The 144,179-nt window shown below is 38.0% G+C and overlaps 5 protein-coding genes, 1 long non-coding RNA gene and 3 other non-coding genes across 24 annotated transcripts in view; 4 read left to right on the top strand and 5 right to left on the bottom strand.

The window, feature by feature from the left end:
• The window catches only part of TSG101 (tumor susceptibility gene 101), a 30,652-nt gene extending 19,592 nt beyond the window's left edge, over window positions 1-11,060 (bottom strand). For 3 of the 5 annotated variants that reach the window (XM_072305003.1, XM_072305002.1, XM_072305005.1), the window contains exon 1: window positions 10,920-11,059. The gene's annotated coding sequence lies outside the window, so the exon portion shown is untranslated. Of the gene's footprint in view, window positions 1-10,919 lie in introns of all 5 variants that reach the window. The other 2 variants (XM_072305001.1, XM_019058392.2) reach the window with 1 other exon arrangement.
• Window positions 11,061-11,175: 115 nt separating this feature from the next.
• On the top strand, window positions 11,176-27,987 carry LOC109041895 (uncharacterized). Of its 3 annotated transcripts, none has more exons than XM_019058397.2 (8): window positions 11,176-11,369; window positions 12,920-13,110; window positions 15,461-15,601; window positions 16,672-17,031; window positions 18,684-18,771; window positions 25,518-25,873; window positions 26,533-26,730; window positions 27,330-27,987. In XM_019058397.2, the coding sequence occupies exons 2-8, from the start codon at window positions 12,940-12,942 to the stop codon at window positions 27,453-27,455; spliced, it is 1,440 nt and encodes a 479-aa protein (XP_018913942.1). In that variant the 5' UTR covers window positions 11,176-11,369; window positions 12,920-12,939; the 3' UTR covers window positions 27,456-27,987. The 3 variants fall into 3 exon arrangements, with proteins under 3 accessions (XP_018913942.1, XP_018913945.2, XP_018913943.1); XM_019058398.2 differs by lacking the exon at window positions 11,176-11,369 and adding an exon at window positions 11,384-11,669; XM_019058400.2 differs by lacking the exons at window positions 25,518-25,873; window positions 26,533-26,730; window positions 27,330-27,987 and adding an exon at window positions 21,286-23,896.
• Window positions 27,988-32,337: 4,350 nt separating this feature from the next.
• LOC109035651 (uncharacterized) lies at window positions 32,338-39,028 on the bottom strand. Of its 6 annotated transcripts, none has more exons than XR_011900626.1 (4): window positions 38,583-39,008; window positions 37,192-37,401; window positions 35,920-36,189; window positions 32,338-32,524 (listed from the first exon to the last, which is right to left on the bottom strand). XR_011900626.1 is itself a non-coding variant. In XM_072305006.1 (4 exons), exons 3-4 carry the CDS (start codon window positions 36,178-36,180, stop codon window positions 32,474-32,476), a joined length of 315 nt encoding a protein of 104 aa, XP_072161107.1. In that variant the 5' UTR covers window positions 36,181-36,189; window positions 37,192-37,401; window positions 38,583-39,028; the 3' UTR covers window positions 32,338-32,473. The 6 variants fall into 6 exon arrangements, 3 of the variants coding, with proteins under 3 accessions (XP_072161107.1, XP_072161109.1, XP_072161108.1); XM_072305006.1 differs by having other exon boundaries at window positions 32,338-32,527; window positions 38,583-39,028; XM_072305008.1 differs by lacking the exon at window positions 38,583-39,008 and adding an exon at window positions 38,254-38,576 and having other exon boundaries at window positions 32,338-32,527.
• Window positions 39,029-45,366: 6,338 nt separating this feature from the next.
• fmt (phosphatase 6 regulatory subunit 1-like protein fmt) lies at window positions 45,367-72,442 on the top strand. 2 transcript variants are annotated; one of them, XM_019058393.2, is made up of 19 exons: window positions 45,367-46,059; window positions 50,949-51,021; window positions 51,468-51,547; window positions 54,644-54,917; window positions 55,519-55,689; window positions 56,957-57,117; window positions 58,093-58,197; window positions 59,071-59,314; window positions 59,923-60,072; window positions 61,111-61,230; window positions 61,819-61,886; window positions 62,853-63,045; window positions 63,824-63,886; window positions 64,535-64,626; window positions 65,001-65,216; window positions 66,016-66,062; window positions 67,133-67,291; window positions 68,597-69,791; window positions 71,134-72,442. In XM_019058393.2, exons 2-19 carry the CDS (start codon window positions 50,965-50,967, stop codon window positions 71,219-71,221), a joined length of 3,483 nt encoding a protein of 1,160 aa, XP_018913938.2. In that variant the 5' UTR covers window positions 45,367-46,059; window positions 50,949-50,964; the 3' UTR covers window positions 71,222-72,442. The 2 variants fall into 2 exon arrangements, with proteins under 2 accessions (XP_018913938.2, XP_018913939.2); XM_019058394.2 differs by lacking the exon at window positions 45,367-46,059 and adding an exon at window positions 48,645-48,844.
• An 800-nt stretch (window positions 72,443-73,242) lies between these two features.
• Window positions 73,243-112,564, bottom strand: LOC109041894 (putative fatty acyl-CoA reductase CG5065). 2 transcript variants are annotated; one of them, XM_019058395.2, is made up of 9 exons: window positions 112,337-112,564; window positions 100,065-100,280; window positions 88,090-88,338; window positions 82,933-83,078; window positions 81,365-81,474; window positions 80,359-80,557; window positions 78,711-78,950; window positions 76,098-76,355; window positions 73,243-75,142 (listed from the first exon to the last, which is right to left on the bottom strand). In XM_019058395.2, exons 2-9 carry the CDS (start codon window positions 100,257-100,259, stop codon window positions 74,995-74,997), a joined length of 1,545 nt encoding a protein of 514 aa, XP_018913940.1. In that variant the 5' UTR covers window positions 100,260-100,280; window positions 112,337-112,564; the 3' UTR covers window positions 73,243-74,994. The 2 variants fall into 2 exon arrangements, with proteins under 2 accessions (XP_018913940.1, XP_018913941.1); XM_019058396.2 differs by having other exon boundaries at window positions 100,065-100,275.
• Window positions 112,565-117,163: 4,599 nt separating this feature from the next.
• On the bottom strand, window positions 117,164-117,236 carry TRNAK-CUU (transfer RNA lysine (anticodon CUU)). Its single transcript has one exon. It is a non-coding gene; the product is annotated as a tRNA-Lys (tRNA).
• A 416-nt stretch (window positions 117,237-117,652) lies between these two features.
• TRNAK-CUU (transfer RNA lysine (anticodon CUU)) lies at window positions 117,653-117,725 on the top strand. Its single transcript has one exon. It is a non-coding gene; the product is annotated as a tRNA-Lys (tRNA).
• Window positions 117,726-124,637: 6,912 nt separating this feature from the next.
• On the top strand, window positions 124,638-134,350 carry LOC109041888 (uncharacterized). Of its 3 annotated transcripts, XR_011900658.1 has the most exons (4): window positions 126,263-126,634; window positions 127,035-127,142; window positions 131,137-131,250; window positions 133,841-134,350. It is a non-coding gene; the product is annotated as an uncharacterized lncRNA (long non-coding RNA). The 3 variants fall into 3 exon arrangements; XR_011900659.1 differs by lacking the exons at window positions 126,263-126,634; window positions 127,035-127,142 and adding an exon at window positions 124,638-124,741; XR_011900657.1 differs by lacking the exon at window positions 127,035-127,142.
• On the bottom strand, window positions 126,892-126,964 carry TRNAK-CUU (transfer RNA lysine (anticodon CUU)). Its single transcript has one exon. It is a non-coding gene; the product is annotated as a tRNA-Lys (tRNA).
• Window positions 134,351-144,179: the final 9,829 nt, after the last annotated feature.

The following is a 144,179-nucleotide window of genomic DNA, read 5'->3' as shown; positions in this document are numbered from 1 at the left end:
TGGGAATTTAGATCGTATAATTCATTTTGGACCTTACTTTTGTTAATTGGTTGACACAAACACATGATCTCGGGGGTAAAAAGAAAAGGTACTCACAGATTGTACTTACTCGTCCTGGTGGACATTTCGTGTTGAAACTTCGCAAACTAATGGTATTTTGATCGAAAAATTCATTTATGACCAAACGTATGTAATTATATATTCTCCGTGTATATCTAGTAAGGCAGCAGCCACCCGTCTTCAACTTTTTTTTTCCCCCCCTTTTTTTGGTCAATTTTTTAGGAGTTATTTTCAGGATTGGGCCGGGGTGGCTACCGGCACCTAGAATGATGACACATGATGGGGTATTTCGACGGTGAAACTACCAAACCACGTATCTCGTTTGCGGTGTTTAAAAATCTACGCTCACATTTTATTTTTTTGAAGTAGACCAAATCAATATCATTCCTTGAAATTTTCACGGAATTTTTTCCGCACAAAGAGGAAAAATCACAGAAATTTTCAAGACTGGATGTTAAGTAGTTTTTCATTTAAAAAATAAAGTATGACAGGAAGTCTGCGACGTCGCAAACCGAGATACGTGGTTTGGTAGTTTCACCGTCGATTTTCAAAATTTTGGTATCAGAGAGAAAAGAAGTTATTCAAAGATAGGTTCCACTAGTTCCGGTTGAAAATGCAGGTTGAATGATTCATACTTGATGGTATGTTCGTCAGTGGCGTGGCGTGACTAAATCCGGTACGCATTCGAGTGGAGTGTTAACTTGAGGGGGGGGGGGGGGGGGTCAGGGTTTCAGAGATGATACGCACATAACGGATACCTTCCTTGTTGTAGAGAATTAAAATTTAATTTTAAAATCAAAACTGAAGTGCCGAAAAATATTGTAAGCCCAACTTGGTCATCATTGAACAGGGTAGCAAGAGCAAGAGCGATAATCAATCAACACACGCTGGAGCGGCCATCACGGTGGGTTCATCTGTGTGAGAGAGGCGGGGAAGAAAGCAAAACTATGAATGAAAATCAGTGACGAATTGGTGATCGACGGACAAAGACAAAGGGACGTCGGTCAGGAGGCTATGATCGCGACCGCGATGACGATCGAGGGAAGAGAAACAATGCGAAGAAGGCGAGGCTAGGGAATGGGGAGTGGGGAACGGGGCGGAGACCAGCGCGAGATAAACGAGGAAAGGTGGGCGAGGCCAAGGAATGGGGATGTAGGGAGCGGGGCGGAGACCGGGCGCCAGGCGCAAGCGAAGCGCGCCACGCGGGCTCCGCGAGGGAGGGGGGATGTTCAGGCAACAGCCGCAGGCAGCGGATTCGTGAGGCACCTGCATCTTATGTGAGCTTCTCGACGATATCAGATAATCGATTATTCGTCGATAATCGATATATCGCCGAATCGAGAGAAACGTACGTCGGGAACGGAGATCCCGTATTTCGATTACCAGCTCGCCGAATGCACAGAAATCGGTCGGAGTAAAATCACTACCCGGCGGCCCGGTTGGAAGAATCACCCGAGGCCAGCGGCGCTCGACTTGGGCACCTTCCCCGGAGGGACCGGACTGACAATACGAAAATGACATAAAACACCTGCTAATGCGCTAGGGTTTTTGAGGGTGCGCATAGCCTTTAGGTTGAACTGAAGATCTAAAGTCATGAAACAGCGAGAATCTCAATTAAATAATTTAAATGAATGATTTAATTGATGCGAATGAGGAAAATGCGCGGAGCGCACTCTGGTGGTGCAGCTCTGAACTGAGCCCCGTCCCGTACCGCGGCAGACCCGGCGCCGCCGGCGAACCCTTCGGCCTTGTCTCCACGGGACGTTTTCATAGGATTTGTCCCAAGTTCGAATCGCAGGAAGGAAACTTCTGGGATTTTTCCAGTGATCCCAGGCGTACGGATACTTCCGTGCCGCGCGGACGGACCAAAACCTTATGGGAAAATTTTTCCCTATCTTAAATGGTCCGTACGCTCTCCCGGCCCTGTCCGTGCGTCTGTTAATCCGCTTTTCTTTGCAATATTAATTACTTTTACGTAAGTTATTGATACAATTATGTTTAGTATGAAAGCCAGGTATCGTTCGGGAACAAATTAGATACTTTTTGCATTAATTATATTGTATTCTTATCAAAATCCAGTCATTTCATTTAAGGTCCATGCGCTCGCCCGGCCCAGTCCGTGCGTCTGTTAATCCGCTTTTCTTTGCAGTATTTAATACTTTTGCGTAAGTTATTGATACAATTATGTTTAGTATGAAAGCCGGGTATCGTTCGGGAACAAATTAGATACTTTTTGCATTAATTATATTGTATTCTTATCAAAATTCAGTCATTTCATTTTGGGTCCGTCCCTGTTTTCTGTATTGTTGTGCTTTTGTGTTTGATCACTCTGACATTTTTTCTTATTTTTATTTCTCAATTTCGCCAATGTTATTGATATAAAGAAGCCACGAATAAAACCCAGGTATCATGCAGGACCTGATTTAGTACTTTTTGCATTAATGTATGTTATTCAATCAGTTCAATGGGTTAGGAATTATGAATTTCATGAAAAGTCAGCTCCTTTCTTTTGAATTACCTATTGCTTTTTGATTTAGGTACCTATAATTGTTCCGATTATTTTTTCCTGCCAATGCTTTCTAGAGGACATAGGTACTTGAATGACGCTATTCAAGCATAATTTGGACATAGGTAGCTACAACAGTTTGTTCGCAGCATTCAAAAATCACTGCTAGGTATTTTTTAAAAGAGAACAAATCAACATCATTCCTTGAAATTTTCTCAGAATTTGCTTTGCCCGGAGAGGAAAAATCATGGAAGTTCTTATAGGAATTGATGTTTAGTAGGTATGGCTAAAAATTCACAATACTTTGAACTAGAATTCTCATTTATCAAGATTCACCACTATAGTTCATAATATTTAAAAATCGCGGGAGGCGATTGACGGAGCACGGAGCGGCACGGACATACACGAGCCCATCCGGAGAGCGTACGGACTTTTCAAGATAGGAGCACCTAGGAACACTGGATTTTTCCCAGTTACCGTCTCCACGGGACGGGGCTCATTCAGTCCTGCGACTAGTTTGCGCGGGAATATAAATTAGTTAAAGTCGAGTATTTAACCGGTATTAAAATAATAATTGCACTCAATTGACAATTAGACACATTATTTTAACTAAACAAACATGAACAATGCAGTAATGAATAAAATATCGCACAATTCGTTTTCACTTCTTCTTCTTCTCTCAGTGGGTCCTAGGGGTACAAGTACCATACCTGGTATTGAGTTAATCAATATTTTTCCCAACTTCGTAAGTGGGATTTTTCCCTGGGACAAATCTCGCGAAACGGCTCGTGGAGACAGGGCCAAAGGTGACGGTAAAAACTTAAAAAATAGCCGACGGGACGTCGGTCAAGAGGCTGTAATCGCGACCGCGTTGACGATCGAGGGAAGAGAAACAATGCAAAGAAGGCGAGGCTAGGGAATGGAGAGTGGGGGGCGGGGCGGAGACCAGGCGCCGGGCGCGAGAAGAGCAAGAAAGGGTAGGCGAGGCTACGGAATGGGGTGTAGGGAGCGGGGCGGAGACCGGGCGCCAGGTGCTAGCGAAGCGTGCCACGCGGGCTCCGCGAGGGCCGCAGGCAGCGGATTCGAGAAGCGCCCACAGCTCAGAAGTCATCCTACGTGAGCTTCAAGTTTCTATCGACCTATCGATTATTTGTCGATAATCGATCCATCGCCACATCGAGAGAAACGTGCATCAAGAACGGGGATCCCGTGAATCGATTCCTAGCTCGCCGTATGCACAGAAATCGGTCGGGTCCGATTTGCAGCTCGGCGGCCCGATGGAAGAATCACCTGAGGCGAGCGGCGCTCAACTTGGGCACCTTCCCCGGAGGGACCGGACTGACAATACAAAATTGACATAAAACACCCGCCAATGCGCTAGGGTTTTTGAGGGTGCGCCTAGCCTTTAGGTTGAACTGAAGATCTAAAGTCATGAAACAGCGAGAATCTCAATTAAATAATTTAAATAAATGATTTAATTGATGCAAGTGAGGAAGATGCGCGGAGCGCACTCTGGTGGTGGCGCTTTGAACTGAGCCCCGTCCCGTGCCGCGGCGCGACAGACCCCGCCTTCGACCTTCGCTGAGTTCAACACTACGCTCCTTTCTTCGGTACCAACGCCTTCCCGTACGCGTTACCTTGGTTCCCATACGCGGCTCCTACTTCCATGAAATTAAAGCTGGAACATCTCACATGCAGTGGTAGTTTATGTGGGCACTTATCAACCAGAAGTATGCCTTTCATTTGAAACCTGGCAGTGTTATAATTTCTATTTGTTGTGAGGAATTAGTTTAATAATTCAACCTGTTGATGTGAGCGCAAATTAAAGTATGTTCATCGGTAGGTACAAAAATACCTATTGGATACTGCGGGCCGATTATTGAAAATAGACAAAGCTATAGATAGAGATGACAAAAGGTATATGGAAGGAACCTATTGGTGGAAGTTGGTAGTTTCAATGGACAAAGGCAGTAGGTAATAGACTAACTAACGGCAACCTACGAGAAACCCGACAGTTGGTCCATCATTTTCTCCCTCAGTTTATAAGAATCACACATTTCGACCAATAGGATCGCTCCATACCCCCTAGGTCTTCTTTGTCTATAGCTTTGTCTATCAATTTCAAAATCAGCCCGCTGGTGTTGTCGTGATTATGGATTGAAGATAGGTGAGACCTCTGAGAAATTTCCCTTTCCCTCCTCTGTGCAGTTCGTATGTAACGTTTCTGCTTGGTATTCCAAAGTAAGTAATTATTGTTGCTTAGATCTTCAGCAATTAGGGAGACTTAAAGCACTTACATTATGAGGACGCATTATGCCTCTCTGATAACCCCCCCCCCCCCTCCCCCCATACCTATACTTTAACGTTCGAATGTCAAGTTAATGCTATACCATTTTTACCTCTTCCCAAACGAAGTATGTATGAAAATGTTGTCTGAAATAAACACGTCTTAGCTTTGATCTAGTCTTATTGTGAAGCTTGGTTCTCCTGTGATATGAAAGTATATTTGTAATAAACACTGACATTTTTTTTAAAAAAAAATCTGCTGAACTTTTCTTATGCCTCTAAAAGAAAATAAAAAGAGTTTTCAAATTTTCTTGTTTTCACGCACTTTGATCATTTGCTCCATATTTGAAAACAATTTCAAGGTTTATTGGATAGGACCCAACCGAAATGCCGTAAGAGGTAGAAAATCTGGATAACTAAAAAATACTGCAGGTAGACACTGAATGGAGTAAGTGCTCAAGCTAGAAATTACAACATTCAAGAGGAGGAAAGTAACTCTCACTGATTTGATTACATAGGTAGGAAAATGTGCTAAGTAATATCTGCCGTGCTAGGGAAGAACGCCGTTTGAACCAAAAAACCCTTAAATATTTCGAAACAATTAATAAATGATGGCCAAGAATGTGAGACACAATACAGAGTAGAAGACCGCAAATAATTATCGGGCGCGGCATGCGGCGCGGGGTGAGAGAAAATCTTGCGACGCGGAGCGAAGTCGGCACCGGCTACCGAAGTACCGAAACTGGATGAGAGCGAGGGGGATGGGCGGGGCGAGCTCAGCGGGCTGCCTGCTACGTTCAGTGATCAGGAACAATGATGCAACGATGAAGGGGTAGACGAGAGCGGAGAGGCACCGGCGCGGGGGGGGGGGGGGGGGGACACAGCAGAGAGAAAGGGAAGGGAGAGAGAAGGGTGGCCCCGCAGCCACCGCCCGCCGGCGGCGCCGGGTCTCGCGGTCTGCCGCGGTACGGGACGGGGCTTAGTTCAAAGCGCCACCACCAGAGTGCGCTCCGCGCCTCTTCTTCATTTGCATCAATTAAATAATTTATTTAAATTATTTAATTGAGATTCTTGCTGTTTCATGACTTCAGATCTTCAGTTCAACCTAAAGGCTAGCGCACCCTCAAAAACCCTAGCGCATTAGCGGGTGTTTTATGTCACTTTCGTATTGTCAGTCCGGTCCCTCCGGGAAAGTGCCCAAGTTTGCGCGCCGGGGGCCTCGGGTGATTCCTCCGGCCAGCCCATCAGCCTCTTGCATTCAAACCGGTCCCGGCGGTTTTCTGTGAACAGGCGGAGAGCGGATAATCGATTCATAAGTCGTCCGTTTACACATGAGGGTTTAATCGATCGGGCGATAGGTCGGAAATCGACAAAAAATCGATTATTCGATAGTGAGATGATGGGGCAACTCACGGAGAATTTCTCCAGCTCAGACTTCCCCAATTGCGGTGCTCGCATAGCACGCTCCGCCCGCGCCTGGCGTAAGCGTGAAATGAACAATATGAAAGATTGGAAATTTCAGTGAAATATTCCATGACATTTCACAAACCCGTGAAAAATATGAAAAATTGGACTTTCTCGCCGCAAATCGACAGATAATATTGATATCAATACTTTTACTTAGCAAACATGTAGTTCCAGCAAAAATATGTAGTTCCTGTCTTTGCTCTAATTGGAAATCTGAAAAATTACAAGAAAAAATCTTAGCTGCTTTAGGGGGAAGAGCACCGGGTCAGCCTTTTTTGTCTTAAAATGAAAGGTTCTTGCGGGAAATGTCATGAAAAAAACACTGGTATCGTTGAAGGGTGCCATGGGGAAGGATTCTGTTCCCAGAATCTTGCAACATCCACATACATATAAAAATAAAATCTAACAATATTAATCTCATTGGGAATCACATAAGGTCCAAAAAAAGTTATATTTCCCCAATTTTCTAAAAAATTTCCTTCTCCCTTTTGTGGAAGTTGTTCTCTACCCTCGGCCCTCGAATGCCCCCCCCCCCCCCCCGCAAGAATTTTCTTGAATTACAATTATATGTATAATTATGTATGGCCTATCTATCTACATACCTGTTTGAGATTTCAATTTATTTGAGTAAGCAATCAATCAATGAAAAAACAGTTATTAATTTGTAAGTTTTATGATATTTTTAACACAGTTGGCTGGAATGCGACTTTGAGAAGTAAGCAGTGGCATTTTGTTTTACATTACCAGTTACTCAATATTGGGGATGAAAATACTTCATTAAAATCTAATTTTTCACAACTTTTCATATTTTTCTGAAATTTCATGAAATATTTCACGTGAAATTTCAAGATTTTATTTTTCATGAAAAATTGCAACCCTGCTCCCAATTCCTTAGCCTCGCCTATCTTTTATTGTTTCTCTCACGCCCGGCGTCCGGTCTCCGCCCCGCTCTCCACCCCCTAGCCTCGCCTTCTTTGTTTGAATTGTTTCTCTTCCCTCGATCGTCATCACGGTTACAGCCTCTTGATCGGCTGTTTAAAAAGTTTTAACCGTCATTGTCCGTCGATCACCAATAGGACTGCATTTTGCAATTTGGAACTAAAAATTCTGGCTTTCCTGGAAAAACACATGTGTGCATAGGGAAACTAACGGCACATACGTTGTTTTTAAACCGGGCTAGAGTTTATAGTTCCAAATTGCGAAATGTAGTCCAATTCGTCACTTTGATTTTCATTCACTATCACTAGTTTTGCTATCGTCTCCGTCCCCGCCTCTCTCATACTGCCGTGCTAAGGAAGAACGCCGTATGAGCCTTCAGTCGTTGCCAAGTTTCTTCCAATAAAAACCGAATTTACTGGGAAGATTGTGAATATTATTTTCCAAAATTTTCAGACAATTTCGTACGCAATTTTATCTAAAACATATGAAAATTTTAAAGAAGAATGTGCATGAATGTAGTCAAAAATACATGTTTTATCGGAGGACATTTGGCAACTCTCGAATGTTCATACGGCGTTCTTCCTTAGCACGGCAGCATACAGATGAACCCACCGAGACGGCCGCTCCGGCGTGTGTTGATTATCGCCCTTGCTTTTGCTACCCTGTCCAATGATGCCCAAGTCGGGCTTACAATATTTTTCGGCACTTCAGTTTTGATTTTAAAATTAATATTTAATTCTCTACGACAAGGAAGGTATCAGTCATGTGCGTATCATCGCAAAAACCCTGATGCCGGACCCCCTCCTTCTCATTGTGCGATATCATTGAAAAATCCGTCTTGTAGAAAGGATTCCAAAATCAGAGCAGGAGTGATCCGAGCTTATTAAAAAGCCTTCAATACACGCGGCAATGCACTTTCTACTGGAGACTGGAATATATTTCAGAAAAGAAATATGGACTCAAAAAATGCATTTGTCCCAAAGATTAGCCCCCCCCTCCCTTCTCCCCCTCAGAATGAACTATCACTTTACGTGGATAAAAAGCGTTTGCCAAGATTGCATGCTAGGTGAGTTGCGTTGAAGAATTTTCAGCTTTTTATATACATTCATCTGTAAGTTCTTGAAGGTTTTTAGAATTACAACAGTGAAACTTCTTTGACATCAAGCGAGCATTTAAAAATTAAAAAAGTTCTCACAACTGACTGCATTTCGATCATAAAGCTAACCAACACATTAAACTAGGAAAGGCCTACATTTGCTGTTGTTGTGGGCCCAAAAGAGCATGCGTGAGGGTTCGGTATGTATTGCAGGTGGTGGGTATCAAGGCTGATTAACAATAACTCTCTAATTAATGAGATCTAGCGTGAAGTCAATAGTAGAATGAAATTAACAAATAAATAAAAATAATCAATATAATCAATATATTGAGGAGATAAATCAAAAGGAAGGAATTAATAAATAAATATTAAAATTGGAAAATCTAAGTCCTTGATTTTTTCCGTTACATATTGTATGCGCCCCTCGCAGTCCTTATCCTGCCATAAAAAATGACTAGCTAAAGTAAATAAGTATATAGACAAGAATCGAGACATGGTCTTTTGGTGGTTAGAATGGCTAAATTAATTTTGTTGTTGTGGGAGGGGGGGGGGGGAGAGCGAGCACATGGAGTGATTTTCGGTTATTCTAAGTATACAAAACACATGGTAATAGTAGAATTTAGGGAGAGCTGCTATGGTGCTGGTGCTGTTATTTTGATCGAAACACAAAAAAAATATAAAAAAAAAATAACAATAATTATCTTGGAGAACAATATGGGAATTAATTGGAAATTATTTGCTAAACATGGAAAATCTTGTTTCAACATTACAAAACAACATTTTGATCGAAACGGCTTTTGAAACAAACATTTGGATCGAAACGGCTTTTGAAACAAACATTTTGATCGAAACAGTTTTCAAAACAAACATTTTGATCGAAGCGGCTTTCGAAACGAACATTTTGATCAAAACGAAACAGGTCCTCAAACGATGATCAAAATAATTGCTTGCTCGCTCGATCATTTCAGGGACAGGCCTACATTCAGCTAGGATGCTATGAATGATTTCGAGCTAGTACAATCACTGCAACAGTTCCTTTGGATAGGGTACAGAATAAATTATGTATTTGCGTGATCTTACCGACTTGGAAAAGCGTTTGTGGTTTCCTTGCGTCCAATAGTAATATACAAGATCTGGACAGGGTTGATTGAAAGCACAAGATACACTTAATTTAAGACACATAGGTCTTGATGCTTTCATGATGCAAAGGAAAGTTCTCAAACAGCACAACTAGTTTTGTTATTAACTATTTTCTGATTGTTGTTAAAGTATTATGCCAATTGAAGTGACACCTTCAAACTCAATTGAAGGCCTGAGGTAATGTGATCAAAGTCTATCATCGTAAGTTAAGGATACAACAAGAGACAATGAAATGCAGTAGAGAGCTACTGATTCAACTGCTATGGATCGTAAGAATGGACTTTGGATCAGATACAATTAGTCCACCTATGGTTTGGCCTGTGTCGCAGAAGGGATTCAAAGGCAGTTCAAAGCAGAAATGAGAGCAGCATTTGAAGATAAAAATACCCTGTCCAAAGATAGCATCTAAAAACCTGATTGGGTGTGGGGGGGGGGGGGATGACCCATTGAATGGAGTGCCGTTAATTAAATATAGTACTCCTTGGCATTGAGGTGAATCCAGGGTTTGATTAGGGATAATTCAAGTTCAGAGATAGTGCCACCAGTCACCACTAAGTACTTCACTTTCCTTCGATGATTACTGAAGTAATATTGATCAAATTACAAAAAATTGATCCACAAGATACAGATTACTTTTTGCTTGATTTTTTGAGCCAAAAATATGGGCAATTAGAATTACAAGCGCTGAGAAGGTACGACTGAAACTTTCAGCTCAGCGGTGGCGGCTGAGCGCGCAACCGAATCCTTCATGTTCTGTCTCTCTCTCTCTCCCATTTCCTCAATGGTAATTACTCTCCACCATAGTTACAACTTTATTTTTGGGAATTTTGAGAAGATTTTTTCGCTGAGCATTCCTCAAGTATGTTGCTATATCCCCTGGATCCCCAATCTTGAATAAGTATTACAGTTTTTAATATTTTGACAAATATTTACAGTTATTCTGAGCAATGTGACGTGGTGGCCAAATTGCGAAGTTCGGAGCATGGATTCACCTTGATAAGAATTTCAGACGAGAAACCAGCACAGGTTATTAAAGTCGGACACAAGCTTTAGGGGTATTTCAGCATGCTCCGTGTCAAGCTACTGAAATTATGCAGTAGGTGCTAAATTCATTGATAAGGATGAGGACACTTCCAAGAGCGCATTTACTAAGTGCACGAGTCAGCTCACAACTGAACTGCTGTTAAAACATAGGTATTGAACTACGAAAATATTAGACAGTTGCATTGAAATCTGGAAACAAAAGCAGGCGAAGAGGAAGCTGCGAAGAGTTAAAATTACCTCTAAACAGTGAAATAAAGTGTAAATTGAGTAAACTGATATGGTGAAGAACATAGCAACAAAGAGGGTGTTGAAATTTATGTGATTCATGACAAAAGCCCTGGATATCTAAGGGATTATAGTTTAGGTGCGTTCAAGACTTACGGGTTTAATGAGAAATTGAAGAATAGAAGAGCACTGATTTCTGAAAACTTCAGGAAATTTCACATGATTCGAAAAAACATCAAGTCGCCGAACACTTTAGATCATTTTTGTTTTCTTTTTGTTTTTATCCTCCTTCTCCTTCCTCCTTCCCTTCCTCCAATTTTCATCATGACGTCATGATAATTCTTCATGATGACGTCATACTGAGGTAACCGATGATCAAGTCTATAAGTCATCGGCCAATCGGGCGACAACGATACCGACCCCTTGCTTTGAAGGCCGAAAGTTGAATATCAAAAGTGAAATGCCCAGGCTGAGTGTAATTTCTCCCTGAATATTTCAGTAATTCTATCTCTTCTCGTTTGAGTAAATCGATCATTAGTGAGTTACTCATTTCAATGCTGTCGCAAGTGTAGTTGTAGTTTCGAATTTCATGGCCTCTGCATTCCTGTAAGTTGATTCACCAAGACCTTGTGACGGGTCATTTCGTACTCCTGTTGTTTTGTTGTGACTTCGTGATTTGTTTTCATACACTCAATTTTTGTTTCTCTCTAGTTTCGCGAAGCCTATATTCTGCAGATTTCTATCCCATCACTAAGTTAGAAACTACTGCTGAGGTAGTGTTTTAACTCGGTTCAACATGTAGAAATACATCTTTTTACAGCTGTACTTTCTCTTCTTTTGCCTTCTCATCATTAACACAGCTTCGCTGTCATAAGCTTAACTCTGATCAATTTGTGCAATCCCAAGGTAATTTTTCATTGACATGAATACCTACAAATAAGACAGGGTTGGCTCCTATTTCCAAGTTCCGATCGATTCAATCTTCGAAGCCCTATTGCCTGAGGCCACGATCTGTGAGTTTCACCCGCTGATACACTTCTAGCCTCTAAGCTGAATTGAAAATGACCAATTTAGTACATATTTGTGGGAAGTTGAATACTTAACACATTCACTGTCTTTGCATAGCCCATCTAAGAATGTCTCTTCGGAGACCAATAAGAAGCTGTGCTGGGATTGCTTATCGGTCAAACTACGGTCCTTAAGGGCGAATACTTCTGATATTAGAAAAGGCAAATATTTTTTTTGTCACACTGAAAAATTTTTGTGTCAGAATTGATGAAGGTTTTATAACCAGGGAGGATTTCATACTGAAAACATGTTTGGCATCTATCTGATACGTTACCTTAGCATGAAGTATCTACACTTCTAATTCCGCATAGTTCTTTGATATATAACTCTTCAATGAAGATTTCTGGGGTATTTGATTCATGATGAAAGAGCTGTCTGAAAATTATGAAGGTTTTCTTTTACTGATTGACGTACTCAGCGATGGAAATCTTTCAACTGCTGTCCAGCATTGTGGTTAAAAGCTTGTGCATTGTATGTTGAGACAAACGTCATTCTATTTTATTTTTACTTTAAAGTTGGTACATAAACTCCCTTCAGGGATCATACAAATCGTCAATCTCTGATTAGCTCTGAGTTAGCATCACTCAACAGGTTAAAGTTATATGGCATCACTGATGAGTGGTGACATGAAAAATACCTTGACGTTTGTCTCAATGTGCGATGCGTGAGCTTCTACCTCAGATTTGCCTCTAATCAATCATTTGCTGTCACATCATTGATTACATTTTCAATCCGCTCTGATTAGCTCTGAGTTAGCATCACTCAACAGGTTAAAGTTATATGGCATCACTGATGAGTGGTGACATGAAAAATACCTTGACGTTTGTCTCAATGTGCGATGCGTGAGCTTCTACCTCAGATTTGCCTCTAATCAATCATTTGCTGTCACATCATTGATTTACATTTTAAGTTCAAAATATACCGGGTCGATTCTGGTCATTTTACTTTACCACCAAGTCAAGAGCTTTTGGCTAGTGGTTTTGCAGGAAAACTGGAAATGTAGGTAATGGAGTCCATTGCTTTATCGGCTTCTTGTCAAGCTGTGCTGCATCTGTAACTTAACTGGCTGGTTTTTTTGTCATGTTCAGGAACTAAAAACAAAAGAAAGATGTCTGGACAACAGTTTTGCTTGCGTTGGAACAATCATCAGCCGAACTTTGTTGCAGCCTTTTCGAGTCTGCTAAACAATGAATCTTTAGTGGATGTAACTTTAGCAGCTGAAGGAAAACACATTCAAGCACACAGAATAGTCTTATCAGCATGTAGTTCATACTTTCAGGTAATTTCCTTACTTTTATCTCATTTTGCCTGATACATTAATTTCTCACATTTTCTAGGTTGTTGCCCTTGTCCGACAAGTTCGCTTCTTTTTGTTTTGGAAAGTACAGAAGTCTATAGAACAATTATGAGTTTCCCACAATATTGAGAAAAAGCCATAAGAAGGCAAGATGAGGAAATTAAAATTTTTCCAAAGTCAGCTGGCTGAGAAGCTGAAGAAGTTGGCTGGCTGACCCTCTGATCATGAGTTGACCGAGCACTTTGACAGAAAAAGACTGGTTTTTTTTTATTTTTAATTTTTTACCCAATTTTTTAACTGTTAAGGAAATTAATTCACTCTAGGGTCATTCCATTGTAACGGGTGTGACAACAATTTAACTTTAAACAAGAATTTGAATTCTTTCTTGGGGTTTAATTAAAAAATTATCTGCAGTAGCAGAAAGAACTTTTTTTATAGATCATTTCAGTTTATCAGAAATTGTTTTTACTTTGTTCCATTCCTCAGAAAAAATTAAAAGGCATGCGTAACGGGTGTGACCGATTTTGGAAGTGAGTTTTTCCTCAGTGAGTGTAAAGTGGAAACTCAGCGAATTTTATGAATGTAAAAATCTGATTAAATTATATGATGAAGCCAAGGGTTTTTGCTTCAACTGCCGATGATCCGTTTTCGATTATCTGTTTTTCTTTCCCTGAAAAATGGGAAAGTTTGCGTAACGGGTGTGACGTAACGGGTGTGACAGATTGTCTCTCTGAGGTCCATCATTTCTGAGAGAGTTTATAAGTTAAAAAACTTACTTTTCTTCTCATACTCTTATTGTAGGCAATCCTAAGCAGTAAATCAATCAACAGTTTGACGCATTTTAATGTAGAACATGCCAAAACTACATTTTTCTACAAGGTGGCCCAGACCTACCGTTTGCGTCACGGGTGTGACGTAACGGGTGTGACAAATTGTCTCTCTGAGGTCCATCATTTCTGAGAGAGTTTAAAAGTTAAAAAACTTACTTTTCTTCTCATACTCTTATTGTAGGCAATCCTAAGCAGTAAATCAATCAGCAATATGGCGCATTTTAATGTAGAACATGCCAAAACTACATTTTTCTACAGGGTGGCCCAGACCTACCGTCCCAGGGCTTTTCTTCGGGTAACCCAGGATTCGCCTTTCGTCCCCGCGGTCCTGGACCTCGCATGGCTCAAATTAACCAGATAAAAAACCCTGGCACGGTATGTCTGGGCCTATAATAAAGTGAAAATATTTCAATCAAATCGGAGAGAGTTCAACGAGTTCTATTTGAAGTCCTTTTGAGATAAGGTGTATTCACTTTAAATACTGAAATATGGCAAAAAAGTTGGCTATCTCTCTCTTATTAGATGTATACATAACCTCTAATTATGCATATGAGTGTATTTTTTGTGATAACCATAGAGAAAATGGTGAGAAGTGAGGCAACATCTGCATAATAGAAGCCTCTTCTCATTGGTCACACCCGTAACGTGTCACACCCGTTACGCATTTTTGCCCATCAATTGTTGAAATAAAAATTTGGAAAAAATATTCCAAAGCTGTACTTGACTTGAAGACGTACGGAAAAAATTGGCATCTCAAAATGACATGAATTAAAATAGTTACATTAAAAAACCCATGTTTTGCGTAACGGGTGTGACAGTCGGTACACTAAGTTTTAAAAGTTACATATAATATACAGTAATTACTTTTAAAAATTGAAACTTTGCAGAAGCACATTGAATCAGTTTCTTGACAACTGCAAGCATAACCTGAAACTTGGTTTTGGCGGTAACACCAGAAAACATTGCTACCAAACTGTCACTCTTTTTACAGTAGGATGAAGTTAAGCAACGGGGTTACAAAACACGTAAAAATTGCGAGAAAAAAAACAAAACGGAGGTAAACCACATATATTTCCAAAAACTAGGAGTATTAAGGAGTCCAAAAATAAATATCGTTGGGTCGTCAAGGGAAATTAATTTACTCTATCACATGTACATATATAGTACTGTTTTGGAGCATCTAATTAAAATAAAATTTTGTCATTTGAAGGAAGGCCTAATGTCTAAAGAGCTAAATCAATATTAAAGCCCTATTGTGCACCATTTTTCTCAAAATTATAATGGACGTTTAACATAGTGTTTCTCCATTTCTCAACTTTCATCTTCTCTTCGGTTCTCCTGATTTTTTTCATTTTCGTCCAGTGGACATCAGTAGTCTGGAAGTCACAGTTTCGGAACTGCAAGCCTAATCAATAAATTGCAATTTAAAAAATGCTCTTAGATTGATTTGAATATTTTCATTTAAAATTTTAAGCTGTTCAGTGAAAAATGTTTCATTACAGACACTTCTTAGTATGAATGCCTGCCAACATCCAATCGTAATCTTGAAGGATGTCCGGTACAAAGATCTCAAAACGTTGGTGGAGTACATGTACTATGGTGAGGTCAATGTTTGCGAGGATCAACTACCTGCCATCTTAAAGGTATATTTTTTATATGCTCTCTGTATTCAGATATCATTAGGTGGAAGAGATATTTTAAAAAAAAACTCCAAAAAGGGGAGGTATCAGGGACAGTGCATAAAATATGATACGCTCGAAATGACAGGGTCCAAAGCTGTTATCTTTAGCTCCTAAAGCTTATCCTAACTCCTAAAGCTTTTTATTTTTATCTTCCCGTAGAATTGATGGTTGTTTTCTTTTTCTTTTCTCCTTTAAAATTTACAATTTAAATGTGTTTGGTTCATCTATGTTTCCTTCATTTCCTTATATAATCGTTGCCATTATTCATTTTTTCACGTATCAAACAAAAAGTAAGGGAAGGACAGATTACCAGTAATTATGCTACTTACGGAAGGAGGGAAATTGAAAGGCTGCGTTACATACATTTTCAAGGGGGTTTAGACCTGCATCGAAAATCCAAGTTTTAGTGTTGTGTATTTTATGAACAGCCTCTCTCTTTGAAAATCTTTTCACATCTTAAGTATTTTATCGAAAAAAAATGACAAGATCTCAATTTTCAAAGTAAGTACGATTTTAGCAACAAGCAGTCAAAATATGAGTAGGTAGCATTATGTAGAATCAACTAACCCCTCATGACTTTTTAGTTTATTTTCCTCTTTGTTCGAGTGTAATTATGTTACTGTACTCTTTTCTGTAAGCTGTTCTTTACTGTTTCTAGCTTTTTTGAAGTTTCACACCCTCACTTAAATCCTCTATCTCTGGGTTTTTTTTTTTTGGGGGGGGGGGGGAGGCTTTGTAAGGTTGCCCCAGTCAGGAAATGCTAGAGAAAATGACGAAAGTGTTGGGAAAAATTTGTTATGAAAGGCACCTTTATTTACTTTCTAGAGTGAGTTTGACATTTCGAACAACAAATTTTGCCTGAAAACTATTTCAAAGTACTTCCTTTTAACCATCTATCATATCCTCAATTGTCTGGAAATTTCACCAGAATGAGTCAGGGAATATTATTCCCTAAATTCTGTAGCAACCCCATTTCCATTCTCTCATTTTAAATTCACAAAATAACAAAAAGGAAATAATTTCATTTTCAGACTGCAGAAACGCTGCAAATCAAAGGTTTGACAGAAATGCCGGAAGAGAAGATTTCTCTGAACAAAACCATTACCCTATCGACCGAAACTCCGACCACATCCCCTTGCGCTATCCGTAGAAAGCGATTCCGGAAATGCTCAACCAACTCAGGCTCAAGTTCCATGGAACAAATCCCAGGTGGTTCAGAAGAAAGTATCGAAAGGGTTATCATTACTTCTCCGTCGCCAAGCAGCCTGAAAGCTGAATCGGCGGACTGCCCCTCTCCTCTGCACAGTCCTAGAGAGTTGAGCATAGAATCAGAAACAAAAGACTTGAGTTCCAAAGGAAGCTTTGATGAGGATCGCTGCTCTCTGAGTCAGGTGCGTTAAAAGTTTCAATGTGTTATGTTTACTTTTGCTTTGAGGGTTAGTATATCCATGGCTGCAGCCTGATTGTTGATATTTTGTGTTTTGTCGGGTAGACATAGGTGGCATAGGTTAAAAGGCGGTGCGTGATCGATCGGCTATGTCCTATCCTTCCTTTATCGTGCCTATGTCGGGTGAAACTCACGACAAGCTAAAGACACCTCTTAAGCTTCCGACAGTATGTCGACCATTCCACCTGACAAAAGCACGGGCCATTCCATACCAAATCAACCAAAAATCTGGCAAAAGTTTCATGACCAACTCCAATTTTGATGAAACTCGGTGAGCATAATGATCCGTAAGATGGTATGAAAATTGCAAAATTTCAGCTTTCTACGACCAATAGAACCGGAGTTATGGGGGCTCAAAGACGGCAAAAAAAACCGGGGGCTGTGAACCCCTTGAATTTCTAAAAGTCCTAACTCAGGTTCTAATTAAGCTACAGAGCTCAACTTGAGCTTGTTTTGAAGCTGTTTATCTGCTCTATTAAAAAATGAATGAATAAAGTCATTTTTGAAGAAAGGGGTGATGGAAACTTGTACACAATAAAGCAGCGATAATGGCTACCTGACAAACACAAAATATGAACAAACAGGCTGCTGAAGTGGATAAATGCTATCTCAGATTACAATGTTGTAAGTCTCTGCTCCTGTTTTATTTTTTTAAGGAAAAGCAACCAACAATTTTTATTGAAATTTTTATGCGAATTTTTCTCACTCATTCTAAGGCCTTGTCTCCACGAGATGTTTCACAGAATTTGTCCCAGGGAAAAATCTCACTTGCAAAGTTGGGAAAAATATTGAGTTAGTCAATACTAATCACAGTGCCAAGTAAGAGTCTTTGTGGGGTCTCAGGAACGACTTAAAAAGAAGCAGAAGATATTTTGTTGTGTTGTTTAATGGGAAAAAAGCCCAGAAGTTTCATGCCTGTGATTCGAACTTGGGAAAAATCCCAAGAAACGTCCTGTGGAGACAAGGCCTAAGAAATCTTATACTAAATCAGAAGCAAACATTTCGATTAGTTTCCCTGGAAAAAATGAAACAAAATCATTAAAGGTGGAAATCCAACAGGACAAATTTTGAGGAAATAAAAAAATACTTCAACAAAAAGTCTCACCACTTGATTAAATGAATCTGAAACTGTGTTGTGCGCTCTTTTGTGCAAAGAAGAAAGGAAAGCATGCCCCACTATGCAAAGAAAAAGGTGATGCACGCAGTTTTGCGCAGATAGCAAAGTAGAGGCTGCCTCTTCAAAATGTGGAGGTAAAGATCTAAAGCAGAGTATTGTAGGAGAAATTTCAGAGGTGCAGAAAAACATTTTTACCTCAAACTTCTGCAAGATTCTGAGAAATAGTACAGAAAAACAATTGTTGATGACTAATTTAAAAAAATGCTTGTTTTCTAACTGGTTGGTTACAAAAACATCCAAACTTTTCAGAATACTAATGTCTGAAATCTTAAATACCTATGAAAAGAAAAAATAATCTTATTTGTTGCAGCTTTGATAATCTATTCACTGCCCTGTTTAATTTCTTATCCTTCTTGCTGAAACCTGGCTTTGATAAGGTAATTAATTGTTTTAACTTGTTCTATATTTTAACTTTGCAGCAACAGTCAATTGAATCAAACGACAGTCGTAAATCAAATAGAGAAGAATCGAGGCCTCCTTCATGCTCATCACAAGCCTCCTCGCAAGGTAAGCATTTTCGTCTTCCCATTTTCTATTAACATACTGATCAACAAAGAATTGCCTCTGATTTTAGAGCTGTTGCTGGGTAAATTTTCCTACCTGATTAAAAAAATGAGGACTGTTTCACTCCATCGGTTCAAAATTTTCCCCAAAAGGGTGTCCCTTCTTGGGCAAATTCTATTTTCCACTAAATTCAAATGCATGCTTAGAAAAAAAACGCTATAATTTTAATGCAGCAGAATAAAATTCTCAGGTATATTTTTGCGTATCTTTAACCGCTGAATTCATAAATAACCTTGGTTTTCTCTCTTACTATGCACACTCCTCTGCTGAAAAATAAATTTTTCCTCCCAAAAAAATGGGAACAAATTTTGATTTCCTCAAAAAAGAATTCGGTTGCTAGAGAGAAAACTATCGATTCTTTAATCAACAGAAGAATATTAACCCATTACAACTTTAAAATCAGAGCCAAACAACGAAAACAAATTGTTGACTAGTGTAATGAAATTGAATGTTCACTTTTTCCTGCCTCTCGTTGCTGTGTTTAAGTATCTGTAACTTCGTTCAATTTTTTTTATCAGAATTTGTAAATAATATGTACTAACCGCTATCATTTAGCGTAGGTGTCAACAGAGGGAGTAGTTACAGACACAGTATGAAGGGAAACTGGTTGTGCAAGGGATTAGGCATTCGCCAGATAAGCCTCTTTGTCTCGTATCTCTAAAATAGTACCAGTCCTTCATTTTCGCAAAATTTCCTATCGGTGAACTTGGCCATGTGAACAAGTCCGCAATGTGTTTACTTGATTGCTGAACCTTTTAAGGTTTTTTCCACATTTCATCGTCATCTGCTTTTCGCCAGCGTCCTAAAATTTACAAAATATAATGTTGTTGATAAGCACACATCTTATCTGGTAATTACAGTTATGTTGACTAAGACGCTCTTGAAAAACAAGTTTCTATGCTAGTTTTATGGAGGAGGGTTTTTAAAGGCGCACTTTTATGCCATTGACCTCTCGACAGGATAAAAAACTAAGCACTTCACCCCATGAATTATTCGTCAAACTTTCAATTAAAACTTGCTCAATGTACCAAAAACTTTCAAAATTAACTCACTAGTGGCTCACCCGCTTTTGCAGTTTACATGATAGTCAATGAATTCAAATTTTTCACTCACGGGAAGACCTTAATCAACATAGACAAAAGTAGGCATTGAAATCAACCTCTCTTTCGAGCGAATAACTCGTGCTTGGTTTCATACATATCATCCTGCTCTCTCTTTACGGCGCACCACCACCAGCTTTTGAATTCTGGAAAAACATCAGCGCTATCCTTACAGCTGAACCGGGTCTTAATGTGGACCGGGATTCGATGCTTTAAGTCAGACTCTGAATAGTGAACCGGAGAATAAGTTTCAATGAGCAATTTGAGTGTTTTGAATGATAAATACCTGAAATCTGAAAAAAACATGTTCTTGTGTTCCTGTCATTCGCAGTGAAACAAATAAAAAAATTTCGCATTTTCAGCTGTACGCATATAAATTGTTGTGAAAAGTCACGGAATTTTGATTATTTTGTTCATGGAAAACCTGGAAAAGTCAAAAAATTTCTTGCTGCCAAGTCTGTACATACCCTTTAATTTCTGATTTTTCCCAAGAGAAGGATTATTCCTCTTTTTTTCCAGTATTTTTTAAAGTAACTGAGGTTCAATTGTAACTCTGTTCAGGATTATCAGGAATTTTTTAAATCAAAACCATCCTCTGAGTCTAAATTTTTTATTAGTCCTTGAAATCCAATCAATGGATCTGGTTTTCGTATTCTTTTCGTTTATTCCACCAATGAAGTCCTGAAAAAAACTTGTACCAGCAGAATTATTTCCAGCAAAGACAGCCTACTTTACTCTGAAAAACATTCGCCATAATTTAAGAAATTCGTGTACAATCATTGCTGTAAGTACGTGCGGAGCTGTAGGCCATGTGCCACCAATATTGACGTAACAAACCATGGCAGGCTAATGAAAAAATTTATGGAGGTTAGATATTATGTGTAGGATAGTAAACTCTCACTGGAAGGAATACTTAAGGAGGTAAAATCTACCCTCTGTCAGTAGTAATCTTGATGATTTTCATAAGCTGTGATGAAACCCAGTTCATTTTTGAAAGAATTGATTATTCAATTTACCATCTTTGAATGTTTCATGTCATGAAATCCTATCTTCTGATACTTTGTCCTACCCCATCATCATTTTCATTTTTCTTTTGTGACTGTGTTTTCGTGTAAGTGCATCATGTGGCTATTTTTTTCTTTCCATTCAAGTGTTTAAGTGTCGACACATCGAAATTGCGGTTGACTGCTCGGTCACAGAATGCAACCTGTGACACAATTAGCTGAAAAGAATCACGACCTTGAGCCAATCTATAAATGGTCACATGTTGTAACGAGCCGTGTGAGACAGATCCTCCCTCCTCCCCTTCAGTTTTCTTGAATTGCCGCTAATACAAGTATTGTTAACGCTGTCACAGGTTGCATTATGTTGGAACGTTCAAACCTGCGCCCTCAAGTCGTAATTTCCTCTCCCGACAACTGTGTCATTCCCGATTGCAGCATAATTCCGGTATCATCAACATCTCGCCGCAAATGGAGCTCGAATCAAGATAATGTTAATTTTCAAGAAGCCCTCGAGGCCGTCCGTACCAAAAAGCTGGGTTTCTGCAAAGCGGCTAAAATTTTCGGTGTGAACAATCGTTCTCTTTGGCTTGAGTATAAGAAGCGCGGCTATCCCACCCGGCCAGCGCCGAAGCAGTGCAAGGCCAAACGCAACCAATTAGCGAATGAAGTAACTACGACATCTGTATCGTCAATGTGCACGACGGTCGCTACAGTTTCACGAGAGGCGGTTACCTCTTCAAGAGAACCAACAACCTCAGAAGCATATCAACCGCAGCTGATTCCCCACCCCCCTCATTCATATCTTTCTCCGCACTTTGATCACCCACCAGCCTACTACGCTTCCTCCGGCGAGAACTCGACGCAAATTGCCAATATGATCCCTGCACATATTTCTAATTTATATAACATGGAGAACTACTATTCACAACAATGAGAGTATACAAGTCTTTGAGACCTCGAGTATGATTAAATTTTTGCCTAAGACCGCTGATTTTGTGAATAAGTACGTACTAATTTTATTGATGTTTCTCGTTACGATAATGATATTCATCTGGGTGAAATATGGATAGTGAAACTCAGATACGACGTATCTCACATAGTGATATTGCAGACCTCCTGTAGTACTTTATTTTTTAAACGGAGAACTATTGAACATCAACTCTTGAAAACCTTCATGTTCTTTCTTCTCTGTTAGAAGCAAATTCCAAGGAAACTTCAAAGAGTAATGTTGATTCGTTCTCCTTTAAAAAATAAAACAGAAGGGGACATTTTTTAAACACTTCAACCAAATACAAGGTTTAGGAGTTTCACCGTCAAAATATCTTTTATAGTGCCATCAGTGTAATCCCCTCAGTTTAGAATTATGTACCATCTATTCACGAATGCCTTTTTCTGTAGTCTGTGAGTTGGAAAATCGACGAAGCAAATTCTTATGAAGAATGAGAGAGCTCTCATTGCTCAGCAAATATCATGAGTTAAAAGGCCAGGTTTGCGTAGATCAATCGTATTTGTTTCAGAATCTTGTCGAGTAGATTTTTTAAATGTTCTTGAATCTTTTAGATTGAAAAGAAAAAATCAACAACAAGAAAAAAGTACAATTAAAATAGTAAGGTTTGTCTTCAAGCCAAACTACAGTAAATATTAATGCTTGTTTCATCAACAGTTTCAGAAGTTCAGTAATTTTTAAACCTTTCCAAGTACTTGAAAGTATATGATACAAAATTTATCAGTTATTGTAGATGTCCAAAATTATCTTACTATTGTAGTTTATACAATAAAAAGAGTTCAATTTCAGTGCAGCTGTGTGTGCCTTCCTATCGTTTGTATGATAGATCGCAATTGCCTATCTTTCGTAACTTCGATTTGACTTCTTTAAACTACCATCAAGAAACTAATGAAGAACTTCTCTTTTTATTATCATCTATGGTTTATTAATCTGTTAGTTTGCAAACTTTTCAATTCCAAAATATTACCGATATGAAAGTGAGTTTAGAAGGGAGATGATACATATATCATAGTTACAACAGTTAATTTTTCTCCCTTTTTATGAAGTTTTCTTTTCTTTCAAAAAGGAATTTTTTTAAAGTATGTGTCTCATTTTCAAACTCAATCTTACAGTAAGTAACTTTCAAAACCTCTGTCAAACTTCTATTTGAGATTTTTCCATTGGACACAGTATTAAAACCAACTCTTACGGAAGGGTTGGCCGACTAGGAGTGGCCTTTTTATGCCTTAGGGTTTGCTGCCGATCGATTTGATTGATATGTGATTTAACTAAGACTTTGACAGCCGTTTGCTTCTTTTGTTTGTTTTCCCATATTATTTTAGTTTAAGCAGATTCCTGTACATTGTGTACATCCTTTTTTATTTATATTATGATTAAAGTATCATGAATTGTATGTTCTAATTTAAAATTCGTGATCTACATAGGAAAGATGAAATCACCTGTCTTTTTCCCAGAGGAGAATAATTGTTTGTAAACCATTTAATAGGCCCTTTGATTGCTTGGAACATTATTTGTAAGCGACGTATTCGTACTGTTCTAATTCCTTCCTGAATGTACTGTTAAGTTTCCTCCTTCCAGTATTTACAAGAATTGCTAAGTTACACAGTGTGGTCTGATCTTTTAAAATAATTGCTTCTCTAATATCTCCTTACACTTTTAAATTAATTTAAAATAAATTGTTAAAGTCATTATGAAGACTTTTAAGTACATGCCACATGCAAGGGTTTATATCAGTGTGATAAAGGTGCTCAAACCAGTAATTGTAATTGTAATTAGAGCTTCTTACTTTTGTAATTTACTTCTCGACCGAGTTTCTAATTAAGTCCTGTAAATTTTGTTGTAGGTTTTTAAACGTATCATATTTTCTGCAAGGAACCTCGGTTCTTGTAGACTTATTGTTGCATGGAGTTTTCTGTATGTATGATTCTCAAAATCAAATAAATTTGTTTGAAGTTCAACTGTGTGTAATTTTAAATTTGCTCCTTTCACTCGTGGTATGAAATATCTGTATGTCAAGCTTAAAATCGTGGATGGTTTTTCACCTTTTTAAACTTTTTAGTGATGTAATCATTGTTAGTCAGGGTTACCTGTGAATAACCCAGGTCGATACTACTGGGTTAGCACTAACCAGTGCATGTTGGCAATATTGTCCCTAAAGAATTTATGTAGTCAATTTTCTTCATGGTGGTTTAATAAATCATGAAAGCAATGCATTTTGCTAGTGCTCATTCTCATTGAGCCTTACCACACCACCAAACATCACAGGTAATCTGATAAACTGACACACGGGGCAACAATGCATTGAGTGCGAGCTCTCAAAAATCCGATAAAGCCGGCTGTTAACGATATCATCGCCACTGTTGGTATTGCCGCCAGTTTCGGTAAGAGACGATATCGATAGTGTTCCGGCAAGAATTCGTTTGAACACCCCTACTTAAAGGTAGATTTGTTTCTTGTGACTTTGGAAAATAAGTTTTAGCGAAACATAAAAATCACACGAATAATCTACTTTCCAGCCTCCCATGACTCATAATGCAATTTGATCAACTGAATTAATCGAAAACAAAAGAGATTATGTACAATGAAGTGCAGATTTCGAATAATTTTCATATCCAAAGTTTCAGAGTAGAAACATTCATGAGTCAAAAGAGATCCTTAATTGACCACAAACAGGGTGCAAAATTAACACCCACAGAATATCTTGACTTAACGAAGTTTTACTTAGAATATGCTGAACTCAATAAATTTTCCAAATTCAACTCATAATCCAGTTCTGCGTAATTGACCATCATATTTTTGTAAGAGACGTGGGGGTTAACGATCACATGAGCAAAAGTGATTTGAATAAAAACTAATGACTATGTAATTGAAAAAAAAAGACTGCTGGTTGGAGATCATAGATTAATATTTATTATGATGTAAAAATCACTATTATGCTTATGCAATGATCCCTCTCGGATGCATTTCTCTCTTTTTTTCTCTCCAGCTGAAGAATATTATGGTGTAGTTTAACATTTAAATTTTTTTACAAGTAGGCAAATATAAAGCGAAAATTAATTTTCAAGTCTGGTCGATAAATTAAAATTTTATTATTCAATTAAAACTCTCATTCAGGTGACACATTCCTGTGCCAGCGAGCTGATGTTTGAAATTGATAGACTGAGCGATAGACAAAGAAGACATAGGGAGCATGGAACAATCCTATCGGTTAAAATGGGTGGCTCCTATAGACTAAGGGAGAAAATAATGGATTAACCATAGGGTCCCTCATGGGTTGCTGTCACTTAGTCTATTCCGTATCTCCTTTGCCCATTGCAACCGCCTGCTTCCACTAGCTTCAAATATGACACACTGAAACTTCAAATAGCTTTTTTAAAGATATGTCTCTTGAGCCATGGACTTGAAACCGTTCTAACTCAAGTTAGAATTGATGTTTTTTCTGCAAAAATACTTTTAAAGCACTCCTTCAAACACGGTATCTATCTTGAGTTTTTTGGCACTAAGATCTCCTCTTGCTAATACATAAATACGGCCTCTTAGTATACCTATTTTTTAAAGAAATTTTCTGTTTCGATTCAGGTACCCTGCGTTCAGTTTCAGTGGACAGCCCATCGGTCGCTTCGAAGCGTGGGCGACTCCTCATCCGACAACCAAGAATCAAGAAAGAAAGTGATGGTGACCGAGACGATTTGAGTCCAGAGAAGTACAACTCAGACTTGGGCTTATCGCCTGGTCCCGTAGCCGCTCCACTCGGCAATTTGCTAACCGTTCCGCAACCGTCTTTTCTTGTAAAACAGCACTCTCATCCTTTATTATTTCCCTCCAGCGCTGGCTCTTCCTCCTCCCCTCAGCTCAACGTCTCGAGTCCAACTGAAACTACCACTCGCTCATCAAAAAGCTTCGAAGAACTGCGCCGCACCATGTCAACTCCTCAGGTAAATGTTTTGTTCGCCCAAAACTTTTGAAATGCTTTATCTCTAAGATGAACATTTGAGGGAGGATAGTAGATCCCAAGTTGCATTTTTCAACCGAAAAATCGTGATAGTTTGAAATTACGTCACGTTTTTTTTAGGTTCTTTTGGTATTAAAATCTTTAGGATCATCAACATCTTGGCAACTACCCTGGACCTTGTCGCAATTTTATCTTTATAAATTCGAAATTTTATCCAAATTTATCAAGATTTTTTGTTTGATAATATCGCAATAAATCACCGTCAATAAAATCGCAAATTCCCTGTGCAATTTTTTTTCTGATAATATTGCACTAAATAGATTTTGACGAAATCGCGATACAATCTCCAATCGAATCGCGACTTATCGCAATTACTGCGATTTTAGATCTACCGAACATGAAAAAGAAGGATTTTGAAATTTCCATATGAAAGAACGGAAAACAAGTAGATATTTTATAAAAGGAATTTTGAGATTCTTTTGATGAACTTCCAGATAGAGCCTCGGAGGTCTGCAATTTTTATACATAATGATTGAATCATGTTCCTACAGAATCTCAGTTAGGTTCTGCGCATTTTAATTTATTTATCCAAAGTTATTGAATCAAGATTGTTGTTAATTAAATGAGCCTTATTTTTTGCAGTACTCAACAATTAAAACAGAATTTGTGCAAGAAGGAGGAAATCGCTCTGTGCACTGTCCTGTTCTTAGACCTGGTCCAGCCTTAGGTTGCAATTTCTGTTGGAACACAATCGATGATCATGGGCGGATACTGAGACGAAAAACTAAGTATCACTGTCCAGAATGCCGAACCAACTTATGCATCGTTCCTTGTTTTCAGGTGAGTTCGACATGAAATTTTTGTTGTGCCTCTACTTTTTTTCTACTCCCAAGCCTAATTTTCTCTCATAATTAATTTTTTAGCCGAACGACATAAAGTCTTTAAACTCTCTCTGCATTTTCCTCAGATTAAGAAGGATATCTCTACAAAATTTCAAGTCAGAATTTTGCTTAAATTTCTGGTAAAAACATAAATCTTACAAAAAAATTGGGCAACTTCTGATTTAATCAGGCAGATCCTCATGAAATTTGTCCATGTTTTGCTCCGTTTTCAGGAAACTGCATTTTCATTACCCTCTGAAGATGTTTGAGAGAAAATACTTGGGTCCATCATTGTTGTCTTACATTGATAACTAAAAATTAAGACTGGATATCATAGAGTGTATCATACAATATTAATGAGCTCACTCAGGAGTAATGAGTACTATTGTTGGAATCAAAAGCCCGAAACAAACTCCTCTATTTTCAAGTTTGATTTTGTGTCAATTCATAGAGTTTTCTGAGTACCAATGAGCGTTTTAGAAATAAATTTTACCTACATTTTTCATTCCCTTCTCAAAATGTTAATAATTTGTGGTTTTTTAAAATGTTCTCCTTTAGGACTACCATGAAAAATGTTGCTCTGAAGACAAGGCAGCGATAGCAATGATTACCAGAGCGCAAAGTCCAGTTCCTCTCAGCCCAGGCTCTTCAGTTCCGACGATTGTCAAGACTCGATCGGTGTAAAACTTAGCTGATTAATCAGATAGGACTTCTGTTCGTGCTCTCTCTAAAGTTACCAACTCTCAGCGTTAAGAAGCATTTTGTTCAGATATTGCCTCTAATTGACCAGCTGTCCCAAATCACTCATTGTGTCGTTTTGTTCTATTGCATCCCATTAGATTCAAACCGAATCTGAGGAGAGTGTGATGTATGTGGACATGAAATCAAATGTGGTTGTTGCACAATTGTTTTAAAAATATTCTTCCAGGAAATGTACAAAAAAGAGAATACCAGCTTATTTTGTCTCAATTTATACAATTTTTAGGTGAACTTTCAAAGTTCAATTTCATTTCTAATTGAAGAAAATCATACTTAAAGATTTTGTGACGTCACAAAACAAAAATTGACCACTGTGTAACCCTTCACCTTTTATTTGCTTTCTGATCACAAGCGGAATGAAAGATTATGTAGCTTGGCCACGCTTGCAATACTATGGTTGTTCGAAGTAAATGTTTCTGCTTTTTTTCTAAATGATATTATTTGTTCAGAATATAAATTGCACGGTGGCCATGTTACATTGGCTTCACGGTGGATGGAACCCTGGGTCGTTACTTTTTTTGACGTCATAAACTTCAGGTCGATGAGAAGCATTCTTTGCATAACTGCAACTTTAAGTCTCTGTTTATGCGTCAAAAAAGCTATTATGATCTTTTTTAATCTTGGAATTGCTATTCAAGGCAAATCCTGGATGAAGCAACAGCCGCATTGCTTTTTGAATTTTTAAAGAAAAATTGGGGAGAACTAGGTCTGCTGCATATGTGACAAAATCGTGTCTTAATGGTTGAATCTTTTGCTTTAGCGGGAAATTATTTTTTTAATAATATGTACTATGACTTAAACCCCAATTTTAATGGGCATTTTTGCACTCCTGCCAATATATCTACATTAATGTTGGATGCAGATACTCGGAATTTGGATGGTTCTTACTATCAATCGGGCTGCATTTTGCAACCAGGAAGTACTATTTCTGGCTCATCCACAAAAGCATTTGTATGCGCAGGAAAATTAATATCATACATGTTTTTTCTAAAATATGCTAGAAATAGTAGTTCTGTATTGCCTAATGTAGTTCAATTAAAAATTCATACCATTAAGATGCGATTTTAAGACAAGTCCAGTCTACACAATGAGAATTTTAGTGATAATGTCACTAGTTTATAGAATTTCCTAAATTCCCTCTTTTCAACATCTACCATTGATATGCATATCATTGGTATGCATTTTTCTTTCTGTGGTTTCAAACTTTTTAAACTGGATAATTTTAACTCACACAAAGAGAGTCAAAATAATTGTTATCTGAACAAAGCTTAGTTGTTTTGTATCTATTTTCTTTGAACAATTCATATTCTAAGTTAACAAATAACTTTATCATATCTTCGACTTGTTGAATGTTTTGAAATTTTGAGTTCAAGTGACATTGACTGTGATAATGATGTTAACAACAAACGTGAACTGTGTATATTGCACGTGTATTTGTTATAACTGCACGGACTTTCTGTAGGAAGCTGTTTTGTACCCGAATGCTAAAATATAAACAGTCCCCTTTAAAACGTATGCAGTTCTGTTGTTAACGTTAAATTTAAGGGGATTTGTGTCGTCATCATTACCGAAGGTATGATTCGTCTCCGTAACCGTACCTACTATCATTGCAACAAATGAACCCCTCTCTGATCTCAGTTTAATATTTGTTCGAAAAAAGAAAAGGAAGGAAAGAAAAATTTCAGTTAATTTAGAGTAACGAGTTTCACTTCTGTGCATTCTCGTATTTCATATCCATGTTCTGTACGCTTTCTTTTTCCATAGCTTGTTCCACTGGGGAAAGAATAGAAACATATATCAATTTTTTGCCAAAAAATTCAAAGATTCGTCACTAGAATTATTTTAAAATCTTCTTGTGCACAGTGGGTACCACTTCATTTGCAAGTCTACTCTGTACTATAATGTTATTTCGCAGCTCACGTCGTTTCAATGTCCTGATAATCAGTTTTCCTGCAGAAAAGTCTTGTGTAATTTAGAGAAGAGTTTATTCTGGTTTAGTTTTTATTTTCAAATGTTTATTTTAAATAAAATTTATCTAGGATCTCAATTAAGTGGTTACTAAAATTCAGAGATTTCTTTATTTATCGTTTGACGTTTCATTTACAATGCTTGGCATTGGACCCATGTCTTTAATTCTCTCTGGAAGATATTTATTTTTATTTTTTGAACTAACTTTTTTTAAATTTTTGCCCTTCTTCATTGCGCTTTCATATCATGCTCCTAAAAGCCTGATTGTGTTGTTGGTTTTAATAATATCTCTTTTCGCAGTGTCTTTAAGGATTTAACAAACATTGTTGTGTTTGACGTCATGGAATGGGATCTGCTCCTCAAGGCAGACTCTTTAGCTTAATGTTTTACAAAATACTTACTCAAGCTCAATTCTATTTACAATTAAACTTTGTAAAATTGTTTAACTTTAGTGTCCGTCAATTTCTCTGTTATTTTTGCAAAAATTACAAATGGTTCTTTCCTTGGAAGTAAGAGATTTTTCCATTGTTAGTATCGAAGAAAGACAGTCCTTAAGACCCTATTTTTGTTGCTGGCTCAGCCATTTCTTTTTCTATGTTATTTTTCTCGTTTATTCCTTTGTGATAGACATCGGACCCTTCCTTACAGGCAAAGTGGTCCCAATTTAATTGTCTCTCCTTTTTAAAATGCAAACCTCAAATCGCGTACCCCTTTTGTTTTATTTGACTTCTTTGGTAGGTTCTGCAATTAGGCAACTGCTACTCTAAGAAGTGGTCCCTTGTTTTTAGGCTCATAAATCCCTTCTCCTGTGGATGGTCTCAGTTGATGGACAACATTTTTCACAAGAAAGAAAAGAGACCAGTCATAAACCTTTTGCCATAAAATTTCTTCGTAGTTTGTCGTATGTAATCATAAATTCTTTGTGAGATTCACTGTTGCTGTATTTGTCACAAGCTTTCACTAGTCTTGCTGTAAATCTTGAAATAACTAATTGTCTGAAATTCCCTAATTTAGATTCATGGCAAATGTCTCTTCGATTCTGGTTGCTCTATCTTCCTCTCTTCCTTTCATTACCAATTTTGGCCATGCTTTTTGTTGATAAATTATTGTTGAAGATTGTTTTGTTCGATTTTATCTTTGTTGTATCCAAATTCGCTCTGTTTTATTTTTAAAGTTTTCTGTTCAATTTTGAAAGTTTATTACTGTTAGTATTGATACTGATACTTCATCCTCTATCTTCAAATCAAAATTGATGCCTTCTAAATACCTTGGGTGAATTCAAATAAGGGTCTAATTTCAGGTCCCATTTCATCCCAAAAATTTTTTGTGAATTTTTGGGTAAACCGAACTTTATTTTGACTATCATTAGGTGTGGAATCAGGAAATATAGCTCGTCAAGCTCAATGGTTGGGCTTAAACCCGAATTTTGACCGTCAAGTGTATCACTTCCATCAATTTGCTCTAATTTTTTCTGACTTCTCCGATTTTCGTCTTAAAAATCAAATATAACATCTTTCATTGAAAATATTGTCTTAAATTTTCATTGAAACATTGTTGAACACTATACCAAAACATGATTTTTTAAATTGAATCATTATACATCTTGCGGAATAGAGAAAATAAGAGAAAAATTGATTAATCGCATGATGGAGTTTGCTACTTTGGGACATTATTTCTTCCGGTCTGAGTGCGCACTGACCTTCCTCGACAGGGAAGAAAGCCCAAGTTTAGAGAAATTTGCAATATAAAGTGGATAAAAAATTGAAGTTTTTTTCTACCTCAAGCAACAAAAATTACAATTCCCCGGAGACCATTTAGCATACCCCGCGAAATGAAGGGGTTTTTAATGGAACCAGTAATCCTAGCTTCAACAGTTTAGAGCCTGGTCTCCTTTGGACGCCACAGCTTTCGGAATGCAATCCACTCCAGTCTTGTAGCTTGATGCAAAAATTTGAAAACTGTCCAACTTTTGCTGATTTTGTCGCATTCGTAACATCTTTGTAAGAAAACATCGCTACGCTCTAGCAAACGCAAGCCGTGTTGCATTCCTCAGAAGTCAGGCTAGCTGAGGGTGCCGCGTGCGCTGCGCAGCTGTCACAAGTTTTCTTTTACCTCAAGGAACTTTTTTAACTCTCAAGAGATGAAATTGCATACTCAACGAACTGAAGGAATTCCGAGTGAGGCCTCTGATTCCATGATTTACCTTTACCCTAACAATCTAGTTCAGAATGCTGCGTGCCGATGCCTGCAGTTTTATTTGACGTCCAGCAACTATTTACCTGTCAAGGGATAAAATTTCATTCCAATAATATAAAAAAAACTGTTTGTGTTAGTTTACTGATTAGCCATCCATTGTCTAATTGGTGAGCAATTGCGAATAATGCCAAAGAAAATGAAAGAAATAAAAATGAACCTAAATACCAAGATAAATAAATAAGATAAGGGAAACAAAAGCTTCGACCAACTATAATTTTTTTCCTTTTTCGTCTCAATTAGGAAGGAGTTATAGTTAGTATTAGGACAGTTGTTACTTCATAAAAAAATATTTTGGAGAGAGGATTTCCTTCTCCTTAAAATAGCTGGCAAATTTTAGTGGGTGGAGGCATTCCAATGAGAAACGTGCTTGCTCTCTTAGTTCTCCTTGCAGCAGCCCTGATGACACCTCCTCTCCTGGTATGACTTTTAAATGCAATAATATTTCAGCTCCGCATTTCAGGATTTTCTGAATTGTGTCTATTAAATTATGTTAAATCGTATCTTGGTCTTGAACGAATTGGGAAAGAAATAAATGTAGTGCAAAGACTACAGAGGAGAAAAAAAGAAATGAAACCATAAGAAATTTGGGAACATGAAACTTTGAAATTATTTAATTTTCATTTGATTTTTACATGGTTTATGACAGTATATAAAATATTACAAACTAAAATAAAAAAGGCATCCGGACTTCATGATAATTTCAACATAAGCATGAGATGTTAACACTTTCGACGAAGCGCCTTTAACTGGAAGGAATCTGCACTCCAAATCTTCTGAAACCAAAAATATAGAATTAATTAAATGAGGTTTCAGATAAATGCAAATTGTAATTCAATTATAATAATGATTTATTATCATTCAACATGTCCATTTTTTAAGGTATTCCAAGAGGAGAAAAAGATAGATGGAGATAAAGAGAAGCACAGAAAAAGAGAGAGATGAAGGGAAATTTGTCTTGTAAAAATATTAAATTAAATTATTTAAACTTTCATTTTATACGGAATTGCCATGTTTAGTCCTGAAATCAATTGTTCATTGGTCACTTTGCAGTGAGACATTAATAATCCTAGAAATCTGGAGAATTTAATCAATCATTATTGAACTTGGGAAAAATTAATTCAAAAGGATAATGATAGTTGTGAAAACGATACAGCTTGCCCTTCTTGACGACAATAATTGAGTTTTGTCACAATATTGAATTTTATTAATTTTCCTAAATTTTGAAAAATGAAAAAATAAAGAATTAGGTAAATATTAGCTGTGTTTAGTACTTGACTCTGCTAAGTTCATAAAATAAAGCTTAAAATTGTTGAAATGGGAAGAATTAATTGAAAATTTTATTTTTTTCAACACTATTATTGACATGATTATGCATGAACTGAGTTTAGCAGGAAGTAACCTACTTTAAACATTATTTTACAAACAATACATCCTCCATTGATTTCCCTGTAAAAAAAGCACTAGGCATGATTTTATATAAATCTCTATGTACTTAGTTCCTTAGTAGGAAACTGGCGTATGAAAAGGTTCATCAACTCTGAGCATGCATTACTATGGAGTAACTGAAGATGATATTGAGTATTACTTATTTCAAGATGTAGATTTTTATTCGGGGGTTTTACTCAATTTGGGATTTTGGTTTTCTTTTCCTTTGGGTTGTTTTCTTGGGGGCTGGGTTGGAGGAGGCAGGGGCAAGCTGAAGTTCTTCATTAGTATTGGGCATATCGGAGTTTTCAGTTCGGATTTTTGATTTCGGTTTTTTCTTTCCTTTGGTTGTTCTCTCAGGGGCTGGGGTGGAGGAGACAGACTGAACTTTCTCATTGATCTCATTGCGTTCTTCAAGGATGACCAGGGGGCTATCTATGTTTATAAAACTGTTAAGAAAACTTTGCTGAAATGAAAAGAAGGTATTTTACCCCCCTCCCTACAAACCAATGCAAGACAAAATGGAAAAGACAGAAAAAAAGGAAAATAGATAAAGCAAGTATGGTAAGTAAAGGATACGAGGAACACTGAAGTGCTGCTGAATGAAGGGTTCGCCGTTGCCAGATGGGAAATGAGAACAACGTGAGGAGCCTATACAAATTTTGCATGACAAGGCTCTTCTACCTAGTTCATCAACTTTGTTCCTGCACCAGGTCAGTTGTCGCAGTGACATGGTGTCAGGAACAGTTTTAAGAGATGCTGGGAGGGACGCTTCAACTTCCTCGATGTCTTGTTGAGGAATAATGAAAGTTAGTATTTTTAGGCTTGAGGTTGCTTCAACAAAAGTTTTGGCATCAATCACATCAAATTTTCGGCAGTGAACCGCAAATTCTGCCGTCCTCTTCACAGTGCCTCCCACTCCATCTGCTGCTCCCTTGCCGTGGCCAGGTTCAGAAAAATTCCAGGTAGCCTGGTAAAAATTTCTTTCGATACAACATTTTTGAAATAAAAAAAAATTGTACTTGTTTCGGTACTGAGTTGTGGGACCATCACTAAAAAAATGAATGATTTCAATGGCCTCATAATCTTTTTTTAACATGTCAAGAACTGGCCCTAAATGCGCCCAAATCGCAGGTGCATCGTGGCGGCAACAATCTGAGACAGTGCAAAAGGAAATTTGTTTTTCCCCTCCTTTTAAATAAACAACACCAGTGTGCAGGGAAACTTGTTGCTGTGACGCACCAAAATGCCGACTTTGGACCTCCTCATCGTACTTTGTTGCAAAATTCTGGGACCAATCTATTATTATGACACATTCATTACCTCTTGTTTGCTTAACAATATCTTTGAAAAAAACTTTTTGATGATAATCTGTATAAACATGTTTCAGAAAAAGTGGTAAACGCTCATTTATAATTTCGATCAAATTCTCTCCAGTGTCTCTCTTTTTCTCTTTCACTGTAATTTTACTGACTCCACTATTCGATGTTACTTCGCTCAATTTTTTCTTGATCCACTGATCATATGGTATTAAATGAGAGCTTTTTATTATTGTTTGATCTATCACAGATGAAGGTACAATTTTCACATTGCACTTTTTACATTCGCCAAACATACAAAATTTACTGTCTGCTTTACAAGAAACCTTAGCTACTAATTCGCTTACACTTCGGACGTTCCTAAGATATTTTTGCCTTATGAGTGGCTTTAAAATTAATTCAAAATTGGCATGTTTTGCACAACGACATGTGTTGCGGTCACTTTCTTTTGGAGGGACAACCCAAAATGGTTTTAATTTTAGAAATGTTACATATCCTACTTTTACATCATATTTCTCTACAAACTTTTTATGGAGATTCTTAAGTGAATCCCTGAGGAACCGTCTCTGTTTTTGAACTTTACGTCTGGTGATGTACTGTTTCTTGCCAGGCGTCATTACAGAAACTTCATCATCTTCAAAAAAATGCATAACTGTGGATTTTAACTTTACAAATTTACTGGAACGTTTCAATTTTGACCCTATTGACATCACTTTGCCTCCATATTTTTTGCGCAAGTAATACGACGAAATTTTTCTCCTCTGAAGCTCTTTCTCCATGCCGTATTTTTTACAGACCATGCCGCCTATCGACTTTGCGAAATTCCTCTTCTGGACTAAATTCTTACACTCTCTACTGTTTTTTCTGAGTTGCTTCTCCAGAGCTTGCCCGAAAAGAAGTTGGCGTTTAACTTCTTCTTTCCCGGCAGAGATAATTTGTCTGACTACTTTTTGAGGCGAGTCGGTTTGACTGGACTGATTTGACTGATTTTGGCTGACTCTTTTCCGGACAGCCCTTTGCCAACGTTTTTTGTACTTCTGACTTAACCTTTTGTAAAAATGTACTTGCTGCTCTAGAATTTTGATTCTACCTAATAACTTATCTCTATTTCTACGGGCTATTTTCTTGCCAAGAATTAACTGGCGAGACGGGGTTTTTGAATTTACAAGATTTGATGGGCACGATGTTGTTGCCGAGAGGGCTATGGACTCCCTTACAGAATTTTGAAAAACAGGAGTTGGACCAATGGACCTACATGTGGTGTTTGGACTTGAGTTCAAGGAGGGTGGGGGAGGAGCCGAACAAGATACAATTTCGCTGGGACCTACTATTGCACAAACATCAACTGCGGAATAGAGAGGGTCTGCACCAAGTGATTCAAATTCAGAATTCGATTCATTTAAAACAGAATCATCATTTACCACTGGAATTTTATGGACTTCCTGTGATTTCCTTAGCCTTTGTCTCTGTTTTTGATTTTTCCACATCTGACGTTTCGCGAATTTCTCCTCATCAGACATTTTGTTAACAGTTTTGAGCAGACCTTTTGAAGATCTTGCTTGATAATACTTCTTATTCTTTAGCTTTGTTTGTAGCACTTTGTCTGGATTATTGAGGACAAGCTTTTCTCTGTATTTTCTTTTCCTATCTCTGTCCCGTTCTCTTTTCTTCGCTTCGTCCATTACAATTTCCTACGGACAAACAAAGTTCTATATAAAATTTTAGGCAATATTTTTGTATTAATTAAAGTTGTTAGGTGTAATTCTGACACTTAGTTGTGAAGAGAGAAAAATAAACCAAAAATTTTGTTTTTTCTTGAAATTTGTCTCAAAATTATAGAAAATTAAAAAAAAAAACCCAGGAAAAGCCCCAATTATTGTAAGATGTCTTATGATAACGCATTACCCCCTTCTTAGGTTGAATCTTTTTGAAAAATTTTGCTTCCTAGTGATCAATCACAAATTAAAAAATTAAAAAGTATAAAACTAGGTAAACGAAACATTCAGCTCACCTTTTTTGACATAATCAAGCAGCATTATCTATTATCAGCAATATCTGAGTATTTAGGAATGCAGTTATAAACATTTGGGAATTGAAAATGCTAGTAAATCTCATGCCGCTTTACGGTAAGCAGTTGAAATTCTTTTTTAAAAAAAAACCAGTTTTTCTATAGGAGCTACTTAAAAATCTGATCTGCAATGCTTAGGGCACAGAATTGCTAAAATAAGATGCAGTTGTACGTCCACTAGCATAGAGTTAAACAAACCACTTGTAACTTATTCTGTTTCCACTACAAAGAGTTTTCTGTCAAAATCCTTCAACCGATTGTTTTACCTGACTCGTAAAAACAACCCATCTCCTTAAAATGACGCTACAGTGGGCTCATGATCAGTTCATGTGAGGGGTTATTAATAAATAAAATATTCAGCTCACCTCTTATTCTATAATCAAAGTAGAACATGAATTTGTCAGGATTCTTTTAAAATAAGTGAACCAGACTGCTCGTAACTTATTATTTAAGACTCGCAGAGAATTTTCAGTCAAAATCACATCCTTAATTTTTTTGCCCGAATCAACTATCCATGTCACACGTCCACAAATGAAAAAAACTGTGGAGTTTGTATCAAACCTTTAGTAGGTCAAAATTTGTTTCAGGTGTAAGAAAGGGTAATATAATAAAATTGTGTACCTACTTGTTAAAAATTTGAGTAGCCCACCACGATTCTTCTATCAGAAAAGGTGTCAGTAAATGCTTAGCTGCAGATATGGCAGCTTTCCTTACTTCTTGAAAATGTAGGTTGAATCTCCAAAATTTCAAATAGGTAAATCACGTCCTTGGCTTCTGCAAATCATGCTAGCTGTAGACTTTTCTGCTATTTCAGGCAACCAAGATATCTCAGGACCTGTTGGAATGCATTAACAGTGAGCTAAATAACTGGGAACTTTCCATTTTTTGTAACAAGAAAAAATTTCATAACTCAGTGGCAGGCTCTGAAATCTTATGTTTCACACATCCTTCGCATAAAGTTACCTTTGAATGTTCAACTATGATACTCTCATCATCCCATCTTGCCAGCGGATTCATTGATTGACCAGTGACAGTCAAATGAGAAAGAATATTTTAATTCATGTCATTGCAATAGCATTCCTACAAAATGCATGTTATCATTTCATACCAAAGAAATTAGGTAAAAAAGAGAACAAATCGAGCGTCAGGACTACGGACAAGAAGTGATGAGTCCAAGTGATACATTAGACTAGAAACATGCGTTGGGTCCTTCTCGATGAAACTGTGGGATGATTTGTGAAATTTGTTTCAACTCAAATGGAGTTAATATTGCAAACAAATGAGTATGAAGGTATATTGTGTGGGTAACAATAGCTCCATCATGTATGTATCAAGTTCTCAGGGACGTTAATTGTCTTCTTGTTACAATTTTCTAAATTTTCCTCTAACTGATAATAATTCTCTAAAAAAGGATGATTTGTGTAGAGTTTACTTACTCAAATATTTTCAGATTATGCTTCACTTCACACAAACAAACAATTATCGAAACAAAACTTCCGAGAGGCACTTATTCATCAGGGTTCCCCTGATGGTTTGATCAAATGTTGGGTTAGAAATGTTAGGTAAAGAATAAGCTGATATTATCACACATTTATCAGTGTAATTAAGTACAGAATTAATGTAAATCTATCACTAAATGACCTCCATTTCAACTCAAGGCCCCCTTTAAGGATTATTAATTACTTACGAGTTCATTTGAATTAAGCTTCCATCAGACGGACAAGGTGGACATAATGAGCTCTGTTCTACTTTGTCCACTCTGTCCCATTGTGGGACCGAGTGGACACGGGACCGAAGTGGACACGGGACCGAGTGGACATGGGACCGAGTGGACATAAGCTTTATTTTAAACTTGTCTTGGTAATTAAGACAAATATGATGCTTATAACTCGTAAAGTGTGGCTAACCCAACCTCAATAATCAGAAAAATATCAAGGTTTTCATGAATTAACACTTGAAGGGTATTTAAGAGCTGAAACAAATGTGGACATGTATGCTTTACGAGCTGTTACCTACCGTGTTTCACATTAGCTTTAGCACCTTTTCTCCTCTTTAAGGGCACAAAACTTTAAAATCTTCGTCTTTCCAGCAAACTACAACATAATAACAACCTTATCACAACATAAACAGATGACACTGACGAAAGCGCTACGCAGCGGAAATTATTCAAAACCCGTGACACCGTTGCCAAGTCACGCGCACTGTTGCCGGGGACAAAGATTTAAACGCGTGAGAAAAGTTTTTGAAATAGTAAAACGTGTTTTATACTATTATTTCTCAAATTCAAAATCATTACCTTTCATCTCCGATAAAGTTTTCCCAAGTAATCGCTCTAGCTATGCTGCAATATCGATTTAAAGTCAAGAACCGGGCACGGGGGACACGCAAATTTGGGACAAATGAAGGCAATCTGCACATTAAAAATTGTGCTAAATTTGTATTTTAGTCCAAAGAAAGTGGAAAATAGCATGTAATAGTCAAAAATAGTTTGGAAAATGAGAAAAAAATTTACTCTGCTCATGGTTCTCAGATTATGACGATTAAAACAGCTGGGGACACCAGATTAGACGCTTATTTGAAAGCACCCACCTCTGTAGATTTCCCCCAATTGTTCATTCACCACCATAATTTAAACATTTTAACCAGAATCGCATTTTTAAATGCTTCAGTCTCTGTGTTGTCTGAATTTTACATTGTCTAGTTGTCCGTTTTTGATTCCACATTGATTCTTACCAATTTCATGGAAAGACGAAGATCAGTTTGAGGTAAAGTATCAAATCCATAGATAGTTTGTTACTGCTTTTATAAAATCCTGAAGTCCAGAGAATTTTTCAATAATTTAACATTTGATCAATCATGATGAAAAACAAGTTTCTGTTACCGTCGATCAAATTATTCCTTGCCTTCTTCTGTAGAAACATCAGTGACTTACCTAAATTTTTCAAATCATTTGTGTTTACTTTTAAATCATTGACTTGTCAATGTTTAGCGCACATTTGGATGTATGTACAAGTATAAGGAAAAAATGATCCTTGCATTTTATTGTAGATAAGATTTTATTAAGTGTCGTGTTAATGCCTCCAGGTTTTGCTTCTCTCTTCTTTGATGGAATGTCTCAAGGGTAAATCCAGGTATCATATGAACGGTGGCATAACTGAAACTGTGCCTGGATTTGCTCTCATTTTTAGGTGATGCAAAAAATTGAGATGACCCCCTTTCTAAATACTCACCCTTAGGAAAGAAGACTTTGCAAATTGAAATAGATCATTCATGAAGAGGTTTAAAAAAATTCTCTCGTCAAAAACTTCGTTTCTTAAAGTTATATTCCATTAAACCCCTCTAACTGAGAATTCAGAAGTTTTTTTTTTTCTCGCTCTGCGCCTGTTATTGCATTCAGACAGAAGCCAAGATCGCAATATGGCAGTGCGTTTCTTTAAAATGAAAGTATAATTAAATGGCCAAGAATCAATGAACAAACCAATCAGTATATTTTTGTATCAAATCGTCTATTTTTGAAGAAGAAAACCAAATTGATAAAGAGAGTGTATATGTATTTTTATACTTTAGCTTACTAGCTTTAAAATTGTTATATGTACGTCTGTAAAATGTACTCTTGACTCACAACTATCGATTAAATTTTTTGTCCTTTACAAGTTAATCTTGACTTCTTATTGTCCATATCTCTCCTCCCTCCTAAGTTCTTACAGGTTTTATCTCCCTAAATATGCCCTTACTTAGTATCAACCAAAGTTACTGACTAGTATCGAAATAAAATTTTGTTTCTTTAAAAAAAAGTATAAAAAAGTTAAAAATTGTATAACTGATGAATTATAAACCTAAATAATTTAAAAATGTATAGGCAGGGAAGGGTGGTTTAAAAAAAAAAATTCAAGAATTCAGAGCTAGGTAGTCTTCTTACAGGGAAATAATAAAGCTTATGAAAGAAAAAAATTCAATGCACATACAAGAAAAGAATTTAATAAATAAAAAAATAAAACATTTATTCTGACATCCACATCGCAAAATCAGTCCAATGGCATGGGTTTGATTGCATCTTTGCTTTATAAGTATTGCTGTTGCTGTTTCGTCTGTTACAGTAAAGTACAGCCAGGCACTCACTACTAGTGGGAACTCAGCCGATGGTTGCTAACAGTTCAATTGAGAGGCTTGGAGGACAAGGTGCGTAAGTGCACTTTTTGAAAAAATTGAGTTATGAATATGATTTCTAGTAAAACTAGTTTTAATGCATATTCTGTGAAAAATTCGCTCCCCAATTCCAATTCTGCACTTTTGCGCCTTGTCCTCCAAGGTATCCCAAGGGGGGCAAGGGGGTATGCCCCCTGACCGCTACGCGGCCCAACCCTCCTTGGGCGCTTCGCGCTCTCAAGGCCGCTTCGCGAATCGCAATTCTAGTATGAAATAAGACAAAGCTCTAGAAAACAATTCATCGGCGACCATATTAATGATTGTGGGGTGAAGCGGTTCATTTATTTTTGGTAATTCATACGGAAAGGGAGAAGATATATGTGTAAAAAAAAAATTCATAAAAGTGTCCATTTCTGAATACGCGTTTGTTCGTGTGAACACGGCTTTAGATCGACTCGCCCGGAATTTGGGATTGCGGGTGTACCAACTGCTCAAGGAGGCCGTTGTTTTCAGGGCTGCCGATTCGTGAGTAATTACTCACATCGTGAGTAATTTGAGCACCGGTGAGTAAAACGTGAGTAATGAGTAATTGGTGAGTAATCCGACGATCCGTGAGTAATCTATGGAACGCCGTTAGTGTCAAAACCCTTTTCTTGCGCGCGCGGAATTTTTTCTGGCGCGCGGAATTTTTTTTCGGCGCGCGGAAAGAAAAAACCCGTTTTCGATGAAAATCTCTGAATTTCCGGATTCCGCGCCGGTATTCGATATATTTGCGCCGTTTGTGTCAAAACTATTTTTTCCGGCGCGGCGCTCCAAATCTGTTCCGCGCGCGGACTTTTCGATATATCGATTCCTGCTCGCCGCCGGCGCGGCGCTCCGAAATCTGTTCCGCGCGCAGAATTTTCGATATATCGATTCCTGCTCGCCGACTGTTTTTTCCGGCGCTGCACCAGAAAATAATTCCGCGCGCCACTTTTTCGATATATCGATTTTTCTGCGCGCGGAGAATATTATCTCTCTTTTGAACGATTTCCATTATCGATCCTCTGCGTGACCCTGCCGTATGTGGGTCGTGTAAACAAACGCAGATTGATAACACAAATGATCCAAACAACTCGAAATCTCTTAATTTTAATTAATTTAAATCCATTTTCGACTTCAACCAAGCATTTGGCAATAATATTCATCGTATTTTACAACCTGGAGCCACGGCCTATCGGCTCATTTTAAGGTGCATTCTGAAAATCAGTTTTACAAGTCCAATGTCCAAACCCAGACTTTCTTCTTTCCCTTTTTTTTAACCATTCTCTTTTCACTTTCGCCTCAAATCAAATGTTTTGCAGTTTTTTTGTCTTAAGTAAGTGGTCCTGAATTCATTCAAGAGTTAGAAGTTAACGATTTATTTAGTATGATAGCCTTTTGACCTCTTAAGCTTTATCGATATGATCTCATGTAGTTCGAGGTTTCTTTGGCCCAAACCAAGTGATTACTTACACATCTGATGTGAGTCTTATGGCTCTTCAAATTCGCAGTGTAGAATTAAATCAGAGACTACAGTTACTTAATCCAGTTCTGCTCTCTTGTTCAATGTTTGTCATACGTGTTTGTTCGGTGACCACTGTAGTGCATATACACAGTTATGCTATCGGTACAGGTATTATTTCTTGTTTTCTACAGTCAGGACTTTCTCTTAAGCGCAATAATTTACCAAAGAAATTCACCTAGTTGCGTAAATAATTTGGTGTATAGATATTCTGTTAATGTCTCCTTGCGGTGATGCAAAGTTTCTGAGATCTGTCATAAGTGGATTTTGCATTTGGACGGTCACTCTTGCCTGATAAAATTACTGCTCTAGCAACTTCAAATTTATACTTTGATCTCTGATTCATCACTAAATGACACTCGTGCGGGGTCATTTATCTTTAATCAGTTCAAAGCTATTTCGACAATGAATCATCAAAGGTCCGATTGAAGAAGGAATTTTCTGGTGAGTGCTGCGGCTGAACCGACATCACAACTCAACTTTCAAAAGCATCAACTTATAAAAATTTATGAGGAAGTGGTAATGGTAAGTGGAAATCATGGTAGTGCTCGCTTCTTTCTTAAGCAAATTGTGCGCTCAAAATTTCAAAATCTACTCACCTGCATGTATATTTGAAGAGGAATACGACATGATATGTAGCAGGCTACACTTCATCTATTAATAATACGTAAATATGTCTTCCGAGCATTCTTAGGAAACTTCCACAATTTTTAGTTTTGTTCCTGAGAGAAAATTTTGAGATGACTCTGCTGGTATTCCCAGTGTCTTTTCAGAAATTTTGTACTTCGCAGGTATCATCAAATACTTAAGTATCAACAGATATTGTAGAAGATAGAAAATTTATTTGAGGATTCCTGCTAGTATGTTGTGTTTCCTGCAGCAACAAGGCTCATCACATTTCATGGAATGAAGTAATCAAAAACTACTTACTTACCTACAGCTTGGTCAGTTTCATGTCTTTCTAGAGTGAAGAAAATATTTTTTTTTCTCTCTATTTAAGAATTCAGGGTGAATCAAACCTGTCCAACAAAAATTTTAATAAAATGCCTTTGTTCAAAAACACATAAGAATCATTTCAATTGTAAAGATGCCGACGATTCTGGTTAAAAGTCCGAAAGTCGGCTGATTTACTGAATTTCTCAGGTACAGACGGATGGAAGGATTTTGAAAAGACATAGAATTACATCCTCCCATAAGAATAAGTCAGGAACATGGTTAAGGTTATCTGGGGATGACATTTGTAACATTTCGTTGCATGATTTTATAATCGAAGAGAAACAGAAAGTCTGAAAATTTGTAAATCTACGTACATGGTTTTCTAGTTAGGCTATGACATCGAAATGCTCGTTTTGTTATCAATTAATCTCCATAAAGGTAAGCATACCTACAAACACTGTTCCACAAGAGATACGAATGTAACTTGTGATACCTAAGTGACTTTACCAATCTTACCTGTTAAACTACCAGCTACCTGATTATTGAAACTATGTCAGCCCGATATGAAAAGACATAGCCCTATCTTCTCCATGTAATATATCGGAATTTGTTGTCTTGTCGGGTTGCTCTAAGCCTTCAATAATCGGCCTGCTGATGAGTTGCAAAATATTTCCACTTCTAGACGAATGATCATGTCTTGGTTGATGCTTTCGATAGTAGAGTTGTGATGTCGGTTCAGCCGCAGCACTCACCAGAAAATTCCTTCTTCAATCGGACCTTTGATGATTCATTGTCGAAATAGCTTTGAACTGATTAAAGATAAATGACCCCGCACGAGTGTCATTTAGTGATGAATCAGAGATCAAAGTATAAATTTGAAGTTGCTAGAGCAGTAATTTTATCAGGCAAGAGTGACCGTCCAAATGCAAAATCCACTTATGACAGATCTCAGAAACTTTGCATCACCGCAAGGAGACATTAACAGAATATCTATACACCAAATTATTTACGCAACTAGGTAAATTTCTTTGGTAAATTATTGCGCTTAAGAGAAAGTCCTGACTGTAGAAAACAAGAAATAATACCTGTACCGATAGCATAACTGTGTATATGCACTACAGTGGTCACCGAACAAACACGTATGACAAACATTGAACAAGAGAGCAGAACTGGATTAAGTAACTGTAGTCTCTGATTTAATTCTACACTGCGAATTTGAAGAGCCATAAGACTCACATCAGATGTGTAAGTAATCACTTGGTTTGGGCCAAAGAAACCTCGAACTACATGAGATCATATCGATAAAGCTTAAGAGGTCAAAAGGCTATCATACTAAATAAATCGTTAACTTCTAACTCTTGAATGAATTCAGGACCACTTACTTAAGACAAAAAAACTGCAAAACATTTGATTTGAGGCGAAAGTGAAAAGAGAATGGTTAAAAAAAAGGGAAAGAAGAAAGTCTGGGTTTGGACATTGGACTTGTAAAACTGATTTTCAGAATGCACCTTAAAATGAGCCGATAGGCCGTGGCTCCAGGTTGTAAAATACGATGAATATTATTGCCAAATGCTTGGTTGAAGTCGAAAATGGATTTAAATTAATTAAAATTAAGAGATTTCGAGTTGTTTGGATCATTTGTGTTATCAATCTGCGTTTGTTTACACGACCCACATACGGCAGGGGCACGCAGAGGATCGATAATGGAAATCGTTCAAAAGAGAGATAATATTCTCCGCGCGCAGAAAAATCGATATATCGAAAAAGTGGCGCGCGGAATTATTTTCTGGTGCAGCGCCGGAAAAAACAGTCGGCGAGCAGGAATCGATATATCGAAAATTCTGCGCGCGGAACAGATTTCGGAGCGCCGCGCCGGCGGCGAGCAGGAATCGATATATCGAAAAGTCCGCGCGCGGAACAGATTTGGAGCGCCGCGCCGGAAAAAATAGTTTTGACACAAACGGCGCAAATATATCGAATACCGGCGCGGAATCCGGAAATTCAGAGATTTTCATCGAAAACGGGTTTTTTCTTTCCGCGCGCCGAAAAAAAATTCCGCGCGCCAGAAAAAATTCCGCGCGCGCAAGAAAAGGGTTTTGACACTAACGGCGTTCCATAGTAATCGTGAGTAATGCAAAATCCATGGGTAATTCTCCATTTTTGGCGCAATTTGTGTGAGTAATCGGTGAGTAAAATTTAAAACGATGAGTAATCGGTGAGTGAAAACAATGTCAATGTGAGTAAAATCGGGAAATGGTGAGTAAAAAGTGAGTAGAATTGAGAACGGTGAGTAAAAGTGAGTAAAATCGCGATCAGTGAGAAGCAAGTGAGTAAATTTTAGATTGGTGAGTAGCGTGTGAGTAAAAAATTCGCGAAATGTGAGTCCGAGTATCGGCAGCCCTGGTTGTTTTGATTCTTTTTCAATCGTGTCTCCGTATCTTCGTTCGTAATTTTGGTTTATTTCTACGGTGTTAGTTCGTTTTAGATACTTTGAATCGAGTCTTAGATAAAATCCAAAGGTACAGTGAAGTTCATATACCGTTACTTACAATCAAACTGACTTCATTTGCGTTTGAAATACATTTCCATCCAGCCCATTCAACTGGTCACGGCTGATAGCACGCTGCGCGCAACAGGGTATTTCGTCTATGTAACGCATATCGCTGCTTTTTTTTAACGCCATCATACCTAAAGTTATTACACTTACTCTCATCCAACTTCCACTCCAAGTTCCCAGTAAAGCCAAGATATCAAGACTTCCATTCCTCGTTAGTCAATCGTTCGGAACATCATCGGCCAGTCCAAGGAGCATGTGTTTCAATATCAACTTCAAATTCGTCTGATCACCATATCATTTTGATAAAGAAGGTACGTATTTCACTTCTCGCCCATAAAACCTATTTATCAAGGTCTAATTTATTCGAGGTTCCTCTACCTTATGAGGTTGAATTTTAAAACTTTGGCTGAGTGATACCAACACCAGAAAACACACATTGGTATCCAAGTCATGTAAAGAATTGAACATGACACGATGTATATTAGCCTAGCGATACCACTCCAATGGGAAGACTGAAGAAAAGTGGTGTCAATAGCCTCTGCTTGCAATGCGCCGAGATATAAGATAAGATAATGCCTTCATTTGTGATATCAGGCAGAGCCTATGCAGCGTATGTTAATTCAAGGATCAGTCTCCGATTAGCCCTGTATTAGCATCTCTAAACAGCCTGAGTCGCTCACTCTAATGGCCCAACTGATGAAAGTTGACGTAAATAAGATTTAATTTTTTTACCAGTCTGCAACAAATTAGCTTAAAGAATTTGCGTCGACTGAGAATTACCTTATCGACGGTGAAACTCCCAAACCAGGCATCTCGTTTGCGGTGTCTACAAATCTCCGCTCCTATTCTATTTTACCAAGGGAGATCAAATCAACATCATTCCCTAAAGTTTTTTTAGAATTTGCTGCGCTCAGGGAAAAAACATCACAGAGGTTTCTAAAGATTGACGTCAAGTAACTACTTGAATATAGTATGATAGGAAGTTTACAACGTCGCAAACCGAGATACTTGGTCTGGAGTTTCACTGTCGATATACGGAAGTCAGCTTGGAGATATCTAAAGGTGACTCTATAACAAAACTACGCTGTTCTGAACGGTAATTTCATCATTTTTTTGATGATTATCTTTCCTGCTGACTTAAGTAAGTAAATGGATGAAAACTTGGATCATGTGAATTGTGCATCATGATTGTGTCTATCGTGTGACACTATGTCTGAAAAGCTTTGACTTAATGTTTCATGTGGGAATTTTAGTATGATTGGTTGGATTTAAGTATAAAAGCATGCTCACAGAGCTGAAAAAATTGAGGGAAGTCAACAGATAAGGAGCAGCTTTTTTTTTTTTTTTTTTTTTTATCCTAACATCATGTTACTTATAACATATAACAGTATATAATAGGAAGATAATGTATGCAAGAAAATCAGCAAACTCACTTTATTAATTAATTCAGAGGATCCTGAGAGCTATTCCTCCCAAAGTTTTAGACTGGTTTAGAGCATGCTGTTTTTGTTAGGGGTGATAAGCTTGAAAAGAAGCTTAATGAAAAAAACTGATAGCTTGCGGAAAGAGCTGAAACAACAAGTGATTTATAGGGTTATCACCCAAGTGTATAGTATTTCAGCCTCCTGTGGTGTTGTGGTTGTAGCGCTGGCTCCATGACCAGGAGGTTCTGGGTTTGATTCCCAGCCAGGTGACCCGAGTTTGATGGTCTGAGGCAATGGTCACCTGGAGTAGTTTGTAAAAGGATAGGGGATAAAATGCAAGATTAGCCCTGAAGGCGATTTGAAAATTGTGAAAAAAAAAATTTACAATTTGAAAAAATACAATAGTGCCTTTATGAATCATAATATAAAAGTTTGATCGAAAAAAAAAAAAAAAATATATCAGTGGCTGAATTTCTGACGGAGTCAAAGACTCAGCTGCCAAGATGCAAATCGAGAGACGAAAATGTAAGAATAATAGAGAATAAGGAAAAACTACAGAAAAGAACCATCCAAATATTCTGAAATACTACAAAATGCTTTTTCGGGTTTATGGAAGGGTATTATTTTTACAAATATCTCCATACATTTTATGGAGGTAAATTGGAGTTGAAGAATTATTGAAATAAATACTTTGCCCAATTGCAGCTATTTCTGATAAATATCAGGAATATCGGTCAGTCAGAAAAATCACCACACCAAGAAAAGTAGATGGATGCATAGCAATGTCCTGTTTCTAAAAATGCATCAAGCATGAGCTCAACTTGATGCTTTGAACATATTTTTTTTTTTTTGGGGGGGGGGGGCTGAAAATAAGGATGGGAAATGAATCGTCCACATTTATGAAGATGAGGTGCTTCACTAAAAGATCGGGTTCAATCAGGAAAATTTTAGAAATCGTTTTAACTATGCACTTGTACTACCATGAGGGTCGCAATTTTCTCTTTTAAATCATTACTGTAATTTTTTTTACAGATTGAGTAAATCTTCAACTGATGGTTGGATGCAATGTAACATTTTTTTTATAATGTGTATAAAAACCAGAGAAAATTTCATTAATTTAATATCCAAGTATTTGCCCCATTCTGAAGGTGTGTGCCCGAATGTGTTTTTGCCCGGTGTTTTTTAATCCAACTTCAAACATATCGTTCTTATGATTTAAATTTCTTACAATTCCCTCCAGAAAATATAATGATGCCCCACTCCATCATAGGACTGCGTTGCATTTATGTAAAGACTTATTAAAAGCAGGGAAATCTTTTATCTCCAAACCCTTTCCGATGTTAGGACGTGTACTTTTACGAGTGCCTTTCTTTCGTTTTTGAAATTGCGCGCCACTTCCCAAGAATGCGACTGCAGCGCGTCGACGAGGTTGTCATGAACTACGGAGAGCCCGATTTCACACACACATCCGCACGTTTCGTTGTACGCAGTAGATTTTTCCATGTCTGTGTTTTTTTTGTCGTTCTTTGATCTCACTTTTTCAGTGCAATGAGATTTCTGATAACGAGATTAAAATCGTCGGTGTTAATTATTTAAAGTATTTGTTTTTAATATCTCTTTCATGTGTTTGATACGTGTATCATGACGTAATTTGATCAGCTATACAAATCTTGTGAGTAACCTGAAGCACTCCTCTTGAAAAATTCTTATTTTGATGGCATGACCCATCAACCATTATTGTTGTTTACAGTTTTGGTGATTTAAAATATTTAAATTACCTTCTTAAACTCACATTCACCACTGTTTCACACCTCTCTTTAAGGTTCGGCTACCTTAATCTTATCACTTAACTTGTGGGAGTGTATCTGGGTATCGCCCTCTCTTCACAACTGTCGAATCATTGAAGATGTACGATTGCTTCACTCTGTCCTTTATCTTTGGGTCTCGTCCTGGAAAGTGATCTTTATTGTTTAATTAGATGACGCTCCCAGATGAATGCAAAATTGAGCGCAGATTCCCACTTGTTATCAAATGACTGTTGATTCGGAAATGAGGAGCAATGATAGTAGCGTAGGAGATCTGTCTAGTAGAGTCATTCATGACGACTTCTCTTTTCCTCAGCTAGCTACAAGATGATGGACAATTTTGTATTCCTTTAATGCTTAATTAACCTTGAGTGGCTTAATACTGTTTGTTCTGATCGAAGTCTTCTTCTTTGTTTTGACAACGCGTAATTTACTCCACCGAAGAAATCAACTTTTGAAGCAGATTTTTGATGGGGCATCAAAATTTGGTCATACTGCCAGCAGTATGTTCTTTTGAAGTGAGGTAGCTTGTCTTGCATGAGTGGGAACTAAACTAGCAGTTTCTTAGTTTGTCGTGGGAGGTGTGAACTTGAATTATTGCACTCAATATTAGAGTTACTTTAATTATCCTCTACAGCTCATTTTTTCTCAAATTGTGTAATGTAGACCATAGCTGGCTTTACTGTAGGATTTTTTTCCAAATCACTGGATTTATGTTGAGCTTTTAACAATGAATTTAAAAAGCCCTGCAAATGCATGTCTTCGAAACTGCCGTTCAACAAGTCAAAATTGCTCTTGGTTCAGTATAAGCGATAAAGCTTTATAAATTGGGCTTCCTTATGTGCCAAGTTGGAAGTGGAACAATTGGTTAATCATTAAGAGTTTTGATCAGTCAGTTCATATTATGAGGGGTCGCTATGACATTCTTGTCCTCCTGTTCAATGCACCTCTGAATCTGAACGGCAGGAATTTTCATATCTTAAATTGAATTTAAATTTTCAGCTGAGTTGTCTCGAAAGTTCTGTTCCTTCTTTATTCTTGTCATTATTGCGAGAAGTTTATGTAGGAATTTTGCAGAGGATCTTCCCGGGAGGACAAAATAATAAAAGTTCAAGAAAATTTGTGCAAGAAGATGATCAGTTATCTTTCATAGAACATCCTCAATGCGCAAGTCTTGAAGTCCAGTTTTTTACTTTCATCCTCATATTTGTGATTGATTAACCATGTCCACCAATTATTCCTCGCAAAAGGGTTCACAGGCATTTCCTCAGCTTGTTTTCTTTTGCTAAGATTTTTACCAGCAGTTTGTCGAGTAACTTCTTAAAGTTTTTATTTTTACTCCTCTCCCTTGAGAGATCAATCACAGTCTCCGTTTCCTTTTCATGAAATTAATTAGGTGCTGATAAAATATGAGTAATGACTTTCTTTATCTCCATAGCTGCCAGGACTGCTTTCAGTTAATTTTCATGGTTGAAGGTTGTGTTTGTTTTTCTTGAGAAGGTCTCTTGCCTTTGCATTGCGAAATTATTTTTTTGAAATCAAATTTCATTGACTTTTAAAATGAAATTATTAGGAAGCTAAAACAAATTTGTGGTCCAACTATTGCTCTATCAGCCAACGATTAAAATGATTATTGTCTCTAATTTGGGTTGTTTGATCTAGCGGTCTCTCCGAAAAGCCTCAAAATCTCCACTGCAGTCAGGATCATTGTTCTGTGCAGTTATACTATGTAACATCAGTAAACTCTCCACTATATGTTAATTTTGTGACAAAATGTGTGTAATTTTCTATCAAGTGAACATGAGTGCCTCTGTTGTTTTTTTTCTTTGTATGTGGATTCCTAAATTAGAAACATTTTGTTTCTCCGTGAAATATCTTCATTTATTTCTAATGAACTGACAGTGTATTTTTTTTTTCAATCCAGTGTTTTGGAATGATGATGTTATACTCATTAAAATGTTTCTTTTTCAGATTCTTTGCCTCCTACATGGCGTATTGGAAGGTTAATATCTCTTCGCAGGCAGATACTATCTTGTCTAAGGAGGTAATTCAATTAATCAGTATTCTTCAATAGTCATACTTTTTCTCAGGAAAAATACTTCTCCGAGCAGCACACATACATATTACAGGGAAATAAAACATCAATTTGAAGAAAGCCTTGTTTTATAAAGCTTCGAAAGGATATGTTTCAGCATTTTGAAAAATTCTGGGCACAATTATAAGTAGACATCAGTGCCTCTGTCATATTTTTCTTTTTATGTGGATTCCTCAAATAGAAAGGCCTTGTTTCTTCATGTAATATTGTCATCTACTGCCATTGAAGTGCGAAATTTACATAATATCCACATTTTTGCAGAGCAAGGAGTAAATTTTGCTTTTTTTAATAAAATATGTGGTCCTCATTTGGAAAGGTCTTTCTTTTTCTTGCTAGAGTTGTAACTGAAGTATTTTCATCTAGTTCTGAGTTGTGTTTCTTTTTTTTGTCTTCAGAATTTGACGCTTGCAGAGGTGTTAGATATCGAAAATGTTATCCAGGATGCAAAAAACGGCAACAAAAAGTTGTTGGATTTGTAAGTATTTTATCTTCATAACTGCATTTTCACATTTACATCCCCACAGTTTTTTTTTTAAATGTTAGTCCTATGGACTCGATGTCCGTAGGGCTTTTTTTTTATCCATGGAAAGCATTGAATACGATGGATCAGGCTCTTCTTGTTTTGAAAATGGTTCAACTGAGGTTAGGAATCGCATGTAACTGCTCTCGACTCACCTTGTGAGAAGTGTCCTAGTGTTGGAACGCTAGGAACGGGCTGGACTACGCCAGTGGATCGAGATAAAAAAGTGAGGCGTCTCATTACTTTCCATTTTGATCCTCTGCAGTGCGGATGAAAAACAGCCCTTTTTTATTGATCAAGTCAATAACCCCTTCAAACCATGAAGCAAATGCTTTAAATTGAGGCACTGGATGCGAAAAGAGTACTTCTCGATTACAGTGTTTCAGAATCTCTGTCGTGAATTAATCCCTTGGAGAAGAATTCAATGGGTGATTTTTCCAGAATTCTCTCCATAGAAAATAGTAAAATCATAAGGAATATTCTGTAAATTTTTTAGTGAAATAGATGCATTCACTTTCCTTGCAATGAATGAAATATTAGATGAGACTCTGCAACCGAGAAGTGCCCTTTTCGCATCCAGTGTCTCAATTAGATGTTGAGTCTATAACTTGAAGTTAACCGTAAGCTTTGCCTTATGTACATTGATAAGGGAAAAACCAAAAAAATTGGTCTGAGCTCTGAAAGTAACAGGATGGTAGACTAATGGGGTCCACACTACTTCGAAAGGAAATCGAAGCCATAAAATGGAAAAAATTAGCATTATTCACCAAAATGAACTTGAATGAGTTTCAGTGCAAGACTCAGGGGGACACAGTGTTCAGCTGGAGCAGATGCATCATAATACTAACCTGGGATCTTGCTGAGAGATATGTAGTAGTTAGGGTTTTTTGACCGCATAGCGAATCACACTTGGTCAGTGAGCTCATCTTTTACTGTAATCACAATTTTTTGTTTTGATTTCTCTGCTGAATAGTGTGGATCCAGCATTATTCTTCCATCCTGTTGTACATCAATATTTATGAGTAATAGGCCTGCTGCAAACTATAGAGCTGCTACTAGAGCAAAAATAGGAGTTGTTTCTTATAGGTAATGTCTCAAAAATTACGCATCGGCAAAGTCTGAAATGCACTGATAACTTCACAATCTCTGTAAGAAATTTGCGTTTTTTTTAGCTTCCCGCTTCAAAAACGATACGATGGCACAGGTGGTAACTCGAGGTTAGAGGAGTCATTCCATCCAACCCCTGCTCACAAAAACACTACGCAATATTCAAAATAAGCGACGCCAATCCGTCAAAACACATGTGACGGGACGATGATTCTAACCTCCTGATAACAATCGTTTGTTTACAAATTGTAAACAATTGTCAAGTTTACATTCACATTTTTCTCGTGTTGTTAGATTTCCGCTTTGATTAACCTTGTGCTCTCCCCAACTTGCGTGCGAAAGCGTTGGCCATGTTTAGCAAGGATTGAATGGAACGACTCCTCTAAGGAAATCTTCACCAGTATCCTTTTTGAAGCGGAAATCTTAAAAAACGCAATTTTCTTACGTAGACAGTGAAGTTGGGAGCACATTTCAGAGTTTGCCGATGCGCTCATCATGATTTCTGAGACATTATCTTGAAGAAACAACTCTTATTTTTGCTCTAGCCAAAGTTTGCAACAGGCTCATAGTCAAAAGAAATCATACTGTGGTGTTTTAACTCATATTTTGTTTACTGATAATCCCCTCACTTTTAACGCCTTATGGGATGGTGAGATGAATATCTCTGGACCCTATGGTTGGAGTGCCGAAAGCTCCATTTTTAGGATGACATGAATGTGAATATTGAAGTAAGTACCCCAGGTGTTCATTTGACGTAACATTTCAGGAGGTACAAAAATATCTTAAAAATCAGGAAAGGCTATCTTGAAGAGAGGATATTTTTTTCTCTCTCCTTTGGTTGCAACACACATTGAACCCTGAACAGATATTGATGAAAACAAATTTTCAGTTTTAGAACGTTCTATGTAAGTTCCAAAGCAAATTGAATGGAAAATGTACATTCAGGATCACAAAAGTTTGCAGCGCTTTCTTTTCGTTATATCGACAAATTTCACCGGAATGAGGCTAACTGCATTTCATTTCGCCCAATTTTCTCTCATGTTTTATTTTTTAACAGAAAACTAAACCACCTAATGCCTTGAAAATGTTCGTGAATTATCTCCAGATCATGGAGAATATATTTACAAAATTTCAAGTCTCAGTAATGCTTGATTTTCTGTTTAAGAATCAAAACATTAGAAGAAATTGGCCAACATCTGATGTAGTTTCGCTGATTTTATTTACTTATTGTTTTATTTATTTAAAAATTCACAGGCAAGCCCATTCACAAAAGTTTACAAGAAAAAGTAACAAGATGATTAGGGGAAGGGTTGCCACAGTCAGGGAATTTCAGGAGTGTTAGGGAATTTTATAAAGTTAGGGAAAATTACAAAAATGTCAGGCAAAAATTGTCTAGTCACCTTTTTTTTTCTCCAAAATGGGTCTGACGTTTCAAACAACAAATGGACGGCGTTAAACAGAACGGAACCAAGCCACATCAGCTATTGCCAATTTTAATTGAACAAATTAATTTTTTACATGAAAATAGTTGGGCAGATTTCCGTTCAAATTTCAGTGAATTTTCTTCGTAGTACGGTGCAAATTCCTTATTTTCAAAGTAATTCGCACAAACGTTCTCTTGTAAAAAATTGACTTGCCCAGTTAAATTTAGCAATAGCTGATGTGGCTTGGTTCCTTTCCGTTAAACGTGGTCCAAACAGTGTCTAAAAACTGTTGCAAATCATGTACTTTTTAGCATCTGCCTTATTCTCGATTGTCAGGGAATTTTACAAAAATGTGACCTAGAAGTCAAGTCAGGGAAATGTCAGGGAATTTAATTTTCCAAATTCTATGGTAACCCTGTAGGGGACATAAAATGGATTTTGATTATATCTGCCTGTTTGATTTGTAAGTCTTGAGTAGTTCTGCTCCTGTAACTGACTCGTTCTGTATTACTTTTCACAGTTTATACCAGCCGATCATCCTAGAGGAACTCATAGATTTAATCACAACTGAGCCCAGCGATGAATTGCCAGATAATGAGAAGTACCGGCATCCATTCATTGCATGCGAACTCCTTACCACAGACGCCATCGTCATCAGCCGTCACATAGCAGAGAATGAACATCTGCTCGACAATCTCCTGGCGTTTGTCGACCAGAAACCGCCCCTCAACCCCCTCCTTGCGTCTTTCTTCAGCCGCACCATCGTTTCATTTTTCACACGTTCTGTCCATCAGGTAGAGCCCCTCTTTTTTGTTTTTGAGTAAGATTCCTCAGAGTTGTATAATAATATAATGCAGAGTTGTATAAAATGTAGGATAATTCTGAATCGCAGGTCGTACAAGGAAAGGAATGGGTAATTAGGGAAGCGTTTTCCCTTTTCCCTCCTTAATTTCTGGGAGCTCAATAATGCAAAAAACTATTACAAGAGTAATCATCCCTTGCAATTTTGTAAAGAACCTCCATGATTTATTGCTTTTCAGTTATTTTAAGGTTCTCCCAAAAAGTCAGTTCAATCTTTTTCCCCCCTTGCCAATACTTTTGTAAGCCTATTGAAATTTAATAAAGCCTTAAAACCAATTCCAATGTAAAATGAACCTCAATTAATCGGTTTAATGTCTCCTGTTATAAGTTCCAAACATTGATCGCTGAAAATGATCGATTTATAATTGCCAGCGTTCATCACATTCTTTTATCTATAAAGTTTCCAAAACTCTTTCATCATTCAGCATCATGAATCTCACAATGTAAGAGGAACATTAAAGCTTACTTTGAAAGTAAATCATTAGTTTTAAACTTGGAGGAACTAACAAATCTCAATGCATTATGATGTTGCAGGACTATTATATGTACCAGTATGTTTGTCTCCGAGTTCTGGAATGCATGAAAGGAAAGGAGGGCTTTGTGAAACAACTGGTCGCGCACATTGGAACATCAGCTATTATGGAACTCATCTTGAAGATGGTGAAAGAAGCTGATAATTCCGATATGCAGCTTAGTATCTCCTCTGTAAGTCGCAGTTAATCTCATTTTTTTTTTCGGTCAATTATTGCATTTTTATACCAACATAGCAAGGCGGATAAAGAATGGTGGTCGCATTTTGTACCCTCTGGACGTCACACGGTATCAGGTACATCGGGTACATGGGCCGGCCGAGGCCGGGGGAGCCGGCTCAACCTCGAATTGCATGGCAAAAACCGTACCCTCCTGACGTCACAGTGCTTCAAGATGGCAGCCAAAATCGAAATACGACCACCATTCTTTATCCGCCTTGCCAACATAGGGTGTCACAAAAGTTCAGCAATGGGTGAACAGTAGCAGATATCAAAATGCGGCTTATGTAGAGATAGCGCCCTAGCAAATACCGATAACACAAGACCAATCAGAACTCATGAGCAGGGTGTCTACAAATCCAGAATTTCCAGAAAGTCCAGAAATAGTACTTACTTGTAAGGGCAGTCCGGAAGTACTGGAAAGTGCAGAAATACTGCAAGAAGGTCCGGAATTTTTTTTTCATTTTTTTTGTCATTTTTGTCGCAATTTGAGCGAAAAATTCAAAATTTTGAAATTTTTCAAATTTCTTCAAATAGAGGTACTAAAGAAGTACTAAATTTTTCTTTTGAGAAAGTACTGAATTTCTTATCAATGTACCGAAAAAGTACTGTAAAAGTAGTCAAACTGACCCCTCAAGGAATTCTAGCATATTTTTCCTGTAAAAAAAAAGATAAAAAAGAAGAAGATTTAAATGGTTATTTAAAATCAGCTTTATAATATATCTTATTGAGATTAGTAACAATGACTCCTCTTCAACGGACGACTGGACACCAGGTTCTTTTTCGAAGTATCTACTTCCGCACAGCACCGCAATCGTTCTTCCCATTTCTGCAAAACTTGTTCATTTCAATATGTATCTTCTTTCCTAAGGATGTTGAAAAAAGATGAACGGGTCTTTTAATTTCATTGATGCAGATGAGCCTCTTGCCTCTTACGCCCGTTTTCAATATAGGGAGCAACCAAAAGTTGCAGAATGTTAGGTCAGGGATGTGGAGAGGCGCCAAAAACTGGCAATCCCACGTTAATCCATGAACTCTTTTGTGCATTGGGCCATGGGGGGTTGTCTTGTCACATCTCGGCCCAAACAGCTTCTGATGACGTTGAGACCTTTTCACTTAGTTTACTTATAGGTCTCAATTGTGCAATAAAAGTTAAATAAAAATGATAATAACTAATAATAGAAGTAAAATGGATCCATCACCTTGTATTTTCTCTGTTTCAGTGGCTGTATAGTGAAGGTCTCATTACGCAATTAATAGAAACACTTCATCCTGATCAGGACCCAGTATGTCAGTACAACGCTGCACAACTACTTTGTGATATGATACATGACTTCATTGTCGATGTTAACAAGCCCAATGTGATTGTCGATATTTTGGAATCGTAAGTAAACAATCGATCAGCTTAAGTTCATATTTCAAATAGTAACAATTTGAAAATCGATTTCTATGCTAAGCACTATCATTTAATGATTTCACTGAAGTCTGGATTATTTGAAGTGATTCTAACTAGAGGAATTGTAGTTTAATGAATACTGTGAATAATTTGAAATCTGAAGTCTCTGCTTAAGAGCTCATCCGAAAAGATGTTACCTCTCATAGAAGACATTTAAACAATGAAAATGTGTAAAAATTGCGAGCAACAGACCCATTTTCAGTTTGAATTCATTTTAAGGTGATTCCTCCCAGGAAGTAAACAAACATCGATATATCGAACGAATTTTGCTAAATTACGAGCTTTGCTTTTCTTTCTTCGAAAAAACAGAGAAGTAACAGTGTAGAAGCATACTTTAGCAGTCTATTGGCGAAAAATCTCTTCCAAAACCCGTGAATTAAAGCCAAATGAGACTAAACGGAAAATATTGCATTCGATTAGTATTGGTCGAATGCGATATTTTGCATTCAGTCTCATTTGGCTTTAATTTACGGTTTTCGGAAGAGGTTTTTTGCCAATAGACTGCTGAAGTATGCTTCTACACTGTTACTTCTCTGGTTTTTCAAAGAAAGAAAAGCAAAGCTCGTAATTTAGCAAAATTTGTTCGATATATTGATGTTTGTTAACTTCATGGGAGGAATCACCTTAAGGTCATGTTTTTTTGTCTCCGACAGCTCCATCACAGCCAACACATGTTCAAGATGTTGAGCTGATGGCCGTGCCTCTTGGGAAAATAAAAAATAAACCAATGAAAGGGCCAAGTTTCCATCTGATGTTTAGTATTCATTTATCCAGTAACTTATACAAGTAAACAGTAATCATTGTTATAGTACAAGTCTAGAGTTTACAACTATTAGTACACCTGATAGTTAGAGTGCCTTAAAAAAACTTCTGTATTAAGCCATGACTTTCTTTCTTTTTCAGAACCAATGCTGTGAAACTACTTTTAGAAATAGTTCTAAGCCATGAACTCAAAGAAACTAGTATTGTTGCTGGAATTAGTGTTCTTCTCATGCTCTTACCTTCCATGTAAGTCGCTCTCCTTATTTATGTTTACATTATGCTACACTTACATGTTTACATTTTTAACACTTTTCCTGTTGCAAGGTTGATGGCAGTTTCATGCTGGTTCCTCTAGCCATGCTAAGAATTTCGGCCATAAGACTCAAGTGTTTTACAGATGTTAGGCGAGGACTTCTAATCATGGGCCCATTTCAGATAATCGGAAACATTTGCGTAATGGGTGCATCAATGCTCCAGGAAATTTTTTATTGTGAAGTTTTGAATTTCAATGTATTTTGTTAATTTTAATGCCGAGTTTGTGAATCCTCTGAAGAGTCACCTTTAATTCATGCATCTTTTGCAAAAAGTTTAACTTATTACGCCTATTTTGTTGTCGCCTACTTTCCTACCATGTGTTACTCTCTGTGAAAAAATGGACACAGGGTGCTTGGCACATTTACTGCTCCTGCAAAATTGTTCCTATCAAGCTGCAAAATTAAGCTAAAAATGGCGGAATTCGAACGCTCTAAAACATGGTTTCTGTCAATCTTTGCGTCACCAGTGCCTCCCATTGATTGTGTACTTAAGTAGTATCTTACATTAAGCTCTTAAGAAGGCCCTTTGACTCTACCAAACAGCATTTCTAAGAAAATGCCCTATCTAAAACTTGAGAGATTGCGACCATTTTACCCTAGTGAAGACAATAAAAACAGTCATTATGTGTTAATGTTCATTAGCTTTTAAAAGGAAACAAATAAACTTGGTTAGTCCTGATGCAATTTACAATAGAATTTCGTATAACTGGGCAGATTACTAAACCCTAGCCACAGATAAACAGGGCCTGCATTATTTAAGTTATATCATTAATTCTTAAATTAAACCTTTCTTGCTTGTTTGTAGGTCAAGTTTAACAAACTCTGACACAATGGACTACAAAGTATCAGACTCGGATCCGTTATCTGTGATGAAATATGGTGATGATGCGAGCGAAAAAGCCGTGGAAACCCAAGAACAGAATAAGGAAAACGAAAATGGGAACGGCTCAGATGCCTCTCAGCCCTGGTACCAGATAGAATCAATAGTTATGCGTGAGATCATCCCATATTTAGGAACTCTGCACAGGTTGCTCCAAGAACCGCTTTCGGTAAGTTAAAAAATTGAGGTCTACTTTAGAATTGAAAGAACTGGAAATCTTGCTAACCCTGTTTTCTCTTTTTCAATCCTGTTGCATGAACAGGAGAGCTAATAAGAAATATTTACAAATTTCTCATCATTTGTCTCAGCTTGATTAAATATATCCTCTTAAATTTACGTTGTTGGTCTTTGTTTGAAAAATCAAAGTATCATAAAAAATTTCAAAACGCTGCAATGGAGGTGCGCAAATTTGGGCCCGGAGTAAAAATTAGAAAATATGATGATTCATAACAGTGAAACAAAAATGACCATGAGCCTCAGACAAAATGAAAGAATGCACCAAAGTACATCTCTCATTATTTAAAACCGGTCCTCTCTCAAATCAAGAACTAGTTTTTAAAAAATTCTATGAAGTACCCTTCACTGATATTGAAATAATTTGCTTACTTTAATGTCAGATTAAAATGTCTGTCTTCAAAGCTTGATAGAGCAAAATATTGTGGATTCCCATATCTACACCTTTTCAAGTAATTAAAAACATTCTGTAGGGAAAAATATACATTCTCAATAGTAAGCTTGTTTCTTGTCTAATTTTACTGTGTGCGATTTGTGTTCTAGAAACCAGGCTTCGTCTCGAAGACTCTGAACAGCCCTCCTTTAGGGAACACAAGACTTAGAATTACTAGCTTATTAGCAACGTTAATTGTTTTAAATCATCAGGAATTTATCAATGAATTAATAGCACACAACATTTTCCAAACGCTTTTGGTAAGTCTGCATCCAATAAAATTTTTGCACCATTTTGTTTTTAACTGATTTCGACTCAACTTTGGTGAGGCTCTTTTCAAGGAGTGTTTTTCCAAAAGTATCTTTTCTAGATAAGTAAGGAATGTTGTGTCCGATTCCTCTTTTGTGAATAAGATACTTGAAGCAGAATAAAAAGTCGAGGAATTCATACTTTGAAGTGGCATTTCAACTGAACTAAAGGCTACTGGGGATATTCTAATAACTTAGTAATATTCCGTAGTTTTAAGAATTTTGAGCTATTTCATTTTTTTTTTTTTTGGAGAGGTAAATGTAGCATTTATCAAATATATACAAAGTGAAGTAAAGCGAACAGCAGCCTTACTTGAAGTATTGGAAGGTCCAAATTTCACACGATTTATCTATTTGTAGAAAATATTAGTGGATCATTTCTTATTCTCACTAAAATTCCTTAAATCAAGATTTTAATCACTGGAAAACATTTTTTTCCCTGTATAATCTAGGGATTTTTTGGTACTCACTCCACAATGTGTGAAATTAAAACCGTCGGCCAATCACAGAAAATGTTATTCTTCATCTCCTTCTCCCATTTCTACTTATTAATCTACGAATTTAATTTCGCAGGTTTAGTTCTTTCATCGTTAAAGCAGAATTTTTGTCGTGCATAGAGTTGACTGCCAGCGAAATCAATAAACTGAACTCTTTTCTTGCATCAAACCTTATTTCTTTGTAAACTGTAAACATTCTTTACTTCAAACTGGGAAAAAACAAAACAAAGCAAGTGTTATTAGTTATGAAAGTTTAAAATTTACACCGATGCACAACCAATACGCTGTCATAAAAATCCACTGCTAATTTTGTGCTTTATTTTCTGCTTCTCTAGGATTTAACCGTAAACATTCCTTACTTCAAACTGGAAAAAAAACAAAACAAAGCAAGTGTTATTAGTTATGAAAGTTTAAAATTTACACAGATGTACAACCAATACACTGTCATAAAAATCCACCGCTAATTTTGTGCTTTATTTTTCTGCCTATCTAGGATTTATTCTGTAGTTATCCTTGGAACAATTTTTATCATACTCAGTTTGAGAATTGTCTCATGTATGCTTTAAAACCGGTGAACTCAAGGAAAAGTGAAGACAATTCACTCATTAAATACGTAAGTCTATTTTTATCTACTTCTTGAAGTGTCAATTTTTTTTTCCGTCTTTTTTTTTTGTGACTCTCTAACTATCAAATTATCAATATCATGATTGTCTAGTACAGATAGTGGATCTGTTATACAAAATAAATATAGATAAACGATTAGACTATAGATAAGATTTCACGAAAATGGAGCCTACTGCCCAACCTTCAGAAGACACTGAGTCTGGCGCTAAATAGTTCTGTGGTTTTAATTTTTTATCCAGATGGAGTCGAAGATTCTTAATCCAGACAGTCTCGCTGTAAGCTATAAATATAGGGGATTTTCAGTAAAAACTGTCTAATACTTAAAAAGAAATGGTATGAAAAAAACTTTCATCGGTTGTTTTTTTAGAAAATTTGGGCACCCGTGTGTCTATCATCATTGACAAATTTTGACAATTTTGTCGGAAAATATCAGGAATTTCGATGTCATTGGGATTATATCAGGAAGTTCTCAGTGCGTCGAGCATTTCTCAACTTCCCTCACTCAAAAATGTTTGTCCCTTTTTTATTTTTCTTTTAAATTTACTATTACTAATGTTCAATTTTGTATTTGTTACAGCTTTTCATCGACTGTGAAGTTATACAATTTGTTTTAAAATTATGGGATAATAATAAAGCTAGCATGTCGTAAGTTTCTTTTATCTATCATCCTTCCGTTTTGCTTTTATTCAGTTCTTATTGCTCGGTCATTATTTAAAAAATAAATTTTTGGTTTTACTTATGATTTTGCTTCTATTTCTTTTTTGCTGCGCTCTTAAAGAGAGGAAGAAAATAAAGACAGATGGAAATTTTTAGAGATTTCATCTGCAAAGTGAATGTTTGGTTTTATTCAGCAGCAAGGCAAGAAATTATATATAAGTTGAATGAACACAATTAACACAAAAAAAATCAACTCAATAGAAAATTAGCATGATGAAATTTTATTTTTTCATCTGTAAGTGTATGATGAACCGAGTATATAGTATTAATTTATTTATAATGTAGGGAATCGGAGAAAAATAGCAGATCTAATAGTGAAAATATTTACTGCCTTGTGTTGTTGTTGGGTGGCATTTCCTTTTTAAATACATTTTCCTTTGCAAATTACTAAATACTGTCATAATACCCTCAATAAATGATTATTCAAAAACCAAGGACATTTTTGGGGTCAGTTCATTTTTTATTTAGTTTCTATATATGAATGAAATCTATCAAATTTCAGACCTTGGTATACCAAATAATTGCCCAATCTCCCGATTAAATCCATCGATATTTATTTTAATGGTATCAAGTTCTCTTCTTAAATTGTATTTTACTGTCTTATTAGTGTACAAATAATAATATGGGACATAATGGTGGACTGTTTCTGGGAATCGGGCGTATTTGCCTCATTTTTAAAAGTCAAATTTCACAACAAAATGCCCCATTTGCCGGACGTTTACGGATGATGAGCATTAAAAAGATGTGACTTTATGTCTGAAGATTGTCTCAATTTTCTTGTGATTTGCAGAAAATTGCAAGATCAGGCATTTTTTCACCCTGTTGCTCTAGGAAAACCATTAGGTACTTTATTTTATTGACTTTTGCTACAATCCTTAAATGTTTCTGTTGCAGGAGTGAAAATGGTAGAAGACAAGGGTACATGGGACATTTAATTGAAATAGCGACTGTGATAAACTCTACTTTAAAAGAGAACCCATTCTTAGAATCTTTGCTCAATGAAATCGACCCCGATTTACTTATCCAATGGAATCACCTCGTCCAAGACGAGTTGAATCCTACCCTAGAACTTCAAAAACAGTGCCTGGTAAGTGAGGAAACTTTGTTTACTTCTTTTTGTTTAATTATAGATTGTGAATGAACTTTTTAGTTTTTACACTGAAGGATCATGCTCCTTTAATTGTTCTGAGAACAGGAAGAGTCAAACGAACAACTTGGAATAAAAAGTGCAAACAGTCTACAGTTAACTGTATAACTCATTGCCTTAAAATTATTTTTTGTCTCCTGCGTCTAGATCACTAACTTCTGATGTACATTAACTTCAGTAATTGCGAAAGGAATTAAAAGGAAATAAAGAAATAAATAATAGTACGCAAGTATGACAGTTCGAAACTTGTGCTCACAAAACCTTATATGTAATGGCGAAAAATATTGAATTCCATTTCTGTACACTTCAACAATTCAGAATGGTTTTAGAGAGAAGTAGTTCTAATTTTTGATCTATGTTTATATATTTTTGTAAAAAGGTATTAATGTTGTTTAGAGACACCAAGATGTTCTGCGCTTTTACTCTTACAGATTTTAGCCTTGTTTTTATGATTTTTTTTCTCTTTTTTTTCTTTCTTTCTTAATACAGTTCTCTTCCTTTCTACCTCATCTCTCTCCTTTTACTTGATGAATCTTTCAATCTTATGAGTTCCACTACAGAGAGAGTACTGCACTGTAAATCATTTTGCAGCAGGCCAATTCGTCCGCCTTACTACTTATTGTTATCTTTACGTGCTATTTATTTTTGCTGTATCTTTTCTATTAAGTTTTCTTAGAATATTAAAAGTCTAATGTGATCCTTCTCAATCTCTTTCCAGAGTGGTGTACACCCTCGCGATGCCCAACCTGATGAGGAGGTAACTACGTCAGTTTCCGGAAAGGTAATTATTACTTGTTGGAACTGTTTTCTTCCTTAGATTCTTTATGTTACCTCCTGCCAGTCACGGAGATCTTTATTAGTAAAAATTCCTACTTTTCAGGGACCCCTAGATGAAAACCACACATGATTTTTTGACACTGAAAACGTACAAAATTATCAATCTCTTTTTGCGAACAATATCGTCGTTTATTCCATGCCATGCCTCTAAACATCCAAAAGTTATTTTTCTCCATAAATGCATGAACTTTAGAAGAAAGACTCTTGTCTTCCATTGGATCATTCTTTCAAAAACTATGCATAATTCTAAGTGTTATTGACCAAACCAGAGTATGTTTTTAAACCCTTTTCGCTATCTTCAAGTTGATCATGTTGTTTTGAAAACTAAATTTCTCATTTAATTCCTGTCAAAAAAATTTTTGTGCTCATGCTAAGAACCGTTGATATTGCCTGCTTCACTATGAAAACGAATTTAAATTAAGGAGTTGTATTTTTGTGAGCTATGCAAATTTTTTTTTTTTTTAGAGAGAGAGATTCATGCATAACTGCTAAATTAAGCTCTTGGCTCTGTTACATATTTTATCATTGTTTTTTCATTTTATATATCTTTATCATTGCATTATGTAATTATTACTCATTTTTCTTTTTGCAGAAATTTTCAGGTTTCCGAACTGAGTCATATTGGGAGAGTAATGTCAATTTAGAAGACAATTTGAACAACGATACCGATGAAGGAATGTTCGAGTGAGTATCTTTCCTATTTTAAAGTTTTCTATTTTTGTTTGCTTTTCTGGAGGTAGAATTTGCGTCAGATAAGTTCAAACACTTTTAGAGGGCAGTAGAAGATAATTTCTCTTCAGGTTAACATTGAAAGTAAAAACAAGAATAAAGATGGTGAATCTTCTTTCACACTTTAAAAGTGCGTAAACTTATTTAGTGTGGACTCAGGTAAAAGAAAGCTAAATTTCAAGCTTTATCAAATTCAAGAAAAGACTATCCTTGAAAGGGTTTGCTATATCCTTTGAAACATTCTTGGCACGATTGCTCTTTCACTCAAACGTACCTACCTTTTTTTTCCTGTGACCGTGTTTTGATGGTGTTCGATTTTGTTACCCCAGGGAGATGTGTGCACAAAAGTTAGATACAAGTTGGAACGATGATGTGATATCTTACGATGATAATGATGATGATGGGGAAGCGGATGCAGACAACAGCGATGATGAAGACATGGAGGAAGGCGGTGTCGAAGAAAACTTCGGCCTCAGCGGGGACAAAAAGCGTAAGAGGAAGGAGAAAGACAAAAAAGGCTACCTCAGTTTTCAGGAGGACAAAGGGTGAGTCTCATCTCGTAAATTTTAATGTCACCCTCATAATTGAATTCAAATCTTTTGCTGACAAGCTATTTATCCTTGCTTTAACTGCAAATTACACGACCAAAAAACATCTTATGAAAGTATCAACTGAATCTCGTTAAGCAGAAAGGAACCAAGGCACATCAGCTATTGCTACATGTAATTGGGTAATTTAATTTTTCACATGAAAACGGTCGTGCGGATTTTTGTGCTAATTTCAGTGGATTTTCTGCATAGTATGAGGCTAATTCCTTAAAATTTTCCAAAGGAATCCGCACAAATTCTCTCTTGTAAAAAATTCAATTGCCCTTTTAAATTTGGCAATAGCTGATGTGGCTTGGTTCCTAGTCCAATCGGTGCTGAAAAAAATCAGTGCGTGGTTGTTTTCGCCCTCCAACAGGCATGGTGTAATTGCTAAAATTATAAATGTGTTTTTGAAGTCAGTAAATTCATTATTTACCGTTGCTCAATGGCAGCAAGGTAATCTGAATTTCTTGATAAATTCAACAATTTTTATTTCAGAATTTTAGTTCCAATCTCTACTCACCAATATCTTGAGTGCGTAGAAGGTTTCCAATTAAATAGTTTTTGCCTTTTTATTATTTATCTCCTCGGGTTACTCTATAATCGATGATCTTTGAAATACATCATTTACACGAAGCATAGGGCTCTTCTGCCTTGAAAAAAATCAGTTGAGTAGATAACAGTTGTTAACAAATTGTTTACAAACTGTGAATATGTCGGAGCAGCTTTATTGATGTACCTTTTAATTTCTTTGCAGGTCTGAGTCAAAGATCTTTGTCAACCAGAATGCACCCTTCCTAGGAGGTAAGATATTCTTTCATTTTTTGGGAGTGCCAGCAACTGTAGAGCTCCAGAAACTTGCTAGCATGTCAGGGTGTCTACAAGTCCGGAAATAGTACTGATTTCTTCAGGGCGGTCTGGAAGCACTGAAAAAGTGTGGAAATTCTGCAAAAAGTTCGGAATTTTTTTCATTTTTTTCGCAACTTGAGCAAAATTCAAATTTTTGAAATTTTTCGAATTTCATCAATTGGAGGTACTAAATAAGTACTGAATTTTTCTGTTGAGGAGGCACTGAATTTCTTGGGAATGTACTAAAAAGTACTGTAAAAGTACTGATTTTTGGCCAGCCTGTTTTAATAGACACCCTGCATATTATTTGATTAACTTAAAACTTTTTTGAAAATCAATTATGTAGCACTTGTTTACTTATTGTTCACTACGCACTATTGCCATTTCAAGCGGGCAGGCTGCCCATCTTCAGGTGACCGCATTGGTATGGAAAGGTTCAAAAATCCGGCGTGATAGCTGCACCGGTGCAGTTATTATTGCGGCTCTCGTCCTCTCGATCAGCTAATTTCTTATCAGATGTTTTCACTACATTCTTCTTGTATGAACTGAGTAAGATTGGCGGTGTTGTCAATGTCGTCACATAGCTCTCTAAGTGAGTGTTAAGGAGCTCTTTATTTTTATGACGGTCTATTTCTAAAACTGTCTATTTTAAAAAAAAAATGTGCAATATGCAAGAACATAGTGACCCTGCATTTTCTTGCGTTTTAGTCTTGTGTTATTTGCAATAGGATTTGTTTTCTTCTGGTGTGTTAGTGTCTGTTTCAATCACTGGAAACAAAAGTGTAAATGTATCATGTATCATATTTAACCAACAATTCAATTCCTATATTCTCCACTGATTGCTTTGATAATTCTTGTCCACTTAAAATAATGTTTGAGATTGTTGTTGTAGAGCTCATCAAAAAATTGACTATATTTAAATGACGGTTGCATTAGCATTTCTTATGTGAACCATAACTTATTTCATGGAACTTCTGTATTTTTGTGATACCTGTTTTATAATTTATTTCTCTCGTATTTTCCAGGTACAGATACAGAAAAAATGAACTTTGATCTCTCGTTTGTATCAGCGTATCCGTGGAAGCAGGATTTCGATGATAATGCAAACAGTGGTTGGGCAGATTTTGAATCTAACTTCGGGTCGCCAGGTGCAGACGGCAATACCAACACAGAAACTATGAATGGTATGCATTGATTGGCACTAGTTTCAATGGTTTGGACAGAAATATTTCTAAAATAACCAATCATTAGCATGATGAAGCACAAGAATAGAAAAGATTTGTGTATTTAAAGAAAACTTAGACTCTCCATAGAATCAAGTCTAGAATGGAAGATTTTCTTTATTCCTAATATTGATCTAAATCTGCATTGATACATTTTTTCTGTGATTCTTGGCACTCAACAAGGTTATGACAGGGCTGCTACGGTCAGGGAATTCAGGGAAAACCTGGAAAAGTCAGGGGGAAAAAAGTGCTTCGGAAAACCTGGGAACGTCAGGGAATTTGACCAAAAACAGCTAAAAGTCAGGGAAAAATTGACAATTTTCAAGAGTTGCTTAAAATCTTTCTTTTTTCAGTTTTGAACGCAATATAAATTGCGATAAAGTGGCATATCTCGCAATGCATTCAAGAGTTAAATTATGCAGCTGTTTTTGTGTGTATTTTTGAAATTTCAACTACAACCGATGACTAACCACTAACCGTTTAATTTTCTTCTTTAAAGTAATTCGAGTGTCTAGGATTATTGCAAAAGCAAAGCATCAAAGTTCTTGAAAAAATAAACCATTTGAAGCTCACTGTAAAAATGGGTGTTTGAAAAATCCTGGGAAGGGGGAATAAATAGAGAAACGAACACCAGGGAAGACCCTTTTTTTTTAGAGTGTTTTTTCAAAAGAACAATCGTTCAAAAGTTTTCATTTCTAAAACAATTATTGGGTTGCTCAAGAAAGTCAAAAGCATCAAAATTAAAAGAAAAAGTTAACAACCCTTTTTGTATTTCCAAATGTTCTACAATTAATTTCTGACTCCTTAGCTTAAGCGCGTTTCAAATGAGACGCTATATTAGTGCGATGGTAGCTAGCAAGGTGTAAATTTGGCTGTGCGATCATGGCGCGCGTTCTCAAAGGTCAGGGAATTTCTCCATTTTTCGTCAGGGAAAACCTGGAAAAGTCAGGGAAAATCATTTCCAAATTTTTGTGGCAACCCTATTATGAATTTTTGGATCCAGGAGATAAATAGAAAAGTTGGTTCCTTTCCTCAAGAATAAAAAATTGAACTTAAGCATCAAAGACTACAAGACACTAAGATCTACCTGTTAATTTGAAAATTTACAATTAAGGCAGCCTTTTTTTGTTTTTTTTCTTTGCTTAAGGCTCCTGCTGTAGGACTCTTTTAATATAAAGTAGTTCCTTTTCGCTTTTCTGAGTTTGTGCCAGCTTTGTCCCCCATTACTTAACAATAAATTTATTTCTTCTTTCCTTGTGTTTTCAGGACCAAAAAATGATCCTTTCGCTGTGAGTCAAACGCTTTCAAACCTCAGCTCTGAGCAGCCGGACAGTTTTTTCAACGATAATGATTTTGGAAACTTCGAGAGCGCCACGTTTGATATGGATAAAGATCCCTTCTCCTTCTCTGTTAAAGTTAGCGAGAAAAAAACATTCAATACCTCATCTACTCCAGACCGACCATTCGGAATGTTCAGTAAAACATCTGAAGTGTCCGAGTCGGATGTAGACAAGATTTTCGACTTCATGACGTCAGCTCGCAGCTCGGTCCCTGACGATCCATCAGAATGTTCCAGTGTCTACCCCTTTAAAGAGCCTAAATCTACAGCTGACAAGGTCAATGATCCATCGGAGGATGAAGCATTTCAAGCATCAGAATCCAATATGAAACAAATTTTGGATTCGTCAGGTATTGATCTAGATCAAAATGAAAATACTCCGGGACTCGAAGCGGAATCTGCAGAAACTTCTGAGTCCAATTTAGACAAAACTGTAGACACCTCAAAAGACAAAGACCAAAATTTGATCATGTCAAGTTCAAAAAACGCAGGTGAAGATAGTGCAACAGTGGAAACAGTTTCATCTGAGAATCCAGAAGCAACTAGGTCTGATGTTGAAGACGTTCCCAAAACACCTGAGGCGGACAAAACTTCTGAATTGCCAAATTCATTTCTAGGCAAAGCTCTGAAAACGCCAGAGCTCATGATGAAAAAGTTTTTCGGAACTCCCGAGTGCCTGACTCACAAATTTTTCCGAACGCCTGAGCCTTCAAACAAAGCTCCCGGCACACTGGATGCATCCGAAGTCCCGGTATCAAGTGTAGAAACTCCAGAATCTAGTCCAGATAAAAAATGCGAATCCTCCGATTCCAACTGCGGCGAAGCATCCAAGTCCTCTGAGTCGCACTCTAGGTTTTTGGAAGCGCTAGATGCTATGCGCACCTTGAGGCTTTCGATGGGCAGTGATGTAGTTACGTCCAATGCAGAGTCTGATCTCAACGCAACGTCCAGGGCAGAAGTTGCCGAGAGAAATCTTGTGATAAATGAAGGGGGAGAAGGTGGCTGCGTTGATAGGTTAGCTGACGCTGAGGAACACCCCGACCCAAAAGCTGTGGCCTTTAAACCTGTTAGTGAACAAAATTTAGGAATTGTAGGGAATGAAAAGTCAGTGATAATGAATAGGTAAGTTCTTTATTTTCTATTTTGTTGAGACTTCTATTATTTCAGTATCGACTTTACTGTCAAGAAATATTAACGACATTTAAGGGCTTTGGAAGACAAGGTGCAGAAGTGCAGCTTTTTACAGTTTCAAGAAATAGTTATTTAAAGTTTCAAAATCACTTATAGCCTTATGGCGGAAAGAAAGTTTAAACTCTCCTCTTGATTCTTTAAAATTGGATTTAAGCGGGATTTTTGCATAGAAGCTATTTTAAAACCTGTTTCAGTTGAAATCATTAAAATCTCAATTTTTTTAAAATGCGCCTCATCCTCCAAGCCCTTCATCTTACCCTTTCTTACAGCCTCTTGGTTTGGTAAACGTTAGCAAGAGGATGGTTGAAGTACAAGTTGGCGCACAGAGAGTTTTTAAGTTACGCCAGTAGTGGAAGTCCAATAGGAAGAAAAAAAGTTGAGTTTGCATGATTGTTATGTATCAATGGTGCAAAACCATGCATTTATGTTTATAATTTTAGAGACTTCCTTTCATACTTTACTTTTTAATTGGAGAACTCCTCATCGCCAATTCTTTAAACCTTGATGATTTTGCTACTCAGTGCGAAGCATATTCTGTAAAAACTCCAAGGAATCAAGTTGATTTGTTCTCCTTTAAGAAAATAAGACAGAAGTGGAGAACCACCGCAGACAAGATATGTTGTCAGGGAGTTTCAATGTCGATTTATGCATTTCTTTTTGTATTACTGTCAGATGATTTCAGATATTAACATGAGTGCAAACAAAGAATAATTTCGACTCTCATGCTAACTAGAATTTAAAGTTTTAATCAATCTTTTGTTGCCTGCCTAAAAATGGGTACAATTTGGATTTAAACTATTCATCCCTCAACACTCAGAACATAAGTTTGAACTGTAGATACTGCGATTTTTTCAAAAATCTTATTAAAAGAAAAGATTATCTAGAAAATATTTCTCTTCAATCATTTCTGCAAAACTTGGAAGAGATGAAGGCTACAACATTACTTTTTGCAGGCAATAATAAAATTCAAAATTTAATGTACCCTAGGTAGTAAACTTAAAAAAAATTGTTGAAGGAACAGGCTTTTTGCGAAGCCCTACTTTGTATTCTCAGGATACAGACGACTGGAGTAGCTGATATTTTTTACAAATGCATCTGGTCCGTTATTGTCAAGTGTTTCTGAAAAGCTTGTATGATATTTCGGACAAAGCTGCACCCAATATTTTATTTCTGTTTTTATAAATGAAGATGTGTTCACTCCGTTAAGTTCTCCTTTCTTACTTGTCCCACAGTGACTTTATCATTGTTCATATTTGTTCATTTTTCCTTACAGTGAAGTTAATCCTGAATGCAATCTGGATCCAGGAGACAAAGTACCTCTCGCAACTGAAGAAATGGCCTCATCGCCAAAGCCTGTTTGATACTTTTTGTAAGCTTTTATACAGCTCATCGATTCATAGTTGCCTTGCCGGAACTATAGCTTCCTTTGTAACGGTCACTCGTAAGTGCTGTGTTGTAAAAACAATATTCTTAGTTTTATCCTTTTAATTTTTTATTGTTTCCGTTTCGAAACCTCCTTCTTTTCTACTGTCGCAGTCTCTGCGTTGAAGTGCCCAACGTTTGTTCCATTTTTTACTGTTCTCGATCACTTTTCTCAATTCCAAAACTTTGTTTATTATTGACTTGTTGTGTTCTCTTGCTGGTTCTCTCGACCCAGCAACCAAAGATTACGCCAAGCAGAAGTGCAGGTTTCAAGTTAAGGAACACTGAGAGAAGATAGAAGTGCAATCAAGGATTGCAGAAGGAATAGTAAAGTTCACCTAAACTGTACAAGTGAATCAAAAACTACACCTTTGTTTGCAAAAATTATCGTTTGTTCGGAGAGTTAGAGGTGGAGTTTTTGATCAGAGCCTTTGTTTCTCTAGCTCCATGTGCGGGTAGAGAATTTATTTTTATTTTTCTTAGTTTTCTGTTGCATTTGTTACTATTATTATTTTTTTACATGAGCCAAGGGAGAGTTTAGGGTTTTTTACATTTGTTATTCTTTCATAAGGAGCAAAGAATATCAACTCCAAAGTGAAGTAAGAATAATGTTATCCGAACCATCAGGTACCTAGATCTTTGGTTCAATCGATTAAAATCATCGTAGATTTGATTGGCAAGTACAGATTACTCCTTTTGATATTATTTTATAAAGATAGATTTTCCAGATCAAAAGCTGTACTGTTTTTCATTTAAATTGAGAGAATTTTGATGAAATCGAATGTCTAACCCTGTAACTCCGCATCGAATGAAGTTGAAGAGAAACAGTTCTGTTTTAATCCCGCTTTTGAAATTTGAAATTAATTTTAGGATCTTGCAATTCTGATTGGTTTTTATTATGTTTTTTCCCCTTGAAATATTGGGTTTTTTGTTTTTTTTAAAATGAATCATGAGTGAAGAATAGTGTTTCATCATTGGGAGGAAAGCCTGGCAGTAGTTTTTATAGTTTGATAAGCTAAGAAGCTGAAAAATGTGCATCCATTGTCAAAAGATGTTGGCGGTGAAAATCTCAGAATTTTTTCTCGTTGCGTGGTTCTTGATTGATAACCCACTCGAAGATTTTTTCCAACAAAAATGTACAATTCCTTATTACATGCTTATTTATTTATTTAGAAAAAAAAATTAAGTCATACCCCTTCAATTCTCATGCTACATCGGGCATAGAGATATTATCATTTATTTTTTTTTATCATAAAATGACGAGGTTTGTAATGATATACCTCAGGCTGTTTTTTATTACCTGAATATTGAAAAGAAGCTGAAGTTTGTTTATGAAAAAAGCTTGTTCATTGTCATAGTACTTAGCTGAATAAACCTTAACTGGAACTTGCACACCTTCTTCATGTAAAAAAATTGATCGTACTTGAACAAAATTTATGTTTTTCAGGAATTACTTAGGTAGTCTATAAAATTATTTGCTGTCTTACAGGGAGCTTCGTAATCTTTGGCAAATTTAAACTTATGTGTGTTTCAAGTCTCAATTTAGACGTACATGTAGTAGGAAAACAAATAGAATCGCAGTATTATTTTTATTTATTTATTTATTGAATTTGAATCTTGGATTTTTATTCATTTTATGATTTTTTAAATGTAGTTCGGAGAAATACCAAAGTCAATTATGCCTTCAAGTCCTGCGTTTCTTGGAGTTTTACCAGTTTTGGAAGTTCTTTCGTTACATAATTTTTTGTTTAATGAAATAAATGGTCTTACACTGAGAAAAAATTACTTTTCTTTAGTCTGATTTTCTTACATAATTTTTTTTTTCCAAGAAGGAAGTACTGCCTTAATTTGAAGTTTTCATAAATTCAGAACATATCCTAGTCGTGGGAAGTACTAAAACTTTTAACAGAACCGACGATAGGAAGACTGCCTGATCTTAAGAGAAAGAAATACAGTATCATATTTTTCTTTTATGATAAAGTTATTATTTATAAATTTATTCAACGTGGAAAACATAAAAACAGTAAATTCAATATAAATCAGTAAATCTAGCACAAACTGTGCAAGTACGCAAGTAGTATACATCTGACAATCCATATATACATGTAACAAAAGTTTTAACATTGAGTAATGTACAGAGTCATCGCAACTTAGCATTGATAATTGAGACAATATCCTCAATTTTTCATTCTCAATGCCTCAATCAGTTAGCTCTTTCCTTCCATTGAAATAGCTTTTAAAAATGCTGGTCTTTTGAAACAAAGCAAAATGAAATATTATGAAACAAAAACATTATCCAGTAAGGGTGGACTAGTCATTTAACCCTGAAGATTGTAAGGAATAACATTAAATGGGAAAATATCGAAATTTCTTTCGTTATCTCTCACCTCCACAGGGCAGACCTGCCTTTGCCAGCACTTCTCAATTTTCTCCCTCCAGTGTAGTCTGTGTTTTCTATCACTCAAAGCTTCAAAGAAAATTTAAAAGAAAAGCTGTTATCTCTTCTACAACTTATTATCCTCCCTTTAGTTTTTAATTTATCTTGTGTAACTTTCATGGAACTTGAAATTGAGCCGTTTAAGTCCAGGGCCATTGACTTAAGTGACCAAAATCAAAGTGGCAAATTTTAAACCACATTTCTAATGTAAGGAACTTGGTAACTCAATTTTAATTTCAGCCTGAAATTAAGTGTCTGTCAAGCAGATTGGAAGATTGCTAAGAATGTACGAATTAATTTTTCAAAGTAGTGGAAGTAGTTTTTTCAAATCGACGCAAGATGAGAGCTCACTATTAAAAAATAGTCGGATCATAAGATTTTATTGAGAAGAATCATGATTTTAGCAATCTTTTTCATAGCTATAGAGTTTATCATAGAATCTTAGTCACATTAAATCGATGGACGATGTTAACACTAGCTATGGCAAAAATTTTCTCCCAGGAAGGTCTATTTGAAGACAGTTGTCAAAGAGTTTTTTATTTTCAGTGGTCAATTTTTACCAAATTCATGACATAGCTTATCAACAATGTAAAATCCAAGGTCATAGTAGCTAAAGCAACCAAAATTTTCGCCTTTCTAATCTTAAGCCGTAAGGGGTTGGTTTCGTTCCATGCAAATTACCTTAATCTTCATGTCCAATGGTTTCAGAGATCCTAGTTAAAGATTGTGTTGGACTAACACAGTTTTATCTTCAAAGATACAAAAGTATCTAGGTCATCAATGTATTAGGAATAGTTTTCTATCGGGCAGCCTCTGCTCTTTTTAAGCTGTTGAGAGAAGGTGGTAAACTTCATGTTTTAGCTTTCCGTTCGGTTCGTAACAGCACATAGTCAAACAGCTTTGCACTGAAAAGTTCTAGTTAAATAAATAATTACTTAGAAGATTAAATACACAAAAAATTCGTTACGTTGAAAAATGTTCGTCACTTCTAAAAAGCTATGGACCCAAAAAAGCCCATTCTTTAAAAGTAGAAATGCAAACTTTAAATCTTTCACTATCGCAATATTCAAGTGAAAATTGACCAAAAGCATCTCATCCAAACAAAAGTAAATCGAGATTGTCAAATAGTCGAATTTAGGAATCTCATTTCTTCTTCTTCATAGTTAATCTGTTTTTGGAATAATCCATTTTCAGAATATACAAAGCTCCCAGGTTGGAAGTAACTCAGTCCATTGTATATGCGCATATATATCTCCCTCAGAGTATCTAGTATATTCATGCGAAATTTCCGATGATGGGCAGTAGTTTAACCCCGCTTTTGGCAGAGTCCAGCCAGTATCCGATCGTGTCAGTTGAGGTGAAGACCAACCATGCAAGCATTGCAAAGAATAGAACTTTACATGTACGATCAGCCAGCCACATTCTGTAAAAAGAAAAATAATCAAATTTACCAAGGAGCGTGATGATCTCACATCTATTGTTAAAGATCATTTAAAGCTTGATGAAATTAGGAGTACTTTGGCGAAACCCTCTTCATCAACTTTTTCTGAATAATAAATTAGTGCCGAAAATCAGATTCTCCAAGGTTACACTCATTTACGAGCATCCATGTTAAGTTGAAGAATGCTTGCTGTAGCAAAATGGGCTACACGGCATGCACTTTCTTTCATTTTTCTCAAATTGAAGGAAAGTGATTAAGTAGAGTGCTCCACAAATGTAGACAATTTCCTGAACTACAAGCCTCCAAATTTTAGAGTACATTTTGCTCAGAACAGCATCCTTTGCTATTAGAAATCATCACAAGTATTTATAAGATTATCAGTTGCTCATTACTCCTTTGAAACATGTTACTATCGAAGTTCATGACGCTTTGTGAAGTCCACTCATGAACTCAATTTTTCAAAGAATTTTAAGTTCTTGAATACCCTCATGTTTTTGGAAATTCTTCGAATGTATACCTACTCGAAAGTCTTTCTATTTCATATCATCCATTTATTTTTTGGCATGCGTTTGGAACATAAACTTTTCTTCCTTCATCATAGAGACCTCCAAAATGTCAAATAGTGTTGTTTGCACTTAATACATTTGCTTCCTAAAAGGAAATGTAGCTTAGAATGAAGATTTAAGAAGAGGAAACTTTTATTCCTAAGGCTTTCTCCTGGGCTTCTAACAGCTTTCTTTTACATCCTAGAAATTATTTGAAAAACTTTATGGATAATTCCGTAGAAAATCCTTGAAAGTCCATGATTTGATTGAGTCGAAGTCCTTGATTTTGAATATGGTCTTGGTCCATGAGTCATGATAAAGACAAACGTACAAGTAAGGATGCTACTGATGATACAAGCATAGATCAACTTAATCTTTAATTAGGTACTTACATCTTAAGGTTTCTCCTACACCGAGGTATGGAAGACAGTGGCTCTTTTAGTATGTATACTCGCGCTCCGAGGATGCAGGTTTTGACGTATGATACAGGTTCTATGTCTTCAAAGTTGAGGAAGAATAGGTCCTGATCTACCTGACTCATTGAATGTCGCAATGCTATGACTTTGTCATTTAAGAATCGCCATTCCCGGGTTGTGAAGTATTGCAGGACTTTGAGACCGTCAGAAATTTTACCTTGTATACGCAGCATACTGGAAAAAAGTGTTGTTAATACTTTGAATGCAAATAAAGAACAGAAAAGGAAGGTACAAAGACATTTTTTCGAGACAGCTAGTACTATCTAGTGCATTGTTCCATGTCTGCATTGCTTATCTTGCAACTTGAAGATTAGAATATGCCATATTGATGGATGAACTTAAAAAACGTATTTCTCTGATTTAAATGTTCCACAACTCCATTCATGATTTGTTTCCTTAAGAAAAAATGAGCCAAAAGTTAATTTTAAAAATCTCCGTGAAGTTTTTTCTCTTTGAATAACATCTCCAGAAACCTGTAAGGAAAGGTTTTGGATAGAGGTATGTATTTTTTTCCCTCAACCATCAATACAATCCTCTCTTAAGATAATTAGGTAAATTCCTCAAGATTTTAGTATAAAATCTCAAGATTTATTTTAAAATCTTTGTAATTTGTGCTCAAAGTATCCAAATATTTTTGGATCATAGTTCCTGTCAAAAAAGACATCAGTTTTGACAAAAATCTGCACGGTTCTTTTTTTAAATTTTTCTAGTTGAATTTTACTAGAGGTTCGTAAAAATTGTCCATTCTGAATGGTATGTTAAAGGTGTCTTTGAAACCCCCCCCCCCCCCCCCCCTCAATCGCAATGAAAACCAGAAGAAACGGGAAGGACTTTTAAAACGTGTGTAACTCTCATGATTATAATTGGAAAAAACATTTCAATATTTAACCTGTCTTGAATTTTTAGGATTTCAAATTATATTACATACTCCCTATTTGCGGCTTCAGGGCATTCCGTCAACGATTTTTTGTCCGCACACCTGTTTTGTCCAGTAGTTTCGTCCACGCATGAAATAAGCAACAGTGACTTGGTCACAGTAAAAGCACAAATTATAAAAGAAAAAATTAATGTGCTTTGAAAATCACTAAATACGACAAGGAAACACCTTAATATTCACAAAGCACACATTAAATTTTCCTCTCTTATATATATTTTTTTATCAATTTAAATTAAAGTAATCCATGCAGAGTGTGCAAACATATACAAATCATGAGTTGAAATTCGCTGACTCTGCGAGTTTAAATAATAGGCCCTAGCATAAAGCGGAGTGATGCGACGTGCTGCCAGCACGTAACGCGTTCTGGCGCCTACAAACCTAAGTAGATACTTCAGGCATTGCGCAATCTTTGCGCATTTCTTGAGGTATCCCTTAGGTTTGAAGGCGCCAATGCGCGTTCCGTGCTGGCTGGCTGGCAGCGCCGCAGCGTGCCACGTGCCACGGCGCTTCACTATTTCACAATAGAGGTGTTGTACAGTATTATACGAAATTGAAGGATATCCAACATATCAACAATAAGAATGACAGGCATCCTTTAAGAGTACGGAACTTTCCTTGCAAAATAAGTCGAGATAAGAGAGATGAAGAAACATTCTTGAGTATGCCGTCAAGAAGATTTTATTTTGAATCAAGAATGAAATAGATGAACAAAAGCGGGTTTCTGCTTGATGTAAGTGACTTTCCTTTTTATAAAAGCATCTTTTCTTCTTTAAGAAAACATTATTTTCTTTATTAACTCATTAGGAAATCCTCTCAGCGGTAAATTTAAGGATATTTCTCCTTAAATTAGGTCACTTGTTCCTCTAATGAAGTTAAAAATCATACTAAACGTTATCAAATACAGATACTAGGACAGTAAGTTTTTCGACTACCGCTCTCTTTTTGTTGTCGTCACTCCATTTAATTTGCGAGGGAACTTCGTGCTTTTGAAAGATGCCATCAATCATGATACGTTGGGGTGCCTTCGATCTCATATGATACTGTGCAACACCTCCGTGGCGAAATAGTAGCTCGAAGCGCTGCGGCAAACCAGTGCCGAAGCGAAGTCATCATGCACAGGAAAAATATGAGATCTTTTAGCTGAGGCAAATCAAAAGGTTTTCCGGTTCAGGTATAAAAATATGGGATTTTCTTGTATGATAATTAAGTCCTGTTGCACCAAAGAGGTGTAGAGAGTTTTAGTGAAGTTTCTCTCATGGAAATGACGCTCCCTCATTTTTACCAAAAAACTCAATTATATATTTTTTTCCGTTGGAGCAAACAAACAAACAAAAAACAAACAAACCCTCATTCTTCCAAGATATTAAACATTTTCATCCAAAAACGCCGTAAGCAATTGTCGTTTGTATTTACATGTGGACCAATTAACTTTAGGTCTCAAGTGGTAAGTGGACCGAAACTCCCCTTCCGAAAAAACTCGTGGACGTAAACTACCGGAAAAAACAGGTGCGCGGACAAAAAATCGTTAACGAAATGTCCTGTAACCATATTTGCTGCTTTGAAAATTTGATTAGGCCACTCATGTTACTTACAATCTTTTTTGTCCGAAAATCAGCATCATGAAGTCGATGAAGTAAGCAGGGAGCCAATGGAAGAAGAATAGGCAAAGGTTGTGAATGAATTTGTTGGTTCTAATGTTTCCGTCTGGGTACCACAGCATCATTTCGAAAGGATTCTCGTAGGCTATTTTCTTTCCGTTTTCCAAGACTTGTCCCCAGGTGATTGGCTTTGCGTTGTGTTGTGTTAAATTGTATACAGGTATTTCTTTTTCCCTGTAGGAAGCAAAAGAAATAAAAATAACAAGAAGCTACCATTAATCTAATACAAGAAAAATCTAAATGTAATTTTCGTTGTGGATCGTGTGGGTGGTATCATTTCTTTTCTCGAAATTGCTAAATTTCTCTGATTACCTCTTAATTTTTGCAATTTTTCAAACTGTTCTCATTTGTAAAATGATTTTCAATATTCAGTAGTACTCCATTTTATAAATGAAAGATCAATTAGCAATAGCTATCTCTCAGAACGCTAACTTCTCATGACTTCAGCAATTATATGCCTTTTTACACAGAAAAAAGTGAATAAAGGTATCCTTAGGATACCCAACTCCATTTTCATGGCATTTTTTAAATTCGGTGAATTTTTTGTAAGTTCCTGAAAATCTTAGAGTTTGAATACTAAGTAATTAGAACTCCCGAAAAGTCCTTGAGCAGTCCCATGTAAAGTCCATGACTGAAAAGTCCCATGTAGCAGAATTTCAAGATTGATAGAGATAAATAAGCAATTTACGGTCAATTGGATTACATTTTGCAATAAGGAACCACTATTTCTGGCCCATTTTAGAAACAACATACATACCACTGGTTTCCCTATGCAGATATGTGCTTTTATGGGAGAGCCAGAAATAGTGCTTCCTTATTGCAAAATGTAATCCAATTTATTGTCTATTTATTGCCATGAACATGAAACTTCCACTAATTATCGATTTTAATCTACATGTGAAGTACAAACTTGCTATAAATAGTCATGTTGGATTTTTGAAAACGAAATAGCTATTCTATCGCAATTTATCTCTATGAGATCGCTATTTTTGACAACTATTTTTGACTATTCATCACCTAATTTTTGAATTTTTAATAGCTATTAGCATTTTTCACTATTAAATTCCTATTTTTGAAAACTCTGCTATCCAAGTAGCACAGTGCAACGAAAATATTGAAATTAAATTGAAATTTGATTTTAATCAAATCATGTAATTTTTTTACCATTGAATTGCAATATTTTTATTTTTACATCATTTAGTCGATTTATACCGATTTGAAAAAATCAGCAAAATGAGCTTCATGCGTCAAAAAGATAGGCAATATGCAATGCAACGAAAAATTGCAACTTATTTCAATTTTACTGCAGTAAGTTTCAATAAACGGGGCCCCTTCAAATAGGAGCTAGGCAACATACACAACACGCAATAGAATCGGAATATTTTTAGTATGCACTTTGCTACTTTTTGCAATCTGTGCTTGGGTACGTTGGGAGATTTTGATTTGGGTGTTTAAAGTTTGCCTCAGTTCCACCGTTATTTTAGATAGGTACCCCTAATCTTAGGTGGCATAATTTCTCTCAAGTCATATCAGGTCAAGAAAATGGGGCAATTTGCTTCACCTCCTTCCTTCGGATACTCACTTATGGACTGTGGTGGCTGTTTTCCAACCGACGGCTATGATTCCGTTGATGGCCATGTCAACTGGAATTATCTCTGCATGATACCTGCCATCGCACAGCATTGTCCTGATGACACCCTTTCCTGCTCCAATCAAGACACCCACCGGACCATTCAAGTTGTCTACCCATCCAGGCAGCGGATCGCTTACTGCAGGACACACTGAAATTCAAAGGAACAAGAAGACGAAATGAAGAAATTATTGGATGCGTCATTTAAGGTAAACTAAATTCCCTACCCAAAAGTTGAATTTTTTGCAGCCGTTTTTGAGACAGGTAATATACCGATGGTGAAAGTGCAGAAGTGCGTATCTCGATATGTGACAGTTTTGAGTTAGCTGCATAAATGTGTCGTTGAGGATGTCGTCTAGCTGCCAGCAACAGACTATAATCGAAAAAATCGGGAAGTCACCTAAAACAATGGAACTTTTTTCGCGTATCTCGAGCTTAAGTGCAGAAATGCGTACCTATCTCGTTCTCGCCCCTTCATTGCACGTTGATACTGGGGCTGACACAATTTTCCCAGAAATCGTCTGCAAAGTGTCTCACTATCTTAGGCAATGTACTCAATTATTGCAAACTCCAAATCCGAGTCCTAGATTTTAGGCAAAGTCTTTGATTAATAAGATCGAGTTTCACTGCTGCAGGCTGTTGTTAAGAGTCCTAGAATTTATTATTATCAATTTTTTTTTAAATAAATGGATTATATTGTATAATAGGAACCAGCGCGATTACAGTGTTTTCAAAATCGTGCAACTTTTTCATTTCCTTCAAAAACACTTTATGTGTGCGCGGTTATAAAATTTACACAATTATTTTCCTTCAAAATTAACAATTTTTTTTGGAAGTGAAAACTTTTTGCTATTCTGGGAGATATGTAAGATTATTATGAAGAAGCAACATTTTTATAACACTGTAGTCGCGCTGGTTTCTTTATGCTAAATGTGATTTAAATTGTTTTTGTTCAAACCTATGGACGGCCTCGCAATGGCAACAGGCATCTTGGGGAATTCATCGGCAACCAATTTCTCTGCCAAACGTTTCGTGTATGTGTAAGTGTTTGGATGTGGCTCCAATAACCTGGGAACAAACATTTTTAATCATGGTTATTAGTATAGGTATCATAGTCAAATAATGTAGAAATTACGCGACAAAAAAACAAAGAGAAAAACCTCATGCTCTAACCTTAGGTAAAGATGAGTTGGCAATTTTTACTTTTCACTAACCCCTGTGAAAAAAAGCAAAACAAAATTGATCAGTCGTAACCACGTGTAACAGCAATTTTGCGTCCGATTTGCTCGTGCTTAGTTCCCTCACAAGCAGCGCCTTCAAAACTTCCCTATGGATTCGAGAGATAACTATTTTAACACGACCGTCGTGAAGTTGCATACTCAACTATTTGAAGGCGATTTTCTCCCACGCATCAGAAAATTAATTTTTCCGCGGGTTGAACAGGCATTAGAGTTCCTGCAAAGCTCCACGGCTCGTCGTCTTTTAACAAAGATTCAGGGCAGTTTGTGCCGCTTTGAACTTGGGGGTACACCCCTGGGCCGCTTTGCAGTCCAACCCCCCGCCGACAACCGGCGCGATTTTTAATACTGTTGTCGATTGAAAATGAAATATTCGGGGCGCTCTCTCCTCATAAGATGTTATTAGTGACACTTAATTTGCTTTAAATATTCTGAGCAGAGGACTGATTATTGAATTGGGTAAACAATGCGATAGATAAAGAGGACAGTGTGAAAATGGAGCGACCCTATTGGTTAAAACAGGTGGTTTTTTTAGACAAAGCGGGAAAATGATGAATTAAGTGTAGATTCCCTTTATTGTGGATTGCCATTAGTTTATTACTCACCTCCTTTGTCCATTGCAACCACCCTCCTCAACCAATAGGATCGCTAAATTTTCTTTTTGCCCTCTTTGTCTATTGCTTTGTCCATCGATTTAAATGCTCAGCACATATAGGTAAGTAGACAGCCTCATAATTAAAATAGTTTCTCGATCGTGAATGAACAGTAAATGGACGTATTTCTGCTCAAGGGAACTAAAGACGTGCGGGAAAGATGGGGCGTTCTCATGGTGGAGTTGCAGAAGAAATAATGTAGCAGAGAACGTAATTTCTTTTGGGGAAATGGATTTTACGGTCAATCAAATGGAACTAAGTGCCAACTGTAGTGGAACTAAGTGACTTATGAGCCGTGGGCATGTGACAAGAGCGTTGTGGACAGGGCTCATGAGTTGAAGAGACTCGTCAGTGTGCGTCCCCGTTTTCGCGTCGCCTCTGACGTCACTGGCGCTTTATAATTCCCATTCATTCTTACGGCCCGAGAACCAACGAGCACACTTCTTCTTTCCCACCTGTCTCTGGTTCCGTCAAGCGGAAATACGTTCAAATAAGGATTACGTATATGACGCGGAATCTGCGGAACGTAATAAGAAATCTTGACTGATTTTTTTTTTTTTTTTTTTTTTTTTTTTTTTTTTTTTTTTTTAAAAGAGGAACGAGAAATCAATGCCTGAGAGAGAGCGTTTGCTTACTTTGGAGTGATCATTTTTAGGCACTCGTCGTCCATCCAGTGAGTAAGGCTGATGACGTCAAGGGGCTGCGCTGGTGGTGGGTACATTCTCTCCTCCAGGATTTCGTGGTCGCAATGACAGAACGCCGTTGACAAGTGAACGAATGCCTGAAATCATCCAAAGCAACATTATTCTAACGTCGAGAAGAATGTTGCGTTTACTGTTGAAGAATATCAAGAGAGCATACGACTATAATGAGCCTCTATTCGAATATTGAGACAAGAAGGTGAGCTCTAGAGTTCAGCGTCTTTATGAAACCTAGTAGCAATGACATCTAAAAAGCTATTTTCAAGAGCTCTTAAAAAAACTGTAGGTAAAAATGTTTGTTGTAGGAAACCATTTTTGACACTTTTAGTTGGAGCGATGTTTTCTCTCCCGAGCAACTAGTTTGTGCTTAGGAACGGATGGTTCCCTGGTAGGAGCCTGGGTACCGAGAAGCAACCAGTCCATGATTAGGAGAGGAAACAAATCTCCCCTAAACACCTAGCGCGAACGGACGGGAGGAATGTTTTCTCTCCTCAGCAACTAGTCGGTGCAAAGGAAAGAAATGTTTTCTATCATGAGCAAGCTGGGTTTTTTTTTAGCCTTCTGCTGCGTCTGCAGCAATTGTTGTTACGAATATGTTGTGCGTGCTGATTTCAACTCATTACATACTCGACTCCTTGAAGGCGTTTTATGTGCGCAATTAGCGCAGTCTGTCGGAGAACCAACGAAATACGGATTGAACGCCTTCAGAGAGTCGAGTATGTAATGACCTGAGATCAGCACGCACAACATATTCGTAACAACAATTGCTGCGGACACAGCTGAAGGCGAATTGAAAACATCCGTATAATACGCGTTGAAAAACATTTTAGCTCTTTAATTAATATGATTACATCGAGAGAGTTGTATTTATGGTCTTTTTATGGGAGATTCTCTAAAAACTTCTTACACCAAAGATCGCCTGAATTGCATGGAATCATTCCTAAATTATACACAAATGTGTATGTAATTAATATTTGAATTATGCTCCATTTTTAATTGATATCCCAAGCGAACTACGAAACTGCACCATCAACAACCCCCCCCCCCCCCCCCCATCAAAAGACTTTCCTTTTTGTCGTGTACTGAATTTGTACCTCTCAGTTTTCTTTTTCAAGGGGAATTCAAAGTTGATTGAATCTTGGTTAAATTCTGTTACGACTGAAAATGCGTAGCGCGGTATATTTTACTTTGCATTCATCTTTAATTTATCATGAACATTTTTTTGAGAATCTACCATAAAAAGACCTCTGATGGTAACAATATTAATTGAAGAGCTAAAACATTATTCAACGTGTATTATACGGATGTCTCCAATTCGCCTTCAGCTACGTCCGCAGAAATTGTTGTTACGAATATGTTGTGCGTACCGTACAACTAGTTTGTGGTTAGGAACGGATACATTCCTCTCCTCAGCACAAACTAGTTGCTCGAGAGAGAAAAAATTCCTCTCGAAAACAACTAGTTAGTGCAGAGGAGAGAATTTCTTTCTTTCATGGGCAACTAGTCGGTGCAGAGGAGAGACATTTTTTCTCTTCTGAGGAACTGGTTAGTACTTAGGAGAGAAATGTTTTCTCTCCTGAGTGACTAGTCGGTGCAAAGGAGAGAAATGTTTTCTCTCCTGAGCAACTAGGTAGTCGGGGAGAGAAAACATTTCTCTCGAGTTTATCGTGAAAAGATTTTCGAGAATTTCCCATAAACAGACCATGAGATACAACTGTCTATTGGCAACAATATTAAATAAAGAGCTAAAATATTTTTCAATGTGTATTATACTGATGTTTTCAATTCGCCTTCAGCTGCGCCCGCAGCAATTGTTGTTACGAATGTGTTGTGCGTGCTGATCTCAGGTCATTACATACTCGACACTCTGAAGGCGATTTATGAGCGCAAGTGGCGCACCCTGTTGGAGAACTGGCGAATTGCTCTCGCACACAAAACGCCTTCAAAGAGTCGAGTATGTAATTACCTGAAACCAGCACGCACCGCATACTCGTAACAACAATTGCCGCAGACGCAGCAGAAGGCAATTTTTTCGGTTAAAAAAAAGAGTATGATAGGAAGTGTGCGTGTAAAGAGAGGGCATGTATTCGATCGACATGATTCGAACAAAAAATAAAAACGTGAACCGATCAACACCGATTCAATGTACAAATAAATAAAAAGTGGATCAAGATCAGTAGAAAAGTTGCATTTACTATGAAAATTTCAAAGCGCGTATTTCGAAAATAGGATCACCTGAGATTTTGATTTTTCGCGATTTTAAGTTTACACTCACCATAGACTCACCCCCTGCAAACTGTTTTTGGATAACTTTTTGTCGCATTTTTTTTTTGCTCCAAGACCACTGTGCCAAAACACTGCATTTTTAACGTTCATGATACTTCACGATCAGAATTATTTGTGATTAGAATTTTTAGCAGGAACCTTGGCAAAAAACGTCGTAAACCAGGGAGAAGTCGAAGATTGTAGTGCATGGCCGGATTTAGGGGGTGGCCACATGGGTTGCGGTCCATGGCGGCAAATTTAGGGGGCGGTAAATTTTGCAATTTTTTTAAATGTAGGTATAAAAAGAATCGGATTCAGAAAAAAAATTACAAACGAGAGAGGGCGACAAAATCTATCATTTCCTGAGAGTATAGTAATTACTAATTTTGTCGTCTTTCGGTGATACAAGAGACTGCTCCTTTAATTAGTCGAGTTAATATAGAGAAATTAAACACGCAATTTGACCTGTAGAGGCGCGGTGCAGAGAGCATTAATGACGAGGACTTGAGATGAAAAGGAGAAACCCTCGGCGCAGCGGTCCATATGTAACACATATTAGCGCCTACAACTCCGCATGAATACTTCACGCATTGCGTCAAAAACAGTGCGCCCAGCGCAGCGGTCGGCATGAAACGCATAGCGCTTACAAGACTGTATGAATACTTCACGCATTGTGCCAAACACAGTGCGGTCAGCGCGGCGCGGCGGTGGAAGTTAAGATTATAAAACCTCATTTATGTTTGTTCTTCCATAATTTTTTCGTTCATTTCTTATGAATGGAAGGCCTTATCCTTACAGAGATAGGTTTATGGAATTTAACTCTCAAAGTTCCGCTAAGTTCCGTGAACTTCTGACAGCAGTGTTGACATTACAGGGTTTTCGCAAAAAATGTGTCCAAAACGAGAGTAAACGCATCTTATGCACCCCTCTCCTTCCGGCACGTTCACTTGATGGTTTTTATTGATGTTTCAAAACAAATGAGAAAGGAGCGGCAAAATACAGGCGGCCCATGGGCGGAAAGTAGGTAAATCTGGCCCTGTTGTAGTGTTCAAATATATATCCAAAAAGTCGGGGAATTTTCAAATGTATGTTGATTTGCCACCCTATAAATAGCGATGATCACGACAGGTCGTGATTCAGCTCCTTTTCCAGGTAATTGCACTGTTTGGCAACTTTGTCAGATACGGAATATATAGTAAATAATTGAAAGGATGCATTTTTTACACTTGTCCAAGGAAATTATAAATGAGAATATTCAGAAGAAGGTTAAGCATGTGATGGTGAATAGCCAGGCGAGCCATTGCCGCATAAATGCTCTCCATATTATTTATTTATCTATTATTAATTCACTAACTTCTTTCTTCAATTATATTGTATAAATACTCAAACCACCCTATCTTGGTGCAACGACAACGCATAAATGCAATGAGTGACACATTTTGTTATCACAAGCAGAAAAAATTGAAGGCGCTCCAGCTTTTTCAATGGCTGGGTGTGGATGCAACTATTCGTGTTCTCGGGATGTCCGTGTTGCATACACTGAAAATTGCAGGCGTTTGGACCTCATGATGTATGGCGGCGGCTGTAAGTTCTCATGAATTTTCTATACTTTACATTTACAATTGTGCCCACCATGAAATCTTCGGAGTCGAATGAGCCGTGTTGCATCAATGCAGTGTTGTCAAATGGTGCCATTTTTGGGACCGTCATCAGCGGATTGCAGTGGAATCACGTCCTATCGTAATCATCGCTATTTACAGGGTGACAAGTTGATGTAATGATGTGTAGACTGTGTAAGTCCGCACAATCACGTATCTCGGTTTGCGGCGTTACAGACTTCCTGTCATACTTTATTTATAAATGGAAAAAACTCAGCAATAAGTCTTAAAAACTGCTGCGCTTTTTCTTCTCTGCGCAAAGAGAACTCTGCGAAAAATCCAAGGAATGATGTCGATTTGAGAGGCTTGGAGGACATGCCGCTTTAGTGCAGTTTTTGAAAAAATTGAGATCTTAATAATTTCAATTAAAACTAGTCTAAATGCATATTGTGTGAAAATTCGCTCCAAAATTCCAATTTTTAAGCATCTAAAAGTCAGTTTGAACCTTCTCTCCACCTAAAGGATCCATGTAATTTCGAAACTTCAAACACCTATTTCTCGAAATAGAGATAAGTCCAATTATGCGCCTCGTCCTCCAAGCCCCTCGTTTGGACCGAGTTCATCAGAAAGGAACCAACCCACATTAAGTTGAAACTGAGAAAAAGAGGTTTGAAGTTTTATTTCTTCATAAGGCTCAATATAGAAAATGAACTTCAACCCCTCTTCTCACAAACTACACTGGAAAAAAAACACATTGGATCTAGAGTCCAGACTCTTAAAAACATCGACAAGAAAAAGTACTCTTGATTCAATCAGAATCTAGCTTAAATCAAGAACCAAGCCTCTTAATTTAAGCGGATTTCGTTTTGATTCAAGCAAAAATCCGATCGAATCAAGAGTATTTTTTCTTGTCAATGTTTTCAAGAATCTGGACTCTAGATCCAAAGTGTTTTTTTTTTTCCAGTGTAATTTATTTTTTTCGTCTTTCAGATTTTGGCAGGAGAAAATAAACGACCGGTGGAACTCGATAGGTAACCCTCTTAACTCAATTTAACTTCAATTCCTGCAATGTGGGTTGGTTCCTTTCTGATAAACTCAGTTCATTTGTTCTCCTTTAAAAAAATAAAATAAGAGCGGAGATTTTCGAACACCGCAAACGAGATAACGTGGTTGCGAACTTACACCGTCGATATAGTAATGTTTAAAGCAAGTAATGATGTCGACTAACTTGTAAATTTTTAATGTTTCTGCAGAGTTTCAAGATTCGGAGGGTTCCTTCGACGTTCATGCAGACTGAGTCTTTGAGTGGGGCGTCCAGACGGAGGACGGCTGCACCGTGGAACACTATGTTGACGTTGTTGATGATGGCATCCTCTGACTTCTCGTCCAGCCCCAGGTTGTCCATGATTACGTCACCCTTCAACGGGACTATCTTTTTCAGCCTCTCCGGGTGTTCTTCGCGTATTTTGTTGAAAAGCTGCAAGCAAAAATAAATCAAATCAAATTAAATCGTGATAAAATGTCAATGAAATGGATTGAATTTTGCAAGAAGGAACCAGGAGCATTGCAATGTTGCTAAAATTGTGCGACTTGTTTTTTCTCGGAAGAAAAACCTGATTATCTATTAAAAGTTTCTATTTTACTTTCTAACAACTTTAAATTTAAGACAAAAATTATCATGTAAATTTTATATGTTTTCGTGGTTTCAGTAATTTTATTGCTAAGAATGAAGTTGCATAATCTTAGCACCATTGCAATGCTTCTGGTTCCGTTTTGCAAAATGCAATCCAAATAAAGTAATTAAATGCACGTGTTTTAGTGAGAACGAAAACGTGCCAACTCTGTAACTCGGGAATGCTCAATTTTCATAAAGGTCATTGAAGTTAGCGCATCTGTTCCCGCTTAGACCTTCAAAGTGGCCTTGAAACACTTGTCCTTCGGCACCAAACATCTCTTTCTAAGACTAACTTCTTCACTTAGTGTGCAGTTTTGTTTGTGTCTCGATTATTTTCATTTTTTCGAGTTAGTGTGTTTTCGTTCTAATTGATTCAACTGTCTGTAGGGTAAAGAATCTCAGCTCGAAACAACTCGAAATGACGATATTAGCACCAATACAATACTGCCCAATACTTTTTTTTATTTAAAGACTTCCAATTATGCTTTTGACAGTGCAAATCATTTTAAAAATTTAAAGCGACTAGCACTGCAAATAAAAAAATTCATTCATTTTCAAAATACGACGAATAAATTATAGACAGTATTTTCCGCGCAATTTGTAGACCTAAGAATGCTCCTTTCACTTTTTCAAATCTTTGTGACAGTTCGGCGTGATGTCAATCTAATGACCAGAACTACAACTATACGTCTCGAATTGAGCGCGCCGTGCGCGATTGGCATAGCGCAACTATTCTCGCTCCTGAGATAGTTTGTTGCCTAATCGCTTAAATGAAGGCGATTTGAACTGACAGAACTAATGTCTCGCCACGGGCCCACGGCGGCGGATCTAAGTAGTTGTCATTCGGTGCGGTGTCCAGTTTGCGCCTTTGTGACGTAAATTACATAACCTCCGGAGTATAAGAGGATTGAGGCCGCCGTGAGATCAATGCGTTTAACATGCTTTAAAATTATTGAGGAAATACTTTTTTTTCACAGTTTAAAGCAATTGGATAACCTTATCGTGCATTTTAATCCGACAGTTCAGCCTGAATTAGCCTGACTTCATCCGATATTACCCGATCAAAAAAAAAAAGAAGAAAATTCTGACTAAAACTTTTTTGCGTATATTCGGCTTAGTCTAGGATAGATCCTGGTTTTTAACCAAATATTGTTTTTTAAACAAATTTAGCTTTTAATTTTTTATTTTCGACACCTGACGACGTGTAATTAGTTCGAAATAATCGTAGTAATCAGTAAAATATAACGAGAAAGTTCGGTAAGAAAAAGTTTTCATATCACCAAGGCGTCATGCCAGCAATGCTGTTCAGTTTTCTATAGGTATAAAAGAAAAAAAAAGAAAAAAAATCCAGGACAAAATTTGGGAAAGTAAAATACGAGGAGGTCGAAAAACCCGAAGTTTAACATTTAGTATTTTATACCTCCCCCCCCCCTTTAATTTCACCGCAAGGTTGTGAGGTTGCACTTAATAGCCCATTTATATATTCATAAATTAGTCATCCATCAAACTTCTGGTAGGATTTCACTCAAACCACGAGGGAAATACACGCAAACTCAAATGAAAACATGCAGTTACCCTTAATTACATGAATCACGACGGCGAAACTTCCAAACCATGTATCTCGATTTGCAGCGTTGCAGACTTTCTGTCGTTTTTAATTTTTTCAATGGAGAACTAGGTACTCAACGTCAATTCTGAAAAAATGTCGTGATTTTTTTCCCCCGTGAGAAGGAAGTTTTGAAAAAACTTTTAGGAATGATGTTGATTTTTTCTCCTCTAAAAAAAATAAAATTGGGGCGGAGATTTGTAAACACCGCAAAGGAGATACGTGGTTATGGAGTATTACCGTCAATAAATGATCGAGTGTAATTTTGCCAGGTCGCAGCGCAGTTAAGCCTTTTTGGCTCTGACTCTTTCAATTTATCCCTGGTAAAAATTGGCGATAAGAGCTGCGTTTCAAAATACCATAGGAATTCTTATAGCCGGCTAAAGAAGGCTACAGAAAATCATATAGCTGGCTGTAGAATGCGGAGAAAATCATACGGCCGGGCTATACGAAGCGATAAAAAATTATACAGCCGGGCTATAGTTCCTATCGCCGGGCTTTACACTTTATCGCCTGGCTGTTGCTTTTTCACCATCGATTATAAAAGGCTATAAGAAATTGTGTAGAAATTCGTGTGCTTTGGAAATCATTAAGTTTGATACGGAACCACCTTAATATTTACAAAACACACATTATATTTTCCTTTAATACATGTTTTTTTCATCAATTTAAATGAGAATAATCCATACAGGATGTGCAAACATTTCAAAATCATGAGTTAAATAACGCTGACTCCGCCAGATTAAATATTAGAGCCTAACACAAAGCAGAGCGGCGATGCACTGGCGCCTACAAACCTAACAGGGATACTTCACGCGTTGCGCAACGCGTGAAGTATCCCTGTTAGGTTTGTAGGCGCCAATGCGCGTTCCGCGCTAGCTGCCCGCCTGCCGCGCCGCAGCGTGTCACGCCTCGGCGCTTGAAGCAACTATTTCACACCAGAGGTATTGCACAGTATCATACGAAACTGAAGGCGCTCTAATATATTAGTAATGGCAGGCATCCATCAAAAGTACGGAGCTTTCCTCGCAAAATAAATCTAGATACTACGGCCCAAAAAGAGAGCAGTAGTCCAAAAACTCACTAAGTCCTAGCATCCGTAATTAGTAACGTTTAGCATACACTTTATCGCCTAGCTGTTGCTTAGTCGCCATCGGCTATAAAAGGCTATAAGAAATTGTGTAGCCGGCTATAGAAGCTATTGGAAATCTTACAGCCGGCCGTAGGTCTATGGTATTTTGGAACACAGATTCTACTGTCAATTTTACCAGGGCTTGCATGCGACTTTATCTGGCTTCTGCCTGCAACGACAATCGACGACTGGTACAACAACTACTTTCAAGATTGTAATCGGAATTAATTTTAATGAATGACACTTTCGCCTCTCCTTGTGCAGGCTCTGCAATCTTCGACAATTACGCTCCGCACGCCATTCCCGAGATTCAAGAAGTCGACCCTCGAATTTGTCGAGAAACACCCATCTGTATGAGAAATTAGAACAGACATACGCGGTTTTAGTTTATTATTCTAGAGAAGAAGCCGTATACCTACTTATATGCGACGAATGCGGTAATTTGTCGCTTTGTTAATCGTCTTCGGAGCCCTCCTCCCCCCTCCTCTCATTAAACATTTAAAGAATTCTTGAGGAATTTCGAGGCTCCAGTTTCACGGGTTTTAAAATTATTCCATCCGAAAAATTAAGCGTTAATCAGTTGCAAAGCAACGGTAATTCATCGGTTGCACCAGATTGCAGTGTCGAGGCAAGAGTGATCGATTATCGATATATCCCCGTTTGAAGCTGTGGTAAAGAATCGATTATTAAGGTGTTCGTTGCGAACAACCTGTCTATCGATTCCTTTCAATGGGTTTAAATGGCAGATCGATCAATACATCGCAAAGCACGCCACGCCACTGTCAGATTGAGGTAATATATTGCCTCAGGGAATCGTAATTTCATATTGAAAAATACGTGAAACCATGTAAAATATTTCTTTTCTTCGATGAAATATAAATTCTAAATAAATTTTAGAGTTAGGACCGACTCTACCGTTCTAAGGAAGAGCGCTGTAAGAAGCTTCAAACGTTACCAAATTGCACTCGATAAAATATGAATTTGAGGAGAGACATGAATATTTTTCCTTGAGATTTTCAAATATTTTATAATAAATTACGAAAAAAATTGTCTGAGGAATAAATATTCATGATTTTCCCACTAAGTTCTTTTTCGAAGGAAATATGACGTTTGAAGTCTCATACGGAGTTTTTCCTTAGTTTTCGGCAGCACTGAAGCTCCTGGTGAATTTCTGTCGGAAAAATGTACATCTTAGGTGATCAAAAGTACAACCGTGAGACTCACTGTCATGTTGCTACTGAGAGCAACTACTCGAGAAATCCCTCACAGAATGCCAATCTTGTAATCCCCCCCCCCCCAATTGCAAATCATCGTGCATTTAAAAATTCAATGAAGCGAAAATTCCACCTGACGTCAAGTGACTACAAATGGAATGAAAAATGTTTGTAACATACAAAGCGACACGTAAAAGCCCGTCATAACAACAATAAACCTATACTCGAAGAATCAGGAAAATATTTCGAAAATCAGGCACGTCTCAAAACAGCTTTATAATCACGAAGTCAGAGATATTGACTTTTGAAATTGAACCAGCTTGCAAATGAAGCGAATTTTTGATTCGGTCGAACAATCCAGGATTTTTATGTCGTTCAAAATGTTCCTCATATTAAAGCGAGAGGAAAATTAATAACCCGCTCGGGAAAAAATTTGCACCTTTTTTGTTTGACATTTACTATTTACGACGTGCAGTTGGGCGACATCACCTGCAATCAGCATAACTACATTCGATGTTGTCTAATTTCAACTCTCATGTTTTATTTCTTTCAATAGGGAAACTGAGAAAACTAAGTAATAATCCGGCTTGAACTTACGCGGTTTTTTCTAAGATTGCAAACTTTACTCCTTTTTCCTCACCGCACAGGGTCGTTTCTATTTACGTAACGCTAAATTTTCGGTTTTTGACACTCCGCACCCTCTGTAACGCTCCGTAACGCTGTGCTTGATCGCCTAAAAAAATACGTAACGCTTGCCCGGACCCCTTGCCCATTACCATAAAAATAATGTAAATAATATCACCTTACATTTACTGGGCGGTTTGGCGTTTCTATTAATAAGAAAGGAAGTTAGAGTAATGCAGTAAATATTTTCCAGCTTCTATAAAACTTCTGAAGCCGAACGGCGATCAATTCTACGGAATTAAAAAACAAATCACTGAAACGCGTTACGTAACGCTTCGCTCTACACCCTCATCCTTCTGTAACGCCGCGTATCACTGAAAAAAAATTCTCGGCGTTTTTACCACAGTCCGTTGGTACCTTTACCATCTCACTTTTTTTACCAATTATTGGTAATTTTACCAAGACAAACTGGTAAGCTTACCTTAAAACCGGTATTTTTACTGTTTTTTCAGGTAAGAATACCACTCTTATTGGTAATCAATTCCCGGTAACTTTGCCATTTTATCTCGGTAATTCTACCGCAGTCGATAAAAAATATTGGCGTTTTTACCAAGGTCCAGTAAAATTACCGAGAAAGTTCAACAATTTTACCGAGATTTCTCGGTAAAATTACCAATTCCATAAATGGTAATTTTACCAATAAAAAATCGGGAACAAATAGAACCCTGAATTCTTGGTAATTTTACCCTTTTCTTAGTAAATACACCGAGATTTTTTTTTCAGTGCACCTTACATTTAGTAGGCGGTTTGGCGTTTCTATTAATAAGAGAGGAAGTGAGAGTAACGCAGAAAATATTTTCGAGCTTCTATAAAACTTCTGAAACCGAACGGCGAAAAATTCTACGGAATTAAAAAACAAATCACTGAAACGCGTTACGTAACGCTTCGCTCTACACCCTCATCCCTCTGTAATGCAGCGTAACGCTGGCAATGACTATCGCCCTCCCTTGGAGCTTGACGTAATTTAGGGACGGCTCCTGAAAAATAGTGCAACGTGAAATTCAGTTAAGATGGTTTTGCCCAAATCCGTCCAATTGCGCGTATTTAACGGAGAAGTTTACGACGCGTGGAAGGTGTTTATTGATTGATGACTAGCGCTTTGATTGAAGCATGTTAAAGACGAGATCAAGACATTGTCCTCTCTATTTATTCCTGGACACTGAATGAATGCATTTTTAGATGGGTAGTAGATAGGATTTACATAAATTGATATTCCAAGCCGATTGTCAAGTTTGGAAGCATTGTCTTAGGCGTTGGGAGATGACTCGTGCATGAATCACAGCGGGATTCCCTCTTGTAGGACAAATAACGCGTAACTTGAAAAGAGAGAGGGAGAGAGTAATTTATCTCATAGGGGGTCCTTCACAAATCGCAGAAACGCAGGGACGCATATAACGCAGAAAAAATGAAAAATAAAAATATATCTTAAAATAACGTTTTAAAGAACTCATTTTTAAAAACACAAAAAGGTAAAAAAAAATTATGGTTATTTTTACCGATGTAACTTTCAAAAATATTTTCATACTACTTTCTCTAAATTTCAATATCCAATCCTCCCTTCGAGGTCTCTTAGAGAGAGATTTTTTTAAACGTTTCACTTAAATTAGTAGGGAACAATTTTTTAAGAAATAATGAAGACAAATGTTTTTGAGAAATTTTAAATGACGACGGAAACCACGTTTCTTGGTTTGCACCGTTGCATATTTTTGATGTGGGTATTCATAATTTTAATTGATTTTAATTGAAAACGTAATTTCCTATCGGTTTTTGTGATTTTGCCCTCTATCGTGAATGAAATTCTGTAAAATTTGGAGAAGCAAAATCAGCTTGTCTCCCTCCCAAAAATAAAGTTGAGCCGAAAATTATGAAACACCGCAATCGAGATATACGAACTTCGAGTTCAGTCATTGATGTAACATATTAAGGCTGGAAGAGTGAAGAACTGAATTACCGATGCAATTTTTTAGACTGTGCTTGAAAAATGTAGAGAATTTTCTCGAGTCTACGTATCGCCCCCCTCCCCGCCCCCTTCGTTCGAGAAAATGAAAAACTTTTACACCGAAGTAGGTGTATGCGGGCTATCCTTGATTACTTGAGGAAAAAACAGACATGCCTTATTATGCACTGTGCTTCGCAGATAAACAAGGAAAATTTCAAGAAAAAGTGCAGGGTATCAATTTTGTGTATGCCCTTGAACTTCTCACTGAGTCATTCGGTTTGATAGCATACCCTCTTGCCCTCCCAGGCGGAGACAAATAATTAGTTTTCGATTTTTTCCCTAGTATTCTGACAGTCTAATCAGCACATTATCTACCGAAATCCGTCAAAATATTTACATTTTAGTCGATTGCGGGAGTGGGTGTTTTATTTATAGATTTAATTTTGAGTGGTAATGACGTTTAATTATGAAGAAGTTTATTTAAGGTCTTTAATCGAATAGATTGTTTCTCATAAATCAGGAATTTCTCAAAAAAATATCGTCAAAGTCGTCAGGATGTTTTTGATGGCAACAGTATGGCAAGCATGTTCCGAGATTATTTTCAAAAAAAGCATGACAGAATTATCACAAAAATTGCACTAACTTTTCAACGGTATTTATTGACAATATTTAACAATTTCTTTCATCGATAAATGAAAGAAAAAAGACCCTGAAACATTAAGTACAGATATTTCGTTAACAAATTTAAATTTTTGGCAATGTTTTTTTTTTATTTCTCAACAAAAACTGAAGTCATAATGAAATAACCAAAATTTCCTTGATAATTTGATTTATACTAAATCATTATAGCTTTAGAAAAATAAATGTAAATTTCCGAAAGTGCCAAAAAAGAATTTCAACGCAGATTTTTTACGCGCGAATACCGCACGTGTCGCAAATATCAGTTGAAAAATCCCTCACCCTAAGAAAAAAAATATACGTATTTTCCTCATGCTGATAGCTATGAACTGTCCTTAAAGTATTCAATGTGTCAGCAACTTTTTTGGGAAAAGGGGGAAAATGCCTGTTTCATGGGCAGCGGGAGTTTTTCTAGTTGAAATTTGTCAATTGGGGTTTTTTTCCTCTCGAAAAACATCTGAACACGCTGCTCATCAGGCATCGTTAGACAAAAATACGGGTGATATTCGAAAAATAAAATTCTGAGGTTCGGTGAGTCCGTCAGATCGTGTGGACATCAGCATATTTTGGCTAGGTTTCTATCAATGCATTGAGAGGTGACACCATGCTGCGTGCTAAGGATAAACGCCGTAAGAATTTTTGAGGATTGCCAAATTGCACCGGATAAAATATGTATCATTGAGGAAAATTATGCGTATTTTTCATCGAAATTTTCAGACATTTTAGATAAAATTGCGAACAAAATTGTCTGAAAAAAGTGAAAGAAAAATATTTATAATTTTCCTGGTAAATTAAGTTTTTATTCAAGGAAATATGGCAACGTCTGAAAGCTCATACGGCGATCTTCCTTAGGACGACAGTATGCATCACCCTGGAGCGTCTGGCAAGTTTCGCACGTGAGCTGAAGACGCGGCTGGCTAATGAGGTTAATCCGATTTCGTATTGCGAAAAAATCCCGCGCCGTACGTTTTTGGAGGTCATTGCAGTGTTGCCAAACCGCGCAAACGCATCAAGTCGCACTTTGGGAAAAAAGTGAGATTAGAATAATTTTGAGACCAACCAGGCGCGATTTTTTTGTCATAAATTCAAAGTCGAGAAAAAATATTTTGAATGAGAAAATATGCGTTGAATTCTACGTTCGAATTTCTATATTCGATATCAAATTAAGATATCGCTCATCAAGAAAACGATTTTGATGTCATCTACCGCGAAAGTGCATACTATGGTTTTTTCTACCTTAGTTTTTTCAATCTGTGAGATACTAGACACATTTGCAATGGTTGCTCAACATGAAACCTGCATGAAACTAAGTTTGAAGAAACCAATGGCAATGGTGTCACCACGATGGGGTGTCAACCATGATGTATGACGTCATTCGCGGTGTTTTTCGATGAGTTATATATACGTAAATATTGGACGTAGAAACTTGGCGTTTGAATAGATCTTTCTATTTTTTGCTAATCTATTTTCTAAAATAAAAAAAATCACTTCTCAGACCACTGTTCAACGACCCATTCTCTCTCCGTTAATACGTTCATCTACTGTCCTACGCACACAACTTTTGTAGTTATGAACCGTTCTTAATGCTAAATATCGGTACACGGACTTTATGTCCACTTTTTTTACGTCCACAGACTTTTCGTCCACAATTTTTACATCTACAGTTCTAAAGCCCACACTATTGTTAAATCCATTACTTAAACGTCCACTAAGTTAAGTCCACAAATGTAAAGTCCACTAAAATCAAATTCAAGTGTCATATTTTAGTCCGTGTGTAAAATTATATTGACAATATCGAAATGAGAAAATTAAGAGAGAATGAGGTGTTGTTATCGTAACTCATATTTTAAATGAAATGTTAATTTCTTCCTTTGATTCATTTTTTTAAATTGTCTTTGGTAAATACTTAGTTTCATTTCTATCCTTGAAATTTCCGATGAAAAATATGCCTTAAATGTACATTCTTTTTTTTAATGAAATTGATTACTTCATTTTAAAAACATTTACATTTTTAAAACGTGGTAAATATTTGTAAAATATTTTCCAAGCAGTGGCATCGATATGAATCTCAATGAGCCGTAGTTGTGATGAAAGGAACTATACAAAAATTAATGAAAGAGGAAAAAAACTAAGAAGCACGCAATTTTTTGTTTTTAACTTATTTGTACATCGACCTCCTAGAGTCAAATACGTCCAATTTTGAGCGTTTGGTTGCGCTTACACCACGCTGCAGCACAGTAAAAGCCCAAATCATAAAATAATAAATTTGAATGCTTTGGAAATCATTAAATTTGACACGGAACCACTAATATATTTACAAAAAACTCATTATATTTTCCAGTAGTGCATATTTCTTTTTCATCAGTTTAAAAGTGATTATTATCATCATTAAAATTGATTATTATCAATGCAGAGAGTGCAAAAATTTCAAAATCATGAGTTGAAAACGCTGACTCCGCGAGTTTAAATATTAGAGCCTAAAACAGAGCGGAGCGGCGTGTTAGCAGCGCAGAACGCGCACTGGCGCCTACAAACCTAACGGGATACTTCACGCATTGCGCAACGCGTGAAGTATCCAGTTAGGTTTGTAGGCGCCTATGCGCGTGTCACGCTGGTTACCTGCCGCGCCGCAACGCTTTAAGCAACTATTTTGCGTCAGAGGCGTTGCACAGTATCCTACAAGATTGAAGGCGCACGAAATAACTAGTTAAAGAGGACTTTCAATTTTGACTGCATCTGTTACTGAAAAATGTTTAATTTCGCATTGGAGCGTTTCCTAGCTCCCGCTGTGGTTTTCATCTTATCATATCCGTACAGTGTACACATGAACATATGGTTTTATCTGCTCTTAGCGTCTGTTCTCTTTCATGACTTGATTCATGAATGAAATGGTTTTACGAATGAAGGTAGTAGTACTATGCATTTATTTTTGAGGTTGTTCCTGTCATTTAAATGAGAAGAAAAAAATGTGGACATAACATTTCCACAATTTGAACAATTTTGGACATATTCATGTTGGACATTAAATCATGTGGACTTAATAAAGACTGGACTTAACGTTTAGTGGACATAACTAGCGGAGGACATTTATTTAATGGACGAAAGGTAGGTGGAAATAAAGTCCTGGAAGCTAAATATCTCCGTCTCTTCCTCCTTCTCCCTCTCACTCTCCTTCCTTTTTCCTTCCACTCTTAATGACTAGCAAGGGAATGTCGTATAAATCGAGCGGCAAAATGGCAACGTTGGTGTCAATGCAGTGAAGCTTGCACTCGAGCGATTGCCAAGCAAATGTGCCAAATGATCACGGATTTCACTAAAATCACCTACAAGAGCAATGTAGAGTTTCTTGATTTTGCCGATGAATTAGGCAAGGTTGCATCTTTCTTGAACCTTGCAGAAATGCACCTGTCAACTGAGGCAGTTCGGGGGTGCTATTTTACACCCTATTTCCTCCTACCCTACACCCTCCACAAGTTTTAAATTTTGTTTTCCCCCTCAGAAGATGAATGGATGCGTTTTATGTTTTAATGTTTAACGACTGTCCACACAAAATGACTGTCCATTGACACACATTTTCATTAGTTTTTATCCGTTTTGTTCCGTCTATATTCACGCTCCTGATATGATATTGATTGGATTAACTGTTTTTCAAAGAGAGAATTATTCGCTTTCCTCGGTATGTTTGTTGCCTACGTGGGAAGATTGAAGGCGCATATCGAGTGGAAAATAGTCTATCTATCGGTCCTATCAAAGTTTCTGGAGCAATGTGTGTTTTTTTGAAGAGATGAGTATTCACGCTCCGTGGTATGTTTGTTGCCTACGCTTCGAAATTGAAGGCGATTATCAAGTGTGCATTATCTGTCAATAAGTAAGATGGAGAGAAACATTTCATGATGCACCTTTTTCGAGGGTATGGATTCGGAATGGGTATGAAAAAATAAAAACGTGAACCGATTGAAGAGATTCGATCGACAAAACTCGATCGATCCATAGGGTTTGTCCATAGATTCACGGGTTTTGCCGATCGATTCGCGGAGTTTTCGATCGATCAGGGGTTTTGTCGATCGATTCACAGGTTTGTCTATTGATTCACGGATTTGTCGATTAACTGAAGGCTTTGATCGATCGATTCACAGTTGTCGATCGAATCACATTTTTATTTTGCGATCGATTCAGGTCAATCGAATCCGTGCCCTCCCATCTTTCCTCACCTTGGCATTGGTTTATTGGTCTGCAGGTTTATGATATCGAAGAGGAGTATAAACTTGGACTTACCGGAAGTTTGGTGAGTTCATCTACACGGGATTCGATGGGTTTGCCTCGCTTGGGCCGGAGGAGGATGTAGATACTGGCGATGTCTCCGCAGGATCTGAGGAGCTTCTCCAGGAGGACTTTGCCCATGAACCCGGAGGCACCGGTGACTAGAACCGATTTCCCGGCGTAGAATTCCTGGATCTCACTTCGCCCCATCTTGAACCGAGGGACTCTGCTCTGCAACATGCCAAACAGAAATCGAGTTAGTTTCAAAATAGGAGTAATCCAAGTAGTATGGGATGCAATGGATGGAAATGAAAGCAGAGGAGGTGAGCATGTACCCCGCAAAAATTCAAATTATCAATATTCTAGCCAAGAAGTCTCAAGGGAAGAACCAACCCTCAAAAAGGAGGATTTCAGGTTTAATGTGACTCTGCCCGGATTTTGGCATATTTGAACTGGCGTGGATCAAAGATTGTTCGACACCTAAGATATTTTACAAAAAACGACGATAGATCGCTCGTAAGAGTTGTAAAAATAATTTGCAACGATTTTTTTTTTTTAATTTGGATAGATAAATACCGGGTTTGGCTACGAAAGAAAAAAACGTTGCATTCTATATAGGGATAGATTACTAAATTGTGATAATTTCTTGTGGTAAAATCCTGTTTTTATAACCTCCGAATGTTGCAATTTTTCTAGTTGCGAAAAATCCTATTGACTCATGCACATGTGTTACTGTTTTGTTTTTGGCAAAAAATAGTCAAATTGTGCCAAGATATCTGAATTCATCGATGCAGTTGATCGCACACCGGCCCAAATACCACAACTCTATAAAAATATTGAATTGAAATTGCGATTTTATGGAATAAAATTGCAATATTTTTACAACATTTGGTCGATGGATTCCGGTCTTACAAGATAAATGAGATGAGGTTTTGGTATCAGAAAGGTTGGTTATTTGTAATGCAAAAAAATTGCCACTTATTTAAATATGTTTGCAATAATTCAAAGAAAGGTGTCCCTTCGATCATTATTCTTTTTTATTTTATTTTTTACTACTTCAAATACCACAGAAGTGAGCTTGTAGTAAGAGCCCCATCTACTCATTTCCTATAACTATACAACCAGCCCGAGGTATTGTTTGCGAGACCATCAAACTCGGATCGCCTAGCTGGGAATTGAATCCCAGACCTCCTAGTATCCTGCCACCTAGCCATAGAGCCAGCGCTGAAAACCACTACACCCCAGGAGGCTGACAATATAATACACAACATGAGGACAAATTACACTGATGCTGTAATAATAATTTTACCGTGTAATTGAAACTTTTCGCAGTCTGCTTCGCTACTTTGAGGTTCGACCAAATTCAAAACCAGGGACGGATCATTCGTTGAAAGAGGCGTCCATATTCATTTTCCTCTCAACCAACGTTTTTCAAGGTTGCATCTTGGAGCATTAACCTGGCGCGGGGCCTGCAGCGAAAAAAAAAAAAATCGCAACGGCACGTGACCAACTGACCAAGTTTCTGCGTCGATGCTCCAAATGCAATTTTTTTCCGTATACAGAGTTTTTTCCCTCTCTCTCTCTCGTTTTTCCTTGTATTATATCATCCGTTCTGTCCGGTGGCTCTAACTTATTCCGTGCGTTGGAAATGACCAATTCAACGCTTCATCGCAGCGTGAATACAACGAACCCGAGTGCGATCTGATGTGCCGAGTAAGAACTCCGTGTGAGAATTCGGATGTTGCCAAATTTCTTCTTGGAAAATATTTATTTGTGAAGAAAGGTATGAATATTATTCCTTGAAATTTTCAGACATTTTAGATCATATTACGAACGAAATCCTCTGAAAAATCAGAGGAGAAATATTCATACATTTTCTTGAAAAATTCGAGACATGTCGAAAAATTTGGTAACGCTCGATCACTCTTTAATCGTTCTTCCTTACCACGGCAGCGTTGTTTTTTAATCGATCTCTTATGTTTTCTACCTATCTTGTCGCAAAAATCAAGGAAGATTTGCGCGAAGTTTTTTTGAAAAATATTTTTGTTTTAAAATTACATTTTTTTTACGCACGACGCGTAGGAAGAATATTCTATTGCATACAATACAAAAAAAAAAAAAAAAAAAAAAAAAAAAAAAAACCGAATGATACCCCGGATCCAAAGTTAGTCCTATTACTATTGTAGTATGGACTGAGTTTACGGCACAAATTATTTTAATTTTTTACGGTATTCATTTTGCAGCGTGTGACCTGCTACGGAAATACAGACCGTAATAATGACAAAATATTAAACAATTAGAACGCTCCTCATTTGTTAAAACAGGTATTCTAAGACCAATTTGATGAAATAACACCTAAAACTTCACATGACCTTATGGATGAGTCAGGGACAGTAGCTCCTCATCGTAAATTTAGATTAATTTTTGAGCAGCTAATTTCTTTTTTTGAGATTTCATTCAAATTTAAGCGTGTGAAAAAAAATATACCTAAATCACGATGAAAAGTATAGTTGACCTATCGATGGAAAATTAGGAGTTTATCGTTTTTCCCGTAAAAAGCTGTAGGCGATGACTGCGATGAGTATACTGGCGAATGTGCGCGGAAAACTGGAGCGCCTTCAATATTTGCGCATGCAACACGGACATCCTTCGAACACGAATAGTTGCATCTAGGAGTCAACATGCATTTTGCGATAAGGAAGTAATGCGATAATGTTTCTGGCTTAGTTTAGAAACAACTTATGTGCTATTTGCTTGTATGTATGAACTAGAAGTAGCAGTTCCTCGTCATGGATGCAGTTCATTTTTTGGCAGCTCCTCTTATTCCAGTAAACCGAGCCCTTTAGGCAGAATACATCGACCCTTCCCGGAAGTTATTCAGGTACAATTCGCATAAGTTTTGTCAGTGTTCCTTCATTTCGAGCAGCTTAGCTCCAGCGTTTTATGAAAGCTCCAGCGATGTTATAGTTAGACATGCCAGGTACGTTCCGCGCACGGAGGGTATAACAAGTCCACCGCAATTAATGATGTAAATTTCCTGCCACTTCTTGCTTTCTCTCTCCGCGACTTGGTACTATTCCACGCTCTTCAACTTTGTGCAGCACCGGGATAGTGCCATTTGCGGCGCATGCCTCCGTGGTCAGGCACAAACACTAGCTCCCGTGGTACGTGGTACGAGAGTGGCACTCTGATTAAGTGAGGGGCTTGCGACAAGGCGCATAAGTGCAGTTCTTGAAAAAATTGAGATATTTATGATTTAAAGTGAAACTAGTCTTAATGCGTATTCTGTAAAAAATTCGTTCCGAAATCCCAAAAAGTAAGCATTAAAAAGTAAGCTTGAATTTTCTCGCTGCCATAAGGATCCATGTAATTTCGAAACATCATGCACATATTTCTCGAAATAGCATAAACTGCACTTATGCACCTCGTCCTTCAAGCTCATCGATTTTAGATAGAAACGTGTCGGTGTCCGATGCAAAAAGGCCCTATCCCCAATGGTCGCTTCGTAGCAGGGACGGATTCAGGCCATAATTAAAAAATTTGAAGGCAGCGGATACGCGGAGGGCACACTGATAAAATTACCTATTGCTATTCTTGTGTTAGTTACTTTTGGGTAACATAGGAAGTGACACCCAAACCAATCCAAATTTTGTGTTGATTTTGGTACAGTTTGCGGCAACTTTAGCGCAGAAAACAATGCAATGAAGAGACAGAAAACCTCAGAGTCAACCTTAAAGCTTGGGTTATTTTTTGTTTCACTTCCCGTACTGACCAACATTTTGTGTTGACCAACATCTTTTTCTGTGTGTATAATCTCACGACGCGACGCAACGGTTGAAATATAAGACTAAGCTAGATCTCTAAAATGAAAAAAAAAAACCCAAAAAAGAAGTAGAAATATGAGGTGTCAAAACGATTGCAAAGTCTTAACGGTATCAAAACTGATAAATGATTGAACATATGATAGATGAGTTGCACATAGATAAATATTCAAAATTCCGTGCATTTCGTATTTTAAGCGAATTTGCGACTCTATGATTTCCAGCGGTGGTGGTCGGGTCAGGAGTGAAAAAAGTCATCGAGATTCATAAATTCAAAAATCTAGGTCATTCACACTACATACATCGAAGAAAATTTTGTATCGTCTTTTTGAATTATTGATAGAAGATTCTTGAGTCCGCAAATGAAAGTTACCGTGTGTTGTACTGAATTATTGTTATTGGCACGGATTGTTTACTTTAAAGCGAATTTTGCAAAGACTGTTCTAGGCGGATGATTTGTCAGGTGGACAGTTTCCGCACACAAAATTCTTACGATGATACGTCAGGAAGCCTCGTCTACGTCTGCACTTTGACGCAGCACAACACTGTTGCAAAATCAGCATCTTAATGCCTGAATTTTGTATGCACAGTGATGGTATTTCAAGAAGACACCAGTAGAACAGAATTGCGAATTGCAAAGTGCATCTAGTTTAATTTGTGTGGGGGAAGGGGGGGGGATTTATCCTATGTAGAAGTATAGAGGAAACTTCGCCTCCTCAAATTTAAAAAAAACGACAGCTCGTTTTAAGCTGAGAGTATGACCAATAACATGACCGACTTGTAAGGCTTCGAGAACAAGGCGCGAAAGTGCAGTTTCTGAAAAAATTGAGGTTACGAGTAACGAGTAAAACTAGTCTTCATGCATATTCTGTGAAAAATTCGCTACCATATTTCAATTTTTAAGCATAAAAAAGTCAGTATGAGCTTTCTTTCCGCCATAAGGATCCATGCAATTTCGAAACTCCAAACACGTGTTTCTCGCAATAGCAAAAATTGGACTCGTGCGCCTTGTCCTTCAAGCCCCTCAATTACAGTTTTGCTGTGTCTATAATATTCGCGGGAGAAATAAATACCGAAACTTACTAATAAGTAAGAACAAATTGGATATCTCAGCGACCCGTAAGTCAAATTTATAGAGCTTTTGCTGCCTGTTTTAAAGCTGAAAGTATGATTAATAAAACGCTTCTCACAGTTTCGCTCCATCTATAATATTCGCGGAGAAAAAAATAGCAAAACTTTTTTATTGGGAGACCCTCGCAGGTAATCAGACGCGGTTGAGACAGTGTTGGTGAAAATTGTCTCCACTCCGCGAGTGAAGAAAACAATCTGAATTGCAAACAGATGTCAGCTAATTCTTCACACTAATGGACTAATGCCTTTTTAATTTATGCTGATCGTATATTCGCGTGCCTCGCGGACGGAAATGCATTCTCGAAAATGAGTGACGCTCATCCTTCCATAATGCGTTGTCATTCACGGATTTATATGTATAAATATGGATTTTAAACTGATGGTCTTATACATGCGCACAGAGACCGTTTTACATGCTCGTTCATGCTCAGACTTGAGATCCAAACAAGGAAAAAAAAAGGATTTTCACTCATTTTTATTGTACAAATTGTAAATGGATCCGCCCATAGGAAAATGGACTTTCTTCCACACGGAGATGGAATCAATCCTCTGTCGCGGGATTTTGGTCGATAACAATCGCATTTTGAGATTTCTGAGACGAGGTATCTCTGACGTCCAAACTCAAACAAAAGTTTGTGGCATACTTGAAATTATGTTTTTAAAAAGTAAACTTTGAACTGCCGAATTTTTTATTTTTTTGGGACATTTCGTCGTTTCCTTCACGAAAGAACGTAACTAAATTTCAATGTTGCCAAATTTCCCTTCGCAAATTGCACTTTTACGAGGATAATTTTGGACATTTCTAACTAAACATTTCGTTGATTTTTCCTCTGATTTCATGCAAAAATCAGACAAATTTTGGACAATAATTGCTCGGATACATTCTTGTAAACAATTGAATTGCTTGAGTCAATTTTGCAACCGTGGAATAAAGTTACGTTCCTTCGTCTGGCGACGTCGGAAAACGGCGATTTGAACGTTCTTCTTTTCTCTGATAATGATAAATCAATTCTTAATTTTTGTAGACTAAGGATAGAAAGGATGAAATGAGAGAATAATAAATACTCAAACTAAGAACAATTTGAAAATTCCAGATTCAAAGAGGAACGGCAGAATTTTGATTGAAAGTAGTTGAGCCGTAGACTCGCGGAGTTTCACCTCGAATGATACGTCTACCTGGGGCCCAGAGTTCTCCGTTATGAAATGTGCCTCGGGACTTTGAAATTCGGAGCAAGGTAAAACCGTATGCACCGGATTACTCAAGAAGAGAGTTTTAGTCAATCTCAAGCATAATCGCGGGATCAAAAGAATTCCAGCTAACATTTGGCGTAGGTCATGAGAGAGTTGAGATGAATAAATTCGGACACTAATCAAGAAATATCAAACTCGTTTTAAGTTATGACAGGTTTTCAATATTTATTTTAATCAGATTCATAGGACCACAAGTGCGTCTTGAGAGCTCACCAAAGGTCCAAAAATACGCATGTTGTCAGAGCAGCGGGCTACTTGTTGAAATTGATGGACAAAGTGATAGACAAAGAAGTCAAAAGGGATATGGGGGGATCCTATTGGTGGAAGCGAGTGGTTGCAATACACAATATAGGTGGGTAATCGACCATTTAACGGCAACCCACAAGAAACCCTTTTAGCCCATCATTTTCTCCCTTAGCCTATAGAAACCACCCATTTCAACCAATAGGATCACTCCATACTCCCTATGTCTTCTTTGTCTATAGCTTTGTCTATCAATATTAATAATCAGCCCGCAGACTTCACTTTCACCCCAATGAGTACCACCAAGCATATGCGACCTTTTGTAAGTAATTTCATAAAAATTCTAAATTTCACACGGCATTAAACCAAATTTTCAACAGTTTAATCGACTGGTTTAACTCGCTCATAAAACTTGAGTGAAAAAGCGTCAAAAAACCGTATAATAAGAGTTGTTTCTCAAATTTCTTTGCAGACACGAGCTTTTACTGCAGATACTTAAAAAAATATAAAATATCCAGAGAGGTACATATTGACGTCTATGGATTTTAGAGAGAGACAGCCACACGTAGGGGTTGAGTACATTGGCGGATCCAGCAAATTGGCAACATCGTCTTTTCTCAATTTAAACCTATGGAAATGTACCTATCGATTTTTGGAGGGGCCAGGTGCTCCGAGAAGAATCGATTACTTAGCATAGCTTTAAATGGAGGAAATCAGGTGTTGCCAAAATTGCTGAATCTGCCTCTAGTTAAGTATTAGCAAGTAACGTAGGTAACCGTCAAAAGGAACCTAAGGTCATCCTGACGTCACCCTGACTGCCATCGATGGATGCATCAGTGGTATCCGTTGAGTTTCGTGACGCATGATCGAACAAGTCCATATCGGACCCGAACAGTGACGAAATAAGCTGTAGGCCCGCGGAATTCGGAATGAAGCAAACAGATGCAACGGATAGCAGTGGCGTGGCGTGCTTTGCGATACATCGATTGATCTGCCCTTTACACCTATGAAGAATGATCGATAAACGGGTGTACGCGACGAAGCCTTAATAATCGATTCTCTACCGTAGCTTCAAATGGAGAAATATCGATGATCGATCGTCAACGCATCGCCACTGACTGATAGAGTATTGCCTAAGCGAGATTCGCCGGCCGTCGACATACTACGGGTACAATTTCAGTCATCACTGGAATCAACACGAGGAAGAAAGCACGTAACTGCAATAGAAAAGTCTATGTGCATACGTGGTTTTTCCTGAGCATAGCGGAGTTAGACTAGGAATTCGAGTGATCTAGACGGCAAGGCGCGCGTCTTTTAGCTCTCACGTCGCACAATGGAACAAGCTATTGGGAGAATTCGGACATGAAATTTTTGACTAAATTTGCAAATGTTCATGTTTATTTCGTCTCATTTTAAAGAAAAGGTTCGATAAGTACAAGTTTGGGACCCATCCCTGCCGAAAGTCCTCAACTTTATGATTTTTTCGCTCATATTTGAACCGCTTTAAGCAGAAAGGAACCAAGCCATATCCGCTATTACGAAATTCAACTGAGCAATTTCATTCTTTACAAGAGAAGTTTGGCTGGATTCTTTTGCAAATTTTAAGGAATTTGCTTCGCACTATGCAGAAAATTTACTGAGATGTGCACATAAATCCGCACAACCGTTTTCATGTAAATAATTAATGTGCCCAATTGAATTTGGCATTAGCTGATGTGGCTTGGTTCCTTTCTGCTTAATGCGGTCCATTTTACGGCATGAAGCACAATTCAGTCATTTCCGGTCTCCTATCAAGTTCGATACTGACCTGAACATGGGTCTGAGACCCAATTTTGTTGAAAAATGCCGATTGGTTTGCTTTCAACCAAAAGTCCGTAAAATTCGCATTTTCCTTCAAAAGTGGCCTTTAGATCTGTATTTAACCCATGTTTTCATCTCAAACGTTAAATAAAAGTTTAAACTTCACGCAGGATCGCTCCCGTTGAGGTAGAAAAAAAGCGTCAGGTAATTTTCACAGAGACTCAGAGACTTAATGCAAAGTAGAAAAATTACGCGGGGTGAAACAAGTGACACAACTACTTCGACTTCCAGGTAGGTAAAATCGCATATCCACAAAAAGAAGGAAAACGTGGTTACTTTCTGGCTGACTCGGAGACTTAAACGCAGGGTTTACAAATTAGTTTTTCGGTAAGTTAGATCAGGCGAAATGTGTGATACAACTACATTGACCTTCAAGTGGATAAAATTGCATATCCACAAATATGAAGGAGAACTTGTGCGTTTTTCGTTGACTTAAATTTTACCATTAACATCTTCAGTTTCTTGAAGTCTATATGTCCTATAGGTATAATGGGTATAGTAGTGAAAATTAATTACGTGCAACCTCAGACCATATTTGATTCTACCGCAAAGAGACCCAGAATTACCAATGCATTGCATTCCGTAAGATATAGACCTTCAATGAGCAAAAAATCGTTAGGTTGAGGAAATTCACAGTGAGCCCAAAAATGGCCCTTATCGATATCCGTCCTTTTAAGGGGTATTTCCTGAAGGGGATCTTACGAGAAAACCAATAGAACTATTTTCAAACTTCTACGTTTTGTACTAACGAAGATACATGCTGGTCTGACTTTTCTAGTGGCGAGGCGTGAGTGATCGATTTCGATATTTCCCCTTTTGAAGCTAGCGTAAAGAATCGATTTTTAAGGTGTTCGTTCGAACGCTCTATCTATCGATCCTTTTCCATAGGTTTAAATGGCAGATCAATCGATAAATCGCAAAGCACACAGATTTATTCCACTGTGCGGCGGCCGCGCGGCCCGCCCGCGGTGAGTGCGGTGACACAAACGGACCATGCGGAAGTGAGATGCTGTTGACACGGTTCACGCACCGATTCGCGCGCTCGCCAAGCGCCGCCGCCGAAAACGGACTCTCCGAGTTTTGTTGCCCGCCGCCGGCCCCAAGTTCGGTCAACATAACCTCCAAATTCGACTTGGAATTGCGTAAATAATCTTCAAGACCCGAACTGTTTCCAAGTTGAGCTTAATTGACGGCAATCTGGACCCATGCGTTCATATTGAATCGCTGATAAACAGTAAACAGTGAGCGTGGCCGTGAATGAAAGTAAACTACCGCTAAAATGCAGGTCTTCAGGTAAATGTACATCTCAGATGAGGGGGGGGGGGGGCTAGCTCCCTCAGGAATCTCCTCGGTACCTCCTAAAAAATGTAAGAGATTTTGTTATATAAGTAAGCAAGGCCTATGTTTCATTTAAGAAATTGTAAGAAATGTATTTTCCGCTGAGATCAGCTGAAAATTGCTCCTAAGAAGACTTAATTCGACTTAGAATTGGGTAAAATATCTTCAAAACCCGAACTGTTTCCAAGTTGAGCTGAAGTGACGGCGAACCAGACACATGCGTCCATATTGAATCTCTGATAAACAGTAAATAGTGATGAATGTGACCGGGAATGAAAGTAAACACGGGTAAAATTCGGGTCTTCAGGTGAATTTACACCTGAGACAAGGTGGGGGGAAGGGGTGCTCTCGTAGGAATCTACTTGGTCCCTGCCAAGAAATGTGAGGAATTTTGCTAAATAAGTGTAAGACATATCTTTTATCTTCGAAATTGTAAGCAATTAATTTTTCGGCGAGATCAGGTGAAAAGTGCTCCGGAGACTCACTTATTCGCGATGATTCGGACGGAGGCACCGCGAATATCCAGAAATCGCGGATAATCTGAAAATACACAACGCGGCTGGAAAAAGTGCATAATCGCAAGCACTGTATTTGAAATAAAACACGGAAACACATTGTCTCATGGTAGGAAATAGTGTATTTTTTAGACAAGTATAGACATACTATTTTAAATGTTAAGCAATGTACGGACGCATTATTTGTAGAAGAACTGTCTGATAAAGTTGGGACATGGATTATCATCTTAATAAAGCAACACCGGTTATATCGACCGCGGTAATCCAAATCGCGGATAACAGAAGCGTAGATAGTTGAGATCCTACTGTGATATTTTTGAGTTTGATGTGTTGAAGTTTCTAAAAAAATGCATACAGCGATTCTTTGGGCATCAGTGGATCAATAACCTCCGGAAGTTCCCGCCCCAAATCACATTCTTACACAATGCCACAGGTGCACTTTTTCCAACTCCTCGCATCTATATCGTCGAGAAATTAAAAAAAAAAAAATGTAAAAACAATTTGTCGAGTGTTTATACGGTTCGCGGCGGTCGCGCTTCGACGGGAAGCAACATTTGGCACCGCATCCTCCGTTGCGTTGCGTCATCATCGCGGTATCGAAAACCCGCATAAGCATTTTGTTGCTTCAAAATCACCTTTTTATGTTGATTTTGACGTTGAGAAATAACGAGATTGAATCACCTGCAGCGATCGCCACCTTAAACCGTAATTTGTAACGAATTTACGTCACTAATTTTTATCATCTATTAATCCATCTATTCTTTTTACTAAACAATAGAAAAAGTACGGTAAAATTTGTACCAGCCTAGTAAAATTATCCTAAACTAGGAGGCTAAGCCACCTAATGGCTTATGGAGCAACCCTCCGAAGCGCTTTGCGCCTCAGACGTTATTACTTTTATGATTTTACATGACTTTTATGTAACATTTTTGTAATTTAAGTGTACATCAAAATTTATGTATGGGTTTTTGCCCCTTGCGCCTCGCCAGCGTATATTATACTCGCATGCATCCGTTCTTTTAAATTCGCATAAGGTAATATTATGAAAGCACTGACCGAAAACAAACATGGAATCGTGATTATTACAATCTTTTAATTTTTTTTAAAAAAAAATTAGATACTCGAGATAAATGCTTTACTTCGCAACCGAATTTTAATATACATAATTTTAACTGACAAAAATTGCATTCTATATTTAACGTAAATAGATGTTAAAAGTTATTTGCAATCTTTCTCGACAAAATGAATGTAAATCGATAATCTTTTCTTCGTTAATGAAATTAAGACTAATTGATAGTTCAGCAATTCACTCGTAAGTAGTGGGGAAAGAATCGAGAGAATTAATGGAGGCACGTCTCTCTTATCAGAAAAATAAAAAAAAGTTCGTGGATCTATAATATTTTGATTATATTCATTTTAGACACAGCTGCGTTCTGAGTTATTTCAAATTAACCCCCGATGCCGAAAAAATAAACTTTCCCATGAATACGAAGCAATTGCCAATTAGAAACTACAATGAAAATAGTTTCCTTTCTATTGAAACAAAGTTTTTTTTTTCAAAAACATCGACAAAAGATTATTTTTTCTGAATTGAAGGAAAATTTTTGCTGTATTTTCAACTATACTGCCAAAGTATCGTGATCAAAATAGATAAATACATTATTCTTTTTTTTTTTTTTTTTTTTTTTTTTTGACCCGTTGCGTATTTTTTGGTTTTAGAGTTTCTCTTTCAATTTGTTTTCTTTTTAAAAAAACCTTCATTAGATTTCAAAACTCATTTTTCTGGGTACAGAAAATGTTGGCAACTTAAATCGAAGTATAGGCTCCTAGACCAACAACTTCAGTCATCTGTACCAAAAAGTGTGGTATCCCAAACGAACCGAAGATGTCTCACCGTTTGTTATGGTAATAATGAAGCTTTATTCTGATGATTCTATGTGGTCACAAACCTTTTTATTCCTAGGATCATTTTTTATTGGTACTAAGAACCAATTGTTCCCAAGTTTGTTTGCTTTTTTAAAAAAACTCTTTCGATTTCAAAATTCATTTTTCTGTGCACCATAAAGGTAGCCTGAATCGGAGTGGTAATAATGAAGCATTATTCTAATGACTCGATGCGGGTACAAACCTTTTTATTCCTGGGAAACCGGACACAAAACCACACAAGGCACAAATCACAGCACTTGACACTGCACTTCACTCAGGGCGACCGAAATATCGCGGGGATGGAGGAGTGTCGAAATTCGAAAAAGTCAATTTTCGTTCAGCACGCTTTCATGATCGGCGGCGCGGCGCGGGTTGTTTCGGCGGTGAAACTCGGCGGACTGATGGCAAGACTGATCGTGGGACGCTGGTTGCTGCTGGTCGCGATACGAATCTGGATCCCCGATTCTCCGACCCGACACCCCCCCCCCCCCCCCCGGTGGGGCGAGCGGCGGCGTGTTGGATCCTCGAGCGCGTTGCGAGCGAGCGAGCGCGCGTGTTATGCATGCGAGGTCCTCATCGCGACCGCGCAGTCGCTTGACCCCTGCGTTGCCAGCTTGGTGCGCGTTTGGGTCCGAGGGACCAGAGACCATACCCTCCAATGGGTAGGGCTGTAGAAATGCAAAAAAAACGTGCCATTGTATGGAATTTGTCGAAATTTCATGATTTTTTTTAAAAAAATAAAAGGGAAACCTTGATCCTGTACAAAAAAATGTTTTAAATTTTATTGGTTAAAAAAATGTTTAGTTATTTGGTTAAAAAATGTTTTACATTTTTTTGGTTAGAAAAATGTACAGCATTAAGGTTTCCTTTATATTCTTAATGTTGTTAGATGCTACTCCTCAAATTATGTCTAAATTTTTTTAAAATTCTGGAATGGACAAAAAATCAATGGACAAAAATCTAATGGATGTAAAAATTCTGTAATGCCATGAAACGCATAGAAATAGTAAACTCTGAATTTTGATTAAGGGGGGAGGGGGACCATGACTCAAACTGCGAAGTCTCACATCAAATCCTCAGATCATTGTTGAGGGTGGCATACGGAGCTTCAAAACATCTTTGAAATTTTATGTGAAATGGAGTTTCACCTTTCGGTGAAATGTCAGCAATTGTTCCGCAAAAAATCTCTGCTCAGGGGGTAATGGAGGATTTGCATGCACATTTTTTATTACTTTTTCTGAGAGTGATTAAGAAGCTGAATTACCATTATTGTTTTAATTTTTTTTCTAAAATGGGCAATTGTATAAAAATAGACTTCAAAGTGAGAAAACTCCGCCAAGTGACGTCATCTGGTGACATCTCCCATTTAAACACATAGCGCGGATTAAATCCTTCTCTCACATCTCCTCCAGTAATTGTTCAGTTTATGAATCAAGGGTATCCTCGTGTTCAGTTCTCTCACTAGTTTCCACTTAAACACGGGATTCATCTAAGTTCAGACATCCGCAAATTCTCGATCGGGAGGGACACAATGAAAAAACGATTCCATCAGCGGGATGATTATTCTGAAAAAATGGAGCTAAAATTCTAAAATTCTAAATTTATAGTCTAAAGGAGCCCGATAAGACATGGAATGCGATATATTGCATGCTGATGATAGGGCCAAGTCTTGTCTTGTGCCGACTCAGTTTCGATGATCAGACCTCAGGGATGGGTCTTCGAACGGCATCACCTAGATTTTAAGTAGGAGCGGACTGCCTGCTGGGGGGGGGGGGGTCTAGGGGGCGAGTGCCCCGTAAACTTTGGCAAGATGGACCTCGCAGGGGCCCCATTCAGGAATTTTTATAAAATCTCGCAAAGCCTCTCGAAGCCTCTTAACATTCACCTCTTTCCTCTCATCAGGAGAGGCTCCTAATTTTTATTTATTTATTTATTACTTTTTTTTGATGGGGTTCGCCCTTTAAAAAATTTGGAGCCAGTCCGCAGTACACCCCCATGGGAACCAGCCCTACCCTCGCAGGATTGACATTAACCCTGGCAGGACCAGGGCCGGATTAAGGGGGTGGCCACTTGGGCCGCGGCCCATGGCGGCAAAATGTAGGGGGCGGCAAATTTTGCAATCTTTTTGAATGTAGGTATCAAAAAAAGAGAGAAAAAAATCGGATTCAGAAAATAAATTACAAACGAGAAAAGACGACAAAATCTCTCATTTCCTCAGAGTAAAAGTATAGTAATTTCTAATTTTGTCGTCTCTCGGTGATACAAGAGACAACACCTTCAATTAGTCGAGTTAAGAGAGAAACCAAACACGCAATTTGACCTGGAACGGAGCGGCGCGGCGCGGTCAGCATGAAACGCATAGCGCCTACAAGACTGCATGAATACTTCACGCATTGCGTCAAACACACTGCGGTCAGCAGCAGTCGGCTGGAAACGCATAGCGCCTGCAAGACTGCATGAATACTTCACGCATTGCGCCAACACAGTGCGGTCGGCGCGGCGGTGGAAGTTAAAAATTTTAACCACATTTGTGTTTGTTCTTTCATAATTTTTTCGTTCGTTTTTTATAAATGGAAGGCCTTGTCCAAACAGGGATGGGTTTACGGAACTGAAATTTTGTTAGTGTTGACAGGGCTTTCACAAAAAATGTACCCAACACGAGTAAACGCGTCTCATACACCCCTCCCCACCGCACGTCACTTGATGGTTTTTATAGATCGTAATCGACGGATCACACGGGTGAGATTATACTGATATCGATTGGTTCAATATGTAACCACAGCCTCAAAAGTCAATTTAGAAATCTGAGGTAACGGGTCTTATGTGATTGAATTTTTACTCGCTGGCAATGAAAAGTGAAATTGTTAGGAATTTACTCATTTTCAGCTTTTCCAAATTAAATCCTAAAATTTTTGTTTGAGTTTATGTTCTATTGTTTTGAACCAAACGATACATCGAACCACTGTCGAATACGATCTATTGATGTTTCAAAACAAATGAGAAGAGGGCGGAAAAATACGGGCGGCAAGTATGTAGGTAAATCCGGCCCTGGGCAGGACCGAGACTCAAAATTTTGGTGATGTCCCTTTTTGAGGCAGACGTCAGGTCATTCGATTTTTAAATTTAACCAACTGCAAAACGAGCCTAAAGGTAAATTTTTCACATAAAAGTTAAAATTCCAGTGAGTAAAAGTGAACGGCGCCACTCTTCCCTTCCTAAACCTTACTCTGTACAGTAAGCTAAAAGAGATAAACATTATTTTAGAAAATGCTAATATTAGGCTCATATAGTCCCTCTTCTGATGTAAGAGCATAACTCTTTTTTGAGATGGGCCCCCAAAAGCATGGAGCTATATGGACGGCAGGGCCCGGGGCCCGCATTGAAATCGAGATACGCCCTTGTGTCAGTGGCGGGGGGCGATATTTCAATTTTATAGATGAACCAGTTTATATCGAAATAAAGATATAGAGTTCAAAAGATCTCAAATAATCTTCTGCCTAAGGCACAGCTGAATAAAAGATGAATGAACCTCTATTTGCAAAAAAAGTCAGGTCATTCAACTATTTATCAATATTAAATAAATGCACACAGAGAAAATGATAAAAAAAAGAAAAAACCATCAAGACATTGAAGTAATACAAGGAATATCAGCGACTCTGTAGTAAGAGAAAAATGGAAGGGTGTGGTTGGAAATACTCTCATATTGGCCACATTTTAATTACACACATTAATTGATTTCCTTATCTAATAAGATATGTAAACTTTTTGGGAGCTCATATGACCTGCTGTCAAAGGTTGTTGACCAGAAATAATTGATTTGTTACACGATATCTTATAAAAATTTCCGGCTGAATTTATTCTATGTATATAAAAATTGATTGCATAAAATTAATCTGAATGTGTTCATGAAAGTTTAAAAAATCAAATAATTATAATTGGCGAGGGATCACAGCTGTTGGGCCTAGAGCTTCAAAATTTAATTCAGATTATGAACAGCAAACCTACACATACACTTTTTCAATAATATCTCAAAAGAACGTTTATAATTCAAAGCTAATCTAGAGGGTCTAAACTTTTTCTCTTTTCAGCGTACCTTCATAGAGGACGATTCATGCATAAACTGACAACGTATAAGTTCCTTATGTCCTGAATCGTGTATTGATGCTAGGGCCTCTCAGACCAGCAAATTCCAAACGTCTATGACCAAACGCCAAGTATCTACGATCAATTTTAACTCAGAAATTTACCCTTAGAAAATATGGTAAATAAGCACATTCATCCATTCATTAATACTAACAAAGGTTTCTCCTCACCAATGGATCATTGCGTTGGTCATATTTCATATCTCGGTGGTTGGAACTTACAAGCCAACGAAAGTTATCTGATTTGGGCCAACGTGTGTCGTATCTGCAACAAAAACGAATATGTTCCTGCCTCCTTCAGGTCAACGCCGTAGTTCAACTATTCCTGCACTACAAGTGACATGTTCTTCATACGATGAAGTCAGGCGCAACGGCTTTCTTAATGTCGATTCTTAGATGCAACTATTCGAGCTTGAGGGATGTCCGTGTTGCATACGCAAAAATTGAAGGCGTTCCAGCTTTTCAAGCACCCACGTCCGAGTCCGCCGCACCATTTCTCATCGCCTTAGCTTTTAGCGGGAGAAATGATAATGCCGTAGACGATAGATCAAGTACTCGTCTTCTTCATCTTATCATCTTCATCATCTTTTTCTATTTTCTAACTCTTAAATTTATTTGATATTTCAAAAACTGGAATTAAAAAAGCTTTGGAGGAGACAATTTCGCTTGCCGTTATTTTTCGTCCGGAATCGATCGGAAAATGAGAGTAAAAATGACCGCTGCAAGGTTTTTTTGTGAATATTTTTTTGGAGTACGTTTTGAAAAAGCTTTTGCATAGCTCAAAGCTTTAAATGAGTTAAAGAAAGTCATTCATGGCAAGTTTCTGATTGTAAGAGGTGATTAAATTCTTACTAGTGCGGGGAAATATTTTTTAAGCAAAATTCAAGCGCCCAACGTGGGGCTCGAACCCACGACCCCGAGATTAAGAGTCTCGTGCTCTACCGACTGAGCTAGCCGGGCTACTTATTGTCTTCCACTGGTCGATAAAGATTTGAGAGAAGATTAGTAATAATGTCTTTTGATTGTCTAATTAGTGTCTCTCTGACTATGTGATATAGTAAAGGCGCAAAGAGTTAAAATGCATTATTCTGCATTTATATTTGAGATAAGAGGTTGAAGCAAGAGGAAGTGAATTAAAGAGGAGTCACAAGAGTGTTTTAACAATAAAGAGAAAACGTGGTAGTGGATCGTTAATTGGTTAATTCTGGATTTTAGTACATTTTTTTCTCAAAAATTTCCTAACGTCATATTACGCTGAGGTATACGTCAGATTTTCACACATAAGATTTGACTAAATAACAGTCTCATAAATACAATTGCTGTGACATATTATTACTGATCTTTATAATGATATTGATCAACTCATGTTACTATCAGCCCGGCTAGCTCAGTCGGTAGAGCACGAGACTCTTAATCTCGGGGTCGTGGGTTCGAGCCCCACGTTGGGCGGCAGAATTTTACTCAGGAAAAAAAGGTCCCAATTTACACTCATTGTCAACACACAATCGCTTGATAGGAGAGTAACTCACTGTCATAATGAACCCTCAGCTTTGGCGCAGCCTATTCTGAGAACGACATATACTAAATTTTAACAATTGGGTGAATCGTTTTGAAAAAACCAAAAATCAGATTTATGAAGGAATGTATACGCCAGAGATAATCATTCAAAATCTTGAGATGTAAAAAGTATCGTTTTTAGTTGGCATAGGTGGAACCAGGGGGGGACGAAGGGGGCGTACACTCCACCCTCCCGTTCGTCCGAAACAAAGGAGGGGGAAAAAGGGAAGAACAAAAGAAGGCGGGAATGGAGGAAGGAGGAGGGAAGGTTGCTTAAAATTGGTAACTATTCATGACGGAATTGACGCAAACTGCCATCCGATACTTAATTTTTTCGAAAATATACCGGGGGACCCCTCCGGACCTCCTTGCGACCCCGTTCAAAGTGTGTGAAACCGCCTATACCAATCGACCATCGGTATCAATAGGTACACTGAAATTGTTCGGGAATTCCTCTCTTTCATGGAGCCATTTTTTTCCTGTGCCACTCTGCGGTACTGCGGTACAATTAACGCACAAACACACAACGCGGAAAGATTCGCGCACCAATGACGTCACAGATGAACATCGCGGAGGAGCTAGATGAGAACGACGGATGCGTGCCGAAAATTCGCGCCAAATAACGAAAGCGCGCCAAGAATTTCAAACGGCGCCCGACTGAAGTTCATCCGGTCACGCTCAGGTTGAGGCAGGTCGGGTTCGACCGTTTTTTTCCTTTGGATCGCTGAGCGTTTAAAATTTTTACGACTTACGACCACAGTATGGCTCCCCCGCGAATCTTATACCGGTTAATTACTCAATTAGATATGTCGCGCATCGATAAATTTTAACTATAAACCGACTGTTAATGTTGTACATCGGCCGAACAGTGGTTATGCGAATTTGTTGTTATTGTTTTTTTTTCTTTTTTGTGAGACGCACGCCAAACATCGCAAAAAATGTGCTAATTAATTGCCTCTGTCTCCAAGCAGTGGTTTTGACGATTCGGTGTTGAAGTATGTGGAGTTTTTTGCGGTGATTCGCAAATTTTGGCCGTGATTTTACTGGCGTGGAGGTGATAGGTACTAACAATAAGTGAAGATTTATTTCACCCGGTAATGAACATTGTGTCGAGAATCTGATACCTACGTAAATGCGTAGGGATAATGAACAATGAATTAGAGATTAATGGGTCAATAACTTGGAGAATAGGTAATTCAGAAAATGACTTGATCAATAAAACTGACACGAATTTTAAGATTCCTGAAAAATTATGTGCACTATAAATTCAATTGATATTGACCATTAACGAACAATTAACGCCTTCTTTTATTAACGAGTTCGGTTTCTAAGTGACATTGCCTCTTCCATATACGTATATTATAGATAAAATCTGTTATCACTCACAATGATATTTTAGTTGCTACTTTGTTTTCAATTTTTTTGTTCGATCGATTTCCAGACACATAAAAAAGAGTTTGCAAAAAAAAAAAAAAAAAAAAAAAATGCAGGTCCGTCATTTGCAATTTATAACCAACTGAGATGTAATACTAAGCGGCAGCTAGTTTTTACTGATGACGTCAATAAATAGCAAAAACTTTGCCAAGATCGTATGCACTCTATTATTGAATACAGACAGTTACGGAGCATATAATTCAAGACCTGACCAACTTTGATGACTATCGATATCTCTTCCTTAGAACGCATTTTCAATTGATATTTTTTTGCAGAAATGGCTTCATTTGAAAACACGTTATCCAGTTTGAGCGATTGAACCAAACCCCCACCCCCTGTCGTGATGTTTCCTAACATATTTTGGGACGTGGAGAATACAAGGCGGTCTTTTTGCGTCAAGTTATATATCATCAATTGGTTAGCGAAAAAATCACGTTTTTTGCTACAAACTCTACCGAAGTATCTGTAAAAAGAATGAGGCATTTAATTGAAGAAAGAGAAAAAAATCAAATATCTACACAGGGGAAGATAAACGAGAAGTTTTTGGGTCTGGTTTTTCGAAACTTCTCTCCCGAACCAAAGCGACACTTCATTGCAGTCTAGAGCGAGAATTTGCGAGCTCCTGTCTTACGCCATAGCGTCTTCAATTTTGCAGATACCACACGGACATCCATCAAGCACGAATAGTTGTATCTCTGCGCCGTCATCAGCGCGTGTCCTTTTCCTTGCTCCATTTCCATGTTGTGATGGTTCCATTTGTCTTATTTGTAGCGGTGCTTCAAGAGCTACGTTAGCAAAACAGTCGAAGACAAGAGATGTAATCGGGCCTTGTTTTTTACCTTCTCCCGAATCTAAGCGACACCTCATTGGCAGCATAGAGCGAGTTCACGCATCGCGCCTTCAATTCTGCAGATACACCACGGACATCCATCAAGCACGAATAGTTGTATCTCTGCGCCGTCATCACAGCGAGTCCTTTCTATCACTATATTTCCATGTTGTGTTGGCTCCGCTTGTCTTATTTGTATCGGTGCTTAAGGGGCTACGTGAGCAACGCAGTCAAAGCATAACTTGGATTAAATGTGTTGGCCAGATTAGGTATCGGGTAAAAAAAACTGGACAAAGTGTCTAGCTACCCATTCGATCGATGCGAAGTTTCGGCTCCTAAGATTTAAAGTTACATACCTTTGACTGGATTTTGCCATTAGCTGCGGATTCAATTGAAGCGTTCGATTTCATGAATGGAACATCATAGGCGGATCCAAGGGGAGGGGGAACGGGTACACCCGAAATAAAGGAGGAAGGAAAAGAGAAGAAAGAAGAAGGGAAAAAGCTTACACTTGGTAATTACTCACGACAAAATTGACTCAAACTGTATATTAGATGCTTCAAAAATTTGAACGTTTTCTGGAGGAGGCACGCGGACATCCCTCTTACCACCTCATTTGAAGTATCTGGATCCGCCTATATTGAACATTTGGTTTGACAAATCGAGTTCAATATGAAACACCGAGCACTGGAAAAATAAAAACAAACAAAAAAAAAAAAAAAAAAAACACATTGGATCTAGAGTCCAGACTCTTGAAAACATTGACAAGAAAAAATACTCTTGATTCAACCGGATTTTTGCGTGAATCAAAACGAAATCCGCTCAAATTAAGAGGCTTGGTTCTTCATTTAAGCTAGATTCTGATTGAATCAAGAGAACTGTTTTCTTGTCGATGTTTTAAAGAGTCTGGACTCTAGATCCAATGTGTTTTTTTTTTTCCAGTGAGCGCTTGGCTGGTAAGATCGAACTCTTTTCAGCGTACGGGTTCAGCAAGTTTATCGCTTTGATACCCGCGATCCAATCGTCGGATGCCGAACCAGTTGCAAAGCCAGAGCGCACTCCGGCCGTTACTGTCACTTTCATCCGAGGCCCCGGCGCGGCACCGGTTTCTGTTGTCCACGGCGACGCACGTAACCCGTTGACCGAGCGGGCAACAACGGTTACAGTCACACCGCTCCGCGTCGCGACGATCCCCGGGTGCCCAGGTGGTGCCCCGAAATCCGCGGGGGCCCCGACGCCCGACGCAACCGGTTCGGCAACGCTGGTGGCGCTGCGCCGTGGCGGAAGGCGGACATTCGCTCCGCTCAGCGCCAGCCTTGTAGTCGCGCCGCTTGCGCCAGTGCAATTAGGTGAAAGAGAAACGCCGCCGTCGCCCAACGGGTGTTGTCGGATTTTAGGATCGGAGGCGGGGCTTTCGACTTCCGCACTAATCCGGCTGTGAGCTGATTATTGGAGTTGATAGACAAAGCGATGGACGGAGAAGACATAGCGGGGTTGCCACTGTCAGGGAAAACCGGGAAATGTCAGGGAATTTTAAAAGGTCAGGGAAAACCTGGGAACGTCAGGAAAAATGACGAAAGTGTCAGGGAAAAACAGTTCAGCCACCCTTATTTGGACCGCATTAAACAGAAAGGAACCAAGCCGCATCAGCTATTGCCAAATTTAACTGGGCGATTTAATTTTTAACATGAAAACGGTTGTGCAGATTTTCATGCAAATTTCAGGAAATTTTCTCCCTAGTGCGAAGCAAATTCCTTAAAATTTTCTACAGAATCCGCACAAACGTTTCCTCGTAAAAAATTAAATTGCCTAGTTAAATTTGGCAATAGCTGATGTGCCTTGGTTCCTTTCTGTTAAACGCGGTCCATTTGAATCAGTGAGAACGAAAACACACCAACTCGGAAAAAATGAAAATAATCAAGACACACGCAAAACTGCATATTAGGTGAAGAAGCTAGTCTAAGAAAAAGGTTTTTGGTACCTGAAAGCAGGTACTTAAGGAAACTTTAAATGTCCAAGTTGGAACACATACGGCAACTGAAATGACCTTCATGAAAATTGTCTGTCCTAAGTGAAAAGTGAGCATTTTCGAGGTACCGAGTTGGTGTGTTTTCATTCTCACTGATTCATTTGCTCCCTAGAATGGGTTAAACGTTTCAAACAACAAATTTTGCATGAAAACTATTTAACATTATGTCTTTTGAACCGTCTGATATACCTGTAACTGTCAGGGAATTTTACCAAAATGTGTCAGGGAAATTAGGGAAATGCCAGGAAAATTCAGTTTTTAAGTTCTGTGGCAATCCTGACATAGGGAGTATTGAGCGATCTTATTGGTCGAGAAGGGTGGTTTTTAAAGACTATGGGAGGAAATGATGGACTGACTATAGGGTCTCTCGTGGGTTGCCGTTTGTTCGTCTATTACACACCTCCTTTGTCCATTTTAACCACCCGCTTCCACCAATATCCCTCCATTACTTTTTGTCTTCTTCGTCTATCGCTTTATCTACCAATTTCAACAATCAGCCCGGGTTGTGAGCTGATTATTAAAATTGATTGATGCAGCGATGGACAAGTAAGGCAAGGTTTTGGAGTGGTTTCCTCCAGCGAGCCGATTATTAAATTGATAGACAAAGCTGCAGACAAAAAGGACAGAGGGTATATGGAGGGATTCTTTTGGTGGAAGTGGGTGGTTGCGATAGACACAGGAGATAGGTAATAGACTAACTAACAGCAACCCACGAGAGACTCATTACACTGATGAAAATATTTGTGTTCTTGTGTTAATTTTTGTTAATGCAGCAAGTGAAACACAAACCAACACAAATTTTGTGTTGATTTTGATACAGTTTGCGGTGAATTTAGCGCAAATTTAAAGTAAAGTCACTGGTTGAAACGGGTGGTTATTACCGGGGGCCATGGCCATGGGCCGCCTGGATTTGGCCGCCATCTTCTCATTCGTTTTGAGACATCAATAAAAACCATCAAGTGAACGTGCCAGCGGGGGAAGGATGCAGAAGACGCGTTTACTGGTGTTGGACACATTTTTTGGGAAAGCCCTGTCACCACTACTAGCAAAACTTCACGGAACTTTGCGCGAAAGTTAAGTTCCGTAAACCTATCTCTGTGTGGACAAGGCCTTCCATTCATAAGAAATGAACGAAAAGATTATAAAAGAACAAACATAAATGTAGTTCAATGATTTTACCTTCCGCTGCCGCGCCGCGTCGCGCCGCGCAGTCTGCACTGTGTTTGGCGCAATGCGTGAAGTATTCCGACAGTCTTGTAGGCGCTAAGCGTTTCACGCTGACCGCACTGTCTTTGGCGCAATGCGTGAAGTATTCATGCATTCTTGTAGGCGCTATCCGTTTCACGCTGACTGCAGTGACCGCAGTGTGTTTGATGTAATGCGTGAAGTATTCTTGCAGTCTTGTAGGCGCTAATATGTGTCACATGCCGACCAGCGCGCCGAGAGCTTCTCCTTTTCATCTCAAGTCCTCGTCATCATTTCTCTCTAAGTCGCGCCGTTCCAGGCCAAATTGCGTGTTTGGTTTCTCTCTTTTGAGCACATTATGTAAAGTTTCCTTTAACTTACAATAATGTGTCGTCCTTTGCTTGAATTTTCTCTCCTTCACGAAATCTAATCTTGACGTTGAGTGCGCCATTTTCAAAGATCAATCCGGATAAATCGTACGGAACGTTGAACAAAAGCGATGACCATTCATGTCTATCGAAAAAGGGAAATGCTACAGAAAATCTTTAACATCACAAGCCTAAATACACGTATGGACGGTGAAACTGCAAAAATGCGTATCTCAGTTGCAGCGTTTCAAAATCACCGCTCGTGCTTTAATTTTTAGAAGGAGACCCGACCAACTTTATGGCTTGAAATGTTCATAGAATATTCATCACTAAGAGATTAAAAATCACCGAAGTTTTCAAAAAATGCCGATAGTTTCCCAAGTATATAATAACGTTCGGCAGGGAGTCTGCGACGCCTCACTATGGATCGAGTCAGTGGGTGAGGTCGGACACTATTTGGAAACTTTAAACGCATATAACTCCGTGTATACACAATTTCGAGGTTCTAATAGTAATTTCATTGGTTTTCTCGTGAAATTTTCTCATGTAAGTATCCCTTGAAGTTGAAATTGTGACGAAATAAACATCAAAATTAGCAGTTTTAATTAAAAATTTCATGTCCGACCTCTCTGATTGACTCGATCCACTTTGCGCCGCAAACCGAGATACGCATTCCCTCAGTTTAACTATCAATATATGATCTCCTAGGTGCAATGGCGAAACTATAGCACGATAAAGTCCGGTAAATATATTAATGAAAATTAAATTGTGTTCTGCTATTTTACTCTAGAAATGAGGGTTGCGTCTAGTCTTACGTACTTCGATTCTCTCTCTTTTTCTCTTTCTCTGAGAAAATTACATCATTTGAGGTCTGGAGACTGGAGTCAATACCATTTTTATCTCCCAGCACGTCCATTGACTCCACATCCTCTACGGGTCAGCGACTGAGTTCCGATCTAAAGTACCTATGTGGAGAGAGTACAGGCATGTCGATAATTTTGAGGTTCGGTGATGGAGCTTTTAGGGCCCGAATGGGCAGCCAACATGAACTCAAATTATCCAGGTTGGTTTATTTTCACATTTGGTGCGACCCTTCGTTTGTAAAACACGTATTTGACTTGGTTTTTGCATAAAGCTCGTGTTGGCGAAAGAACACTTACCTATGAACATTCTTGGCCATCTTGGTTTGATATTGGAACCTGAAGATTGGCAGTGACGTTTTTTGTGTCAGTGGCTGCTCTTTTGTAGAGTACCTATATTGAGAGAGTATGGCCACTGGGGTTACCACCTCTGATTGGCTCCGCCATCTTAAGGCTAAATGGAGCCCTTAGGACCCAAAAATGGTGGACGCCATAAATTAAGGTAATGCAAAATGACCCAAAATGGAGTTTTCTTTGCTTATCGTAACGAGAAATTTACTCAAATGCACTATTGCGATATCTTTGCATATTTTCAAGGCTAATCGTGTGCAATTTTTGAGAAAAATTATCTTAGATGTAGTGAGGTTGGCAGCAAGTGCGGTTGGTGATAACCGTCAAAAGTTGGCAATGACCCCCCTCCCATCCTCAAAAACCAAAACAAAGCACCGCCATTTTTGGGTCCTAAGCCTCTCCATGGGGCCCAGTGGCCATACTCTCTCAATATAGGTACTCTACTCTTTTGGGCCCTAAAAGCGCTGCATTTCGACAAGTTCGTGCTCTCCCTAAATGGGCACACTATTCTGATGTGAATATTCTTATAACATCTTCGATTTCGTCTGAGGGGCAACCGCGCGCCGCGCAGCACGACAATCAGCATCACGTCACACTGTTGCAAATTAGAGACACTCCCCCCCCCCCCCGTCTTTTTCCGAGTGGGGCCTCAGGCTGGGTCCAAACGGGCCCCCTCCTGAGTTCGCGAAGGTTCACGGTTTTCGCGAAATCGCCGACACGCCGATTTTTGCTCGCAATTTTCGCTTGCAGTTTGAGTGTTCGCCAGAGTTGCCCCACACTGCCCGGTGACGGCATAGTTGTACAATAGGGGGGGGGGGGGGGGGGGCTAAGAGTTTTCCGAGTCTGGTGCGGTGCGTTGTGGCATTATTTGCGGTTGGTTACAACTGCGATTTAGCATTCCGTTTTCAATTAAAAACTGAGATAGTCTAGGTTCCTAAGTGGGGAAACTACGGACATGTCGCAATGTGGAGCTCTTAGGGCCCAAAAGGGCAGCTAACCCTCTAACACAAAAATAATGTCACTGCCAATCTTCAGATTCCAATATCAAACCAAAATGGCCAGGAATGTTCATAAATGAACGTTCTTTCGCAAAATTGAGTAAATTTATGCAAAAAGTAAGATAAATATGTACTGTGTAAACGACTGGTCGTAAAAGCTGTAATAAGTAACCTCTGTGGATGATTTGAAATCATAGGTTGGCTGCTCTGTTAGGCCCTAAAAGCTCCTTGACCTACCCTTAAAATGACCGACATGTCCATACTATCTCTATATAGATTCTCTAGAGATGGCAAGTCTCCAGGCACGTTAAGTAATGGTGTGTGTGTGTGTGGGGGGGGGGGGGGGGGGGCTGGTTGTTCCGGGGAAGTATATTCAAACCTTCACTACACAGAGAAGCTGCTTCAAGTATCGCTACGCTTGGAGCCCAATTTTCTTCTAAGGACTGGTGGAAATTGGAGAAAGGTTTCTATCTAAGAATTCACTGAGGAAGCGTATTTTATCCATGATGATGAACGACGACGCATCCTCGTCAATTGAATCGTTTCTTGCACTCACTATGAAGCGCATGCTAATATTTGCAATGAATTAACAGAGGTACTCTAGCGTGTCGTAGATATACAAAAAAATTATAGGGTTTTCTATCAGCATTAACTCATGATCTCCAACAACGCACGAAAAACAACTTCTATGGAAGGCATCAAAAAAATTTAACTCGAAGTCTCAAAAATTCAGTCCAGCCAGAATAGGTATGAATGCATTTATTGTTAAAAATATAAAAATTAGCCTTAGTTGATTTTTGGTTTTAAGTATACGGTTAAAAAATATGTAGTTAGTAGCCCCGTAAGGGGCTATTCGTATATTTTTTAAATACATACAAAAAAGTCTTAAAAATGACGTTCAAGAAAATTAAAACGAGGGGTATGGATTGTACCACTGACTGCACATTTATGAGAATGAACGCATTATGGTATTTTTTTTCGTGTTATTCTTCACAAAAATCAAGCGCACAACGTGGGGCTCGAACCCACGACCCCGAGATTAAGAGTCTCGTGCTCTACCGACTGAGCTAGCCGGGCTACTGCGTTATTAAGGCTGGTAACGCTTGGATTTGACTTTGGTATATGTGCCAAAACTGTCTTTTCTCAGGTATGAAAAGTACTCGCTAGACAAGAAAAATTAGACGATGTCAAGCAGGAAGTGTCGATCTTCAAGTGACATTTTTGGAATCATGGTTGTCAGAAAAAATACGCAGAGGTAAAATTGACTCAAAATTTATAAAGAGCCATGCACAAAGTGGCCCATTTTTGGGCCCCCGAAATTGGGGTCGAAGTGAGGTTTTTTTTCATCCTTAGGGTGACCCTTTACACATACTAAAATTTCAGATTGAGTATACGCACCGTTTTCGAGTTATGGGGGGGCAAAGTCCCCGATTTTCACCCATTTTTGCAGGTGTTTTAATGTCGAACTCTGGCTGTTACGAAGTACCAGATCTAGATATTGAAGCGCGGTTTGCGGTGATTTGTTCAGCTATTCCTGTAGTATTTTTCCACATCTTTCACAAAGCCCCAAATGGTTTTTCGGGGGGCGGGGAGGGGGGCTTTATTCATACTATCATGACCGTTAGCGCATCTTACTGACTTTACTTTGTTCTCTTCGCTCCACGCCGCGGTCACGATGGTATTTTCTGTTGGGGATTTTTCTTCTTCTTCACATTTTACCAATTTTCATGTCCTCCCCCTCTTTTCCCCTTTTTACCCCCTCCCCCGCAATCCAAACACTTCCTCTCAAGTGCTTTTTCCTGTGAGGCAGATGACGGGGTCATATGTGGGGGATTATTTTTCTTTCTTCACGATTGATAAACTTTGACCCAACTTACTTCGCCCTTACAGGGCCCTCCTTACCCCTGTATTATCCCCCCCCCCTGCCCGCTCCACTTTACTTGAAGTATTTTGCTCCCTCCGCAGCAGAAATGACGATTTTTCCTGTGAAGAATTGTTTCTTATTCATATTTTTCACGTTTCTCTTTCCACTGCTATGTTTGACTTATTCTTTCCTAGGTACATTCTCTTCCACTTTCTCTTCGCGTGACCATATTACTCCTACAAAAAAGTAGTAAAAAGTAGAAGAAAAGTGAAAAGTAAAGAGAACGAGGCAAAAGAGGGACAAACAAGAGGGGAAGGGGAAGAGGAAGAAGAGGGGGAATAATGGAGAAGAGTAGGGGGTGGCTCCCCTGTATTCAGTATTTCAGTACCTAAACATAAGTAAAACATTATTTGCCAGAAACTTTGTCATTTCTGCTGCGGAGGAAGCAAAATACTTCAAGTAAAGTGGAGCGGGCAGGGGGGGGGGGATAATACAGGGGTAAGGAGGGCCCTGTAAGGGCGAAGTAAGTTGGGTCAAAGTTTATCAATCGTGAAGAAAGAAAAATAATCCCCCACATATGACCCCGTCATCTGCCTCACAGGAAAAAGCACTTGAGAGGAAGTGTTTGGATTGCGGGGGAGGGGGTAAAAAGGGGAAAAGAGGGGGAGGACATGAAAATTGGTAAAATGTGAAGAAGAAGAAAAATCCCCAACAGAAAATACCATCGTGACCGCGGCGTGGAGCGAAGAGAACAAAGTAAAGTCAGTAAGATGCGCTAACGGTCATGATAGTATGAATAAAGCCCCCCTCCCCGCCCCCCGAAAAACCATTTGGGGCTTTGTGAAAGATGTGGAAAAATACTACAGGAATAGCTGAACAAATCACCGCAAACCGCGCTTCAATATCTAGATCTGGTACTTCGTAACAGCCAGAGTTCGACATTAAAACACCTGCAAAAATGGGTGAAAATCGGGGACTTTGCCCCCCCCATAACTCGAAAACGGTGCGTATACTCAATCTGAAATTTTAGTATGTGTAAAGGGTCACCCTAAGGATGAAAAAAAACCTCACTTCGACCCCAATTTCGAGGGCCCAAAAATGGGCCGTTTTTGGCCCTTTTTGTGCATGGCTCTTTGCCTCCTCTTTTTGCCCATTATTCATCGAAACATCTTTAAAAAATTTCTTAATTTTTTTAGGTATATTTTAATCTTTTCTCGTTATTTTCTGGAAAATTGAGGAGATGGGGGATCAGATCAGTCCTTACTTGAAAACATCGTTTAATTAAAAATCTACAGCTTTGTTCTATATTTCTTCTTTAGGGCAATTCTACGTTCGTAATTTTGCAGTGGCTTTTTTGTTCCGGGTGTAAAACCTAGCTATTTGCTGCAGTTTTTATCAAGGGGCCAGTTGAAAAAGGTTATCACATTCGATACAGAATAATCAAAGTTACCGAGTAAAAAAGATCGACTTGAGCAGTGAAAGGATTGATTTCATGAGCGAAGATATCGTCTCTGGTCGAACTTTTGATAAAATATAACCTTACCTCAACGTTGCTCTGGCTTGAAAAGTCGATAAAAATGTAGTTTAAAAGTTTCGTAGGTAATACGTTATTTAGTTTGCTGGTAGATAGCTTGCAAGTTTATCATGGTATTTTGAGAAAAATGTTATAAAGGAAAGAAGAAATAAGGGGCTTGGAGGACAAAGCGCGTAAGTGCAGTTTTTGCTCGAGAAATATGTGTTTGAAGTTTTGAGATTACATGGCTCCTCATGGCGGAAAGAATGTTTAAACTGACTATTTGATGCTTTAAAATTGGAATTTGGGAGCGAATTTTATGCAAAATATGCATTATGACTAGTCGTACTTGAAATCATTAATATCTCAATTTTTCCAAAAACTGTACTTATGCGCCTTGCCTTCCAAGCCCTTTGAATGAGATCAGAGCCCTGGTAAAAATTGGCAGTAGAATCTGTGTTCCAAAATACCATAGACCTACGGCCGGCTGTAAGATTTCCAATAGCTTCTATAGCCGGCTACACAATTTCTTATAGCATTTTATAGCCGATGGCGATTAAGCAACTCACAGCCAGGCGATAAAGTGTATGCTAAACTTCACTAATTACGGATACTAGGACTTGGTGAGTTTTTGGACCACTACTCTCTTTTTGAGCCGTAGTATCTTGATTTATTTTGCGAGGAAAGCTCCGTACTTTTGATGGATGTCTGCCATTACTGATATATTAGAGCGCCTTCAGTTTCGTATGATACTGTGCAATACCTCTGGTGTGAAATAGTTGCTTCAAGCGCCGTGGCAGGCGGGCAGCCAGCGCGAAACACGCATTGGCGCCTACAAACCTAACAGGGATACTTCACGCATTCGTGAAGTATCCCTTTTAGGTTTGTAGGCGCCAGTGCGTCGCCGCTCCGCTTTGTATTAGGCTCTAATATTTAATCAGGCGGAGTCAGTGTTATTCAACTCATGATTTTGAAATGTTTGCACATCCTGTATGGATTATTCTCATTTTAATTGATGAAAAAAAATATGTATTAAAGGAAAATATAATGTGGGTTTTGTAAATATTAAGGTGGTTCCGTATCAAACTTAATGATTTCCAAAGCACACGAATTTCTACACAACTTCTTATAGCCTTTTATAATCGATGGCGAAAAAGCAACAGCCAGGCGGTAAAGTGTAAAGCCCGGCGATAGGAACTATAGCCCGGCTGTATAATTTTTTATCGCATCGTATAGCCCGGCCGTATGATTTTCTCCGCATTCTACAGCCAGCTATATGATTTTCTGTAGCCTTTTTTAGCCGGATATAAGAATTCCTATGGTATTTTGAAACGCAGCTCTTATCGCCAGTTTTTACCAGGGAGGAGCAACTCCCTACAATATTCTGTGCCCAATTTGTCACGAGATACATATTTTAACTTTGGTTTTTTTTTTTTAAAATATATTTTTGTCCGGTTGATAATGCTCGAAAAACTGGGCGAGACGTCTTGTGTTTATCTTCCTCACTCGAAAACTTTTGGGAGTCACATCAGTCTTTGAGGTCAGAAAAACGCGATTAATAGTACTCATAAACGTACCCTCCTGAATGAGACAATACATCAAGACGAGATAGTACAGTGTAAGCGAGACAAAACGTTTTCATAAGAACTGCGGCCGGAAGTTTGTTGCCAGCCAGGCAACCCCCCCCCCCCCCCCCCACAATTCCATACTTAATATAATCGTAATAATTAAGCGCAATTTTGGAGTTACGTAACATACTCAAATGTGTGTCATGGCTTTTTCCTAATTTTTTGTTGTATAGTATGATAATTTATTTGTATTATTTTTCCTCACTCTCCTTCCCCCCCTCCCAAAAATTTACCAAACTTTCAGATAAAGAGGGAACAAAAGGAAGGAAAACTTTAGTGACACGCTTTGCAGCGAATAAATCGGATGCAAAATTGCGATCTCGTCAGTAGAGACTGCTCCTGATCGTCGAGTTCTCAAGTAAGTTTTTGAATCCACTACTTTTAAATACTGTGAAAATTAGCCAAAAATTTTGCTTTCACATCGATCCTCCGTATTTCATGTTTTTCAGGTTCGAAATGATTTATCAATTTTTTTCACAAAAACCGACATCAGTTCATGTGCTCCTCTCAAAGCTGCAAAAAAATCGCTGTATTCACTGGAATATTTTCGTTTTTATCACGAAAATTTTACACAGTGTTTGAAACGAGCAACGAACTGAACTTGCATCCGAGTAAAAAACTGCCTCTTGAAAGACTAAAGTTAGAGTATCAATTGGACTGCATTTTGCAATTTGGAACTATAGATTCTGGCTCATCTGAAAAAAGACTTATGTGCATATGGAAACCAATGGCACATACGTTGTTTTTAAACCAGGCCAGAATCTATAGCTCCAAATTGCAAAATGCAGTCCAATTAGACCGCGTTAAGCAGAAAGGAATCTAGCCACATCGACCATTACCAAATTTAATGGGGCGATTCAATTTTTTACATGAAACCTGCACGGGCGGAACTAGTTTGGACACGGGGGAGAGGTTTCCCCTCCTCCCAGAATCTACTTGGTCCCTTCAAAAAATGTTAATCCATAAGTAGAAACCGCTTTCACAGCGCTCTCTGGGCCTTGAAAAGCCAAGCCACCGCAGTAACCAGTCTTCCGACAACCCTTCCGGAACTTGGCACTCCCTCATTTAATTTAAAACCCCCTATCGCCATCTTTTCACTGGATGTTCCCTCGTCTCCTCCCAGGAGGAATCAATGAAGCATCCAGTGGCGTGGCGTGAATTGCGATATATCGATTGTTATGCCATTTAAACCTATGGTAAAGAATCGATTATTAAGGTGGTCGCTGCGAACACCCTATTTATCGATCCTTTTCCATAGGTTTAAATGGCAGATCATTCGATAAATCGCAAAGCACGCCACGCCACTGTCTTCCTCAGCAGCTCTTCCTCCGTCATGCTGCATCATGACCATGATATATCAGACAAGCTGTTCAGTCTAAAGTCAATTGCGCTGTCATTTTTGACTTCCCCACGATCTGACGCACTCCATCAGTGTAGACCCGGAGAAATGTGAATGATTTTGCGTAATAATTGGGTGGCATATTTTCAATTGGACGTATTTCTATCAAACGGAACTAAGCGCCAATTTGAGTTCCTTTTGAGGAATTTAGAATCCCGGATAGCGCGTTCTGTCAAACGGACCTAAGCGCCATGGAAAAGCATTGCGAGTATAGGACGGAATAAGCCGGACGCCCGATTCCGCCGCCAATCCAAGCCCCCTCTACCTTCCTCACTCTATGGCGCTTAGGTCCGTTTGATAGAAATACGTCCAATTTTAGAAATTTTAATTCAATATATTTGTTGGTGAGGACAGCTCAAAATTGGACCGAGTTTATCCCAAAGGAACCGACCCACATCAAGTTGAAACTGAGGAAAAGAGGTTTGAAGCTTCATTCCTCAATGTAGAAAATAAACTTTAACTCCTCTTTTCACAAAGTAATTTCTGTTTTTCAACTTTCAGCTTTTGGCGAGAGAAAATATACGGTTAGTTGAACTTGAAAACTTAGCTTAATTTTTTCGAAAATGTGGGTAGGTTCTTTTCTGATAAACTCGATCTGATTGCTCCTGAGACGACTCAGATTTTTGGAAATTTTCTAAGGGAGGCACCCAGGTGACCTTTTGAAACTACGGAACTCCCCTGAACACGTATCCTTCAGGAGTTGGAGCAGTCCCTGATTTGTCAGGAGCAGCATTTGGACTGAGCAGTCAGTGTACTATAATTTTATCCATAGAAAGTCTACGCAATTAGGTGTATCCCTTGTCGTCACCCCTCTGACGTAGGGTCGTATCTCTATTTCCACTTGAGCCCCGGAAAGCAAGTTTCAAGAAGTTTAAGAAGAACAGTGCTCGCACGAAAATTGAGACACACCCTTACGCAAGAGGAGCAACATTGTGTGTAAGTATACCCTGGTAAAAATTGGCAGTAGGATCTGTGTTCCAAAATACTATAGACCTACAGCTGGCTGTAAGATTTTCTAAATGGCCGGCTATACAATTTCTTATAGCCTTTTATAGCCGATGGCGATAAACTGCATAGCCCGGCGATAGGAACCATAGCCTGGCTATATAATTTCTTATCGCTTCGTATGGCCTGGCTGTATGTTTCTCTTCGCTTTCTGCAGCCAGCCATTTGATTTTCTATCGCCTTCTATATTCGGCAATAAGAATTCCTATGGTATTTCGAAACGCAACTCCTATTGCCAATGGACGACCAGACAAGGTACAAAGTGAAGCATTCGACCCACGTAGAGTATTGAGTTAATAGTGACCGCGCAATTCAAATTTCCCTTGACGAATGTAAAATAAAAACATTGATATCTTATTTAGGAGTTGATTTCCGTAATTTTTGATGCAAGAATCTAGTTCTACGTGAAAGTCTGGTCAAGAGAAGTGTATCAAAATGCTTCTATTCGTACCTTGTCAAGTGGTCCATTTCTACCAGGGTAGCAGACACGCTCGGAGATTTTCTGTGCGATATTGTCTAATCTTTCAACGTCTGTTATTTTTAGTTTTCTCAACATTTTTCGCCGTGGAAAGAAGAGCATACCCCTTACACAGAATGAAGGTAATCAAAATAGCTTTTCTCGTCCTCTTCGCCGCAGTGGGGTTCATTTCTTTGAGTGCCGCAGCTAAGTCATCTGCCTGTATGAACTCTGCAGACATGATGGAAGTATGTTCTAGTTGCCCGTCTACGTCAGCATGCACTAGAGTCGTCACCAACATGATGAGTAGTCCCACTGCCACTGCAGGTACATAGGGGGTAAAAGAATAATAAAATGTGACTAGAATGATGTAAATATACATTTAAAGGGATAGCAGAACTTAGAGGATGGTTGTGGAAGGATCGTGAGGAAAAATCCGTACGACTTTCAACTTGACGCTGATTCCATGACCAACGCCTTAAAAATCGTGTTCTGTATGTTTGAACATTGAGCTAAAACAACCAAAGTCATGGTCAATATATACCAAAGCTTCTTTTTGTGTGGTTTATATTGCGAATTTAAAATAAATACGGTTTGTTTAAAATATCGCTGCTTTACCTCATTTTTAATCCATCATTATTAATTGGACGCATTTCTGCCAAACGGAACTATGTGCATTGTGATTGTGACGTGAGCCCTGTTATGCATATGTTCTCTTGGGTCTCAAGGCTCATGTCTTAATGCACATAGTTCTGTTTGGCAGAAATACGTCCAATTGTTTAACAGTCTCCTCGGGGCCACCTCAGTCGAGAGATAAGTCGAGCCGTGGATTATCAGTTATTAATATTTTCCCATTTGAGGCCATGGCAAAGAATTGATTATTAAGGTGTTCGTTGCGAACATCCTGCTTATCGATACTTTTCCATAAGTTTAAATGATAGATCAATCGATGTATCACAAAGCACTGAACCACCCGGACGCGGGGAGCCAGAATAAGAACTGGACTACATTTTGCAATTAAACACTACAATTTCTACGATTGAGAAACCATTTAAGTACCATCAATTCCCTATGCACACAAGTGTTTTTTACGCATGAGCCAGAAATTATAGTTTCTGATTGCAAAATGACCAAAACGTAGTCCAACTATAGAGTGGCTATTGCACATATGTCCGGTTCGATTTGCGTCATTGCAGACGTTCTTTTATGCTTATCTTTTCATTAAAAAACTAGGCAATGCCTGGAACTTTTTCAATACCTGAAGAATGTCCGGAGTAAGTTCTAAGAAATTATGTTGGTTTGTTGCCCTCAAATAAAATGAAATAGAATCAGAAAATTTGGAAACACCAGAATCGAGATACGTCGTTTTTCAGTTCAAAATAGCCACAGCCCTTCTTTGTTATACAAGTTTTAAAGGATATATAGGAAGTTGCCTTAAGGGCATGAAATTTAAAAAAAACAGACAGGAAAAAACATCCCTCGAATGAAGATTTTTTTTAGAGAAGCGCTGAAGAAAAAAAAATATCCGTTTATTCTTTCCTGTTTTGCTTCGAAAATCTTGGATTTTCTTTAACCCTTTTATCCTTTTGAGGGCTGATAATGTTTTCCACGAGAACAAGTCAAAAATTCATATCATATGGTGCCAGTAAAGTGTCGCTCCTATTCCAGAGAAAAGTTGAAAAAAGAGACCGGAGTGCATCCCTCCTACCTTTGGCTGTGCTGCTCACGTAGCCTTTGCACAATCACTACAAATAGGGTAAACGAAAACGATAAAATGGTAACAGAGCAAGGGATAGGACTCGCGTTGATGACGGCGCAGACATACAACTATTCGTACTTGATGGATGTCCGTGTTGCATGTGCAAAATTGAAGGCGCGATGGCGGAAGGCGTAAACTCTCAGTGCTTCGTCCTAGTTGTTTGTCTCCATGCTTCGCTCATGAGTGATGCGGCATTCTTCGGCTCGTCAAAGGGACACCAGCGCGCTGATTATTGAAATTGATAGACAGAGCTATGGACAAAGAAGACTTACGAAGTATGGATTGATCCTACGATTGGTTGAAATAGATGGTTCTTATGGGCTACAGAAGAAAATGATGAACTAACTATAGGGTACCTAGTGGGTTGCCGTTAGTTCGTCTATCCTGTCCTCCTTTGTCCATCTTCTTGTCAACAGCTTTGTCTATCAATTTCAATAATCAGCCCGCCGGCGCTCATTCACACTGGTATAAATAACTTCTCTGGCTCGTTTTGCTGCGATGGTAGTGCAAACTCGTGGCGGCAAGGAAAAAAAAATTCTACATTTCGAGACAAAAAAGTTCCATGTCAAACCCAAACGGAGTTATGGTGGTCTGAAGATTGCACTTAGAGGAACAACATTGTTTCCAGGAGTAGTGTGGGCAGTCACGAATACCGATATGCTAACTTGTTTTTCGGATGACCGACTTACTCCGTGCAGTTCACCCGATAGCATAAATATAAAACATTTGGATGATCTTATACGGCAACGCTGTGTTGCGCTATTATTTCAGCTTAGAAAAAGATCCATCCAGCATTGTCAGATCGAACAAACAACTGAATTCTTCTGCATTTACTACGCGAAGAATATAAATGTTCTTCGGCTCAGCTAGACAACGCAGGCCAAGAGTCCGCTCACAACTCGACTTCTAGCTTCCAAGCTCCCATTCACATCTGAACTCGCTCTAGCTTTTTTTGCTACATATTCAATCAATTCATTTTATTTTTTCTATGTTTTTTATTACGTTATCAATAACTTTGGTTTAGCATTATCGGTATGCTAGTTCCTCTTTCCCCATTAATATGCAGTTTCCGCGAAACCTAATAGAATGCAATTTTTTTCCTTTTTTTAAAAATAGGAAAATATCCGTGTTCGTATGGATTTTGTTTGCTTCGATGAATTTTTTTCTAGAATATTAGCTCTATTCCAAAGTGACCTTCTATCTCTGTTTCCCAGCCCGTTAGGTATGAGTATCATTCCTTGATACCGATGTTTAAAATTATACTTTTTTTCAATTCCTCGAGGGGCTTGAAAGACAAGAAGTGCAGTTTTTTTTAAAAAAATTGAGGTATTAATGATCTCATTAAAACTAGCTTTAATGCATATTCTGTGAAAAATTCGCTCCCAAATTCGAATTTTTAAGCAGCAAAAAGTCAGGTTGAACTTTCTCTAAAAAAACACCGAAGATCTTGATTTTTTAAGTTTCAATATTCTTCCACTTGAGTCAGTGGAAAAATATGGACTCAAGTATAGGGAAATTGAAATTTCAAACACCAAGATTTTTGGTGTTTTTTGGAGAGCGCGAAATGTATTTTACATCAAGAAAAATGTCAAAGCCTCAAAAGTCAGCCATGGGCATCGTTTTCCCGCGAAAATCGACTGAATTTGGAAGACATATATGGTTCCGATTTCCAAAGTTATTTTCCAAATGAAATTCAAAAGTGTCCGTCGGGCGTCTGATTGGCTGAAAAGTAAGCGCAGGAAGATCAGGCGGTAACTCACCTCTGCTATTCAACGAGGACTCTGATTTTCTCTTGGGTTCACGTTGAAATCATTAGAAAATCCAGTTATAAACGTTGTCTTCATGATAAAAAGGAACTGATGAAGAGGCGATGTCGATACGATTGTTGAGAGTTGCCTATCAAAATTATAAGGCTCCTCTACTTTTTGATTGCACTTTAAATAACTACCGGATTATCGAGTAAATGTATTTTGATACCCTCTTCCCGTTTAAAGTTGACCAAAAAGAAAAGGCACAACTTAATGTACCGCATTCAAAAGTCGCATCGAGAGCTTAGAACTTTCGTAGAAATTCTGAGCATATTTCTTGTTCATCTCAAATTGCGCAGGGAGAATTTTAATCATGGACGAATTAAAGCCAATTAAGATACGCGTGTAATTGCACCCGGGGAATAATTACGCTCTCATCGAGACTGACTGTTATTTTTATGTTATTATAGCATTTCCAAGATCTCTCAAATTTGTGAGCATCATCCCAGGTAAAAAAAATTCTATGCTCTCTCGAGATGCGTGGTGGATCTTTAGCACTTTACAGAACAAGTCGATAGTCGATAAATCTCTCAGAATCTTTGAGCATCACATCACGCTGTAGAATGTCAGGCACTTCTACATATGATCAAGAAACAACCCTAATTTAAAGTTCACTGAAAAAGTTTTTACTTAAGGTATAATTTTGACTTAAAGCGTCGTTTCTTATCGACAAAATTTTATTTTTTTTAAAGTCAAATTCGTGCGGAATAGACTTAAAGTCAGTTTTTTCTTAAAAAAAAGTGTCGGTTTTTTATCGTTAAGTTTGAGTTAAAAAACGGTAGTAAAATAACATTTCTTGAGCTCAAAAAAACTGCCTTTAATTGAATCGGCACAGATTTAACTCCCCCCCCCCCAAAAAAAAAAAATTGCCGACAAAAAACGATGCTTTAAGTCAAAATAATATCTCAAGAAAAAAACATTTCAGTGTTATCAAGACTTTTGAAGACTTTTAGAGATGAGACAACCGATGATTATAGCTTCGAGTAAAGTCAAGTGCCCAATTAATTTGACAAACCTCACTTTGTTTGATGAACAGAATGACCCAACACGTTGTTCAGCATCCACCTAGAAGGTAGGTCAACAGTTGGATGTTTAAGTCCCGACAGTGGCGAGGCGTGAACGGTCGATTATCGATATTTCCCCATTTGAGGATATGTTAAAGAATCGATTACTAAGGTGTTCGTTACGAACATACCGTCTACCGATCCTTTTCCATAGGTTTAAACGGCAGATCAATCGATTTATCGCAAAGCACGCCACGCCACTGAGTCCCGAAAGTAAAAGCTTTCATCATTTCCAAGATACCAATCATCAATAGAGGGCATCACTTGTCCCTACGTTACCTGGCGTCAGTAATTTGCAATGTAAAATATGGTAGAGCCGTTTCACGAGACCGCAAACTTGTTAAGACGAAAGCCCGGCCGGTGTGGTGTGATCAATTATGAATATTAAGAGATTATTTTCCTCTTGACATTCTTACATACTTTACGCCGCGCCAATTAAATGTGCTATGTTGTCTCAGCCGCGTTGTTGACTGTTTGATATTCATTTTTTAGTTGACAGTCAAAAATGATGGTAACACTTTTGAAGAGCGAAAATTCAGGAACCGGTAAGGGCTACTGGTTCCCTATCAAAGATGAACAGGAACCAGCGGTCTGCGAATGACATGTTTTCTCATGAAAATATGACTTCAATCTGGAGCTTTCGGTAAAAAGTTCAAAAAGCGAAGGGTTAACTAAGGCTCTCCTCCTGTGAAGAATGCCACGGACAATTTTAGTGACACCTAATGGTTTTTGTCATCTTTGAAGTTCTATTCTGATTTAAAAAAACAATTCAAAACTGAGGCGCTTGGCGAAGAAAGGGCATTTCTTGGTTGCGGTGTCTCCAAATTTCCGCTGACATTTCATCCATTATGACTAAAGCAAATTTACAGAGTTTGTTGTAACTTTTACTGAATTTTCTTAATGATTTTACAATGCTGAAAACTAAAAATTTCAGAAAATTCACCCAAAAGTTTCCTCTCAAGAACATAAATTAGCGGTGAAGATTCTAAAACACCGCAACCAAGAAATGTCCTCTCTGCACCCAACGCCCCATTTTGATTTTTCCGAACAAGTCGTTCACAACGTTCTAAATCTCAGCAATAGGTAAATGAATCGCCACCTCTCGCATCCCATGACTTTAAAGAGAACCTAATTTTTCAAAAAAATGTGCGCACATATCAACTCGGCAACGACGAATCGGCTAAATAGACTCGATGAGACTTACAAGTCCTGTTTTTTCCTCCTTTCTGACCTAGCGTATGATTAATTGAAGCCATCACGCTAATTCGTCTGATTCTATAGTCGACACAAATCGCACGCCAAATGATGGTGCACTTCTCATGGACGTCCCCGCACCGTGCTGTCTCTGCGGTCACTAAAGAGGAAGAAGCTATTTTTTCTCACTCGCAAGGACGCGAAACGAACTTGCAGGGTACATGAAAAATAAGAAAAGAAAAAAACAAAATAAGAAATCTAAGAAGCGAAGCATCAAGGTACGCAGTGCCTCCCCAAAAAGTGTTAAATAGGGAGAACATGTCAAAAACTTCCAAATCGATGACCAAAGTTCGAAATCGCGTATCTCCATTTGCAACATCACACCCTTCTTGTCATTCTTCAATTTTTTTTTTTGGAAAACTGGTCAACCTGACGGCTTGAAAACTGCCTTGATTTTTCTTCTCTGTCAGCATGAAATTCCGTACAGATTGAAAGCTTCAAAGTTGGCTTGTTTCTCTTCAAAGAAATAAAATAGGAGCATAGATTTTGAAGCACTGCAATTGAGATACGTTGTTTCTCCCATTGTACCCGAATAGATGCAATATGATTCACGAAATTTAAACTTTCATTTTATCATTGAGATCGAGAAACTCGATATTTCAGTAGGCCTACCATAATCACAATGTTGGGTGATTCCAGTCAACGTTGGACGTTCACTTGGAAAAAAATGTCCTAAAATTCAGAACTCATCAACTGAGCAACTGACCCTAAAGTCGCTTTTAAAAGTGGTGATGACACACTTCAAGGTAAGTTCTTGGATCGTTTTTTAGAGTGTAAAATGAGTAGGACGTGAGTTCAGAGGCTTCATACCTTACACATCATGCGAGATAAAAGTTGCACTCTGGCCTTTGGTCAAAATTGAGTCCGCGTATGCGAAAACGTCCGATGTCCAAGACAGTGTTTCAGAATTTGAGTGGACGATTCCGTCTCAACTTAAGGACACAATATGGTTTAAGACGTTTGGAAAATATAAAAACAAGTTGGAGTCGATATATGGCAAGAGAAACCACTGTAACTATGAAACCATGTATTGGACAACGGACGTTTTCGTATGAGTCGATTCAATCAAACACCCGAATTCACTATCAAAAAATATGCAGGTGTGTGCGTCTGCGAAGACACCTAAGTTATTGACCCGCGTTTGATGCAAATTTCCCCGGATTCTTTTTATTTTCCTCTTCTTTCTCACTCACCTGGATTAATTTGTTTTGAGTTGAGTGGGGAATTAACCGTCGTTAAATAAACCGTCAAACCGAAATTTCGATCGACTTTCCTGGATTAGGCTGACTGAGCAAAGTTTCCTAGCTTGCCTGATCATTAAAGTTGCAAGGCCGTCTTTAAATCTGAATTTTCTATACTTATTGATTTTGTGACTCTGTGCGGTATGCCAAAACCCTAGATTGGTAAATCCACCGAAGAAAAATTCCACGAGGTAAAATCCCGCTTGGGAGAAAAACCAGTTCTACCATCGATTCAGAGCAGGTCGTCGAGAAAATTGAGAAATGTTTTTTTGGAATAATAATGCGTGTATCGCATGCTCTGAATTCGGGCAAAGGTTTACAGTTCATCCTTGGTTTTTTTATGCCTGGGCAGGTACTCTTTATTACTTTGCTTCAGGTGGATAATATCGAAAAATGTTATGGTCGCACGGCAAACAATTTTTTTTCGCTAATCGGTTGATCAAAAACGTTACACCAAAAGACCTCAAGGCTGAGAATTTGTGGATTATAAGATTAATGTAACAGCTCTGCTATTAGCACTCAAAAATTGGTGGAAAAATTGGGGAACTTCAGTCCTATTCAGCATAATGCAGGAGGAGTTGGGCAGTTTCGCATGCAGCGATATGAGGAGGTTGTCTCGGTAAAATTGAGTTTCCTTGCAGATTCCTCAAAATGTGTCCAAAACTTGTGTTGGTTTTAAAGCTGAAGGATTTTTAATTGCAATCCTTTTATTGATTTCATTTACTTCTTCGCGTTCAATAGGTATAAAATAGGGAACCTTTCTTGACAAATGACCCTCATAGAAATTGGTGAGTAAAAGAAAAGAAGGGTAAAAAAACTTAGAAGTGGAACTAGTTTAAAATCCAGTTCCGCCTCTAGTCCACTTAAATTAATTTAAAAAAGGGAAGACGAAGAGAATATGCAAATGAGGCGCACAGTTACTTCCCAAATGCGACGGATGCGTTTTTTTAACTTGTTAAATAAACACGAACTACTAGCCTTCAAGCTTATTTTGACGCTTTTAAATAAAAAATGACTATTTCTATTGCAACATAAACCCTGCCATGTGTGTATTCTTAGGGATCCCAGGGCTCATGTAAAAATGGATAAAATTCGTTTTGATTTAAATGACCATTTGAAGAATCTCCTCCCTGCGACACACTCTCAGCTGATGATCGGATTGTGAGATTTTTTATAGATATGTTCCCGGATGTAATGCAGGAACATTTTTACATCATTTTTCTGAAATCATCACGCTTGTACATTGGCTATGATTTATTGTCAAGGCTCAGGCGTTTATTACCCTGGTAAAAATTGGCGATAAGAGCTGCGTTTCAAAATACCGTAGGAATTCTTACAGCCGGCTAAAGAAGGCTACAGAAAATCATATAGCTGGCTGTAGAATGCGAAGAAAATCATACGGCCGGGCTATACGGAGCGATAAAAAATTATGCAGCCCGGCTATAGTTCCTATAACCGGGCTTTACGCTTTATCATCTGGCTATTGCTTTTTCGCCATCGATTATAAAAGGCTGTAAGATATTGTGTAGAAATTCGTGTGCTTTGGAAATCATTAAGTTTGATACGGAACCACCTGAATATTTACAAAACACACGTTATATTTTCCTTTAATACATATTTTTTTTTCATCTATTATAACGAGAATAACCCATACAGGATGTGCAAACATTTCAAAATCATTAGTTGAATAACGCTGACTCCGCCTGATTAAATATTAGAGCCTAACACAAAGCGGAGCGGCGACGCACTGGCGCCTACAAACCTAACAGGGATACTTCACGCATTGCGCAACGCGTGAAGTATCCCTGTTAGGTTTGTAGGCGCGAATGCGCGTTCCGCGCTGGCTGCCCGCCTGCCGCACCGCAGCGTGCCACGGGGCTTGAAGCAACTATTTCACACCAGAGGTATTGCACAGTATCATACGAACTGAAGGCGCTCTAATATATTAGGAATGGCAGGCATGCATCAAAAGTACGGAGCTTTCCTCGCAAAATAAATCAAGATACTACGGCCCAAAAAGAAAGCAGTGGTCCAAAAACTCACCAAGTCCTAGTATCCGTAATTAGTGACGTTTAGCAAACACTTTATCGCCTGGCTGTGAGTTGCTTACTCGCCATCGGCTGTAAAAGGCTACAAGAAATTGTGTAGCCGGCTATAGAAGCTATTGGAAATCTTACAGCCGGCCGTGGGTCTATGGTATTTTGGAACACAGATTCTACTGCCAATTTTTACCAGGGTAGTTTTTTATATAAACTTATGCGCACTTGCAGGTTGATGAGAGATTTGAAAATATTTTTGAAATGAGAAACAAATTTAAAACTACTTAAAAAGTTGCAAATTAAATGAGTTTATTTTGCGACACATTTCAACGACGCTCCGATACGCTTTGCAAAAGTAGTAACATTAAAATGTTTCAAAACAGTAGATGGATGATTTTACAGCTTGACTTAAGCACTAGCAATATTTCAAGCTTATTTCTCATTTCCCACCTTTTGGAACTTGATTTTTCAACAGGAAAATTGATCGCAATTCGCTCTTGACATTTTCAAACATGAATTTAGATCAAGAAAGTTAGTTCACAATTCATGAATATTGGCAAAATAACACGCATAAAGCAATCGATGTTGTTTCAGATAAAATATTTCAAGTAAACGCGTGATGAAAATATGTATTCATCTTTTCAAATCAGGTTTAGGTGGCGGAGGATTAGGTGACTTCCATTTGGACGTATTTTTGTCTAACGGAACTATGTGCATTGAGACATGAGCCCTGAGACCCATAAGAGTATATGCATAGCAGGGCTCACGTCATAATGCACCTAGTTCTGTTTGGCAGAAATACGTCCATTTCAAGCTTCATGAGGTAGTCAAATATGTTTGCTCTAAAATCGTGAGTTGTTATTTTTAATTGAGCGGATGATGTTCCGCACTTCACAATTTTTTGCTCGGTCGTTCCTAGCGCCATGGAAAATGACTTCTCACTTCTCTTCCTCTAAAAAAGAGGGACCTCTGTGGGAGGTCAAGATGCGTGACCAACATGAATTGGACTGCATTTTGCAATTTGGCGCTATATGTATAGTCTGGCTCTTCTCAAAAACACTTATAGGCATAGGGAAACTAATGGCATATACGTTGTTTTTAAACCGGACTAGAATTTATAGTTCCAAATTGCAAAATGCAGTCCAATTCCGGTCTTGATTTCTATACCATTCACATGCACATGTCAACTATTACGACTGAACATTTTCATGCAATTGAAGTATCACGACGGTGAAACTACCAGACCACGTATCTCGGTTTG

Source organism: Bemisia tabaci, chromosome 10, assembly GCF_918797505.1.
Source record: "Bemisia tabaci chromosome 10, PGI_BMITA_v3".
In the NCBI taxonomy this organism is placed as follows: domain Eukaryota; kingdom Metazoa; phylum Arthropoda; class Insecta; order Hemiptera; family Aleyrodidae; genus Bemisia; species Bemisia tabaci.
This window is presented reverse-complemented; position numbering and strand designations above follow the sequence as displayed.

Excerpts from the sequence above, each read along its gene's own strand:
- LOC109041895 (XM_019058397.2), top strand. The coding sequence starts at position 12,940 with ATGTCTGGACAACAGTTTTGCTTGCGTTGGAACAATCATCAGCCGAAC. Across the intron at positions 25,874-26,532 it reads GCACCATGTCAACTCCTCAG|TACTCAACAATTAAAACAGA; the intron begins GTAAATGTTTTG and ends TATTTTTTGCAG. Across the intron at positions 26,731-27,329 it reads GCATCGTTCCTTGTTTTCAG|GACTACCATGAAAAATGTTG; the intron begins GTGAGTTCGACA and ends GTTCTCCTTTAG.
- LOC109035651 (XM_072305006.1), bottom strand. The coding sequence starts at position 36,180 with ATGGACGAAGCGAAGAAAAGAGAACGGGACAGAGATAGGAAAAGAAAA. Across the intron at positions 32,528-35,919 it reads AAGTCCATAAAATTCCAGTG|AAGATTTGGAGTGCAGATTC; the intron begins GTAAATGATGAT and ends TTTTGGTTTCAG.
- fmt (XM_019058393.2), top strand. The coding sequence starts at position 50,965 with ATGGCGTATTGGAAGGTTAATATCTCTTCGCAGGCAGATACTATCTTG. Across the intron at positions 58,198-59,070 it reads CTCATGCTCTTACCTTCCAT|GTCAAGTTTAACAAACTCTG; the intron begins GTAAGTCGCTCT and ends GCTTGTTTGTAG. Across the intron at positions 64,627-65,000 it reads ACCGATGAAGGAATGTTCGA|GGAGATGTGTGCACAAAAGT; the intron begins GTGAGTATCTTT and ends TTGTTACCCCAG.
- LOC109041894 (XM_019058395.2), bottom strand. The coding sequence starts at position 100,259 with ATGGGGCGAAGTGAGATCCAGGAATTCTACGCCGGGAAATCGGTTCTA. Across the intron at positions 78,951-80,358 it reads ACAGCCACCACAGTCCATAA|GGAAAAAGAAATACCTGTAT; the intron begins GTGAGTATCCGA and ends TGCTTCCTACAG. Across the intron at positions 76,356-78,710 it reads ATTTTCGGACAAAAAAGATT|TATGCTGCGTATACAAGGTA; the intron begins GTAAGTAACATG and ends ACTTTTTTCCAG.